General features: G+C 40.2%; 1 protein-coding gene and 4 long non-coding RNA genes across 6 annotated transcripts; 2 read left to right on the top strand and 3 right to left on the bottom strand.

Moving 5' to 3' along the window:
• The first annotated feature begins 48,107 nt into the window (after positions 1 to 48,107).
• On the top strand, positions 48,108 to 86,490 carry LOC137172061 (uncharacterized). The gene is made up of 5 exons (XR_010924872.1): positions 48,108 to 48,525; positions 56,438 to 56,509; positions 56,602 to 56,669; positions 85,203 to 85,235; positions 85,379 to 86,490. It is a non-coding gene; the product is annotated as an uncharacterized lncRNA (long non-coding RNA).
• Positions 68,987 to 77,805, bottom strand: LOC137172064 (uncharacterized). The gene is made up of 3 exons (XR_010924875.1): positions 77,254 to 77,805; positions 75,601 to 75,696; positions 68,987 to 75,061 (listed from the first exon to the last, which is right to left on the bottom strand). It is a non-coding gene; the product is annotated as an uncharacterized lncRNA (long non-coding RNA).
• Positions 86,491 to 86,577: 87 nt separating the features above from the next.
• LOC137172063 (uncharacterized) lies at positions 86,578 to 91,354 on the bottom strand. Of its 2 annotated transcripts, XR_010924874.1 has the most exons (3): positions 87,782 to 91,354; positions 87,304 to 87,685; positions 86,578 to 87,199 (listed from the first exon to the last, which is right to left on the bottom strand). It is a non-coding gene; the product is annotated as an uncharacterized lncRNA (long non-coding RNA). The 2 variants fall into 2 exon arrangements; XR_010924873.1 differs by having other exon boundaries at positions 87,304 to 91,354.
• Positions 91,355 to 114,488: 23,134 nt separating this feature from the next.
• Positions 114,489 to 139,545, bottom strand: LOC137171682 (transcription factor Sox-9-A-like). The gene is made up of 4 exons (XM_067575741.1): positions 138,125 to 139,545; positions 137,636 to 137,886; positions 132,442 to 137,427; positions 114,489 to 120,984 (listed from the first exon to the last, which is right to left on the bottom strand). Exons 1-3 carry the CDS (start codon positions 138,559 to 138,561, stop codon positions 136,592 to 136,594), a joined length of 1,524 nt encoding a protein of 507 aa, XP_067431842.1. The 5' UTR covers positions 138,562 to 139,545; the 3' UTR covers positions 114,489 to 120,984; positions 132,442 to 136,591.
• On the top strand, positions 131,696 to 135,173 carry LOC137171683 (uncharacterized). Its single transcript, XR_010924803.1, has 2 exons — positions 131,696 to 132,400; positions 132,495 to 135,173. It is a non-coding gene; the product is annotated as an uncharacterized lncRNA (long non-coding RNA).
• Positions 139,546 to 144,179: the final 4,634 nt, after the last annotated feature.

Raw genomic sequence — 144,179 nt, 5'->3', positions numbered from 1 at the left:
ACCGTTGGACGGGAAAGAAAGACAAGCGAGTCATCTGAGGAAAATGGCTGCAAGTTATAACATGTTTACTTCAATTTCATATCAAAGCAGCTTTTCTGTATCTCTTTTTTGCATTTTTTCATTAAATGTGGATACAATATTTGGAAAATATTAGCAGAAGTCAAAACATAAGGACTTTCAGACAGAAAAATAGACCTCAAACTTCAAATTCAAATGTTAAATTGGAAAACAAAGGTAGGAAATGGGCATGTGTTTGCTTTTAGTGGTATAAGTATATTGTGGTAAATACTATGCATCGGTCATCAGTTCCAACAGCAAGGTGATGAAGACTGAGTCAAGAAACAGACAAAAGTGTCCTATCCTATCCTAAACAAACTAGGTAAAAAAGTAAAGTCTCTTAAGGATAAACAACAGTATACAGTACTGTACATCTATCTGAAGGTGCTCTGTCTGGAAAAAACCCCCCAACATAATCCATGCAAAGACATGAGGGGTGTAGTATATCCAGGAGTCACTTTGTAAATGTCTTAATTGATGTTAGTGGTGGAGAAATTAAAATTGAACTGTCTTTTACTTAGTCTACTTTGAACAAAAAACATCTGCTACAGTGGCATCTTGATTTCGCAAGAAGTAACATGAGTCGGCGAGGAGGTTCAGGTCATATCCCACCATGGAGGTTCCTTTTCTCTTTCTACTGACCCTGAGACTCATCTCCCTCTGATCTCCGTATGCCTTGGCAAGACCCTCAAAGCTCCCCCTGGCACGGAGCAGCTATCTCCTCTATTCCTGGGATGAAAAGGAAAAACCTCTCACCCAGCGAGCATCCTGGAAAGCTCTGCAAATGCTCCTCCTTTTATTTCTCGTCTTTGAAGTGCTCACTTCCTGTCTACAGCAGGTTGAATAGGCAGAGAACTGATAGAAGACAATGTAAAAATGCTGGTCAATGGGCCCTTTCATCCAGGTCATTAAATTGTCATTAAAATTGTTGCTCAGTCAACTGAAAGGTCCTTTAGCTTTACTGTTGAGATAATTCAAGGGAATTAGACATTTTAACAGAGACCTCTCATGAACTCTATGCTTGTGCAATCACTCGCGTGCAAACAAAAAAAGCTCTTTTGTTGTGAATATTTTTTTAAATGTTGGCTGGCAATGTGAATACATATTTAAAGGCTTTATTCACCTAAATAACAAAAAAAACATGTTTTATCACTTAGTTCACAGTATGGGTCAAGGTCAAAAAACACTGGTTCCTGCATTTCCCATAATACAACTTAAATGTGTCATTAATTAAACCCTCCCTACCTCCTAAATGCCCACTTTTTTCAAAGCTGACACCTCCAGTTTATGATGCAAGCTTTCTGTTAAACAGCACTCCACTGATTTAGTGTTGTACCTCTACAACATAGTGGGACTCACAATGGACAGTTTGAAAAAAGGATCAAAAGCGATCCAGCAGAACCAGAGATATCATCTTTTTTATGACACATATTAAACTTATTTGTTAAAACCCAGCCTACATTACCTACAATGCAGCTTGACTATCGACAGTTTGAAATTGGTGAAGTTCCCCTTAAAAAACTAAACAGCAGCATCTGTTTTTTTGGAAACTGTGTCCCCATTAATCATACTAATCCACAGATTGCACTGCCAGTAGTTATTCATAGGGACTATTTCTTTAGTAGAAAATAGTTCCACAAACTGCTCTCACCACAGATAAAATTCCATTCACCTCCATTGTATTTTGTATTGGCGTGCGTGATTAGAGCTCTTCTGTGGACTGTGTGGGCGTATACAGATTGTGCATCCGTTTGACCCTGCCATGAGTTTTGTTGTATCTTTTAGGGTGAAAAGCTACACCTTATCATTGTTATTGGTTTATATAGTTTGGCAAGTGAGCAGAGGTCTAATCAGTCAGAGTGAAAACACCGTACCCTAAACTTAACCTAGTATTTTAGTCGCTTAACCTTAACCTTGGTATAATTGCCATACAAGTGATCTTTCCCTATACTTTTATCAATATTTTACCCCTTTTTTATGCTTTGTCATAGTACAAGTCAGTCTGAAGTCAAGACTAAATTAAATCACGTCATGTTATGTAAGATAGGGCCTGCTGTTGGTAATCAAGCAATAGAACTAACAGAAATGCAAAATTGATTTCACTTTGCATCATGTATCTGCTTTTTCTCCTTTAAAATATCGTATTGTCTTACATAACACATTTGATATACTGTAACTTACGTTCACGTGACAACTTATTCAACCACATGTGTCTTCAACTTAAAGGTTTCACACCCTAAAACGCTGGATCAACTGTATTCCAGAGGCAGAAACAGGGCAACATACATCGTGTTCAGGAAATGTCATCTGGGAGTGTATGTAGAGGTGAAAGTTTAGTAAAATGAAAATAAGTGTGGGTTTTATTGTGTAATAGACTGACTGCAGCCAAAGCAGTGTAAAAATAGAAGCACGATGTGATCCCCCGGTGTTACACAACTGGTTATGGGTAGGGGACTCTTGACGTGTGTTATTAAGTTCTGTAAGGCTGCCACAGCCAGGCAGTGTGTTTTGCTGCTGTTGAGTTTGACGTCAAGAGGCAGAAAGGGGGGAGTGGGAGGAGGAGGAGGGAAAAAAAAAGATTTTTTGTCCCTCTCTGCAATTCTCATGAGTTTGTATGAGCACCAGTTGATATTGCATGTGTATGTACAGTGTGTGCATGCACGTGCCCCTTTACACATGTATGCATAAACACACATGCACATGTCTGTAAGTGTTCATTTATACTTATGTTGTGTGACTGTGTCTGGTATATTCTCCCCTTAATGTCTCCCATGAGCAATAGTTAAAAGCTTTTACATTTTATAGCCAATATAATGTGTGTCATTCAACTTGATTATTCCATAAGCATGTGTTTAAGCTCCTACAGAGGTGTCACTGTGCACAGTAATATGAAGTTGACATCGGACCGGGTTTAATAGCTTTGCCTTTGCCTCACAGACATACAGAAACATTGTCTAGTGGAATTAGTTTAGAATATGAATACAAAAGCCCGATATCATATCCCAGCTTTGCAGAAAAAATGCTGAAATGAAAAAGTCAGACTACAGTACATTGTGAGTGTGAAAGCAGTTATCAGTCACAAGTGGACACAGACACACATGCTCAGTTTGAGGTATCAGACTCCCAACAGATAGTTGTCAAGGACATTAGCCAAGACTGGACAACTATTCATCTGGCCATGCACAGTGGTATCTAAGCTGATACAACAGGCTGTGTTGTTACATGACAGACATCAGACAGATACTAGCACTGCATGTCTACAATACAGTGTCAAAGTTGTCCGCCATGCAGCAACACTACTACTGTGTTACTGTGTACAATAGTATATGTTAAAGGAAATGCCAATACTGCTAGCATGTCAGCCTATTCAATAGCTTAGCTTAGCTCAGGTTATGAGGTGTGACAGACTATTTCTTGACTGGGCCTGACTGTTTCCCCATTTCTAGTCTTTATGCTAAGCTAAGCTAACTGGCTACTGGCTGTAGCCCTATATTGAATGGATACAAGATACAAGAGTGGCATCCATCTTCTCATCCATCTCAGCAAGAAAGTGAGTGAGTGTATTTCCCAAAATGTTGTATTATTCCTTTAAGGGCCTCAGTGTTCTTCAAATGAGGTGCTTGTCAGATAATCTAACTCATCCAAACACGTTTCCAACATTGAAACTTGGACCAACATTAGCTACTTCAGCTAAATCGTGCTAATTCTGGTATCAGCATTAAGTAACATTAAACTTACTAAAATAGTGTGACAAAAGTCCAACTCAGAGCAAATCCTGGAACCGGGGAGAGGAGCAGCTGAGTGAACTGTCAATCACAGCTGTCAATCAATGACCACACAGCAGACATCAAAGCTACTTTAATTTTTCAAATCTTATTAACAGTGCAGTGATTTCCAAAATGACCACAAGCATGATGAATGTCCGAATTTAGCAATTGATACCATAATGACCTGTTGAAAAGTGGCTGTCGGTGGCATTGCACTTTAAGGTACATCCATACTGGCCTCAGCTTCAAGCCATACTACTTGCCGCTTGGCGTTGTTATCTCCAATGTGATTCATTGCATTGAGACCACAAAGACTCAAAAAAGGCATGGAGCTATGGAGAGACATCAGGGAGGCCATATGGTGGAGCCAATCCTCTCTTCGATTGTGACCGTTCAGAACCTTTTTGGATACCTTTTGCCTTCAGATGGGGTTGGACATTTTATGAACTAGTTCTTTTCAACGTACTTAACATTTATATCTATGCACAGACACCTGGTTGCTTTTGCTGCCTTGGAAGCATTAGTCTATAAATCAGGAAGAGTCACTGAGGGTACTTGAGGGGTGGCAGTCGGAAGCCAGTCTTGCATCTCGATCCATGCCAGTTGAGCCTGTTTCATACGGATGTTGTCATGGCAGCAAGCAGACATAACAGTGAGGAATCCTTCAACCCCAACCCTCCGAAACACATTGTCGACCCTCTGTGTCTTTTACGCACTTGACAGTCCTTTTCGGACTCAGCCTCACTGGACCTGACTATCCACCCAAGTCTATAAACTCATACTTGTAGAGTCCCTCAGTTTATCATGTCCATGTTTATATAGGCTGTGTGAAGACTGCATGAGCTGCAGAACCAGCGAGTTCTTAGCCTATGAAGTCATTGGGACATTGAGATTACAGGCCCTCATAGGCTCACCAATGGTATCGTAACGATATCACACACACTTTGAGCTGAGGATTTGACTGGCTCACTCTTTTATGTTTTTGTGTGTTTGATAAAGCCAAAGAGAAAAGAATAAAAGGGAGGATAACAAAAGAACAAAGAGGAGGCAGCATGAAAAAAATCAATGCCTTTACCATACTATTATACTAGCATAACTAATCAAAGGCATCTCCATCAGTGTGTGTGTATACGCTATGGTTATTTTTACTTCAGCTCCAAGACCTGGAACTGAGACAGAGGTTTTAATTTGCTCACATTGCCTGCCCTTCACCTCCTCTCTGCTCTCCTCTAGCTCAGCCCAAAGCCATTATGGTTAGATGGAAATGTGCTTATTACACAACCCACCCCAACCCCCGACACCCCCACCCTGCAACTAGACATATTTGTCCATCGTAAAATGCTGCATTAATAACCCATCACACGTAGCTTTCCCAATGCTGTATATTTATCTTAGCCTTTGCCTAGCGTGCAAGCAAAACAAACACGCCACTGCGGTTGATCGGGCGGCGCGAGAGAATGGAGAATGCGGCCTCGAGTATGTTCGATATGCTATGAGCAGTTTGTTTTGAGTTGCAAGCTGGGAGCGGTGAAGTGAAGCACTGGAATAAAGGTTCGCCAGAGTGACTTGACGGATTCCTTACTGGCAGGGTTAGCAAGTTTTTGGGGTCAAACGAAATTGGATTTGTTCCCCAGACGTTAGTTATGAAGTGAGGGTTTACTCATTTTCAGATTTTTGAAGGTACTGATTAGGTTCAGTGTATCTGCAGCACTCATGCAGGATAGAGGGGAAAAGCTAGAATGGGGAACTGTGCGATGATAATGCGAGTGTTAGCAATACTAAGGCTCTGTGTGCGTTATGGGACTGGGCTAGGAGCTTCAAAAATAGAGGCTTGATTGCATGAAATTGTGTCCAAGTATTTAAATTATTTTCGAAATGGTTCCCAACATCTCATGGACACTGAATTTAAGGCATTTTTTAATACTTTTGTGGTGTTTATTGGCGAAATTCAAAGACTCAAACAGCATGTTTTAGGGTACAAGTTATGACATTTCCCTTATTTTGTCATGTTGTCAAAATCATTGATTATAAAACTGCTTCTAAATCAAACCATGTCATGTTTTCTCAGGAAGTTGATATTCTCAAGATGGAAATAACTGTGGCCTGTTGGTCAATGTTTTCAAGGCCATGGATTGGCAACAACATTTTAAAATGCATGACGCAATACACGTTTTGTTTTAAAACACAACTTGAAATCGTGCTCCTTTTCAGAAACACAATGTTTCATAATCATACAGTCAAAGGCTGAAAATGACAATGTTAACTTTTTGGTGGTTTGACACACTTTCCTCGGTATGTTACTAAAGGACCAGTACCAAAATCCAATTACGAGCTAGCTGAAATGCTGGTCAGCATCCAATTTGTTCAATAAAGCTGTATTTTGATATTAAATCATTTGACTACCTACATTAATATAGGGCTTCACTAAATATACAAATGTAGGCACAAATTTTCAAAGTTGTGACTTTGGAATGTTGATGATGGGAAGAGCAGAAACCAGTGAGTATTACCACTGAACTTTGAAAAAACAGAAACTGCTTCAAATTGTCTGCTATACATTGAAAAAAGCTGTAAAAAGTTGTAAAGCTGATATAGTGCTAAGTGGATAGTGGTGATATTTTTTCCAACTCCTCCAGGCTTGCTGGAGAGATCAACACACACCATAACTCATGTTCACAAAGTACACATTAAAAGTGGCAGGCTCAAAATTTTTAACATTACCTGCAGCTACTTCACTTTATATACACTGTATAGATGATTACTTGCTGAAGTTGTACTATTGGCCCTTACTTGTTGAGTTTTATTGTAGTGATGCTGGTAGTCAGAACCACTACCTGTTGCTGTTTATAACACACTGCAATATAGTTGTAAGCATATTTTTCAAGTTCATAGTTTTTCAAATCCATCTTAAAACAATAGTCAAGTCCACAAATGGACATTGAAAGATGTTTTACTCGCTGTAATTATTCCTCCTGTTCATACTGACCATTAGAAGATCCCCTCCAAATGTGCTTAAGATTTGAGTGATGGGGGGCAAAGTCCGCAATCCTCATTAAGAAAAAAATAATTTGAAAGTCTATCTGAAGATAATATGAGCTGTCTGAATGAGCAAAGAAAGTGTGTATCTTCCACTTCTGCAGTCTGTTTAGTGCAAAATTCCCCCTTTGTGTCTCGACGGACAGTGTTTTCCTGTTCAGCTGCAGTGGAAGGACAGTATCACAAAGACCTTGGCGCTAAAAAGGCTGTAAATTTGAAAGCTATTGACTGGATTTGACTCATTTGGATGGCTGAAATCTCATATTTGCTTCAAATAAACTTTGAATACTTTTTTGCTCAGAAGACGGTTTGTGGATTTTGTTCCCAATCACTTAAATTGAAAGCACATCATGAAGAGATCACTTAATGGCAAGTATGAACAGGAGGAATGATTACAGCAAGAAAAACATGACTATTGTTTTAAGACAGATTTAAAAATTGTGAATCTATCCTTTAAGAGTTTATTAATGTACAGTATTTATCAACAAATATAAAATCTCCTCTGAAGACATATTGTATATTATTACAAATATACCAGACTGTTATTGATTAGGATGATGCTTCTCTCGCTTATACCCAAAGTGCGCATTGGTTCAAACTTACCATTGATTTTCCACTCTGTCACTATGGGAATTGTGTCATTTCGTATGATCTATCCCCAGTTGGAGTTTCCCTGCTGTTCCGGGATTCAAACCAGCAACCTCCTGATGACAAACCTCTGTCTCTCTACATCCTCCAATATACTCTTGCCTCATATTTTCATTTGGTGGGTGATAGTCCACCAACGCTGTGGTACGAGGAGGTTGGAATACTAACGTATCATTACTGTTCCATTGGGAGAGACTTGAAAAGATGAATGATCGTCTCAGTCAATATAGGGAGTTATGGCTGCCGGGGTTGTCGTGGTAACAAGCTACATTTGAGCGTAGGTGGGTAAACAGTGCGGTTAGTGTTTTGGATATGAGCAACAAGGATCCCACGGGTGTGTGTGTATGTGTGTGCATGTATGTGTGTCTATAGTGAATTTGTATGTGTCGAATGCATGCACACATGAATGACTGAGTGTATTTGTGTTTTTGTGCATTTTGAATGAAACCCGTTTAACTTTATTTCGTTTTTATCAGCCAGGATAACTCTTGTAATGTCAGTGTATCTGTATGTATGCAATGTGTATTGTGACTGTGGTGTGTGTGTGTGTGTTTGTGTGTGTGTGTGTGTGTGTGTGCCCCCTGGTTTTCCTCTCCCCTCAGACCCTCCGGTTCTTGTCAGATAATGGTTTTCCCACAACTCCCAAACGTCTCTGGAATCTCATCTTACTTGTCCTGATCTAACTTACTGTGTACACTTTGTCTCCCTCAAATGGTACATGTAGTAAAAAACTGTCAAAATACAAGAAGTTGCACTTGTATTATAAACTTGATCGTGGATCATGGAATGTACCATACTGTACATTTTGCACATACAAATGACTCATAATCAGTCCTTTCTTTGGGAAATCATTAAAAGACAGTCTTTTGTTGTGGCATTGTCCTCCTGACCAAACTTGCACCAGAAGAACGTGAACGTGTGAACATGACTACAGTCTTTGAGGTTGATAAAGTAAAAAAGCAAACAATTGAACTAAACTGCAAAAGTTAATGATTCACAAAAGGAAATATTGATTACTCAGTTACTGTTTAGTTAGCTGATTATTGATGATTCATAATGTCATTTTTATACAGACACAATGTACTCTTGAGCTTAAAAAACGGATTGCACATTTATGCATTTATCCTTCAATTGCAAGCCCATAAGGCCTATAATAAGGACTTAATTGACCTAATATAAATGCACAGTAATTTGGCTTAGTGACCTAACTGCAATACAATGTGGTCAACTCATGGGGTGACATTAAGAAATAAATGCATATTTATACACACATGCAACAACAGGACCTCACACACAGAGGCTAAAGACTATACAACACAATAGACTAAACACATTTAAAAACTCAACTTAAGAAATAATTTATTTGTGGTAAAATGTACTTAAAGCATCAAAAATAAGTAGATTTATCTATTGAAGAATGGCAACATTCAGACTGTTGAATTATTGATGTTCACGTGTAAGCAGTGTTTTACTGGTGTACCACAGCTGCAGGCTACTGGTGTAAAGCCAGCATGTGACACGCTTCTTAACCTTTTTCTGTTTAAATTAAACATAAATGAAATTATATGAAACATTCTATCATTGATGGCCATTATCAAAGTCAAACTCTATGTAGAGAGATAGAGCTGGCAGCAGCAGCAGCAACACTGTCTGTGTGGGCACCGCAGGCGTGCAAGCTGCAGCAGTTCAGCGAAGCAGACGTGCTTAACATGCTTAACAATCCAGTACAATGCTGCACTTAAGCCCAAACAACAGCAATAATTAAATGCACTTTGTTCATTTTCACTTGAAAATGAAAGTGGAATGAATCTTTAGAGACTTGAGTACTGTGAAGTGGTAATAATAATACACTAGTACATTAAGATAAATCTTTAAAGAATCACTGGGTGTTGAAAGTTAAAGGAACATTTTAGCCCGTTAACTAAAAACTTACTTACTGCTGACTTACTTGCCATTGCATTGTGGTAAGTTTCGTGCAGTGACTGTTGTTAAAATGCTTGTCTGTGTGACTCTGACATATGAGATTTTATTTTGCTGTCAAAGTCACATGATCCTTTTCACAATAACCATGTTTGCTTATTGTTGGCTTCTGCTTTTTATTTTCCCAAGAGCTTATGAATGCAATGCATTTTAGCAGCCAACTTGTCCGTGCGCCAGCAGAGTTCTAGCTTGCCACTGCGTTTCCACTCATATAAATGACAAAAAGCTAAAGGATACTAATATTTATTTTTTGGATTACTCATTCAGCAAGTTTAAATCTCTTCACATTGATTTTTATTTATACTTGTGAAATAAATTGAAACCACTGGCCAAACCGCATAGACTAAGTGAAATCTGTGATGTGATTTATGACTATTTTACATACTGCACAAATAGAAATAAACAAATGGAAATATGTCGTTTAGCAGTAAAACTGACAAGTGAAGCAACTAATTACAGATGAGAGTGTAGAGTTCACTTCTCTGCTTGTGTGTTGACACAGTATTGCTGGGCTACAGGATTTTTCATCATTTTCATCCAGAAAAAAATACAATAAAATTTTAAAACTGCTGCTTTACACTGCACTCTGCTCCCTGTCAATGACACTCATTTAGCCTGTCTTTATCAGCCTGGATACTTCTTATTTTGTAAATGACAAAATGATTAAAAGACAAAGCAGTGAGTGTCCTAAAAATATCCCAAAAGTTCTTCCTCATCTTCAAAGTTATTAGTAGTAGAAAAAGTTATTTGTCCATCTTCAAAAGGCAACAATGAGGTTCACTCTCTTGCTATTACTGTCAACTTTTCTTCAATTGTCTCTTTTTCTCTTTTTAGGCAAACCTTCCAGTTGTGTCTGCCAGTAACAATGATCTTATAGTTGGAGGAGAGAGGACTTGATCTACTGTGAAATACAATAATTGAAGAAGTGCTTCAGCGATTTAGTATTGCAATTCAATAAAGACTGAAAATAAAATTAAAGAAAGTTTATACAGGAGAGGCCTCCTACACTTCCCATAATGCAACTCAGCAGTGGCTCTTTGTTCGCATCTTCCTCCTTGTAAAATACCTTAAAGCAGACTTTCCATTTCAAATCTGAAGACTCCTGACGACGTCATTAGGGTTATTTTCTCAGACAAAGCTCCTGCAGAGCCCAAGACATTATACAAATGTACCACAGGCTGAGTGTGTCATATAAAATTAATGATCTAGCCTAAAAAAAATAGCTTATTAGTCCTTTAAAAATCAGCAGTAATTGGATGTACAATGCAAAATAAGTTGGGAAAGCTGTAAGTGCGCTTTAAAACCCACCTGCAGGACTGCTAAACCCTCCTGAACCGGGGACTTTCTTTTTCCTTGGGGAATGAAAAATGTTCTTAAAAAGTGCCAAAACCCAAAGCTGAAGTTAAAGCCAAATCCATTTGTCATTAATTTGTTGTCCATTAATAGGCTAAATATTAATAGGCAAGAACAACCATCAAAAAGTGGTGAATGGACTGAAAAAAAGCTACATCGTTTTAGCTTGCTGATTTGATGATACAGTAATGCATTATGAATATGTCTGATTAGTGTTCTGTTTAAAAAAAAAAGTCACTATTGTTGCTCTCTACACCTTCCCAGCAACAGGTCTGTCTGCAATTATACTGCATGACACGTCTGAGAGAAAACAGAGATGTAGACAAAAGGAGGAGGAGGTGAGCGGAGCAAGGGATTGAAACAAGAAAAGAAAGTTAATAGATGTTAATATACTTAGAGTACAGTAAATACAACGAAAATAAAGAAGAGAGAAAGGGGAGGAAAAGACATGTCACAAAGAATATAAATGGGAAATGAAGAGGTGATTGATGAAAAGTGTGTCTGGCTTCCAGTGTCTCTCTTTCTATCTCTCAGTGTCTTTCTCTTTTTTTTTTTCCCTCTCCGCTCCTTCGTTCTGTTCGGTGCCATCATAAACAGTGCTAATGCTAACAGAGTAGCCCTGGAGCTTGCCTGCAGGGTCTGTCTCCATAGTAACAGGGCCAAACACATAATCCTGACCAAAACCGCTAATACATAGCAGAGGAGGCTTTTCAGCTGCCGGGCTGTCGTACACACACACACACACAAACACACACACACACTTTCTCTCTCTCAAGCCAGCAAACAGACAATAGCGAGACAGAGAAAGTGGGCAAGTGACAGAATCTAATGCTGGCATGCTGCGGGTGTGTGTGTATGTGTGTGTGTGACAGCGAGAGAGAGCGAGAAAGAGAGGGAGAGGGGAAAACATCTGCATTTTAACACATGTACATGCACAAACACACACACAGTACGTTCCAAAACTTGTGCGAAGGAAAGCGTATTTTCTTTCTTGTGTACAGTGTGTCCACATGTGCATCTGTTTGCGTTAGTCTCTGTTTATGTGTGTGTGTGTGTGTTTGTGTTTAGGTCCATGTGGTTCCATTTAACCCTTTCCTTTGAGTATGACACCATTTAACCTGTGGGCCGCTGCAGTGAGACTCCAGTTAACACCACATTTCCTGTTCACTCAGCTGCATCTGGATGCAAATGGAAACACACACACACACACACACACACACGCACACACACACACACACACACACACACACACACACAGGCATTCATCAGTGTTATTACCCTTGACTCAGCTGCATCTGGAGATGCAAATGCAAACACGATCAGCATGCTGCTAACACACCCACATGTGCGTCCATGAGTGTGTGCACGTGCTTGAACACACTCATCAGTATCTATCATTAGTTTGCACCTAGACTTTGTTATATTCTATTACTTGTGTGTATCAATCATTGAGCAGATGATGAATGACTATGCTTTACTTTGAACATTTTTACTGTAAATGAGACCACAACATGTTAAAGCTGCACTTGGCTAACTTTAATGGAAAAATAAACTCACTGTATGGGTTGGAAATGCAGCAAGGAGAGTGTCCCAGCTCTACTAATTTTAGTAAGAGGATGTTGATTTGGCTTAAACATCGCATTGCAAGTCACCGCAGAAACCCTATCTCTCCACTGATATGATTGGACAGTAATATAAAACTAGGAGCACTTTTTAAGTTCTTCTTTTTGTTAAAGTAGTATGGGTTTTTGTCCAAAAACAGGAGTTACACAATCCAGTCCAGCTCTTACTCACATTCAAAACAACAGAAAATGACATTCTCTGTTGCTAAAAATGCATCTTCTGTCCATGTGTGTGTTTGTTTTCTTCATCACCTCACACCACTGACAGTTAGGAGGAGGCCTGGTGTTTGTGCTGTCAGCGGGAGGCCTATCCGTCATCAGTGTTTCAATGAGAGCTTGTCATGTTTTCACCCAAGCCTTTCCTCCTTCCATTGCCTCTCCTCGCTCTCCTCCTCCTGTTCCATTCTATCACTCCTGTACCCCTCCTTGACAGGTGCCAGAAAGAAATCTGTCACTGTATGCATTGTTGCATCACTGCAGTCTTGGGACTGAAGTGGCAGCTGGCATTTAACCAAGATTTATGAGTAACATAACTTTGTAATGAGCTCAGAGGAAACAACAGGTTGCTGAAGCAAATTTGAAAACTTTCTGGGAAACAATAGGGAAAGTGTGAAGAAGCCTTTAAAGTGAGGTTCCTCATTTCTAGTAGAGGACTTTTATTGGTTGTACTGCAGCATCTTCCAGGTGTGAATCTGTGAAAGGGAGCTTAAGATGTCTCTGGATAAATAAAGGTTTAGATTTCTGTTGTCTGACTGCTGACTGATTCTGATGTTTCTGGTACTCAGTTTCAGGCGTCAAATTTAACAATCCATCTTTTTTTCTGCACTCATGAGCTCATCAAAGTTCAGGCAATCATATTGTTTCACAGCCCAGTGAAAGTCATCAGCCCTGTCCACCACCTCCCCTTGTGTTCCGACCGCTGCTCTCCAACATAAAGAGTTTGTTTAGTGGCAGTTTCAGCATTAGTTGCAACTACTCATTGATCACAGTTTAAACAGGCTACGAGATGGAGACGGACAGCTCGTAAAGTTATGCTTTTTGGTCTGTTTGGCTCAGCTGTAATTACCGCAGGGATGGCCTAATGCTTGACTGGGAATACTAATTGGGGACAAGCAGATGTAGAGAGACTGGGGAAAAGAGAAGAAAGGGAGAGGAAAGGATGGATGGATAGAGGGATATATGGGGCAGATCATAAGGAAAAGTAGGATGGATGGAAAATTGATGGCGTAAGAGAATGAGAAGTTAACAAGGTTAGCCACGCTAGCTGTTCTGTTAGGAACAGCGGTGCTTTGAGCTAAATGACAATACTGACATGCCTTTGTTTAGCAGGTATAATTCTTTCCATGTTCGCCATCTTAGTTTAGAGTGTTAGTATGTTAACGTTACTAAATTAGCAGTAAACACAAAGTACAGCTGATGCTTTAGGCTGATGGGATAGTCATTAGTCATAAACTCAAAGTATTGAAGAAATTACAATTTTGACCTGATGGTTGCACTAGATGAAAAGTCACCAATGTTATTACAATTCATCCCCGAGGAGACATGAATGGCTGAAGCAAATCTAAGGGTATTGAAACATTTAAACCAAAACCGCAAATGTCAACCTTGTGGTGGCACAAGAGGAAAAGTTAGGGGATCACCAAAGTCATTCAGATAAATCATCTGCCAACCAATTTCAGTACCAAATATGGTGCAAGTCCATCTACTACATGTTGAGATATTTCACTTTATCAGTGAAAACCTGGACCTGCTGGTTGTGCTACATGAAAAATTTGAGACCAGCACAGTTCTCAGGTTTCAAACTCTGGACACCATGGATATCTATACCTAATTTCATAGCCAAGCATCCAATAGTTTTTGAACCATTTCACTAAAAAGACAAAAATGTCAACCTCAATGGTGGTGCTAAAGGAAAAGACGGGATAATCATTAGGGTGATTCCTCTGGGGAATATGAATGTCTATACTAAAGACAGTGCCATCCCCTGAGCCATGCTGCTAGCGTTGTTAAACACTGACAGCAAAGAGTAAATGAACTGAAATGAAACATCAATGGATTGCAATGAAAAATCATTATCATTTATTGCATCAGATAATACATTTACCCTTCCTTAATTACTCTCTTTCCCTAATATCATCACCATATGGTTGACATCCTTCAGTTGGCTTAACTACCACAGTCTGCTATAGTGCTGGCCTGGTTCGTTAGTAAAACGTCTGGTTATTTTATCACTGTGTGATATGAAGAGCATTCCAAGGGCATGCTGTAATACGCTGACGGTTTAGAGAGCAGCAGGGTTGAAAGCGTGGGACCTCATCATCATGCTAAATGTAGGCGGCACTGATATATACTAAGTCAGTGGAAAGGCAGATAGATGCAGATCTGCTTTAGCTGGCACAAACTGACTCATCCACTTGAGTTGAAAATGTTCCAGCTTTAAGAGGAAAAAAGTAAAAAGACAGTAAATGTTATGTTGATGGATATAATGAAAAAAATATGTCTGCGCTTTGGTTTAACATCAAATGTTTGTTGCTCTTAGTTTGCTTGTTTCTGTTGCACCCATTACATTCTTAGTTGCTCTGGGAGAAAGTAATAGCTAGATCCCTTGTAATGTAAATATAAAAGCCTCAACTGTAAATCAGTCAGATTAATGTTCTCACATCATCTCATAGATCACTATTTCTGTCCTGTATATGTTTAAGGTTGAAAGATCCCAATGCTGTAGGCCAAAACATTTGCATATTTGGCCAGGTCAATGGGGCCCATAGCGATGAGGATGATCTGAAATCCCCATGCACGATGATTTGTTGAAGTTAATCTTAGCTCTAAGTGAGACATCGAGGCAGTAAAACTCATGGCTTGAAAAAAAAAAAATTAATGGATTTGCTGGGAAATAACTGCCACCCCCTTTGCATTTCCAACTGGTTTTATGTCCGTTAACGTCAAGTAAGAAAAAAAAGAAAAATTCCAAACGGAAACTGTATTTAAAGAATCAAATCTTTCAACACCCTAAATAACTCACACCAGCTACACTTGAAGTGCAATTTTTGTTGACGTCAGCCATAATTCTGCTATTGCTGCGATGAAGTATTTTGGCGGATCACTTCTTTAAGAAAACAACTGGGAGTTAGCGAGAAGTTCTCAGAGGAAAAAGAATGAGAGCTTTTCTGATGGTCATCCAAGAAAAGTCTCTTCAATCAAGCTGTAAAGAAAATGCCCCCTAATGCCTATCTCTCTTTCTGTTTCTCCCTTTTACTTTCTTCTCCATTGATTTGACATTTTTCTCTTCTCAGCCTCTCTATTTTCAATGTCTGTTCATCTTTTTTTGTCTTTTTGTCAGTCTTGCATATTGTCTTTCCATCTGAAATTGCAGTGATTTGTAAAATATGCGTGTCTGTGTTTACAGTGTATGTAGATGCTTATGTAGCCTTTAGCACTCATCTGTATGCTTTAATAACAAACTGACAACCCATGAGACTATCAGCAAAGGTCAGAGTTGAAGCCACAAACTCCTCTCTGCAACCTCGAGAAGCGAGGCCACAGCTTCCTGCGAAGTGTGCAGGGAAAATTTTAATTCCTAAAATTCCTACAGCGGAATATAGGATGTTTGGGTTTGCAATATCATGTTGAGTGATCTTGACATGTGCTTCCTATAGAGGAGAAAAAAATCAAACACAATATAAATCCAAAGACAAACAACAGGTCTTGCTGTTTGCGTTCGACTGCAGTCACAGGAGAGGAGATTACAGCAACCAGGAGACAGGAATGGGACCTTACACCGAAACCACACCAAAGAGCGGCAAAATGCGGCTCGCCGCAAAAATGCCATTTTTCTGTGGCCAGGGGGCCTGTCCTTTCATTTCTGTCATTCTGTGTGCTTTAATAATATACTACCAATGTGGACCAAAAAACATTGTTGACATCTCTGATAGGCTATGTTCTCTGAAGTGAGATGGGATGCCAATTAGATGTCATCCTGCTAAAACTATAATTTTTTGCAGGGAAGGGATACTTATAAATAGTTTAGATCCTTGATAAGAGATTATTTGTGCCATGGATAGAAATATCGCTCTAGCTGTTGCCCTGATGTACTTGAGGAGGAAACAGCAGAATCTGTGGGTGCATCCCATCATCTGTGGGTGCATCCCATCTTCCAGCTTCCATCGCTTCCATCTTCCAGCTTCCATCCAGCTTCCATCGCTCAGCTTGATGATCTGTTGGCAAGGGTGGGACCACACATCAGCAAGCAGGGCACCAACTACAGGCGAACCATTTCATTGGCTGAACGGCTCATAATAAGTCTTCGGTGAGTGATGTGTTGTCGTACAGTATGGGGTGTGAAGAAACAGCCACAATCAATTTATCTTCCACTGCTTTTTTTTTTCGGGTGGGAAGAAATTATTTGAAACGTCAGAGGGCTATGTGTATTGATTGGCTGCTGCAGGTTTTCCATAGAGATTGCATGGCAGCTCGTTGCAAGATGCACTTCGCTGCTCTTTGATGTGGTTTCAGTGTTAGACTTGCACCAAGGACAAACCTGAATGAATGTGCATGCATGCATTGACATTTAGCCATTTGTTTGCTTCTTTGCTTAGGTCATAATGTAAAATTTAATCTATGGAAAGCACTTACTGTAAATGAAGTGAAATTTTCATAAATTTCCTCACAAGCATAGCATACAAGACTATTATTATAAATATGAGTTTTATTACTTTTATATCAGTGTGGTTTTGAGTGTTTGATGATATAAATGCAGTGTCAAGAGGCTTTTCTGTCATGCCAAGAAACTCACAGTAGTCAGAAACAGAAAATAACATGATATTCTGGCATGAGAAATGTTCAAATTTAAAGATATTGAATAGTGGCAAAAAATACTCTTCATTGGCAACATTAATTCAGTAATAAGGTTGTCAGTCTCATACCCTTTGAAACTTTACAGATGCAGGATAAATGTGTAAAGGACTACAATGACTGCTGCTGGACATGATGTTGCATTTACGGCTATCCGTACAGTGGGCGTAGACCATAATTAGTAATGTATTAACTTGTATGTGAATGAGTGTCTGGATTGTTTTGGGACCGCTTTTGGGTTTCAAGTGAAATTTCAATGACAGAATAATGACTGAGGGGGAAACCAGCGTGACTCATATTCACCGCTCTATCACCCTCATCTCTCTGCATCACACAGTAATTATTCTCTTTACTTCTGAAAGATTTCATGGGCCAGTATAGTGTGCCCTGCACACACCACCAATGTAGTTTTTGGTGGGCTTATTAAGTGAATACAAAGCTGCTACATTTTGTAATGATTATAGTTCCATTAAAATGTGTTGACACTGAAATAAGCAGTTACTGTGAAGGTTCCTGAAATCAGCATCATTATTAAGACTTTTAAGACTAAGATTTTCTATCTGGCAACATAATGAAAAATGATAGATGGGTCTTTGTTGTTGTGAAAGCTAGTGTCCGCTCCTTTATGTTGATGCTAATTAATGACAGTGCTAATAGACAAGATCATAGCTTGGAGCTTGGAGCTTGCAATATATATTTCTATTTTTATTCTACCTTATTATTATTTTATTAACATTATCCACTGACAGTGTACCATTTTCTCATCTCCTCACAATTTCTCTGTTCATAGACCTTTTCAACAGCAGATTTATCATCATCATTTATTCATACAGCAGGAAAAGCACTGGTGTGACTAATAACCCTAACAATGGCTCTGTTGCGTTAGCCTGTGCACTAGCATGCACACTGGACCTAGCTCCTGACCAACTAATTCAGCCTGTATTAATGTTATTAGCTGTATTGGGGAAGTTACTACAAAAATGTAAGCGATTAACTTACTAATTACTTTTTACTCATTGAAAAAGTAATAGTCTGCATCTGCGTGTAGTACAAAACAAGTCATTGTGGTTTAACAAGCAGCCGGCCTACACTTTGCAGATATTTACTGAACAGCTACCAGCTAACATTAGCTTAGCCGGTGTTGTACTCTGCAGAGTTCATGTAACTCAAAAAAACTCTCAATGTTAGTTTACCACTGGCCAGCTACTGGCCACTAGTACGCTTACATTGATTCCTTACTAGAAGTAAGGCTAGCCGCTAGCCCCTGTGTCAAGCTAATCCTGTGAAGTCTCTTTTCTGAATGCAGAGATGAAATTTATATCAATCCTCCATCCTGGTAAGACGGCAAACAAGCTGACCCCTTGCATGTTGAAGTAAGAGCAATATTATTAGTAAATGGAATGTAATTACTGAATTTAAAACCCTTATCCTTTATACCATTAGTTACAGAATTATTGCCCAACACCAGTAATAGCCACATCTGTATTTGACACGTCAAAACGTCTGCTGTGAAAAAGGTGTATTTTTAACTTTCCCTCATCAGTGTCTGCCTACAATGTCATGCCTGCGGTGCCACAGTTAATCTTAGTTAACCGTAAACCAGTTAATGTCTGGGAAGTCCCTTCCAGCTCTGAATCACTGAACAGGTCATTGACTCTCTGTGAGCATACAATTGGGCAACCTGTGGTAGCTAACTGGCAAATTTACTTTTGAGATATGGGGTGGTCACAAATGGAGGAAATGTCTCACTTGGATGACTAGCAGTGAGATGAAAGGCCCAGATAAGAACTCACAGCTCATATGTGGAGTAGCTATGACACATAAACAAAAGTACCAGTATTTATTTTCAGCTAACACCTGGCTAATTAGTGGAAAATGTCTGGCCTACTGTAGTTTAGTATTTGAGTTATTATTTGAGTCACCCCACTTATGCCTTTTATTACTTTTTATTGCCTAATGGTTAACTGTCTTAAAAATTGCAGAATAATATATCAAAGTCGCTAATATGTCAAAGCCTTTTAGTTTATATTGTATAAAGCACCTTTAAGCTTTGAGTTGATGACATTAAAGCAATGCAGCCTTAATGTTTTTGCAGGTATTAGCTTTAAACTAATACATTTATTCATGCTTTAAAACTCATTAACAAAGTATTCATTTCTTAAGATCATAACATAAAAACATGAATATGACTAGCAACAGTTTTTCTATTTTTAGTCTTGAACAGACATGATATACAACTATGGTGATGCTAACTTCCAGGTGTACCTCTGTATTCTTTCAGTTTTTTTACTCTGCAGAATTTTTCCTCATCTTGCCTGTCTGTTTGTGTGATACAGCTCATGCTCTCACGGTTCTCCCTGCACATTTTTCCTTGTGTTTTTTTTCTGATGAACCAATTCCCTCAGTGTAGTGTATGGAAACTTAAGGCAGCTCATAGTGCCGTTCATGGTCAACTGAAGCCGGTGTATATTACATCATTATTTCCGTTTGTATTGTCTCATTGTTAGAACGGTAGGATATTAAGTGGGAATGCTTACACCTACACACACACACAGACACACATTATACCTACACACACACACACAGTGCAGGGAGTGGCAGGGCTACTGTATGTGGTACCACTGAATCATGTCTCCTGCTCTGATGATCTGCGGCTGCAGTCTCGGTGCTGATTGCTTTATGTGCTGGATGGATGCTGTACAGTCTGTGGCCGCCTGTTGCTGGCTGACGCTTTGTATGTGTCTGCGTTGTCCTCTCCTGCTATGTACATGAGGACAAAATGTCCTCATAATGCTTGGGATAAATACATTAGATTTATATAGCAATATTTCTCTGGAGGCAAAAATTAACTCACTGCTTAAATCAATCCTTAGTGGGCCGAGCCACAAGAGCCACAGTGTTTTGCTGTGGGGGTTAACAGGCAATCTGGGTAAGGTAATGGGGAGGGAAGAACTTGAGATCCATGCAGGGACATATACAGATATTTTTGGGGCCAGTAGCTTAGTTATAAAATGCCACCAGTTTCACTAATACTCGTAATAATTATAGGACAGTCTCATCCAGAGGGGTACTTCAGCCAAGGAGGGCAAATGGCCAGTGGCTTGAAACACTATAGCCGCTATACAAAGAAGGGATTGCCCATTGGTCCGACCACCCATTATTCTAAAACCCCAATAGTCTGAAAAATGCCCCATTGGACCGAAACCCCATTAGTCCAACAACCCATTATCCTGAAAACAAACGTCCATTGTCCCAAAATACACACTGTGGAGTTGTTGGAGTTCAGTGACTGCCGGCCTTACTACTCTCCAGACTCCATTAACATATCGCTCAATTTAACAGATCTGGGTTCCCCGTTACACAGATGATACTCCTAAATCATAACGTATGATGGTGTATGACTCCTAAAGAAACAATTTTCATGTTGGCTGATTTTTGACTTTTAACAGCTCTTCTGTGAACTAAGTTAAATAAACTACAGTAAGATATGTAATGTTACTGTTTGACAATCTAAAACACAGTTTTTCTAACGTGATTTCATTAAATCAGAGTTCTGCTTTGTGAAACATGACGCCAAATTTATCAGAAGAATTGAGTGAATTGTGAAAGTCTGTTTGGTAAGTTAAATGACATTTTAAATGACTGACGACGAGGCAAGTAAAGTCTTAAATTGTTTCCTGCTGTCAAAGGAAAACCTGTTAACATATTTTTAAGTTTAACGAGCCGAGCTTACAGGTAAACATCTATTCCTTCTAAAAGATCATTTATGATTTCTTACGACTCATAACAGACACTAATTCATTCATTCATTTGGTATTCATTTTAGTTCCACTGAGTGAAACATGACGCTGAATTTAGCAGAATACCTGTTTTGTCAGGTAATAAACATTATAAGTGTCTGATAACCAACAATGACGCACTTAAAGTGTTCCAATTAGGCCACCTCTGTTGTCTTTTGCCCTTAATTTCTTAGAGTATTTTGACATGCTTGTTAAGAAATAATGTTTTATGGTGTTACGCTGTGGTTAGAGTCTGGTTAGCTTTAGGCACTGAACCACTTGTTTAGAAAAAGATGATGGTTTGGGTTAAAATAATCACTTGCACATCAGAATATACAAAGATATTAAGGGCAAAAAACTCCAGGGAGAGCGTGTAATTTTGGAGCAACGGGTTTTCGTAATATGGGCGTTTGTTTTCGGAATAACAGGCTGTCGGACTGATGTGCTTTTGATCTAATAGGACATTTTTAGGACTTCTGGGGTTTCGGAATAATGGGCTGTCGCACCAATGGCATGGCACCATACAATGCAAGCTAGCTAAGCAGCAACAATCAAGCATAGCATTGGCTTTACTATTGGCCAAAACAGGTTGCTGTATTGTAATTTAGGCCAAGAAAATCATTAACTATTTGAGAATTCAGTCTGTCTGGTTTGGTTCAAATTGTGAAAACATTGCAACTCTGCTTTTTTCCTCAGCTCTACAGAGTATTGTAGTATCTTTAAGCTGGCTATTGTGGCTGTTTTTATTCACTCTCACCACTCTCATAGTGTTGTTTTTGGTCTAAAAACAGACTGTACAGTACCTGCTCATGCACCATACTGCAGACAAAGTTAGCAACTTGCTGGTGAATACAGTGGAGCAAAAATAATAATAAATTGCCTTTTTGTGTCACATATACATTTGAATATAACTAAATATTGTTTCTAGAGCAGCAACAGTAATGTTTACAACAGCAAAGTCACTATACAAACTCAATAATATCTCACTGGAAACAAATCTAAAATGTCAATAAAATAAATTATATTCCTGACATCAAAATACTGAGTGAAGTTTAGAGAGAAAAAAGTACACAGACATCAGTCAGTATCAGTCATTCCTCCTCTAATCTGTCCTCCTTTGGCTGCTGGCTTGGGAGGGGGGTTGCTGTTTCAGCCAGTAGCTAAATTTACAAGAATCTGCCATGTTTTAAGATCAGTGGCAAGCTAAGCTAAACTGTCAGGCTTACATACAGACAGCTTTCTTTTTTAGCTCGTTCATAACAATTCGCAATGGACAAATCAGTTGAAAATATCACTTTTCTACATGTGTATGCTTATTGCACTCTCAGTAATGAGCATAATTGTTGTCGTCGACTCAAGTAAAATGTCACCTTTCATGTCACCTGGTTCACTGTCTCCACTGCAGCCTCTCTGCTGGCCACTGTGTGTGTGTGTGTGTGTGTGTGTGTGTGTGTGCATGTGTGTGTGTGTGTGTGGAGGAGCTGAACCCCGCCCTCGGTTAAACTCCAACACAGAGCACAGGACAGAAGCAGCGCGACCGTAAATGACACCAACCCGGTGGAGACTCTCAGCACAGTTTTTTTCTGTTCATTCAGCTAAGACGCTGTGAAAAAACGTCTTTTTTATGACATTTATTTATTTTTTTGGTACAAACATTTACCTGCCAGTGTGGCGGATAGCCTTCCGAGATTTACTCGCCAAACGGAAAATCTACCCGCATTTGGCGCTTGGCGGGTGTTAATTTCGAACTCTATGCGAGCGTATGTGTGTGCGCACAGTTGTCTGTTTGTGACTTGTTCCCTCATAACTGCCAAGCTAAGAGACCTTGCTACACACTGGAGAGCCATAAGAACACGATGGCATGTTATTGCTTACCAGAACCATGCAGGATATAAAATGGAAGTAGAAAGAAAGCTGAAAAAAAAAAAAAAAGATCCAGAAAGTCACTCTGAACAAATGAATAAATCAAGTTCACGGCGTGGAACACTTCACACAAAAACGCAAGCCAAAACCCCAAGTATACGGCAAGGAAAAACACGACTTGTTTTTCTTTAATAGTGAACTTAACTGTGTTAATGATGAATTAAAATGTACAAGTGACCTCAGTATGCATGCGTGTAGGTGCTCTTCATTTGTGTTAATTGTGTGCTTTGCTTTTGCAAGTGCTACAAGTCTGACTTTGTGTTATTTTACAGGTTCGCACGGTATGTACGTATATGAGGATCACGTGTGTTTGTGTGTTTTTAATGTGTGTGTTTATGTGTAGGCACAAGTTATGCCAGGCCGAGTCACCTGTCACTTCTGTGTATTCACTATATGTGGGAATGTGCCAGTGGAAAAAGCCCTCACTATTTTAATGCTGCTTATTTCCCAGCACCTCACACTGGTCTTTTCCTCTCTCTACTTTGGCATAAGAGTGAGGAAAACCCTCGGTGAGTGTGTGTGTGTGTGTGTGTGAATGTGTGTGTGTGTGTGTACGCCCTCGCACCTCAAGTCGTCACCTCTGATGCGGCAGCGGGAAGCCTTCTTTGCCAGGAGAACCCCAGACTGGCAGGCATACCGAACGCCTACGCACACACACACACACACATAAGCACACACATGCCTTTACACACGCTTTTACACACACGTGAGCCGTACATTAGCACATTCACCAGTGTGCAGACTTACACAAGCACACATGTATTTAAATATATATACCACACATGCACACATCTCTCCTTCCGCACACTCATGTTCAACCTTTTCCATTATTTTATTGTTTTTCTATAACAGCGGCAGTGAAGCCAGCGATAGTTGATTAAAGCATCCAATATAAACAGTAGGACTTAAATGTGACACCCAACTTTAGTCCTGGGAGTTTTGTAGCAATCAGAGGACCAGGTGGTGAATCACACACTTGTCGACAACATCCAAAAAAAAAAAAAAAAAAAAAAATCAAGATTACTGTTTCCAACAGTAGTTGTTGCCTTTACCACTCAACTTGTTAAATATTCCCAATTCCACACATTGGAACTTGTTCATCAGTGTTTCCCACTGTGGAAAACATCGGAAAATGCTGAGATGCCAGACACAAATCACGCACCCAAAATTTCAGCAATGAAAACTTGCATGCCTGTTTTATTTTTCCCCTAACATTTATTTATCCGGGGAAAGTTGACTGAGGATGCAGGATTTTTTTTGGCAATGTCCTGATTCACCGATTCAAAAACACAGATTTACTGCTTCTGGTCACAAACCTGCTTCTTTAATATTGTCATCACTGCATGGATGGTAACATAATATGTATAATGGCATGATTTGGTCAAATGTGTAGCTGAATTCTCCCCTATGTGTAAAAGTAATGCCATCAAACAACTTGATATGTCTAACTCAGACTGTTAGTTTGTGCTAAAATTTAAAATGCAGTTTTGCATTGAATGAGGACTGTGGATTTTGTCATCTTATCACTTGTTGGAATTGCATTAGAAGAGGATCTTTATTGGTGAGTATTGACAGTAGAAATGATTATAAAATGTTGGAATGAGTGCTGCAATGCTTTTTCTCTTTGAGTTTGACACATGTTGTTATCCTACTCCCTACAAGTACAGCACTGACAACTGAATTACATTTGGGCAGAAATTGTGATTTTACAGGTGTTGTGGCTTTTTTTATTTTTTATTTTTTACAATACTTCAAATTCCTATTGGCCACTTAGGATGCAATTAGTTTTGACATGTGTTTCCACTAAATAAAATCCAACTTTCTTGTGAAAAGCCGATGTACTCACAAGTCCAGGAGGCAGGGAAAATGTTGAATGAGGGTTTATTTGAAAATATAGATCACAACATGGTCACAACTGGTGATTCTTCTTAGTTACATCTCAGGCCGGTACATTATCGACTTGATGTTCTATTCCTACACAACATAAGACTGACACACATTGCACATGTTGTTACACATTATCACCTGGTCAAAAGCTTGTTGCCATCCAAAGTTTTGCAGACTTCTCTGTAATTAGCCGCACATTGTAGCAGTACAGCTCAAGAACACCAGGTTTGAAAAGCAAAAATACTAATTTATTTACAACTTAATTTTAACTTAAAGTATTTCATGATTCAAAAATGCAACCAATAAGAAAACTAGAGGAAATCATTTTAAAAACTGGGGACCTTTAACTGAAATCAAACTAAACAAACAACAACCTAGAACTGCACTCACAAATTACACAAAGGGAAGGTTTATATGGACAAAGGCAAGCCTAAACACACAAGGGGGGCAGGAATGAAAATTAACTATACTACAAATTAACCTTAATACAAACAAAGATTCAAATCAAGAAAATATTTGCAGCAATCTAACTCAAAACAACAAAACCTAAAGATAACCCAAAACAATTAAATTTGACTATATCCTAAAAGCAGACTCCCCTATGGCACACCCAGTTGGCCTCTTCCACTTCCTGTGTTTGATAGTAAGAAGCCATCTTAACTGGTACCACACCTTTTGGCCAGGGGAGGACTCAACGGGGACATAGTCAAATTTAATGCTCTTCTCTCTTATATTTCCAGTTTCAGCTCCAGGTTTTGGAGATTTTCACCCCACGGGAATGTTGCTCCATACTATCCAGAATTTATTTCCAGTGTTTGGTGTTGCATTGTCTCTCTTTTTATCTGAGTAATCCCTTCTATCATTTACGAATCTCATTCATTTCCTTTAATATTTGCCTCTACTACCACCTTTCTATCTGTGTTTCAACTCTCTTTACCACACATTACTCTGTTTCCCAGCATTGGTAACATGGTATGCTCATGTTTTGCCTGTGTATCAATCAAATCCCAAAATAAGGCCTAAGGAACATATATGAAGGGGGAAAGATTGGTGGTCAGAGGGTGTGACTTGGATGAGAATCAGCCGTGACTGTGTTTTTCCAGTTGTGTACATGTGGATGGTTTACATCGAGAAGTGCGTGTGTGTGGATGCCAGCCCCGCAATAAGGTATCGCTGGCAGGGGAAGTTGGGATTAAGTTTCTCCAATGAAATGTCAGCTGAATATTGTTACCGCCAGGGGATCAGAGAGCAGTCGGGCACCAGTGAACCGTTTCCGGATGGAAATCACTTCTGCTGGATTTCTCCCCAGCAGCCCGGCCGCTCTCTTTCCACGACACTCCTATAGATTCCTTGCAGCTTGATGGGGGTTTCCCCGAGTGTGTGAGTGTGTGTGTTGTGTGTGTTGTGTGTGTGTGAGAGAGAGAGAGAGAGAGAGCCTGGCTGGACAGATGCTGACAAAACATCATAACAGTGATAATGCAACAGAAGATCCCATTTTGCATTTGTGTGCTTTTGCGTGTCTGTTAGCAGGTGGTGACAGAGACTTGGGTTGTTGTGATGAGCTGCACTGTTATGAAAGCACACATGCAGAGGAGAAGCGGCTGGGTAGTGGTAAGAGTGATTTGCTATGCAAATTCCTGCATCATGAACAAAGTGTTGCAGTGTGTGTGAGAGAGAGAGAGAGAGAGAGAGAGAAAGCTAACCAGGTGGTGCCCAGTCTAGTGTCTCATTCAGGGTGGTCCTCTGAGAAGGGCTGAAATTAATCCTCATTACATTAATCAGACTCACATACACACACACACACACACACACACATATATACATGCACAATGAGCCAACTTAATTACAAAACATGTGTGTTGCAGTACACTTCACATTCCCCGGTCTTATTGGAAACCTATCAAACACAGTGTATATGCTGCACATTGCAAAAAAGACTGACATGTTTTAATTATCTTGACACCTTACATTATTTGATACATACTGTATATATATAAAATCTGTATGACACAAAGCAGTACCAAAATAAAAGTAGAGTCAGTGAAATCGTCACTCTTTTATCCAGTAATATAATTATCATCAGCTTGCTTAAGTTCCGTAGTCTGAAAACCCTATAAAAATATAGACACTATACAGCCGTGGTATATTCACACAGGTGTTTTCACTTGTTGCCTGATTAGACCTCCTCTCCAGACCGTGTGGGCCGACACGTTCTCGTTCCCAACTCCTCAAATACGGCAGCTTGGTCAGTGGCCCTACGGTTCAAACTATGACGCTCTAGGTAACCCTCTAGCGTCAGTTTTGCACATGCAGGGTTGGTCAGTAGATATCAGTGGTGTAGTGTTCCAGTCGAAAAAACTGTAAGTCTGGACTGATGGTCTAAATGCCGTTGATTCTGTTTCCTTGCAGTTCATAGACCAACATAAGAGAAGCCCGCCTTTGTGGAATTTTGCAGCCACAGCAGGGATTACTTGTCAATTACGTTGGCCAATCAAGCCCTTCCAATTGCAAGACGAAAGATATTCTTTCAAGTAACACAAACCATTGCATGCAATGGTCATCTATGCCTACATGCAGAATCACAAATTTTATTCCATTGAAAAACTGTAACCTTGTGTTTTTTGTAAATAAAGTTTTTTGCTCTAAATCAGTAGCGCTTCGAATGTTTTGACATCATTGTATGCCACAACCCACGTCATTCCCATGTCGTCAGATACCGCCACTTTGTCACGTCCATCAGCATATGATACAGTCAATTCCCATGTTAAAGCTTTCTTTTAATGATACCCTCAATATTTCTCAACACAGAAACACAAAAGTGTCCTTGATAACTCAACAATATGATAAGTTAATGTTATGGCCATCCGTTTGAATTATTTCTCCTCCGATTCCGAGAATCAAGTTTTTTTTGTCAGTTTGGGATAGCAGAAGGCTACATTACCCATGATCCTCAGCCACTCTTCTATCCAGACGAAGACAGTCTGTTACAAAACTTGTACTTAGTATTATATCTACTATTTAATTTTAATTACTAAATTTATTTCAAGCTGATTAAGATTGTGTGTGTTCATGGAGTCCCCCCCTTCACACACAACAGAGTTTGGATTGGTGATTACAGCCGACCTGCAGCAGTTTGAAATGGAATGAAGCCCACCCACAGCAGACAACCCAAAACAGTAGTCGAACGCGCCAAGTCCACCCACAGCACACTCCCCTTCCCTAACCCTAACCCTAACCTGCATTGGCACTAAATTGCATCAAATTTTGTGCCATGTCCATATAAACAGGATGATGACAGGGTTATGAAACTAGACGTTTCACATCCCTCATTTAATCTCTGCACTGATCACTTTCATATATTTAATCAAACAAGACTTTAGATTGTGCATCACATGCAACCTCCACTGTAACAAAATTGAAATATTATGCATGTCACATTTAGTTGTTGCTCTTGTCACCTTCATATGTTTCATACGCTTCATTTCTTTGTCCATAGCACAGTCCATGTTTCCTTTGTACAGTAAATATTGCATTTCAAATTTTGTATTCAATTTCAAAACTATTACTTTTCTATTCTGTAAATAGATTTTAAAATTTCTTAGTTTACTTACTTTATTTCATTAGCTAATTCCACAACACATTCTTTGTATGTTTGCATTGGCTACGTACATGGCACAAAAAAGTCTCCAGGATTGTATAAATAGTGGCCTATGCATTCTATCAAAAGCCTGCTGGGTATGCTTATATGCCAGACATCTTTGCAGCAAGGTTTCTTCCCTTAACGATAATTAAATGAATAAAAATTAAAGTGATCATGCCTTATATGCTGATATTGTTGTTCCATATTTGATAGCATTTTGTTGACAAGTGGCCACGGTATAGGTAAAGCAGGATGATAACATTCATAATAATAAATAAAAGTAAAGTTCATGCACAAATCATTCAGTCATACTGCTTGTTTTTGTTTATTTGCACACAGTAATTGGTTACACACAGAGACAAGTTAAATCAAATCATGACAGTGGATCCTCGTGATGCAAGGTTACAAACATACAAAGAGTTCATTTTTTTGAGTCTCTCAAACTTATTAGACAACAGTGTTTTCTAATAAATTCCTGGATTTATTGTAATTGTTTGAAAAAAACAAAAGTAATGAGCAAAGAAGTATTAAAAGCATATTAATCTAATTTGACCTTTAAATCAAAGCAATAATTGCTCTTTTTTACTCTATTACTGCTTTCCACAGTAATAATTACATTATCATAACTTGAAATCTTGGTACTAGCGGGTGCATTTTAAACCTTGGAATAAAGTTTAGTACTGTTAAGTTTGTGTGTATCTGTTCAACCCTAATTATTAGCACTTTCAAAAACTTTAGTCATATTTTCCATTGCTAATTAGGACATTTTGTATGCTGCTAATCAGCAGCATTAAAAATGAGACAAAATTATGTTTGCTTACAGTTTTTATTAGTACCACCAATACAAAACAGCCGTTTATTATAAATCAAAGTATGACACCAGTTTGTACAAAATATCAACATACAGCCACAATTCATAGAGACATAAACACAGCATTGTGTTGGTGTGCGGCGGTAGTGATTTAATCCACGCCAAGAGGCACAATTGTTCACTGTGGACAAATCACTCAACCATTCAAATCCAAAAGTTTATAGACCAATATAAAGTTGTCCTCAGTGTATTCATCCTGGACTGAACTGGAGAGGGAGGGGGGGCATCTGTTTTGCCCACAGTGACCCATTCCACCATCGGCATGTTTTACACAACCACAGCACGCTGGTTAAGCTAGTAACAAGAAAGCTGTCTGTATGTAGCCTAACTGTTTGTCTGAGTTTGCCACGCATCTTAAAATTTGGCAAATCCTTGTAAACTTAGCTGCTGGCTGAGACACACCAGCCCCTCCTCTCTACCAGCAGCAGGGAAGGACATCAGCGGCGGAGGGAGGAGGACGGAGGACAGGAGGAAAGTCTGCCTGTGCAGACAGCAGCTGTACACACGCCCTTTGAATCAGGTTGTGGTGACAGATGGGTTGAAACTGTATGTCGTGTGTAGATTGTGTTTCATATACGATCTGGCAACTTGGATAACATCAGACAAACATACAGAACTTATGGAGCTGTGTATATGACGATTATTCATAATTAAAGGTTGAGGGACATGCAGAGGAGTTTCCCAGGAGAAACAACATAACGAGAGTACAGCAGGAGAGGGGGGTGCAAATAAATGAGAAACCAAGGAAAAACGAGAGCGTTGGCAGGTCTGACACAAACACTTGGGTTACTTTTACAATGTTTGCATTCTGCTGTGTGACAGCCAAGATCATCCCGCCTCTAAACCATCCATGCTGTTCATCTTATTGGAAAAATCATCAGCATATTTTTTTTTTTTTCCCTTCCATTTTTAACCGAACTGCCTCCATTTTACCCCCAGTTGTAGATCTGCAGTTGATGTGAAATCCAACCTCCCAACAGAAGTATGATACATAATCAGTGGCAGAGCCCTGAAGTACCTCACAAGTTATTTTATGACGGTGGGAGACCACAGGATTATAGCGAGCAGCTCCAAGCCTTAAGCCTTTGTAGGTATACAACAAATGTAGTTTACTTTAATTTGATTGAGTTTAGGTCAGGTCTAGTTTAGTTTTATAGACCCCAGAGGGTCTCATAAAGATCCCTCAATCTGAAAAGACAAAAAAGCACATCAAAACTCAATAAATACAGCAGTAACAAATGAGGGAAATCAAATCAACTATGGTTAAGACTTTATCCTTGCGTACTGGAGCCATAGAAGTCTCAAGGAATTTAATGTCAACCTAAATAAGCATGAAATTGCACACGCCCAATATATAATGACATGGTAAAAATTTATATTAAAAGACATTGTGGAGACTTTTTGAACTGATGTCAGAAAGATTTATATCCAGATTTCACAAAACAAGAATACCCAGAGTGTACTGATGTCTAAGCGTCAAATTAAGGAGAGATTTACAGAGCGATACGTCATGTGAGTGTCTGGATTCTGAGCGACGAATCCTATATCTTCTGTTAATGAGGCATATAGGAAGAATGTACAGTAACATGTGAGTATTCAGAAATAGTAGTTATTCATACATGAGCTTATAGTTTTGTTCTGTCATTTTTTACTTGTCATCAGGGCTCAGCAAGAGTGTGTTTGTGTGTGTTTTGCACTGTCTATCTCACCCTCTGTCATTGTGACTGACGGGCTAGCTTGTGGAATTCTTGTTATTCTGTCCAAAAGGACTGTAACATTGCTTTATTTGTTGTACCTGCAACACATATAGCAATGCATTTACCAGTGTCGATGCACTAATTGTGTTTGTGTGTGTGGACCTTTTTGTGTGCATGTGCTTAAATCTGTGTGTGTGTGTGTGTGTGTGTGTGTGTACATATTTCCAGCGGCTCTCCCTCCAGGAATGCAGCATGGCTCTTCAGAAGGGGATATTAGTGCTGACCGCAGGGCCTCTTTCCCCTCTCTGCTTCCATCTGGTGTCGCATTAAATATTAAACTTCTTAATTTGATTCAATTCCCGACGACAAACACCCTTGATTAGATCCAGATGCCGGCAAACAGTGGGCCCACCCCAGGCCTGGTCTCTCCCTGGGGTTTGGATACTCTGGAGCTCGGCACAGGAGCTGGAACTGAGACTCGGATTAAGGCTGGAACTGGGAGTGGAGATACAGATGGAGCTCCAGTTTGGAGTTAGGGGTGGAACCGGACCTTACTTAGGGACTGGAGATGGAAATTGAGATGGCAATTAGATTAAACCTTGTACTTAAACTGAAACTAAGACTGAAACTGGGATGTCAACCTCTCTCAGAGAAGAGCAAGGTCTTGGGAAGAAATCTGTTTGCTGTTAATGGGAATGGGTCAGTGTCAAATTATCAAGTTCAGTCTGGCGACCATTTCAGCCACTGGTCTGACAATCTGCAGCTCTGGTTTTCTCTCATATAAATTAGCGTCTTTGTGGTAACTCTATAGAAAAGTAGATTGGTGGTGACTTTTAGTCCTCTCAGCCAAAAAATCCACTCTTCTCGACGACGAAGACACTTGAACATAATTGTCAAACTTGTTGCATTTGCATACATTGTAAAGAATATTCATGTATGGGTGGGGCTTTTCCCAACAAGTCCCAAAATAAAACAACAAAATACATCTCCTGTAGCTGCCCTCCAGAATGACACATAAAAGTGTTCTCTGACCTGATGCCCCTTTTGGCAAAATGACATTGTTTGTCGATGCCTTCCTAAACAGTTAATAAAAAGACACTTCTATGGTTAAAATTTGGTTACATTTAATCACAAAATTTACTTTAGGTTTAGGGAAACAGCATGGTTTGGGTTAAAATAACTTCTTGGTTAAGTTTAGGGAATGATCACAATGACAAAAGAAATCAATGTTGACTGTCATTAACGGGTAGCGATCAGCTGTCTCTATGACAATGTCACTATTTTCTCCTTTGCTGCTCATAGGAGCTAGAGTCAAAATTCCTACTGCCACTAGAGGGCGTTGTCACTTGAATGTAAACATTTGTAGTTTTTGGACATTCATTGAAATGACTAATTCTATCGCTTTTTTTTTTTTTTGACGAACAGTTTCCACCCGCAGTCCAAGGACATGTATTGTGGGTTAGATAAATTAAAAACTCATGAAAGTGAACAGGGGTAAATGTCAGTGTGAACGGTTGTATCAGCCTTGTAATCAACTGGCAACCAATCCAGGAGGTATCTTCCAAGGAAAATACTAGAGATACTATAAATACTAGAGTATTGCAGTAAATCTGCACTGTTGTATGATTGAATGTACTCTATGATTGATTGTATAAATCTGCACTTGAGTGTTGTAGACCAGGGTCTGGATGGTCAAACACAGAGCGAGTTGTCTGTTCATTATACCCTGTCATATACACAGAGCCAAAATACTTTGAAATTAGGAGCCAGGACTGCAGCTGGGCTGGGATTGGAGTTTGAGTAGGGCTCCTCAGCCTAACTAAAACTGGGGATATTCAGGATTTGGAATGTGTGTTGATTGGCCCTAGCTTGAGATCTTGACACAAGTGTTGGCCTATATCAAGCCACATTTCCTCTTAATTTTCATTTATTCTGACTCTCATTGTTTGATAACTTTTCGGTTTTCTTATTCTGTCCTTCATACTCCTTCGTCTTCCGTTCCAATCTTAGAATGGTGTGTTAAGATAAACGTAAGGCCAAGTGTAAGCTGAGGTCTGGGGATTGAGGTTTGGATAGCAGTCTGCTCTCCATTTGCAAGGGTGTACAAGTTCTTCAAATGTGTGGGCACTTGTACAGCGCAAAATAGCCATCAAGACCACAGACTTCATATCTTTTCTTAAAACAACAAAAACAAGCAATTTTTCTTTTAACAAGTGAAAGAAAACTGCAAGTAGAGTGAGATTATTATACTTTTTGCCAATGAAAGTCAGATTGTTTCAGGAACTTCCTTGAATCACGGCCATTATCTTGATTCTGGTGGATGCCATAATCTTTCTTGCTTTGACGTGTTTTGCTTAAAAATTCTTGAAATAAGTAAAAGAGCTTTGGAAACATGTGGTATTATATCATTTCATTGGCAATAACTTGTCCATTATTATATCAAAAACAGTTTTTAGACGAAATGACTTGTTAATACTAGATGTCATATTAAATTAGATATATAACACTGCATTAGAGCATTTGTCTCTCCCATGTACTTCTCCGACTGTCACTGTTACTACTGTGACACCCTACTCATTCTGTTCTCCAGTTGTTTCCCCCTGTTGTTTTGAATTATTGTATCTCTAAATTAGCGTATCACCTAATATAATGTATATAATTGAGCTAAGAGAGGACCAGAGCAGTCCAGAGGACCTGGGGCTAAATGTGACTTCCCTTCCATGCGTGAGGACCTGACAGCAGGCTTTGGTCCAAGGGGCTGTGTCCCCACCCGCCATCCCATCTGCCGCCTTGATCCAGATGTCTCGGCAAGGATGAATCATAACTACAGCTTCAGCTTGTTACCATTCGATTCTGTGTTTGTGCTTTTAACAGCATTATTTCCTTTCACAGTTTAAACAGTAAAGAAGTAGAATGAGAAATAAGACTAAGAGTTAGATGGAGAAAAAGAAAGCGCAAACTTTGGGAGACAGACTGAGGAGGTAATCTGTAAGATGGTACTTTGAGCCATGCTAGCAGCGTGGCTCTATAGATGGCATTGCCAGTCTTTCAGTCCACTGTGTTGGTTCAGACTGAAATATCTTGATAACCATGGGATGGACTGACATAAAATTTTGCACAGACATTCATGGTCCTCTGAGGATTTAATCTAAATGACTTTGGTGATCCCCTGATCTTTTTACTATCCCCAAAATGTGATTGGCATTTGTGGTTCTGAATGAAAGCGCTAAACAGCAAACCCTAAATAGCAAACGTTAACATGCTAACACACTCAGTTCAGATGGTCAACATGGTAAACACACAGAAACTGCTAAACCTCAGCATGTTAATATTGTAATTGTGGCTACATTAGCAGGCTACTCTTAGTATTTAGCTCAAAGCAATGCTGGCTAACTACAGGCCTGCAATCGTGTCTGTAGACTCTTCGTCTTTTTGATTTGTGTCTCCGTCTTTGTTGCTAATTGTTCATTGCGAAGGTGTTTCTGCACCACACCTCCCAGAAATTGCTGTTATATCAAATCCAATACTTGGATGTCTTTGTCCTTGGTTTTTTAGCTAATCAAGTGTGACTTTCTATGGGTGCCACTCAAAAGTGGGTGCAGAACTCAGACTAATGCATTATGACAGTTTTGAAGCGAAGACAAAAAAAATGGGAGTGGAGACAGAATGGGTGAGAGAGAAAGGAGAAAAATGAAAGGAGGGAAAGTGAGTGAGAAATAGAGTATTATTATTATTCGAGTTATTCAGCATTTCCTCTCCCTCTGGTTCATATTGGATGTTTGCCGTGACCAGATTTTGGCCTGCTGCGGCCTCTTTCAGTCCTCAGTGATCAGAGAGAAACAGGGTGTGAGAGAATTTTGCAGGATCTCAAATTAGCCTCTCTGTGGATCTTATGTAATACAATCTAACATTATCTAGGAATTCACAGCTTCTAGTGTGTACCTTTGCACAGTCCCGCTGTACTGATTGCATGAATAGCTCTTCTACCATTACAGTTAAATCTGAAACACCAAATGTGTATTATTGAATAAGTCCCCATTCATGCATTTACTTAGCATCTCTCTTTCATAACTACTGCAGGAGGTTCTTCTCTCAATGTTATACAGCTGAGCAGATTAGTATATTGTTACATAAAACTTTGCTGTATCTTAACCAGCCAGACTATTCCTCATAACTTCTGGCAGATGAAAAAAATGGCAAAACTCTAACTTTTTCCAAACAATTCCACTTGGACAGGGAGCCGGGGTGCCGCATGGGGTAAAATAAGGCTTTTAGATTTGATGAGATTAGATTAGATGAAACTTTAATGATCTCCTTTGAGAAATATAGTTATTGCAGCAGCAAGAAGTAATAGGATACATGAAAGAAAAAAAAGGATATAAATACGAACAGAGTAAATGGGGGGTTATGTAAACACATGCAACCGACTATAATTTACAATGACTACATCTGTGCAATTTAATTTACGGCAAATCTTCAACACCAAATGTGTAGTATTGAATTATGAGCCATATGTGCTCTAAACATGCTAGCGAGTTCAACAATTCTCTCCGAGGGAAGGAAAGTACAGACTCTACTGTATGCATTTCTGCATTTCCTTATCTAATTTATGTAGAAACGACAGTGAAAACATGTCACCGGTTGTGTTTGTATACAGTATGAACACACACAAGCAAGCTTATGTATGAGTATGTCTCTCCGTATGTTTGTGCACTAGCTGAATTGTGTGTGCACGTGTGTGTGTGTGTGGTTGGCAGGGCTGATAAACAGGCAGTGGGTTGAGAGGTGGAAGGAGTCCACTGCCTCAGATTATTGACACAATCCTGGCAGAACGTGGCGTCGGGCGCTCCAAGAAATCTGGCTGGCGGGGCTCAGAGCTGCAATCTGATCCCTTCCATCCAGCACCGAAAACACACAGAAACAGGCTGCAAGGAACACAGATCTATCTATTCTTACACCTCTACTTGTGCCCTTTTCTTCCTTCTGTGTAACAGTCGGTTTTAGGGGATTTTATTTTTTTTTGTCCAATTTGCCTTCCTGTCAGTCCAGCTGTCTCTTGCTCTCTGGCACTCACTCTCTCACTCTCCTCTCAGGACGACATGTTAAGAGATGTTAAGGCCATGTGCAAGCCTTAAGTTCTGAGGTTTGGGGGCTTGAGGTTTGGACCACATTCTCAGCGCTTTGTTTGCTGACTTATTTGTATATGTTTATGTCTTTGCACTTAGAACATGGACTCTGTACTATATGTAAAGCTTTATGTGGGAGCAGGTCTCTTCGGTTACGGTCACAGTTCAGGCAGAGGTGAAGAGTTGTGTGCTAGAATTGATTGATGCTGGAAGACCATGGTTTAGATGGGAACATTTTATTGAAACACTGTATTGCTGCTATCTTGGCCAGGGCTCCCTTGAAAAAGCGATCTTGTAATCTCAGTGGGACTCTCTTGGTTAAATGAAGGTTTAATAATAAAAAAAATATTTTCTTCAAAAACCTGTCGCTTTCACCCCCGCATCAAGCTTAATTTGTTGAATGTGTTGCTCTCAGATGGAAGTCCATTCCTTTCAGATGACAGATCGATTGCAAAGCAGAATGCATTCATGCGTTGGATTTATTCTACTTCTGATTATGTTTCCATAAACTAAACTGTCCGTTTTACCCCCTTCTCTGTAATGTTGTCATTATGAAAATATTTCATCAATGAGTCAAAGGTTCCATCAATATTGATATTCAAACAGTAATCCATAGCCATAACTGATTAGTCTCAGCACATATAAGGAACAAACACATACAATGACTTTTGGCCACAAATTTTAGTGTTAGCTCCCTCCAATCTTTGGCAAAATAAAATGGCATTAAGTAATGTACGTAAAACCATAAACAACCTCTCTTGGCAAACAACGGTAAATGCAACTGCAATCATCTTATCCAAACTGCAACCTCCACGGCTGAGTGGTAAGGCCAATTTGTTAGTGTTTAGTTTGTTTAAACGCTGCAAAAATTCAGATCCAACTAAATTCCATTTATTATAATTCCATTGTAATCTTAATAATATAATTTTACTTCTTAATTTGCCTTGGTGGCAATTATGAGAATGAGTGTTTCCTTGGGGAGGTATTAGAACTTAAACAAAGAAATGTGTCCACTCAATAAACAAGGAATATCAGCCTATCCCAGTGGCAGTCGCAAATCTACCAAGGCAACCGCCTCTTTGCACGAAGTTGGACTTCCTTGCTCCACTTACTGGTAGGATGGTGGCTAAATAAATCCAAGCTTTGGAACGTCACTTCAGAAACCTATGGGCAACATCACAGAGGTAGTTTATGTTTTTGTACAGTCTATGGTACTGTATATACGTATCTGTGTGTGTAATGCCCCAGTGAAAGGCTGGTTGCCAAATTAAAGGAAAAACCAACATAAGGTATTTTCTTAGGGTGTGTCCCTCCAGAAAAGCTTGAATGCTCCTTGGCACAGATTGTCCAAGTCTGTGAACTTCCAAAAGATATTCCCTCATTTGGTGTTTTGATAATGGCGGTGGAGAGCGCTGTCTGACAGGTTGTTCATACCTCCTCTGTAGGTGTTCAATTTGGTTATAAAGGCCAAAGCATATATTTCACCTCATTTTAATGCTCATCAAACCATTCCTCATGTTTTATATGGATAAATCAGCTGGTGTAATGTTTCTCCTCTAATTTTTACAGCTTTTTCTATTTATTTTGTCACACTGTTTCATACTGTTTTACCTAATCCCTCACGCCATGAATATATCATGCAGGTGATTCTCTGTTGAACAGCTTAAAAGGCAGTAAATCTTGATTTCTCTGGATGAGATTGGCGCAAAACCACATAAATTCAGCAAATCTGTGGTGAAAGTTGGCCTTTAAGCTACAGCTCGTTCATCTCTTGCTGACATTAGATCATACGTGATTGCTTGAACTATGTTGGACATGTCAAGATACAGGCAGTGTTTTATAGTAGAGATTAATTTTATACAGTCTACAGTTTTTAATGTGTGAACTTAAAATTGACCAGAACTTAGAACAGAGTTAGCAGCTCCAGTGGAGATGAGCATTGTGTGCTGTGCTCAGAAACAACTTGAAACTAGTTGCTGTGAGCTGGAAGAGCCCTTCTGATTGCCTTTTCAGACTCTCCCAGGTGATCAGATTTTAACCATCTGTTTGATTCCAGGTCTACTTTTCCAGCCTCTAGCATACCACAAACAAATGTTTTGAAGAAACCATCATAAATTGACTGTATGGACAAAAGGGACAATGGTCTGAGCCTTCAACTGTTCTTTGCTGCTGTATGTATGAGCTATGTTTCAGTGTAGGGCCTGAGTAAGGGTTAAGAACATAAGCACTGCCATGTGTTTTGCTAGGCAGAGTGGGTCTGTTTTGCCAGGCCAATCATCTACTGTTGGCTGTTTAAACTATGGAGCTGGGACTTTCTACTGCCAGCCTCTGTTGCCAGTGGACCAGTGGACTTGGCTGAGTATGACTCTCTCCCTCCATGGCACTTAGTGCAGCGGTATTCAGCCAATAGACTATGATCTTTTGCAGAAATGGGCTGGAAACAGGACTGCCGAGGGCTGCAGGCCGGGTTATAATCTTCAGCAGTATACCCAATACTCTTGGCTTAGCCTGAGCCGCTCTCAAATACCCTCTAATTCTACTAATGCAAGGCCTTGGCTCTGTGATCTGTACAGACAAACATTCTGCCAGTTTGTTACTTTTTATCATCATTAAGTTTTTATTCATTCCTTATCAGTGGTACTAAAGCAGTTGGGATCCTGATAAGCTACTGTATATTCTATACACCTGGAAACTATGATTCAACGTATACCTTAGCATTCATTTTTGTCTTGCACAAGTCAGCGAACAACAGTTAAGCCCTAACACTGCCAAGGCTGGGCGTTCCATTCCTGTGGGGACAATCACCACTACAACTATATGCACTCGCAGTGTTATAAGGCTCAGAAACTATCCTCAAAATTATTTTTTATGGCACATTTTAAGCCCGACAGGATTGGTACAATATGTATTAGCTGCAATGTGTTGTATTTTCACAACCATTCCATTGCTATGTTCTGGAAGTCTCTAAATAGGTCTTAACAAGGTATAAACTATACCTGGCAACTCTCTTATGTATCTGTCATATGTATTTATGTTATATCTGTGATCATAAGACAGCTGTGACCATTAATACATGGGTGTACTTTAAATGTGGAATTTGAAATGGCTAAGGTATCATGTAATGTAACCATCGGCAAAACATCAAACCGAATCAAAACGATTGCAAATGTAGAGTTGACAATATTACAACACAATTTTGATTGTGCATGTGTGCCAGTTGGCAAACTAATCAAACATTCATTTGATTGTATGACAGTGATCACAGTGGACAACAAAGAAATAGAACAAAGTGCTTTTTAAACACACTAGGAAGTGGTGTGGTTTTGGAGCAGCAGCTTACTGGCTCCTTGTTTCCTGGTTTACAGTATAAGCTAAGTGTATAATGAGAGCCCTGTAAACCTTTGGTGCTGCGGTCAGAGAAAGCTGCATTGCAGTTAACATAATTAGGACAAATGCAACTGTAGTACCACATGTAGGATGTTTTCACACCGCTGGACCAAGCTGAGGCGACCTCTGTTGAGTCAAGTTAACTAAAGCAGATGCTCAATCTCTGAATGTGATATTAATGCCATTCAAGGCATTAATTTTGTGTGTAAAAAAGATGTGAACCCTTCAGTTGGGCAAGAAAAAAGGGGATTTGTTAACACAGTTGGGATTTAGCATATACTGTATAGCTAATCTGAATGTTTGTTTGGGACAGGATACATTTTTATGACAGTTGAACACATTATCCTGTATATTTATAACTAAATATTAGTTCAGAAACACATACTCCAGCAAATAAATAAAAGACTAATTTAAAAAAAAAATCACATTTCTTGCAATTTTAAAAGGAATTGTCATTCATTTGTTGGTGTGTAGGTTTCATTCAGCTTCAATTTTGTACATATATCCTCAGAATGAAAAAAACGGCTTGGTGAGTTCCACCAAATAAGTTCAGAGTTAATGCCCGGTCACATCAGAGGGTGACACAGCAAATTTTTCTTGTGAAAAAGGCAGTGCTGTAAGCTTGGTGATGTAGGGACTACTCGCACGGCTAGAGTTGATGAACTACTGTTGGCGAGCTAATAGCTAACACGCTAGCAAGCCAGGAACATGCCAGCGCTAGTCAGTTACAATAACTCTCTGAGCCTCTTGAGAAATTGAAGGAGGATAAAAAGCTCTTCAAGCAGGTTAGTAAGCTTGTTAGCTCAGTCACAAACAGTTCACACAGTTCATTAAAATAATGTATTTGCACCATCTGCTTCTGTCTCATAACTGTCAGCAAACCATTCCTCTTTTGTGAAGTAGTTTATACTGCTAACAGCTGGAAGTAAAATAGAGTGGATGGTACAACATAGCTATGTCAGTGGTCAAATTTGTATGCTAAGGTTAACCAGAATTTTTACTGTTTTAAATGTTGCTGTCATTTGGCCTTTAAGAATTATTTGTGGTCCCAAAACTGAAATACAGGTGCGCTAAAAATGCAGCATCATTTCAAAGGACGTCCATCCTCTACATTGCTGGAATTGCACAGGAAGAGACATACAAAAGGAGCTTTCCAAACACCGCCGATAATTAGATAACCTGCCTTACCCAGAGCCAAAGGATTTGATTGTATATTTGACCACAGATTGTCTCACATAACTGAGTTTACGAAGAAAGAGGCACAGAGGGAAAATTGTGTTTTGAGGGTGGAGTTGCAGGCCAAAGCAAGATTAAAGGTCTTTTGTGGAGGTGGTGACAAGCTTTTGGTCTCAAAGATGTAGCCAGATGGCTAGTTTAGAGCAAATGTCTGAGATTAGATTGGTCGAGCCAAATGACTGTTAAGTGATAGCAGAAGAAGTCTTATGTCAGAATGATGTCGAGGGAGGATTTGTGTGTTTGTATGTGGGATAATAAACATTGCTGTATGTATGTATATGTTTGTCTGTGTGTGTTACTTTGGATTTTTCCTGGCAGCTACTGTATAGGCCGCAAATCTCCCAAGTAAGTGACTGATCAAGCCGATTAACTACAACAGTGATTGACAATACACAAACCCCATCACATTCCCGCTGTCACTGTCTCTCTCTCCCACAAACTCACACACACACACACATACACACACACACACACACACTGCAGCTTGGCATGTCATCTTCTGGCTGAGTTTAGGATCGCCGGGGGTTGAGTCCCACTAGGAATGTTATCTAACTTGCATGGCAGCAGATGGTCTATGTAACTCTGTTTCACCCTTGAGAGGAAAAAAATGAACATCTTTAGGAGGAGTGAGATCCAAACATGCAGCATGTTGCAATGTTTGTTGTGGTTGGGGCTTGGCTCAGAGGAAGGGAGTGTTAGAGGTGCTGGAAGCCTTTTAACTAAGTGTAGATGCGAACCCAACATACACACACACTCACACACACAGACATTAATATTCTCCCTCTCCTGAGGCTGCTGGTGGTTTGGCTGAGGAGAGGAGGTGGTGGTTGGGGTCTTTCCTCAGACACTGCTGGGGGTGATAGAGACGCCTGCCCACTTAACCACCAGCCACGTGAGCCATTAGCCCAAAAAAATGCATTTATGTGTCCAGCTGGACCTTGTGTTTATGTGTGTTTTTTTTCTATTAGTGTGTGCATACACTCATTTGCTTTTGTATTTGTGAGTTTTTATTTTATTCAAAGTGCTATTTATTACATCTGTGCTGTAACTGCTGTTATAATTACGGTAAACAAATGAAATAAGGTTTAATAAGACTGGTCTATCTCATTCCAGTAGTATTTTTGTAAAACAACTAACCACTGACTTTTCCCACTCCAAAGCCCCATTAAATTTTTTTCTTTTAAGTAATACCCTCAATCTTACTCAACACAGAAACACAGGAGGCGCCTGGATAATGTAACAGTGCTATAGGATAGGTTCACAATTTTTCAAGTGTGTCTTAAAACAACAGTCAGGTGTCCATATTCAAATGTCAGTGTAAGTGATGGGGGCCAAAATCCAGTGTTTACACAGTCATTTGTGTAAAAAATGCATTTAAAAGTTTATCTGAAGCTTATATGAGGCTTCAGCAGTCTGAGTTAGTCATATGTACTTGAAATATTGTGAACCCGTCCTGTAGATTGTTTCAACTTCATGTTTTTTTATGATAGTTTAGCATAGTGAATGGCTCTAAATACTTTAATACTCGTGAGCCTTGGTCACAGTTGCTATGGAGAATAAGCCAGTCAGAGGTGCCAATCAGAGCTGTCACAAATTCAGAACACTTCATTGGAGCAGTTGTGAACAAAGCACAGCGCCAGAATTGCCAAATGTAACCAAAATGATTCCAGAATCTGAAAGTGAATTTGTTTAAGCTGCAGACTGTATTATCAGTTTCCCCCTTAACCCTACGCTTAACAGAAATTCATGCACCGCGACAGAATGTACCTTCATATTCTTATCAGAGAAACAGATATTTTCTAGCAGAGTTGTCAGTCTTTTTTTAACTGATTATTCAACCTGGTGGGTTTCATGCCAGTGAAGTGATAAAATTGCTCTAACCGTGAGTCACCGAACATCATGGAGACAATGAATAGGACTTTAACTTCGGGAACCACAGGCACCTGAAATAACTCTCTCACTTTGCAACTCTATTGCCAGGAATCCTGAAACCTTTAGTTGTGTTTGCACTGCTATGACAGAGCCCTCTTTCTTTTTTCTGTTATAAAGCAAAGTTCTTTCATGCCATAAAGTATTGACGCAGTTTCTCTAACTAAATCTGACTTGATGAGATATGTGAAATTGACTGCATAATAGATGCTACAAATCTTAGTACCCTTAAAATGATGGAGTACCCAAAGGATCTAATCTTAGCGCAGTAAACCGTTAATGTGAAAACCCATATACAGCAGGTCTGACACAGCAGTGGAATTTTCTTGCTGTTTATCAGAAAGTTCAAAGATGAATTGCGTAAATGGAAACTGGTAGCAGTCTGCGAGGACATGAATTTATGTCTATAACCTTTGACAGGAAACATGTTTTCTTTGGTTGTTAGAGTACAGGAAGAAGTTGGTTACTGGATAGATGCAGAGTAGGAAAGATTTTGTCGGTCACCACTTAGAGTCACATCTTTAGACATCTATAGAAATTTAGACTGTCTAATCCAACGTCATCTTCATAAACTGCAGTTTCAAAGGGTTGCTTTTATGAAATATTTTTGATTGCCCACTCTCCTCTCTGGTGTGGTTCCTTGTGTTTTTAATAATCACTTCTCTCGATTCTTTCCCAAATTTCATATTTCTCCGGTATACAATATTTAGTTCTTCTTATGTGAAAGCTTTTTGCTGAGGTTTTTTTCTGAAGTCTGGTTTACATTATAAACCATCATGTCATTTTGATCACTATATTACATCCAGCTGAACGCCAGCAGAATCATTGCAGTCCTCATACAGTAAATAGATGTAGACATTGAAATAAACTCTCAGTCTGACCCTGTTTTACCTCATGCTGTTTGTTCTCCTTGCTTCTCCCTTCCTAAACTGCTGCAGGGTCCTCCACATCCCAACCTCTGCTTTCCTCTCTTTGCACGTTTCTTTCTCTGCTCTTTGTTTAGCAAGCATCTGATGTATATTTTGGGGTTTTGTTTAAAATATTGGAACCTGAAAATAGTATGATAGTAGCAGTGGTGTCTATCTATTAGGGGTGGGAATCTTTGGGAATCTCACGATTCGATTCCAATTCTTTGGAGTCAATCATTCTCGACTGAATGAACAGAAAAAGGGGGCACAATTTTCAGTCTCTTGCTCCACTATACTGTGTGCCATACTTTAACTTTTTATTTTAAAAAGTTAACTGCGATTAATGAATGAATTGATTTGAAAGCATCTTACAGTCTCCTGCCTGTATGATAACAACACAATGAGGAGGAGTTGGAGTGCTCCGCTGTGTTATTAATGTCATGTCTCCAGCAGTGGAGAGCAGCTGCTCTGTTGCACCACTAGCTCCAGGGAAAGCCATCGCTGTCCAAGACGCTGAGTGACCGCAGAGTTTTTGGGGTGAAAAACTGAGCACAGACTTATTTTCTTCACCTCAGAGTTGGTTTAAATTGTTTAATGCTGCAGTGTGTGTTGGTCAGCTGGTCTCGTTTGTTACTGCTGGAGTTTGCTGCTCCGCTCTGCTAACATTAGTCTCTGAGTGACAGCATGAAAGTATTCACAGTATACTTCATGTTCATCTCGCAAAGGTAGTTATTTAGCCATTAAATAAAAACATGCTTGCAACCACTGCCTATTTTGAAGATGAAACGCAAGATAACTCTAGCGTGTATGCACTGTGGACTGTCTGGGTGCTGCACTGCCCTCTTAGTTGAGTTCCAACATCACGTTATTAACTAACTTTTAGAAAATTGATTTTTGACATTTGTGAAAAGATGAAGAATTGTCCACATCCGCATTGCGATGCATCTAAGAATCTATTTTTTTCCCCCACCCCTACTATCTGTACCTCTTCGATGGCCTATCAAATACAAAAATGCAGATGATAGATTGCAGTTGCAGATTGATTTTTAGTATGTATTTTCTATGCTATATGTTTTTAGGTTTTAGTCTATGATATATGCTTTTAGTGTGTTCTTAGATAACATTGTACTCACCAAAATAATTGCTGAAACAATTCCAACTGAAGGTCAACTGAGCAAACTCCCTTCGTTGATTAAGATGTGTTGCCATACATGTGATACAGATAAAAGCTCCAAAAAAAAAAGCTAGCAAGTAAACTTTGAATCAAGATTGTTTTGTCCAACTACTATTTCCTAGGCCAAAAATGAACTTTGATGCTCGTTTTGAGTATTTTGAAACTTGCTTTGTTTACATCCATGTCTGCTCTTGCTGTTTTCCTCCCTGCCTTTGCTGGCAAATTACTACTACAAATTTCTTTCTTGGCGCTCTACCTCAACCATCTGTCAATCTGTTGAATGGCATGAAATAGAAAATGTATTGAGTCGCTGCATGCTTATGCACATACATATGTGCGTCTTCCTGTGTATGTACAAGATAAAAACAGAATGGGGACCTGTTCATAAAAACATGCTCCATAGCATTACTAGTGATAAAAGCTCCACTTTTAAGTATCAATTCGTTTTTTAGTGTAGTTTTTGTTGTTTCTCATTATTCTATCCAGAATGATTTGGGCAAAACACTGGAAAGAGGTGGGCAGATCAGGTGTTATTATCTAAACAACAATCTGATATTATCATCATGACTGTATCAGAAAAAAAAATCTGATTAAGTAGTTGAAAAGAGCAAGTTGTAAGAATCTGATTGCAATTCATATTCACTATTGCTCAGAAGGTTAGGAACTCCAACATTGCTGCTGTATATCACCTGAGACCCCTCAATGAAAAACCTTTTATACCAGTTTTGACAACTCTTTTCTATGCTGTATGTTTAAGTCAGTGTTAGATGCTCAGATTGCATAAAATGTGCTAAGCTCTTAACAGTGCAGGGCATACAGAACAGATACTCTTCCCTCCGAGTAATGAGAACCAGAAGCTGGTGCTCTGAAGAGAGATTTCCACTGTACACTGCATCGCACTGCTGTTTTGAGATGTGACCTACAGTATCCAAACTCAACAGTAACAAATGACTCATCTGTTCTTATTGTATTTGTTGAGTAATACGATAAATCTCATGTTTCTCTTGGCAAATATCTTTGTCGCCATATCCTCATGCGTCACATTCTGTATGAAACGCTCAGAAGGTAATGTCTTAAGTAACTGTGGAATCAGTGCATGTTTCATGCCAAATGGTCCCACAAAGGTCAAAAAAGCCAAGTTAGATGGCCTGTTTTCCTTGACTGGGAGACTGGAAATATTAAGTTGTAATCTCTGTGCTGTCAAGCTACATCTATCGGTCTGTTAAATAGATGTAGAAGAGTTTTCTTTCACAATATCGACACTCATTAACTGCATAAAAGAAAGAACTGTTTCCAGCACTAATGGAAGGTAAATGGAGGATAGCAGAATGAAGGAGGACTTGCACAACATCTGCCACCGTATAGCCCTGTGCTGCTCTGGCGGTGCCTGTGCAGCAGAATTTGTTGGTCTATAGTTCGATAAAGATCTCAGTTCCACTCCGGTCTAGGTTTACTGCTTCTTACAGGACAGCTTATAGAGATTTCATTCTTGGATTCTGCTTCCTAACTCTGACATTTACAGACATGGGGTTTTGGATCATCCACACTCACACAGGGGCATGGAAACATAACCCCCGCTGTTCAACTCCTCCACCCCTCTATCCTCCCTCTCCCTCCTATTATAACCAGACCCAGCTCCTATAAAGCTCTCTGGCTGGGCTGCGGTCCTGGCAGGCAGCTTGTATATCTGCCGGGCTCCGCTCTGCTCTGTTTGCTCTGGTCTCGGTGCTGGTTCTGGAAGAGAATCTGGGGCCCAAGGTGACCCACATCTGCCCCCCCCCCCCGTGCTCATATAGTGGCAGCAATTGTAGAGGTGCCCCTTCATGAATTTCTCGCTTCTGTGCTACAGACTATCTTTTACCCAGCTATCATTTTAGATAGATTGTGCTGTGGCACAAGGTAAAATCAAAGTTTAATTAACCCACCAGCACCTTTGATCTACCTAAATTTAAATAAATTGAGTCTTTTTGATACAATTGGCCATTAAGTTTTCAAGGATTTATTACACTGTTGGGGTGCCACACAGTTTTTAAGATAAGGAGACATAATATATTGAAAATGACATCAATTACCAAAAAGTAGGAACACACCAATTCGACTTTTTCCCCCAGTACTGATTCTGATATCAATGGTGGTTGATACAGCATAGCAATCCAATACTGGTGCTTTTTTTCCCCTTATTTAAAATCGGCAAAGCTCCCTGTGTGGACTTATTACAGTAAGATCATTCTTCCAAGTTTAAACCAACATCCTTTCTAGGCTTCTGCAAATTTAATCATATTGGTCCTAGAAAGTTTATGAAATTGTGTCATTACAATACTTAATATAATGCTTCAACATCTCTTCATCAACCAAAACCAACCTTTTAAGCTAATGTTACATGGTGTTTTTTAAACTTTGCTCTAAAGGCTTGTCGTGAATAAGATGTGACGCCAGTTCTCGTTTTCTGAGCTGTTCTCCTTTATGCAGTTTTGTTAAACATATAATAAAGAGCATTTCATCCACGTTATGTTTCAAATTATCTACATCTAAATTTTTGGTAACGTTAGCTATATCCGCAAAAGACATAGTCAGCACTTGTATTGTAAAGCGCATGCCATAAGTGAAGGTTTAGTATCTGTAGTTGGTTTATGCATCACAATTAGCTCACCACCATTAGCTTCATCCAATTCGGTTCACTGATGTCTGGCTGATACCTGATCTGCTTAATAAGATCAGTATTGGCGCTGATAACAATCCAGTGGTTTGGATTGATGATCCCTATCAAGAGGATGAAAGTCTTATATGTCAAAACATAAAGTATGTTACTTGATCATATTAATGTATTTTTCATAGTACTAGCAGTCTGGGAAAATGGTGGTGCTATAGTCCCATTGGCAGAATAGTGAGTGGTAAAAACCAATTGGACATTACTTTAGCATCCAGTTTTGGATAGCTGGCCTGTTCTGCAGCGCCATCGTTTTAGCACAAAGACATCATTAAAGCACAAGAAGCATGAACGCCAAAGAGCGCAAATCAAGCCACACTCCCCAACAATTTATTGTTGTTGTCCATGCTAAGTTTGATTTTTTTGTCCACTCTGCACCTCAATTACCTCAAATGATCCATGTAAGCGGCCATGATTGTCCGGAGACTGGTAGTGATGAAAGAAAGCAGGGATGAGCATCCCCACTGGCCAGTCAGATGCAATTTGAGCCGAAGCTTACATTCCCCTTTTTCAGACCACAGCATGAATTGAAATGAAAAGTACAGCAATTATCTTTTTTTTTTTCTTTATTTCAAATTCCAGAGGAATGACGTTGACAGAGCAGGCCTTGGTGCATCCTGCTTGTGCAGAGAGAATTAGCTGATAAAGACAGTAAAAGATCAAAATACACAAATTTCAAAGTAGCACATAGCAGGATGAGAGAACAACAAAGGTGAGCTGTATGGAAAGAAAGGAGAAATCAAGAGTGATCCAGTGGTTTGAAATAGTGCGGTGGTAACAGGTCACTGTGGCCTTCCTCATCCCTCTTTTCACTCTCCCTCTTTCATCTTTCATTCCTCAGGTCAGCACCACCTCAGCCTAACTGCCAAGGGAAAAACAAGTTGGGCCACTGCTGATGACGTCATACCATTGACTGCAAGGTGGTGATGGAGTGATGGCCTGTGTATGTACGTATGTGTGTATATATATGAGTGATTTTGTAGTTGTAGCGAAAGCTCAAAGAGCTACTGTGACCCCACTTTTGCTTCATTACTCCCAATTTACCACTAAACATCCACACAAGTGTGTGTGAAGTTACTTATGGGGTGATAGTAAGATGTCAATGAGCTTTCACCCACACTAAACTGACTTGAAAACACTCAATGGAACATTCAAAACCACTAATGGCTTCTAATGGTGAATGACATCAGAGCTGTCATGTTTCTTGTTATTTTTCACTTTTTCTCTTTCATTGCAGCCTCTCTCTCTCTCTCTCTCTCCGTCACTCCATGTTTTACTTTTCGCTGAAGAGTATGGTCTTGTATGTGGACGCTTGTGAAGTCCTCGGCCTCTCCTGGCCTGTGCGCTGATAGATTTAGTAGGATGGAGAGGGTGTGACGGAGCGACTTTGTTCAGTACCTGCCTTCTGTCTGCCTTCTACCACCCTCTCTGGATGGAAAAAGAGTGGAAAGTAACTGTGTCAGAAGCTGAAAGAGGACATAGGAGAGGGAAAGTATGACAATTCACACCACAGGCGTTCATGCTGTAATCACTACTCATATCTCTTTTTTTAATTTCATTTGCAACTGGAGTGATAGCCAATCTGAACATGAACTGACAGCAATGTTGAAAAGACATATACGTGCAGTAATAATGACAAAACATGCACATATGCTTTTGTTTGAAGCACATTTCAGTCATAATATATCATTGAGGTCTTGAGTGCAATTAGGCGTCTCCCCAAGTGTCAGTCGAGTCAGTGATTTGGCTTTCTATTCATTGTTGTGTCTTGTTGTCCTCAATGCAGCAACTGCCAGAACTATGACATTTGTCTCAGATGAATGACGCAAGATTTACTTGTTGTCATGGAAATGTTGACGTATGTGGAGTGTTGGAGTACAAATGGCATGTCAGCTCAGAGTCTCTGGATCTGACTTTGCACAATTTTAATATTTAGAGACAGGAAAAAAAATACAATATGTGATATATAAATATATAAAAATATTGGTTACATACAAGTGTATGGTGGCCTTTTTAGGGCATCTCAGAATCACCTCATAAAGCTTAACTCTATTATGAGAGTTGGCTGTCATTAGTGTCAGTGATTTCCAACCAGGGATACTTGTCTTAATTGAGAACTTCTGCAGTTAGCAGGGGGTACATGGAAAGACTGTTGAGTAGCTCAACTATTTAAAAAAAATAGGATTTGATAATATCCATACATGCAAAGGAAACACACAAATGAAATTACTAATTGGCGTGAACGACCGTAGTCTGATTGCACAAGACATCTCTGTTTCAACTAAGCTGAGTCAGTTCAGCTGTAACACCTTTACACTAAAAGCATCAGACAATTTTGGTACTCTTCCAAAACCAACAATCCAACAAACACTTCACACAGAAATTGACCAGTTGTATTCAAGATTTGATCTCCTCTTGAAATCTCTTTTTCCAGTGTTCATAACTATTTTTGTCACTTTTGGATACAACCGAAGGCAACATCATGAATATCTGTCTGAGAGTCTGCGCTATTATCCTCAATTGTACTGTTCATCGCATCTCATCTTTCTCTCTGACAGCAGGCTGTTTGCCCCGCCTTCCAGTGTGGCTATTCAGAACTAATTTGTTTCAAGCCTATCCTGAACTTTTAGGAATAATAATAACAGGGATGATGCTGATGCAGAAAGTTTGAGGTGCAGCGCAGCTCTTGCACAAAGGTTACTAATGCATGCGGTTTTGAGAGTTTTCTGCAAAGTTGTGTACAAGAATAAAGAACAAACAGATTGCTGGTTAGTTTAACCAATTCCATTTGTCATCTTGGTTAGCTAGCCACAAAGCTAGATCGCATCTTCGACCAATCAAGTCGAGTTGAAATTACCAGTTGTTTAATACCACACACAGTATACAGGCATACACAACCTACATCAGAGTCTCCACAGAAAGAAACAGAATGAGAGGAAGGCTGAAAGAGAGAGGATGACTCAGGCTCTCCTCCCTACTCATCCATCCATCTATCCCTCCATCTGGTTTGCATTTGTGTGGATGTCTCTCATCCTGCAGCTCCTGCAACCCCAGTTCCTCCATTACCCCTCCCCACAAGCTGCTGGTGCCAGCTGAAGACTGAGACAGCAGAGGTTCCCTGGACATGATATAGAAACATCTTGGTCTCCACTGGCTCAAGAGCTGAGCCTCAATAAGAGACACTGGACTGGATCGGTTGTTGGCGTAAATCTGGAAGGAACGGGACACGTTGTTCTTTGTGGGAGCATTGGTCTGATTACTGAAGTGATAAAGTGGGCTAAATTAGACAGGCCTGGCTTTGGGATGAAATACACAAGGCTTTGGTTTCTATGCAGCTTTGGTTGGGATAGTAACTGACAGTTCATGGCTGGAGATGGGATTAGAGCAGAGGAAAATGTACCACCCTCTAACTTGGGCTCAGATCCTCTAGTCCGGGGGAGAAATCTGGCTCGATGACTGATGCATCACATTGTCTTTGGATGTCAGCGAGCTTGGCACGAGGCACATGGTGACGGTTCTGACGGAGCACGCTCTGGGGAATGACGCAGTAGCTCATCGATCATCCTCGCTTCCAAATGGCGTTGATAGGCCTCTGTGTGGAGGACAGGAGCCCAGACTAAGCTGAGACGCATTCAAGCCACCTCGCTAAAGACCAGAGAAAAGCGTCACTGAGTGTGGTAAAGTGTGTCCAAAATGACAGATGGCTACAGTCTGAGAAATCTGTGGTCTTGTGTTTTGTAGTGTTATAGTCTGGGGTTGTATTGCCTTTGTAGCCTAACGCTTTGTATCCTAACACCTGATTGATGCATTTGCTGTGAAATATTGAACCTCTTTTTCTAAGAGTAATAATTCAGTCAAACCAGAACACACGGATGTCGTATATTTACCGGTGGAATCAGCACTACATACTCTTTCCAGCTAACAGCCATCCCCCTGATGTCCATCTCAAATGGAAATGAGAAAAACAATCTGGCAGAATCCATGAAAGGTTTTCCATTGAACACTGTCTGATTAATGTTTGGCAATACTAAGGTATAGAACATCCTATGAACATTGTTCTCATATCCTTAGAACGTTGACCTTTTCTGGGTGTAAAAAAACCTTCACAACATACAAAAAAAAGTCTGTAAAAGTCTTATTTTATAGAAAGTGTGTATTGTACTGCTCACAAGCCCAACTTACTGTGAAATTAACATCATGGCATGCTTAAGACATGTAGTAACAATGCCAAAAGTCTGTAAATAATGGGATTGTCAGAGTTCCCTACTGGTGGAGTTCATGCTAAAATTTCTACATTTATATAAGAAAACATCCACTACTCTGTATGATTTGGTGGTGCACAGACATGCTCCAACAACAGTTGTCCCTCTCACTGAGCCCAGCGCAGCAAAACATGATTACCCTTTTGAAGCAGGCTGGAGTTAAAGTACAAACTTTACCAGAAGTTATGTAACATGTCTGCATTTTTTATTCCCATGCAGTGTCATTTACTGTAATATGCTGGCAACATTTTGGCATTTTTTCCCCACAGAAACTCTTCATCCAAAACCCTTTTGAACCTTATTTATCCTTAGCTAGTATCACCTCACAAACATGAACCATAACAAGGTTTTGCTTCTGTTATATCATTATAATTGGCCACTTATTTTGTCTCTGCTGCAGCGAGTTAAAAATGTTTGCAGTTTGGTTTGGTAGCAGGGAGGTGTCTGGTTGTGAGGAGGTGCCATATGAGAGAGCGTCATGCCCTTTAGAGCAGATTGAAATCAAGTGTTTGGAGTCCTTTATTCCATCCCTGGAGCATTTACTCCATTAGTGTGTTGCATTTGGCCAGGTGAGAATGATGCCATTTGAACTGGGGTCCATACAAAATAAGTGTTGACTGAAAAATGCGGGTTTCACTCTACTGGCAAGCAAACTGCAGTGAGGTTCATTACAATTGTAATCTGAACCAACAAAAGAAAACAAACCCCAAATCACTGAATTTTATGGGTATGAGGAGACGGATGTTGACTTCTGATAGCCAGCAGTTACTCAAGCTTGGAAAGCTGATCATAACAAAATGAGCTGAGGGAAAACCGCAGTCTGGACGGATGCTCATATTCGACTATTTTTTCATATTTTCTTAACTAGATGGAATTCTAATAAACAAGCTGCCAGTGACTCATGTGAGTTTGAAGCAAACTGAAGGTGTCATTGTACCTTTTAATAAGAGCAGAGAGGGAGGTAGCAGTCCTGTGCTATTGCATAGAATGCTTCAAGATATCTCAACAGACAAGTTTTATTCCTTCTGACAACGGGTCAGGAGACTTCCTATGTGGTGCACCACAGTGTAGGATTTCATTCAAAGCCCCCTTTTATTGCAGGGGAAGAGCTATTGTGTTGGTGATGTCGGCTTGGCGTGGCGTGGAGTCAGAGTGTGTGAATGCATGTGTGTTTGGGCTGGGTGGGTCTGGCGAGTTTGCTGTGTGGACATGTATCTGTGGGGAGGGGAGCTAAGCTTGGTTTGATGACATCTTTATTGTGAGTGTGACTAGTGACCCCCCCCCCCCCCCCCCCCCTCCACCCCAACACACACATAAACACACACAGACAGGGATTTTGCTCACATGCCACCCATGTGGGAGAAAAAGCATGAAAACGTCCTCTGTCTCCCACCCAAGCTGAGAATTGAGTTGTCCAAATTTTTTTTTTAAAAGTACGATATTGTTCGACATAGACGTGTTGGCGAATCAGGTTTCTCCCTCCTGACATCATATCCCCTCGTTGTTACTCTTTCTGGGAGTCTGGGTTACCTTGACAACATGTGCATAAGCAGGATTGAGTAATGGTTTGCTAGACCCCCTGAAGTTTGACAAGCCTTTGTGTTTTTTGCTAATAAACATCTTGATTAGCATGCAGAGGTGAAGGGACATGGGGAAGTGATCTGGCATGAGGTAACATATCAGTGAACGGCTTTAACTTCACATCTTTCACTTTTGAAGTTTTAATCAGCCGGGTATGACAGCACTCCTGAGTATAAGCATGCACAGAGAGCCGTCACAGCACGAACACAGACACCCTTCCCTTCCCGGCCCTCTGCTCAGATGAGCCAAAGTTTGCTCTTCCCATGGTGCTTTGTGCTCGGGTGATATCCCAGCCGCGCCGCTTTCCTCTGAACTCCCACAACTTCATCAAAGAGGAATGAGCGGAGCAAGGAGGGGCAGGAAAAACCAAAAAAGAAAAAAAAGAGGGAGAGAAAGAGCTCTGTTTTCCTAATCACATCCCCACGGGGTTTCAACAGTGGAGGTGAGGGCGAAGTAAACAATTTTGTTTATCGTGTTATTGTTGTGTTGTTCTTTCATTTCGTGGCCTCTTTTGTTTCAAGCTTTTCTATTTTTTTGCTGAGGAATAGAGGGGTGATTAATGCAGATCCCCTCCCTATTACTCGCTCTTCTCTTCTGTTTTGGGAAGATTCCCCCTGGTAATTAATTCACAGCAGAATTAATTAGAGTGAGAGGAGAAGAGAGGGGGGGGCAGCATCTCGAGAGGGAGGCATGCAAAGATATTTAGAGAGAAAAGGGGGGGACAATAAAGAAAAATGAAGACAAGGACGATGAGAGAGGAAGAAAAATAGGGAGAAAAGAATAAAATGGGTTTTTAAAAAGAATATTTTGCACTGCTTCTTCTTCTTGCTCTAGGCTGCCTCACAGACCCCCCCCCCCCCTCCTCCTCATAGCTGTGTCCAATAAGGCTGACAGAAATTAAGAGTCCAAATTAGGTTTGCCCTGAGCCTGGTGGCACTCTGCTGAGCCTTACTGCAGAGCGAGATGGGGGCGATGAGGACGAAGATAACAGATTTAGAGATTTTGATAGATGGATTGAGTGGCTGACTAATGGAAAATGATGTATGGACATATGGATGATGTCTGAAAGATGAGAGGATGAGAGAATGGAGGGAGCGAGAAAGTAAGGAGAAAGGGCGAATGATGAGGGGGGTTGAGGGAGGTGCTATGCCTATATCTTTGCCTATGTTTTGCTTAAATTTGATTGGTCTCCTCGGTCGTTGCGTCATGCGGATTGGTCTCCAAGAGCAAAGTGAAAAGGGGTCTAACATCCAAGTGTTGTACAGCTACCAACATAAAGACAGAAGTATTCTTCAAGAATTATTCCTCTCTAAACTCAATCAAGCACTTTTCCATTTTGATTCCGTGTCGAATGCCAGTTTTTTTGACTGTGAATGACTTGATTGAGACCATAACGAATCTCTGGAGCTGGAGACGCACGCCTCTTAGCTAATTAGCTAACTGTATTAAGGAATTGTAATGTGCTTATTCATTCTCAGGTATAGTCTCCATCCCATTTTCATCACTTGGCTGGCGCCTCTTTTCCTGCTTCCCTCCCTCCCTTCCTCCCTCTTCCCCCTTAGCCACAATCTCACCTCTGTTTCCTACTCTCCTCCTCCATGGCCCTTTACTCCCAGTCAAAGTTCCTTTTTTCCACTTACCTATGCTCTCTGTTTCAACCTTGTGTGAGTTTATTATTCAAGCTCTCCTGCAGAAACAGCAAAGGTAGATGCTGAACTCCTGCGGCACTTTCATTCCATCCTCAGGAGGAATGTGGATCCAGCTTCTTTTCATAGTTTAGCTTACTTCAGCTGTTATAATTAATCTTATTAAGATTCCATTGCATCAAACCAAGCGCTCCCAATTCCTCCCTAAGCTGTATCAACAAATAATAAATGTGTGGTACCCCACATGACAAAAGTGTGCACAGGAAGAAGAGGGCAGGACACGGAGTAAAGAAAAAGCATCTTAAGAACAAAAAAATGTGTCAAAATTGCAAAAAAAAAACCCCAAAAAACAGTGATGTGAGGAAGAACAAAAACGCTGTCCTTGTAGGGTAATAAAGTTGTCTGCTGTGCGGAACTTGATTCAGAAACGAAGATGACAGTCGAAAACACAGATGTTACTTCTACTAACCCTAACCCTAACCCTAATCCTAACCCTAACCCTAACCCTAACACCTAAACGTCACAAAAACAAACAAACAAGCAAAAAATCAATATGATGAAAATATGGGAAAATCCCTTTCGCCTTAAAAAGACAGTAGAGGCTCTGGTCAACACTCAAGATGCTACTCGATGCCTTCACAACCTGTCCAACCTACTTTGATGTTTTACATTAATGTTAAGTTTCTAGCAGCAGTTGAGGCAGAAATGCAGCAGATCGATGGTCAAGCCAAATTCTGGAATCATATGAGCTTAACAATCTATTTTTATAGGTAATTCATCAGGTGGAAAAATGGTTAATGTAACAATTGATCAAACACTGTGTAAGCAGTCTCGCCTCATACTGTAGTTGGGCAAGGCCCCAGTTTTGGGGAATTGGCTGCATCTGACTACAAGGGAGCAGTGTATTATGTACAATTTTTACCAGATTTTTAGGAAACCATTTGTTCAAAGGTATTTTGAAGAGTAGACAACTAACTGAAAAAAGCAGCATGTCCTTTATCAGTAATTATCATATTAATTGCACTAAATATGTTTTCATTAAAAATATGTTGCCCCTAAGAATCAGAGAAAAACATGATCTCTATTCTTAGTGGAAATAAAGATTCACATTTTGGGCACTGCTGCTGGGAAACTTACAGTACCTGTTCCTGTTGATAGCGTCCAGATGTGCCCAATCTCTCACTATAAGCCGCACAACTGGCCTGGTCTTTGTCAGTAGTTTGCAAGTACTGATTCCAGATTCATGTTCCCATTCAGGACATGATAGAAGGGAGAGACACATTCTGGTCAGCAGTTGTAAATCACCTCTAATCCTGATTGCATGGTATGTTCTTCTTTACATATTTTGGTTCTCTTCTCTTGCTTTTCAGGGAGAGTAGCTGTAATTTTGGAATACAACCAACAAAGAACCAAGGAAAGGAGTTATGAAGCACAAGCCTATGGTATGTTGAAGCTTAACTTATTAAAAGTGGATACAAGTTCGACATCCAGCCAACCCCTATCCCATCACATCTCCCCATTTCTCTCTCTACAGCCTGAAACCCTGAGAAACGCCAGCTTAATGGAACTACAACATGTTCTCTGCTCACCATCCACTGTCTGGTAACGTCTGATGGAGCGATCTGCCTCGTTAGTTTATATTAGATTCAAGACAGGTTTGCTAGAGCAATTACACCGTGACCGATGGTGGGAATATGGCCTTGTTTCTGCACACTGATGTTTCCTTATTCTTTAGGGAGGAAACATTTGGAAAGCATTTAGAAGATATTGTCTTTTTTTATTTCTGTTCACCTCATGTGTTTGATCCTCTGCATTAGGCTTGAACTATCTTTAGTTTGTCTGCCATCCCCCCCATGTTTCCCACCTCTTCACTTTACCTTGTGTTCGCGGCGTAGCCATGTAAACACGCCGCTAATCAGATTCTATGTGTTAGTGTGGCATGTGTTTGTGCACCCAGATAACGTAGGTGTAAAGTGATAAGACTAAGTGAATGATTCCCTCTAGTAAACAGAGCAAAGCAGGAGACAGAGCAGAGGGCAGGCCAACTGCCATGGGAATCTGGATAATCCATTCTGCTCACTTTATTAACATCATTATGGAGGAAACAGAGAGAGAGAGAGAGAGAGAGGGAGTGATGGAAGGCAGGGGGAAGAGCAAGACAGATGGAGGAATTGTGGGCTGAGAGTGAGAGAGAGTTGATTGCAGAAACTGCGTTACAGTGGTGAGAACAAATGAGGGATCAGAGGTCAGAGGAAGAGAAAGGCCTGTAGGATAATAATAGTTTCATTAGACATAAAGATCAGTAAATATGCTGTAAAATAAGACCCACCAACCCTGTGCAAGCTCTATTCTGGCAGACATAAGAACATGCAAGCTCAAATCAAGGACCTTCTAGCTGTGAAAGTGCGACAATGCTAACCACACAACCACCAAGCCTAGTGTGCCAATGTGGTTAGTGTCACATAAAGGCTTATTGTACTCAAATAATGCTTGTTTGACACTTTTAAAGAGTCACTCCACCAATTTCACAAATCGAGTTCAGTTTCCTTATCACGAGAAATCATACTCAGCCTATCTTCTGTGACTCTGAAAGGATATTTTCAAAGTTTAATGTCATCAGGGTTTTCAGCTAAACACACCACTGAATTGCATTGTGAAAACTGTAGGATACAGTTTTTGTGGAGTTTAACCTATACTAGAGACTAATTTCTGATTAGATTTAGACTATTCACTCTTTTTAAATTGTCTGAGTCCCCCAATTTTACATAACTGCAATAGTAAATCATTAGAGTACACTTTTAAAGCATATATCCAACCATTATCAACCTATACCATATTTTGGCTGGACTGAAGGGGGGGCCAGCCCTATAGTGAGTGAGTTTCACCATTGGTCGGCTGGCTGTGTTGAAGTTTCCTCATTGACCGTTGCTCTTTCAAATCAGCATGAGATGATGGATGCAGAGGACAGCAGTGATGCAGAGTGACCATGTTTCTGCTCCGAGCTCTGACGCTCTCAGCTCTGGTGTTAAATACAGAGAAGTCGGCTAAACACCTGTTTGATCAGATGCGTACCAGCATCTCTGCATCTCCTGGTGTGATCGACTCTCCGACAGCGCTGTCAGCAGCCGGCCGGAGAGATGCTCTGCAGTGCACTTGGATTTTATGACTGAAGTAATACCAGGACGCAAACTTTGTATTTCTCTCACATTTTCACATCACGATGAATGACAGCATTAAAACACAAGTCTTGCAGGTGAAACGTGAATCATGAAGCTGTTATAGCAGGTTAGTGTGGGGCGGCTGCTCTGCAGGTGATCTGTAACTGCGGTAATTTCATTTATAATTTCCACCGCAGCCTCCTTAACCAGGAAAGAGACATAAAAACGCACATAGAGGCAGGAGGGAGTTAAAGCACAATTAAAACACCCCAAGTAACAATCACTGACAAAACACTCAATACAGTGAAAAACGAGAGACATCCGCTGACTGAAATAGATGAAAGAGCAGGGGGACTTAATAATAATTAGAAGAGTTATAATTAGAATAAATCAGTTCCCTTTCAAATCAAATATCCAAAGATATGAGTGGAAAGTATTGTTCTTGCAACTGCATTTATGACCTTTTTTGACTCAAAGCTTAACCATGTCATGTGATATGCAACTTCAGTACACTTTACTAGCAAATATATCTAGGACAACTACAGAAAATTGCAGATGAACATTTAATAACCAGGAATTTACATTATAGACACTACCACTGACTATCCCTGTAACAAACTGGCCACAATTTCATAGAAGGACCATAAATGATCCAACCATATATTAGGTTTTGACCTAATCTTGCTATATTTAATGTCTTATTGTTCAGTAGAGTAGTAAATTTTATATTTGTGCTGCAATAATTATGTCGCTGTATCTTCCAAAACAAGTTTTGCAAGATGGCGGTACTTCAGCCCCGTATCCTAGGATTTGTGTTTACAATTTAGGTCCACTGCCAATTTTCAATGCCAACACAGAAAGTTGTCTACCCATTATGTAGCAAAGTGGACTGTAAGGACATGGAGGTCGGGGTGGTGGATGGCCAGTTGAATGTTGATGCAAAATGCGTTTCTGTGAACCATAGCCACAATCTTTTCCTATCATTAATCCTATCATCCTATCATAGTGTTTTAGTTGCCTGACCCAAAGCCAAACAAAAAAACAGTATCTAAACGGTGGGATTTTATAAGAAGCCACTTAATGACGAAAAATGGTTTGTCTAGAGTTGGGAAGGCCTGTGAGAGTGTCAGTTGGTCACTTCCCACACTGGTTATGAAAGATTACACATTACAAGCAACAAAGAAAAACTAACCTCCATCAGCTTCAACCATCGGGGGGGTCACGGTTTCTCTGCTCGATAGTCATTAGCTGAAGACTGCGGTTGAACTGGCGGTTCCCAAGTGTGAATGTAACTGCCTGAATGTGAAGCCGAGCGTTTCTGAAAACGACCCTGCATGCTGAGTCTTCCTTGGGAAAATAACAATGTTAGGAAAGCAAAAACGGAGATACGAGACGAGGTTGGACACAGAAGAAAAAGAACTAATGTTTCTTTTATTTTCTGTGAGTAAATCAATGGCAAGAAGTTCATCTGTTTGGAGCCTAAAGTGGCTTTAAAGCCAGGACGATGCAGATTATTGTTTTGGAATACAGTTTTTCATGATGTTATCAATTCTGTCCTCTAACTACTTGAGGGCTTTCTCTTTGTCACTGGCACGCTGGCAGATTTAATGTCTTTGGTCTCTCTGCTCACATCCAAAAGAAAGCTCATTTTACAATGTTTGTCTTGAGCTGATTTAATTAATCTGCTTATCCTCTGTTTATTGTCAATTATGTCAAACTTATTGCCATTTCTGGAAAATGCAGCTCAGAAAAAGTGAGCAGACCCAGCGTGTTGAGAGGAGTAAAGAGGACAGCCAGGGAAATTTCCAAATAAAAGCGGGCCATGCACAAGTATTAGAATTAGGAGTGTCACACAAACAACTTTCTCATTGTGGAAAAAGTAATGAGCTCAATTCTGATTCCGCTCACATCAAGAGCCGCTTTTTTGGTCGCACGGGTTTGGAGGTTAGCGTCCGTTGTGATGGCTTTTATGAGTGTGGCGGCATGGCACACTGGAGACAGAGCACACACACACACACACACAGACATTATTCTCTAATGTATGTGTCACTGCGTCTCTCTTTTTTTGCAAGCAGACACATACACAAACAATTTTACACTCCTACTAAAAAACACACTAAAATCCAAAGACACACCTACACACACCCTAACACACACCTCCAGCCAGACTGTTGGATAAGCCTCATTTAGCCTGGTGTGTAACTGTCTCTGTGTAACGAATGGCTTGTGTCCTACAGTCACGAGTCCAGCCAGACCAACAGCATTACAAGTCCCTACACTGACCAGACACACACTCACAATATGCCTAAACACACACTGCTCAACACTACCCAGATATCCTGCTTCCAGCTCCATCTATCACCTCCACGTCCATGCTATGCTTCATATCAGGGGCCACTTCAGTCCTTCCAGTCCCAGGACCGCATGCTGTTTCGGGCGGTCGCCGGTGCCACACCTCCCCTCCCTTTGGGTGGAACTCCCCTGTTTAAGATGCACCATCACGTCCTCAGCTACCGCCACCACTTTCTCATTCTGTCCACAGCTACCGGCAGCGGGAAATTATGACAAATGGCCTGGTTTTCATGGCTGTTTTTTCTTCCTATTTCTCAGTTTGTTCTTCATGTTGAGAAAAAGAAAATAAAAAAAAAAATAAAAAAAAGCCTGAAAAGATTAAAACTTTCCATTTTTGTTGATGACTCAACACAGCGCAGTGTTTTGTGGTTTGACCTTTTATGAGGTGTGCGTGTGTGTATGAGTATAAATGTGTATAGTATGGGTGTGTCTTACTGATGTGCATGTGTGTAAACGTTAAATGGGAGTATGCATGTACGCGTACGGCCTTGGCACACAGATGGGTGCGTGCAAAGGATGAACAGAAGGAGGATGAGAGACTCTGAAGAAACCCAGCGGGGCTATGAATGTTTTTGTCTCCAGGTTACTGCAACTGGAGCTGATGTTCAGGCTGTTCTCTGCTGCATGTAAGGCAAAATGCGACGGCCAAATGGCAGTGGGAGGAAACTATTTGATTTCAGCATCCACAAATCGTGGGTACCTGGCGTCCAGGGTGTACCATGACTGCCGCCCAGTGCATGCTGGGATAAACTGATATAGAAAATGTTTGGATGACATCATGGGCAGATTAACCTTTTTTGGAGGTCTTTGAGCAAAAAAATTGCTGTTGGGAGCATTACTGACCACCAGAATAGCCTGCCATTTGTGCTTTATGTGTGTAATGTACAGTGTACACAGTAGATCATACATGACAGCTTATTATATGCCTGGAGATGCAGAAACCAACCAGTACTTGTATGCTGGTGTAATCCTACCTGGCACCAGGTGGCTATTAGGTTAATCATGCAAACACAATCTAACTATAAAGGAAGGACTCTCTGTCTGTTTGTCTGTCCTTTGCATATCTCAAGAACTGTTTATCTGATTGACTTCACACTTGGCAGGTGTATTGCTTGGGACCCAAGGAAGTACAGTGTCCAATTTGGTGCAATATGGACACACGACATGTTTAATATTAATAAACTTTGAATAAACAAGCAAATAGCGAATCCCTCAGCTCCGAGTCTGAGCATGGAATATGCTCTCTAGAAGTAACGGAAGAACAGGGTGTTGAAGTGGTGACCATCTTTCGCTGCTGGAGTGGAGCATTTCTCAGAATCTGGAAATGAATTTGGATTAGTTTGAGTGGATATTCTTACTCAGGATAAAATTTGATGATTTGGAAATTGCATAGAGCCTAACTGGAAATGGCTAAATGACGTGTGTAATAGTCAAATAACAAACTACTGAAAATATTGAGTGTGAGGGTTCATTAAACCTCAAGTCACTGCATGAGTGGTTTTCACCAAAAAATTTTTATGTTTCTGATTTTTTTGTACTCCACAATAATAAAACCATAAGCATGAGCACAGCCGGCGATCAGAGCTGTACAGCAAGTCAGAGAACAGCAATTTCACATGGGAAAAAAGAGAAAAGTACACAGTGAAAACTCAGCTTTTAATCAAAAATAGACAGACTCTTAGGCTACTTCCCACAGGCAATTCAAAACCAGTATGTCTCATGTAAGTGCAAATCTTTTGAGCAAATATACCCACTCAAATGATCCAAACTGAAGCCACAGAAAATAAACGATTAAGAGCCCAATATGATTGATCCACTTTATTTTAGGATGCACATTTTTTCAAAAGCTCTCTGTTATATATTTTATTTTTAAAGGCAGTCCTCATTATACTTGAAGTGAACCTTTGGCTTTTGGGGGGCATGGGAGTCCTGGACACCAGGTAAGATGACCATGTTGCATTTTGTTGGTTGGTTCAGCTTTTCTCTGAAGGTAAAGGATTTTTAATTCTCCTATACAGAGATTGCATTCACCTCCCTATTGTGGCCCCACTTTGTAATTTAGGCTGTTAAGAAATTTAATACCGTGCAAAAAGTACAGAGTTAAATCAACATGGAACAGTTCATGTTTCCATTACCAAACTATCAACATTTTATTTATCACTTCTTCCAGTTTTGCTCCTATAATCTAGCCCTAAACTCAGACAATGACTCAGACTATGACATGTAAGGTCATAGTTAACAGGTCATCACAGCCAGCTCACAGATTGAACTGAACTTCTTATCATCTGTGTGAAAACAGCCGTCCGTATTGATCACTACCTACCGGACTGGTAAATATTGACCCATTGTGACTTCCCACCAGATCCTCAGATTAGAAGCAACTCACAGTGCCAGTTCAGTGGGAAAGCATGTGTATTTGCAAAAGCAGATCGCAAACAGGCGCAGTCACAGTGACTACAGCAAGTATATGTAAACAGCAGAAAGACCTTGAGTTATAAGGTTTCACACCTCTGCACATTTTGGTATAAACTCCTCCTTAATGATGTATGCTGCTGGGCTGCAAAGGCAAAATATCCACAGTTACTTTAAATGAAAGTATGCTACTTTTTTGACTTAATATTTTTTGGTTTTGGTTTTCAGTTCAGCTTTTACTGTTTTACTGTCCATTTTCTGTTGGTGGTAGTCTTTGTTTGGCCATAATGGCTGTTGCTACCCAGTTATGTTACTTACTTACTTTACTTACTCTGGTGAGGTAGAGACTTTACAGTCGATAAAACATTCTAAATTCTTTAATCTAAGTACTAATTACTCTGTAATATCTTACTATAATATTTCTGAATATGTTTTGACTTTATCAAACATCATCTTTTTCCTTTTACCATATTATATATTAATATGCAACAAACTGACACCAGTACTGGATGCAAAAATCAGACAGAACAGACAGTGAAGTTCAGTATAAAACATTCTTTACTTTGCCAATAATCAGACTTTAATTCAACAATTTGAAAGTAATTAGATAGAGTAAACAAATCATGTGGCAGAGGAAAGTATTAAGTTTGCAAGTGGTGATCAAAAGGAGGGAAAGGCAAGAATGAAGACATGCAAGCCCTCGTCAGTGCTGGCAGGGAACAACACTAAGTTACCACTTTATTAGGTCCACAAACTAATGCAGTCTAATACAACAGCCCTGCAACAAATCCCATCTTCATGAAGGTTTGCGCTACAGAAGCATCTAAACTGTCCATAAATTTCAGTTAGCACCACTCTAAAACAAAAGCTGAACATTTTAACCTTCATGAAGGTAGGCTTTATGACAGGATTGTTGTGTTAGACTGAATTTGTTTTCAGTTAGTTGTATCTATATACTGAGACCTATGGAGTGCTGGGGAACAGGTGATGGGGGAGAGGCAGGAACCTGATGGGGAATCTCAATGGCAACTGTGAAGGGATAAGATGTTAGTACTGCAAGGTAGCAGGCTAAACAGGAGAAATCAAGGCTAAGATGGAGAGACAAAGACCTGATCAAACCAAGACTGTAAGCTACTTTCTTTAGCTCAACAGTGAGAGTAGGGACTGTTATAACCTACTTTATTTTTCCAACTGTCACAGGTGGTACTGTGGTAGTAAAACTTCACAGTCAGCAGAATATTCATAACACAGCTACATCAGGAACACCACACCCAACGTTATGGTAAAGTTTGGCGCCCATTGTACATTTTGTCACGGTCTGAGTGGAACCATTGGGCAGGGGTGTTATTGGCTAAATGTGCCAGTTTACCATCTAAAACTTGAATCCTTAAACAGCAGCTGCAAAAGGTTTTATGAATTGAGAATAAGAGGAAACTCAACATGTACTGAAAACTGGCTTATAAGAGTTGGCTCATGAAGGTAGGAAAATGTAAAGGAGTAGTTAAAATTGCAGGAATTCCTTTTGTCAGGACAATGCTGATAAAAGGTGGTGCTGAAAACATTATGTGTCCACTAAGTGATGGCCCACCATGTTGTGGAAAGCTAGAAGTTCATGTTTATCCCCCAGAGGCCTTGTGGGTATAATTCAAAATTTGTGATGGGAGGTGCCATCACTCTTGGCCCCTTTCTCCAACATCCAAGCCAGCTTTCTAGGCACTCAGCCCAAACTGCAGAGGGAAGACAGGAGTAGTTACATCAGGTTTTGTGTGTTAGTGAATGTCTCAGTGACTCAGTCCAATCTTTTAAAAAGCCTCTAATTAAAAAGTTTAATAGACGATTAAACCACATCATCCAGTCTGTGTGTTTCTCGTTTCAGATTCATTCCTGCATAGCAATCAGACCAGTAGGTCCCAGGCCTGCGGTTTTACACACACACACACCCACACACACACACACACACACATATACACACACAGTACATACTGTAAAAGCTGAAAATGATCTTTTTCCCTTTCTATTTCTCTTGTTTATTTTTTTCTTCCTTTATTCGTACTCTGTCTTTCCTTCACGTCTTCTCTGTCTCTAATCCCCAACTTCTCAACCCCCACCACTGGGCCTGATGACGTCTCTAGTAGGCAGCACATGTGCAGGATTATCAGATGCTTGTAAGGGAGGAGATAGTGTTTCTCTCTCTATAATTTTCCAGTTTTTTACCGTCTTGCATTGTACAATGATCTGTCTCTGCCCAGGGTCAGACGCAGGTGTCGGGTTACTCGGTTCTGAGGGCCTGCAGCCGGAAAGAATCATGGGTTAAAATCAATAATCCCTGTCCTGTTCTGTGCACTTGCACCATTGGTTTTCTTAGATTTTCATGACTGATAAAATCACTGATAATACATTGCTGTAATAATGTGTGATGATAGGATAAGTAAAGAATGTTAGAAGTTTTAAAATTTGCTTTTCAAGAAAGCTAAAGTCCACAACCTTGCTGTTAGTATATAGCTGAAGTCAAGCAAAACTGCGGCATTAGTCCAAATTGCTTGGCATCAGTTAAAACATCTATACCAGTTTTCACTTGTTTCTTATTTTCTCCCAAATTGGAATGCCCAGTTCCCTATGCACTAAGGTCATTGTCAGTGCTTCCTCCACTCTTGACCTGGGGAGGGAAACACAACAAATGAAGGCCCCAAGGCCACAACAAAGACATGATCCCTCACTGGCCTCCCAATTGTAAATATGGCCAATTATGTTATCAGTACACAAGACTGGAGGTACTGGAAATCAAACCCCAGGTCCAGATGCATAAAAACTATGAACAAACATATCAATACTTCTGTCAATTTAGACCTGTAAGTGGAAAGAACAGTAAGAAAAAAGTGCCCATTGTTTTACATCAGCACAGTTAAATCATTAAAGATGAAATACTCTAGACATATTTAGTTTTAATTAACCTCGGCTTCCTCGTCGGCACACTTGTGCATTTGTAACTGAGCAATATGAAAAAAAAAGAAACAATAGAGGAACATAATTGCACTGTAACCATTTCTACGATGGTTTAGATGTGATAGGTCTTGGCTGGTTGCTAACGGCTGACAAAGAAGACAGATTGGTCTCCTCTGTGTGTGGATTTTGCATCAACTCACAGTAGGAACACACATACACTTGCACCTTGTGCCAGGCCCGCACACATATACACATACCTCATCCAGAGCAGTAACCCTGCTTGTAATGAGGAAAAAACAGATTTCTCTGTAATTAACTTCAAAGTAAAGGTGCTTACACCGGCCAATTGAACCAAACTAAAAGAAAGCGGAGATGCCCCCTCACTCACACAGCCCTGAAATTAAACAGACTACAGTGAGACAAGAATATTTGTATTCTTAATTCTCTCTCCGTGCCTACCCATTTTTTAATTTCATTTATCTCTGTGTTGATTTTTAGTTCTCCTATAGCTTTGTTTCCAAACCTCAGTGTTTTAGTTTGAACTCCAGCTAACCACAGACATTTGGCCAGTGGATTTTTTTGTTGAAAAATCAAATATACAGTAAGGAACCTGGAATCAGAGTTAGAGAAAATGAACTCCCTCTGTGCTACAGTCATGCCGTCATGAGAATGGCGATACAGTGGGATTATACATGTTGTGAAGCCAACCTAGATATGCAAATGTTAAATAAGCATGCATTGTTCTGCCTCTGGACTTCCCAATATCTGTCCAGACACAGAAAGTCACGATTAAGACTTTACTTGGCAATTTTTTCAGTATGTTGTCACTGATTTTAACCTATGAAAAGTGTATGTAAAAGTTGTAACTAACTATTAAAAAGTAAGAGTTGTTTTACTCTTACTGCTCTGTGGGTTTATATACAGGAATATGGCTACTGAAAAGGATTATTGCACCAGTATCTGTTTGTAAAATGTGGTGTCTATGTTCCTTTGTGCTCCACAGGGGCCAAAGCGTATTGTTTACAGAGAAAATTAAATTGGGTAGGTCACCAAAAGGCATAAATGGAAAAAGACATAAACAAGCATGCAACCTTCTAGAGGAGTATCATGTTTCAGATGGTGCGACAACAGGAACTAGAGGCTGATTTCTGCAGCCAAAAAAAAAAAAAGAAAAGAAAAGAAGAAAAACAAAGATGTGTGAGGTAAACATCTCAAGGGATGAACAGGGTTCAGTGGGTAATGTTTAGGATCACAGGTCATCTGGACATTTCAGTGTGTGTGTGTGTGTGTGTGTTACTGTCATGTATCTGTTGGCCTGTGCACAGACATGCATGCAAGTGTGTGTCCAAGAGGAACATTAATGTAAGACTTGACCCTAGAAGGTTGACGTCTCACCTTGAGGTCATCCAGAGGTCAACCAGCTGTAGGCAAGAGTGATGGGAGCTGTCTGGCAGGGTTGAAATGTCGGGCTTGTGTTTAGACTTGGTGAAATACAGCTGCATGTTTTGTTCAATTCCCATGAGGAAATGTAATGATAAACATTTCTCTCTTTAAAGAAATGATACTGGGAGTTATAGAGTGTTCTGCTAACTCATTGGTTGTGAAACAGTTGAATCTGCTCCAGAAGTGACATTTTTGTGAAAGCAGGAAAAGCACAGATGTAATTAGTAACATAACGATGGCTTCATTCCACAGAAGCGTCACAGTAAACCATGCCACTGAGCAAACATTACTAATAGCACAGCCCTAACACCTGCATGGAATGCAGCCGCCACTAATGTTATCAATTACACCTGTGCTTTTCCTGCTTTGAAAAGTCAGTGTCTGGTGTATAAAAGGTCACCTGCCACTACTGCATTCTGTGCATACCAGTGCAACCCTTAACAAGGCTAATCATTTTCTGTCTCCCCTTATGATAAACATACCGTAAATGACATTGTTAGTTAATGTTTGCAGTACAGGAAATACCACTGTATCCAAGTTCCCCGCAAACAGGTTTCTGCTGCAGGGCTAATGGTTGACTGCTGGAGTGACTCACGTCTGTATCACAACAGAGCTGTCATGGGTAACAAATACTGGGGTGGTTTTTAATGTTTGTCCTGTTGGGTTATTTTTGTCATTCTTTATTTTGCAGTGAGAGAATATTGTTAAATGAGCACACGTCAGCATGACTTAAGAACATTGTTTTCCTCGACTGTGGATTCAATTATGAAATATTAACAACACACAGCATTTTTTCCTTATTCATTATGAACCTCATAAGCATTGATTTGGTGGTTTGCAGTTCAAAAGATGTCTAGGTTTCTAGGTTGATGTCTAAGTGTGTCTAAATTTGAGTATAAAAGTGTGAATTGTTGTTTCAACAGCTTTTAAATGACAGTGTTTCAGTGCAGGTCCTGACTACACGTAGTTCGCAAATGTTGAAACTACAGGCTGCTCTGCTCCAAATGTTATAAAGATGTAGACACTTCTATAAACAAATCCACACACAACAAGAATACAGTCTTAAAGGGGACGTAACATGCTTTTTGTGATTTTCTGTTATTTTTTATACTTTTATGATGTCAGATGTCTATGTTAAACCTGATGAACGTATGTAAAAATGCCACCGTCAATTCAAAAGCCCAGGCTGCAGCCCACTCTATTACCTCTACTTCCCCATCGAACTGACTTCATATTGTTTTATTGTTCAAATTGCCATCTGCTCCATAGTTTTTGTTGCTAAGGTTGTTTCTAAGGTTGTTCCATGGGTTGTTCGCATTGTCAACTCACATATTTTGAATGGGATTTGGGCTCAAACATGTACAGATGTATTTAAGTACTTATATCTCGAGTAAAGAACGAGAAAAAGCAGCAAAATCTGACTGCTACTGTTTGTTTACGTAGCCATGGAGCCAGTGGAAGTCTGCTGAGGGGCCTTAAAGAGACAGGAGCTAAAACAGCCTGTTTCAGACAGAGGCTGAACGGAGGGGCTGCATAAAGCCAGTATAAGATACCGTATATACGTAGATTTTGACCTGTAAATCATGCAAAGATATTCCAGTAGAGCCCCAGAATATAAATACAGACCTGGAAATGTGCATGATATGTCTTGTTTAAATCCCAAAGATTTGATTAGGCTGATTTATCCTAATGCTTTGTGCATGTGTTTTTCCCAGTAACAATAACAATAAAATTTATGGCCTGAATCCCTCAGAATAAAAGTGTAATCTCCACATATGTAAAGTGAAAAAACAATAATAATTTGGCACAAACCTTGCAGAGTTCAAAGTCAAAATACTTGTGTCAGCTCATCAATTGTGTGGACATCATTGTACAGTGTTTGACTGGCTTTAAGGATTCATGGTCTTTACTTTACTGAGATATTTGTTTGTTTTCTTCCCAGTATCACAGCTCCACCTATTCATAGCAGCCACTGTTTGTTATGCCACTGAGTGTTGGTGAGGAGCATGCGATCACTTTGAAAAAAAAAAAATGATGTCAGTACTTTCTAACGGATTTTACAATGTTGCTGTGAACTCTCGAACCATTTCTGAATTATACCACATCCGCATTCAGCGGAAAGGTTTTAAAATTTAAAAGGACTCCTCACACCCGGCCAACCCACTATTCAATCATCTCCCTTCGGATTAAAGACTCTGCAGTATTAAGACCAGAACATCTCACTTCCACAACAGCACTTACTGAAGCAATCCACATCCTAAATGCTTCACTGGTTATATAAACTTGTATAAAGTCCTTGAGCCCATGCACTTTAATTTGTCACTTTAAGGGCATAGGGTTACATTAATTGAAATATTGTAATATAATTGTAAGAGCATGTTGTTGTGGTCTCTTCCTGTATGTATTGTGTTGTTATATGTTTACTTTTTTTTTTTTTTTTTTTTTACAAATTCATACCAATTCCAAATCACCTATAAAATTGAAAAATTACAATAAATGATTGAATCTTGATGTAACCTGATCCGTAGATTATCTTCACTCCCAGCCATTCTTGGATTTCCTTGTCATCCCCTCCATGTTCTAAACTGATGCATCTAACTTCCGGGTCACATGAGGATAGGTGGCTTAGGAATTGTGAAATGAGAGACATGACATTCCCCTCATATTTCATTCATTTCCCCTCTTTGCTTGTTAAACCTGTCTCCCGTCTGTCCTACGCTTGCCACATGTACATAATGAGCTATCTAAATGTATTAGGTGTCCTAATCTGTTGTCACGGAGCTTGTCTGTGCCATCAGACTGTGTCAGTGCTAGCAAATGTCACACAGTTATGCAAGACAAGGAAACAGGACCGCTGTTAACATATCTTCTTATCAGGTCGTCACGGTTTTTAGTCCTAAACAGTAGTCATATCTCAGTTGTCCTGTTAAATATTTGGCCTGTATTAGCATGACACACCTGCTCCTGGACTAAACGGTTTCTCTGGTCGGTCAGTGTAATATCATAGTGTTATAGTTACTTTTTAGAAATACAAACAATACAATATAAATTCACTGACACAACAGTATTAAACCTTTATGAAAAAGGGCATTTGACTATGAGGTATCTAAACCAGCAATACAACTTTGAGTAAAACGGACAGTATTTTATTCATTGGAAGGTGAGGAAATTGAATTCAATATAGACAGCTGGCTTAAAGCTTATTTGGATTCAGTATCTATGGAGCAAGCAGCATCAGTTCTTCAAGATCTGGGCAGTTGCCATATCCCTATTCTGAACCCAGGTCATCATCAAGACACAAGGGGCTTGATGGTTTCCTTCCCAATCCTCAAGATATGAAAATGTTTTTGTTTTAATGTAAACATGATTTCAAATGGTTTTAAGATAAGTATTCTGCACTCTCTGCCCTGATCCTGGTCCTGATGGAGGGAAGCTGGGCACCAGACCTGTTGTTGTTAGCCGGTCTGATTCTTAGTGCCTGATTCACAGAACCAGGAGCCTGTACTAAGAAGCACTCTGTGCACTCTGATTTCATCACTGCAGCTCAGAATAACATGAGACAACCGTGTGATGATAACTGGAAATAAAAACAAAAGCCTGTCTTTTATTAGAAAAATAATCCACACACTGTTAATTGGCTCCCATTATTATAAATGCAACATTTGAGTCAGATAGACCTCATCAGTCGTTAACTACTGTACTTTTCCACTCTTTGCTTCAGAAGCAGAAACAGTCTGGCATTACTTTTAGTTTTTTCTATGTGACATATTCAGAATGGTTTCTTCATCATCCAACTAAATAGCAAAAAATACTCACTCACATGTAATAATTCCTACATGGATTTTAAGCCTTAGCCTACTTTTAATATGATTAAAATGATTAATGTGATACATCCTGTCCTGTCAGTGTGTCTGTATATTGTTTTTGTTGTAATAGAAATCTGGAAAAAAAGTATCTGGAAAAAAAGCATTACAACAGTCCATCTAATCTGGGACTGTTTCACACCTGAACACTGCATTTCATTTGTGGTCACTAAAGTTCAGTGTGTCTGATGTTTTGTTCTTGTAAACTCAATGAGTGTTTGAAGATGGGAAAAAAATCATTTTTGTGGTACGAGTCATTTTGTTTTAAATTTGTAAACTTAGTTATTTTTAACTGAAAAGGTCATGGAAGTCTTCAGGTCTTCATAACTTGTCTAAATTTTGACGGTTTGGCATTGCTTCACACAGTCTTGAGACACTGCTGCCAGGAAACTATGGTTTATTACAACTTGGGTTTTGTTCATGGCTCCAACCATTGGTTCTATCAGGTCTGATAACACACCAAAACCCACCAAAGTAAGTGCTGACATCTTGAAGTGCAGCAACATGCAGGAATAGGTTTAACAGGGTTACAATCATTAGCAGTCAGACAACCCTTAGTTGTAATAAACCGTAGCTTTCCTAACCTTCATGGCCATGTTTGTCACATTTAAAGTCAACTTGCTGAGTTTTCATGTAGACACTCGAAAGTTATGTTTACATTCAAAGAGCATTTCCTTCCTCATAAAACATTTGCACGCAATCAATTATTTTAATTTAGTTTAATATTTTAAACCCAGCATCGTTCACAGTAATGTTTACTTGCTAATAGTCTTCACTGCCTTTGCTGGCAGCACAGCCACAAACTGCCAATCACAGGAAAAGAGTGAAACTGAGCTCAAGTGTGTCCCTGTGCGCATGCATGATACAAACAGGGACCCACTTGTAAAAACACTGCTCATTAGCGCTACTAGTGGTCAAACATTTCACAGGAGGGTACCTTTAACTGTCAATATATACGTCATTGTTCCTTTCTGACAGTGTTTTCTGGGTGATGCTTTCATTTCAATCCTACTGTCCTGTTGTTTAATACCAAATTTATTTTTAATGTCAATAAATACTAAAGTCACTCTGACTAAAGATGAGTAAAAATGGGCCTCTTCAAGTAGTTTTTGCAAATTAAGAGTAAAACAAGCGAGCACCAACTCTTTGTTTCCCATAAGAGCATCTGGGTTAATCACTATTCATTTCAATTCTTTATCCTGTGGGTGTGATTTTAACAAGCTTTTGGCTAAAATTAGCTGTTGTCTGTAACATTCAGTTTAATTTTGAGCCAGATTATTCAGAAAATCTTTACCTGGACTACTGTATGTGTGTGTGTGTGTGTGTGTGTGTGTGTGTGTGTGTGTGTGTGTGTGGTCCATTAACCTTCTTTCCTTGGCTATGTTACCCCATAACATCACACAACTAATCCCACTGTTACCTCTCATTCTCATGCCAGCACGACAACACTCATTCACCTCCTTACGTCAAACTGCTTATCAACTAATAAACTCTCAGACTATGATATCATCATTGAGCATCCACACAGGAAGCAGTTACTTAGGAGGACTCAGTGGAACAGAAACTATAAAAAGCCTGCATGGTAACAAAGCTGGTAAATAATCACAGACAAGTTATTTCATGATGTACAGTCGATGACTTCATTTAACCCGGTCAGTCAACCCTCACGCTGTTTTTGTAGTTCCTGGTGATGAGGATGTGCTACAGGAGGCTACAGGGGACAAATGAGTCACCGTGCTTTTATGGACAGATGTAGGCAAAAGATAACTGTGTCAGCAGTGGATATGGATTGTTGTCCAGATGATATCACAATAATAAAAAAGTAAACATGCACATCATTCGATATGCTCGTTTCTAGGGTGCTACACATTCCCATTAAGTGGTTTGCTTTTGAATCCTGATACTGGCAGTTATTGACGCTTTATGAAGTCTGTGCTTCAAATGAGCAATAACAAAAATGGAAAAGAAAATTAAAGGAGGAAATGATTGAGTTAGATAAAACAAGCATTAATTATATAATGTTATAGTAAAATCAAGTGAAGATAACATTAAAGAAAACTCAAAAGTTATTCAAAGGTACAATGCATGGGAATATTCAAAACTGGCCACAATCAAATTCTCCAGTATGAAAAGATGGTTGACCATCTACTTTTTAAAAATATATAGACATGCACACACACACCTGTACACACAGTATATACACATAGACATATACAAATGGAGTTGAACCAGACCGTAATATGTAAATAGGTAGGCAAACAACATTGAAGAGATGAAGAAGTATCATCATTGTATTAATGACTAGAGTGTTACATAGCATAATGTCACTGTCACTAGTTGAAGTGTCACCTGATGGAAGCATGTAATGATTCACATTTTATGTTGCCATAGTTTTGTATATTTGCTTAAAATTTGCATAACATTTTAATGTAAGTATGACCTGTGTGTGTGTGTGTGTGTGTGTGTTTCCATACATAACAGATCCACCTGTCTGCCGTTGACCACACACACCAATAAATGTCCCCTCACAGAGTGCATCTCGTGTGTATACATCTGTAATGCCTGACAGCACCCTTACCATGGAAACGGCTCCACCCAAAACTTCCACAGTATGAACTCAGAGCCATTTTCTTGTAATTCACGCTGTTGCTTATCTTCTGTAAAGGTGAAGTGAACAAAGTGTATGTTTAGCTAACATTAGCTATAGTTTGTTTAGCTACCTTTAACCTAGCTATTTTTGAGAATAGCAAAATGTCCTAGTGCACTTAAATCAACTAACTCTTACTCTACAATATTAAAAAGCTTATCCCACAGATGTTATGGGGAACTTTACTCCTCTCTCTCTGGCAATGTTTGATCTACTAACTATCTGTTATACAAATGACTTTGAACCTTAGTCTTTTATTTATTAGTCATCCATCTAACAAGTAATGAGAAACGTTGAGATGACGATGACGGGAACTTGGCAACATCATTTGCTCTTCACGTGTCACATTCCTAAAGCAACATATACCTGTAATCGTTCTGAACGCTTTCTCACATACACTTTTGTTCTTTTGTGTGTGCCACCATTTCCTAGTTGTAACTGAGCTGTGTGGAGTGTGCTGGGTGCGGTGCCAAGGCTGCGTTTTCCCATGCATCGTAAACTGCCCTCAGTGCATGACAGTGGCTGTAGGGTGCCCTGTAAAGAGACCGGGGGGGGGTGTGAGTTGTGTGCCAAAGCATTATGCTATGTGGCATACATTACTATATGTCAGACTATTAAACATATATTGCCCTGTATGCTGTATGTGCAAAAAGTTATTTGGAACAAGATTCCTTTAGACTAGCTGTGTGTTTTGTGTGGCAGTGTTGCTCCAGGCTTGTACTTGGCGTTCTAGAGCTCATTGTGCTGCAGTTAGCGTTGAACTGGTGGTGTTTTTAGATGAAAGCAACTAATCTCAGAGAGAGAGAGAGAGAGAGAGAGAGAGAGAGAGAGAGAGAGAGAGAGAGAGAGAGAGAAAGAGAGAGAGAGAGAGAGAGGCAATCAGACACAAACACACCCCCAGAGAGGAAGATTCACAAAATACCAGGCTACTACCAATGAAGAGAGATAACAAGCAAGCGATGCTGTTAAGCGTGCTTATACATTTGAACGAGAATGCGCTGACACACACACACAGGTGGGCCAGTCAGGTCATCTGGGATGCGTTAATGCTCTCCAGGATCAGTCCCTCACTGCTGCTGTTTAACTCTCCTCCATCTGGCCTCAGACCAGCGTTCGGAAGAGACAATCGGCCTCCTCAGAGAGACAGACAGAGGCACAGGAAGGGATCACTGAGACCTGAACCGTGAAAGGGGAACATCTGATCAAATATTCAGAGTTTAGATGTTTAGATAATAGCTCATGTAAGGATTTAATCAGAGAAAGAGGAACATATACACAATATATTCAGGCAGCCACCCTCCACTGGTGTAAGTTGAGATAAAGATGGCAAACGCTGTGAAATCGTACATGCTCGCAGCCGTGTTTATGTTGGCGCAATGCTACATTTACATAAACTGAGGAAAAATATGTAATGATAAACTTAGCTTATGCAAAGCAGGTAATATAGCAGCTTGTTTGCAATCAATGGACATACAGAACACCATCATTCAGTGGAAAAACACATTAATATATGCAACTTAGTGGATGCTTCAATGCAAAATACTTCATAGTAGATGATTGTCAGCCATGGGAGACTGAATAGTTTGTAATTTATGCTCATGCTTGCTCTAGCACATTTTTCAAATATGCTTAAAGTGCCCTGGTAGAGTTGGCGCCCGCATGCTGTGAATTGCAAAGGTGCAAATATCCATCTATCTATCCAAATCTTTCCTCACCTGGCCATCCATCCATCTCTTCTTGGCAGTCTTGACACACCTGAGACAGCATGGTGCCCGTCTGTCTGTCTCTCCCTCCCCACTCCACTATTTCTTCTTTTAGTAGGCAGAAAAAAAAAAAGAGAAAAACAACTTCCTGCTCTGAATTAAGACTCGTTCTAGACTCCTGAATTGATGACTACATTTTCAGAAATCCAAACATTTCTGGTGTAGGGCTCAGGCTGTTTTCCCAGTTGTCCTGAGCCACAGGCAGAAAAATGACAAACTTGATGGAGCTACGTGGGTTGTTCAGCAAGAGTATTCCTAGGAATCCCACATTAATATTGGATGTATCCGAACCTCACAATTACCTCAAATGCCAGAGTTAAGTGCCAGTGTAGGGAGTATTGTGGGCTATATGTAGCGAAGGGGAAATCAGGGTGTGGAGTTTACATCCTGTTACAGACCTGCAATTACTGTTTGCCTTTTATTAACTGTAACTACTTTCCTCTAACCTTAAACACACCATAGTTGCAATGTGCAGATATATATATATATATATATATATATATATATTATAGAGAGTATTTTGAAATTTGTTGGAATCACCCAATGTAGACATTCTCATCCGGTGATAAAGTTGGGTTGTTGTGAGTCAACTTGCAGAAACTCTTAAAATTTCTTTGATCAACATGTTATATGAGCTGCTACTATCAAGTTTATTCCTTCTCTGTTAACCAAAAATGACATAGACACATATAACATATCTAACATGAGCACAATGTCCAGTTGAAGTCAACATAAAAAAGCAATTCAGTCTGATTATCAGGCTTTTTTTTTGCAAATAAGCTTTTTATCCCTCTAGCTTGTGTAAAAGTCGCCTGTCATATATTTCACTGAACCATTAATAATGACTTCCTGACCATCATATTGTAGAGCAGCAGGAAGACTGCACCCCCATATGCTCTTACATGTCCCAGAATGTCTTACAGCTGTTAGTTGTTTTTTTTCTTCTTTGTTTCAGCTCAGGATTTTGTCAGACATTAAAAACCTAATGCTTACCCTTTTTTCTTTTTTAGATCATTGAAACATTCTCTGCTATCATCCTTCATTGTAGTTGCATGAAATATCAGGACATGACATCGTATTATCTAGCCAGTTATTCACAGGAATAAGAAAAACAGATACGGAAATGAAAAGTACATCAGCAGTACATGGTTCATGTTGGAAACACTACAGCGTACGTACAGCTGCGCATCTGGATGTTTCTACTTGCTTGTGTAATAAAATAAAAGATTACTTTTCTATTACATTGAATTCTTATTTCCAGACTTTAAGCACTAGCTACTGTATCCCATAGCTGATTTATTGGCTGGTGTGATTTTCCATTCTCAATCACAGAGAGAGAACTTTCATGGTGTGTAATCATCCAAATCTCCTCTGTACAAATCTGTCCCCAGGCTCATTCTAAGCCAGGCTTACTTTTTTTTTTTTTTTCTTTTTGGCTGGATACTGTCTGTACAGATACAGTAACACTCACATCTGTAGACACATGCAGGCATACAGGACAACACACATAATAGTCCTCATCAAAAACTGAAGGGAAAATCAATGTTTGATTTAACCCAGACACCATGCAACTTAAATGTATTTCCAGCAATCTAAAACACTCACCGTAGTAAATGTCAGGTCTTTGTATTAGTCCACCTGAATCAAAGAAAAGGAGTCTAGAGCTGCTGTTTCACTCCACCGTTAAACAATCATCCATCCATCCTTGAAGTGGCACAGAGACCTCGTTTCCACACCCACAGTAGCAGAAAAGAGTCCAGCGACAAGACATGTTGGATCACCACCAAAACATATAAACAGCTAAATGTTCAGTCCGTTTGTTTTTCTTGGAAACTGTCAAAAAGCATTCCAAAAAATGAAGGACATAACAGAGTAAAGTAACATTAGATGAGGCAGATGATGGAAATTAGTACAAAATAATTGCACTCATTACCACAAAATTGTTACAGTATAGATTTAACATCCTCTTAATCACTGCCTGTTGTGTTTCCTGTTTTATTTTGTAGTACTCACATGTCTTGTCGTTCCACTTCCTGCCCTCGAGTGTCTTCCGCTCCCTTGATCATCCACACCTGCTTCCAATTACTCACCTGCCCCTGGTTTTGCTATCATCCAACCCCATATAGTATATATATACTCCTGTTTTCCCTGTTCTGCTGCCAGATCGTCTTTGTTCATCCTTGTGTGTTCATCGCTTTCCAGCAGTTTTTCCCTTAGTTTAAGTCTCCATGGTTTTTGACATTTCTTTTTTTTTCTCTATTTTTTGGATTTTTGCCTACTCCCTGCCTGGATTTGCTGGTTTGATTTGGACTGATGTACATGTGTATGACTGCCTGGCTTTCCAATAAAGACTTTGCCTACTTTTTGAATCTTACCTTGTGTTCTGAATCTTTCTCTGTGTCTGATCTGCCCAGAATCGTTACAATAGACTGTGAAGCACATTAATTTTTCTTTTACCTGAAAGTCGAGATGATAAATTCATTTTCATGGAAACCTTTTTAGCATTTTGTTCCCATGCAGCACACCATTCAACAGGCCTATTTTTTAACAGCAACTTTCAACTGTCGTCGTAGGAAAATCACAGGTGTTATTAATAACGCTAACGATGGCTCTGCTGTATTCATGTGTCCCTGTAAGCCATGACAGTTTGACAGTGAGCCAACATGTGCAACACCAGGACCCTGAAACTGTCATTATTCATATTTTTCATACTGTGACATGTCAAAAAGGTCTCTGTGTGAAAGGCCTATCTGTCAGTGTCTACATTATGCAAGTGTGTGAGTTTTCCTGAGAGTGAGTTTCACCTGCACTGAACTGATCTGCTGTATCATGTTGGCTTGGCACTTGTAGGCTTAGTGATTGATTCATATTCCACAGCCTTTCCAGTGTTTCTCAATTTCCTCTGATGGCCCCTCTATCTGTGGACTTTGATTTAGAGCGACTGGTTAGCTTGTCATGGGTTTTGATATGAAAATTCATAGTGAGGAGATATCAATCCTAATGTTTTGGGTGAATCCTTGTCACGTGAAAGGTCACGTTAAGTTCAGTTATGATTTATGAACAGGAAGCATCTGTGACACTTTGTTATTTGAGTAAAGTATATGTTTCCTGCTGAGGAACATTTACTCAGACTTTGTCAGTTATCCAAGGCGATGCCTTGAAGGAAATGAGAACGACAAAGGAACAGCCCATATTGTTGTCACCATTTGGCATACATTTTGGCATTGTAAAATATGATTAACAAACGCGTTAAATCATAAACCCAGTATTTTAAAACCAGTGCAGTCCAAACTGAATGTGAAATTACCAATGTCAAGACATGTTGTATGATTTGGAGTGTAAGCACATGCAAAATAAAATTGTTGGCATCAGTCTGTTAATTTGACTTCAAAATGTATACATTGAACACTGATATTCTGCATACTCTATACAAGTACATGAAAAATGCACAAATAAATGTGACAGTTTCTATTGCGTGCTTTAGCTTTCATCGGTGGATCTGTATAGTCTTGAAGCTAGTTTTGCTCGTATTTTAACCCTCCATGTTGACCATTGTTGCTCTTTGCCCAGCCAGAGGTTTCCAATCATTTCTGTATGCTACAGAATTTAACTTGCAGAGACTTGAAACTTGCTTGATCCACAGGTGAACATGCATGCTTAGCTTTGTATATGAATTTGTTTAATTACTGCAATAAAAAAAAGTATTGCCAAGTGCTATGCTTTGGTGTGATTTGTAGTTAATGAGCAAAATCATGCTAAACTTCACTATATAGATACATGTGCATGTAGGGTACATATTGAAGTGTTGGGGGCATTGATAATGCAAACAAGCCACAATCAGTTCTACTGTGAAACAACTCACACATATTTTGTTGAAAATTGATTGTTGTATTGGAAAAGATGAGAAAATTGAGTCGGGTTGGCATTATGCTTTGTAAAGCTAACTTCATTAACTGTTTTGTGTGTGATGGACGACTGGTTTCTTTTCGTCAGTAGTTAACAAGCGTGGTGGAGAAATGATAGAGGGGAGAGAGTGAGCTATGCGTGTCTAATGACCAAAGAGCTTATAGCCAACCAGCTGGCACAAACCTGTATGCTGTAATATCTGCAGCCAGTATCCCACTGGCACTACTGACCAACTGTCGTCATTCTCTTTATGAAGTATGGAAGCCGTTGCGTCGCAGCAGACAAACAGACTGACCTTTTGAGCTGTCAGTCACATTAACAAGCCAGTAAAATCCCACCCTCGCCGTTGCAGGGGCGGGACCCTGGGTGGGGGGTTGTTGCCCTGTTAAAGTTAATGAGAGCTCATATCTTTTACTGGCAAATTTTCACCTGCATGGCATGGGGCTTGAACACCAGAGTGCGTCTCCTTTCCAAACGCTGCTGCTACTGCATTTCATTAATAAACGGCTGACGCAAGTGTGTTGTGTATGGTGTATGAAGGTGTGAACAGTCGGTTGTTTTTATAATTCCTCAGTCCCCACGGTGTCACTACTCCTGTGCAATGATGCAAGCCAGTTCTTTTATATCTGAGGTGGGAAAAACACATTTTACCCAGTGTTGAGATGAATAAAAGCCTAAATGCTTAACACATGTCAGATAATGATCGGTAATACTGAGTTATTTGTGTACATAGCTTATCTTATGGAGAAAATGGACCTTGCTTTCATGTTAAAGTGTTGAGCATGTGCCTCAGACGACTTTTAATATGTAAGGACTCTGTATGTTTTGTAGTTTTCATGTGCTACTGCCAATATGGCCTCTAATTTATCTTTCGATTTGCTAAACTAATGCTGTTTGAGAGCACTCATTGCCCTCTGTTCACTATTACCTGTGCACTAATCCTCTCCTCTGTGGCTATCCGTGGAAAAGTATTTAAAGAGTCATCAAAGATTGATTTTCCATCCAACATCAGATTTTGTGTTTCGCAGCAGCTTAGCTGAGGTTTATGAGTCTTTTATGTAGTCATGTGCACCAGATTTGATAACATATCATTTTGTTGTTGAATGTGGGACAAGATAAATAGCTGTCATTTTTACAGGATACATGGGGAAATCTGTGGTTTGAATTTCCTTGGCCGACTATAGCAGTCGCCATGACAACCAGGAAATGTTTTCATTAAAGACAACACTGTGGTTTTTCATCTTTTTTCTTTCTTTGCTGTTACAGTGTGTGTAAACGCATGTGCACCCTTGTGTGGGCTTGTGTTTGGGTGTGATGTGTGCACATGCTATCCATTCCCAGGTATTTGTACGTGGGGCGCCACACTGACCAAACAAACCTGTCGAGGGAGACGTGTGACGGAACGTCCATATGTAAACCTGATCCTCTGTTTGCAGGAGAAGCCAAACAGGCTGTGTTAACCATCCACTCTGATGTTATCTGAGAGAATCTGATCTCAGTCTGTGGTGGATGGGGGAATGTGGTTCAGCTTGACAGAGGTATCCCAGCCACACACAGCGAGTCTGACATACAGGAGGGACACTGGCAGCTACAGTTTATTATTTTCTTTATTCAGTCATATATGTGAAATGAAGGGTAGCGTAAAGGATTGAGGACGGCAATATGGAAACGAGATTCACTGGTTGAGATCTGGTGGAAATTAGGTGGAAACTACATTTGGATTGACGAAAGATTACAAGCTCGCCAAGATCACACAAAACTGGTTTCTGAGCTGTTTTTTCCCCCATTCAGTTCAATGATATACTAAATGTAACTTAACATAGAAACCAAATATAACAATCATACAGGTGTATGTAATGGCCACCTGTTTAAATAATTTCAATTTAGTTGTTTAGAGAAATCAGTTTTGTTTGTCATGGCGGATGGGTTAATATTACTACACTCCCCATGACTCATCCACTGTTGCTATGGAGAAGAACCCAGTCAGAGGTGCAGATCAAAGGTGTAGTAAAATCTAAATGTTAAAGTTGTAAAAATTGATTAAACCCGCAGATTGTAAAAAGTTTTCTCAGCGCTGTAATCCTTAGATTTCACCCACTATTAGTACTGCATGTCACAGACTTTTTAAGCCACATTGTAAACTTTTTTTTTTGTTTTTTTTAGAGAACTGGATCAACAAATGTTATGCAGATTGCCATGAAATTTGGTACTTATAGTATTGTATTATAGTATTGATAAATCATCAATAGATGGATTAGCACACAATTTTGACATTCAAGGTTCCCAGATGATGTTTGAGTGAAATGCCTCAACAACTATTAGATGGATTAGCATGGAACTTGGTACACACACCCACGTCCTCCACATGATAAACTGTAATAACTTTGGTAATTTCCTGACTTGGCATCTTGCATCATTAAATTTGTCCGGTTGAGAAAAAGTAATGACTCTTCATCCACCTCAACTGTTCTTTGTGTCTGCTAATTAGCAAATGATAGTCTAAACTAGGATAGTGAACAACATTATACTTACTAAAGGTCAGCATGTTAGCATTATCACTGGGAGCATGTGAGTGTGATGATGTTAGCATTTAACTCAAAGCACCACTGCGCCTACATACTATTTCACAGGGCCACTAGAATGAATGTAGACTCTTTGCTCTTGTAGTAAAATTCCTCAAAACTGTGTTTTACTATACAGAAATCTTTCTTTGAAATTCAGAAAAAAGGACTGACTGATGTTTGTTCTACTTTCTTGAGTTCAGAGTCTAGTCCAAGACAGCCTATCTTGTATAATCCTCACAGTATTCTAATTATTTCATATCAATAAATATGACAGAGGTAGAACCAAATAGGGAGCCATTCAAAGGCCTGGCCATTTTTTGGATGTCACACTTCCACAATTAGTTGGTTTTGGTGGTGCGTGAAACAAACAAACATCAACAACAACTACATAGAAAAACAGAGGAGGTTTCCAAGAACTCCAACTAAACCACACCAGGCTGAGAGGAGCAGGGCAGCACACTCCAGACTCAGGTAGCAATGGTTTACAGAAGGAGCAGAATGCCTGTTTGTTTAAGGCTGTCGGTTATGGAGCGTGACCAAACAGACTCTTAACCACATTCCTTCTTTCTTTCGCTCTCTCTCTCTCTTCCCTGCTCACACTCTCGGTCGGCCTGTGTCTCTCTGAAAAGCGGGTACATCCACACTGCAGTCCTTCATGTTTGTTTCCAAACTGCTCACATCATATCATACCTGATGACTTTGTATGACTAGTCCTTTCTGTTGTGAGTAAATTATATCTCGGACAATGACTGAGTGGCGTTGAAATGACAAAAAACAAACAAAAGATCATATCTGCTTTTCCAGTCCGTTTCAAAAGCACAACCGTAAATTACAGCAAAATCTGTCAGTACAATACCTGAAGCATAAAAACCCACAAATACTGCACTGCCTCTAATGTGTGCTAACCGTCAACACCAGCCAAGTCTTTACAGTATGTTATGTCTCCTTTTGCTTAAAATTAGTGCTTTTAAAACTGCCGTGGCACATCAAGTATGACAACCAATTTTGTTATGGTTACAAATTCCAGTTGCCTTGGAACCTTATACCAACAGATAATAACAACAAATAATAATTGATGAAAATGTCTTCAAGCAGTTTTTGCTGCAATCAAGATAGAAACACTTGGATTGTGAATATAGTTCCATGAATGCCATTACAATCATCGAATTTAACATTAGTTTCACATATATACTTTTACTGTAATTCTAATAACTTTTCCCACAATATCCTGTAAAAAAAAGTATATCATAGGCTTTATTTTTCATAATATTACCATCAATTTGTCATCTTTCAACTGCAAAATTTATGCCGTCCACTCTTTGAAGAATCAGGTTTAGCTGTACTTACTTTATTTACGGTTAAAATCTGTTATTTTGCATAGGGTGAAATGTTGTGTTACGACAATTCTGCTCATGGTTTTGCTTACTGTTTTGTCAAAAACCACCCTGGTTGAGTCTATACTGTCCAGTCCTGTTTGTACAAATTAAACAAAAATTCCTAATACATTTTAGTGTCATCAAGATGAAGTAAACTTTACTCTGAAGAATAAAAAGACATTTGAATTCATGGAAGCACCAAAGAAGACATGCAGTAGGTAAGTACTGGTGAGTCCATGTGATTTTTGTTTACAAGTCCAGGTTCACTTGTATTAAAGTGGCGTGAACCTAAAAATACCCGGAAATATAAAACAAGCGGTGGACCAACCAACAGACCAGCATTGCCGCTAGCGTGGCTAAAAAAGGGGATTGGGGTGATTTTATCATCTCATGTCCCTGACCATGTGCCTCCACAGGTTGGTACATGACTTAATCCAGTGGTATAAGCCACTGTAACCTAGTGTTTCACCACTGTTTTGTGAAGCAGCACTGCTGTTGCTACAGCTGATCCCTTGTTACTGAACCCACGTAATACCATGTAATATTATGTCTTTGTACGCTCGCTGCAGCTCAGCGGTCGCATTTGATTCACTTGTTTTCCACACTGCACCGTGCCAGCGCTATGGTTAGCAGCAGAGCGCTCTCGAGGGGCATGACTCTCTTTGGTTTTGGACCTGAGCAGACTTACTTCCATTTAATGAGGCCCGTCTTTAAAAATGAGAGACAGAGAAAGAGAGTGAGAGAAACATATCCTTCGCTCTGTTCTGTCTGAACAGCTGCATCTGTGGTTTTATCCTCTGATGGTGCTGTGGTTTTGGGAGTTGTGCCCTTTAGACAATCTACCTCTGCTCTGATGTTTGGAGAGAGAGAGAGAGAGAGAGAATGAGATACACATCGTTGGCACAAAGCAACATGGACTCTTGCAGAATGATTGATAGCACATAATTAAAACACAAAATGGCACTTGGTTAAGTAACTTACTGTGAGACCGTAGTTGACCAAATGGCAAACACTTATTCAAACCAAATCATTAATAATTAAGAAATATGGCATTATGAACTTTATGCAATGATTCTATCCCCAAAATGGACATAGAACATTTTGAATTATAACAGCTCAAGTGCTAAATGGCAACAGGCTTCGCCACAGTAACCAAAACACCATGCAACATTTAGTCTCCACTACTGCCTGTGCCAGAACGTCTCAGCGCAGGACTGATACCCAAGACCAGACACATGCAGGAGAGCAGCATGGAGAAATCATCATGAGAGAAAAAGAGGAGGACTTGGAGGAGATGAGAGAAGTAATAAAACTGAAACGTGGTGTCGCAGCCAGGGCTTGTGGTTAGGCTGAGGTATAGGCATTGAAAACAAATTTAGTGAGCACATTTCGTGAGTGTGAGGCTTGACGTAGCATTGCTGTGTTGGATATCTGTCTAAAAACAACCAACTTATCAACTCAACTACTGCAAAGAAAAAAACTACAACTCCTAGTGCTATTACTTTATGTCACTGTGTGGTTCATAGTTAGTAATGATACCTTATGGCAGTATGTTTTTTTTGTGGTGGTACAATACTGTACGGCTCTTTATGAATTTTAAATAGCACTTTGTAGTTCTCTGTGGTACAGTTTATGGGTTACTTGTGGTATTTTGTGGTATTCTTTGTTGCTCTGTGGTGACTTTCTCTTCCTTTATTTTTCTTCACAGGGCTGCTTTTCCATTGGTCAGGTGCATTGAAAGGTTTGTATCCACTTGGCTTTGGTAGTGTGTGTGTGTGTGTGTGTGTGTGTGAGTGAGTGTGTGTGTGTGTGTGTGCATATCTACTGTATAACCTAGTCAGATGCCAGTTTTTCTAAACTGACACTTATCTCTTCATAATAAAGGCCAATCATCTAACCTCCCACTTGCAGCTGGTGGACAAACGGAGGAAGAAGAAGACAAAAGCGTAACAAGAGGAAAACAACAGATAAAAGATAGAAAGAAGCTCAAACAGAATGAAGGAGTGCGGGAAGGGAGAGACGTACATATGGAGTCAAGGACAGACAGACAAACAGATAGAGGGAGGAGAGGAAGTACGTCTCACTGTTAGTCCAGAGCAGGGACTTGTGTAGCCTTGGCATGCGATGTTATCAGGGGCAGGAGTCAACCTTTTTTTTACCTTTCAGTCTTTCTTTACCACTCTTTTGTCCATGCTATGTTGCTACTGTGTTAAGGCCCAGTCACACCAGCATTTAAAATGATGAGAATTCACTGTGGAATTGATTTATTTCTATGGAATTGCCACAATAAGTGGATATGCACACAGGGTTGAAGTTAGTCTGTGCAAATCTTTCACATCAAGTTCAACTTTGGTGAACTTTGACATGGGAGGTCGCACTTTTCACCAATAACAAACCGTCTAAGAGCTAGGTTCCATCAAAATCCAACTTTTAACCAAGTTTCCAGGAAATCAGCAAACGATAAATCTAATTAACGCATCTCCATCCACTATTTGTTAAGTCTGTTTCCATTGAACTTTGTCGCATTTCACTTTTATCAATATGCTGTTTGTCTGTGTTTTCACTCACATTTTTTTTATGCACAAATTAAAAATGCTAAGAAAAACAAGTGCGGAATCAGAGGAAGCTTATAGCTTATTAGCTTTGTTGTATCATGCACTTTTATTTAACTCTGTTCTACCAGAGTATAAGTGCTCCACAAGAGAAGCATGTGGTGTAGGCAGTTAAGTGACACAAGTCTAGAAAATACGTTTCTTAAATATATTGTGTGAATCTATCATCACATTAGTCACACAGCTAGCTAAAATTGTTGGCAAGCTAACTAGCTTGGAGAGTTATGGTAATTAAATAGGACTTGCATGTTCCCTGCTGGCTAAGTTGTTTGCTACAGTAGTTCGTCAACTACTACACACACATTTCTAGCATCATTTATTTAGCAAGGATGCACAGATGAACTTTGCTGTATGTGCCTTAGCCTTTCCCTGCAAATCATTTTGTCCTGAAATACAGTAAACACCTGTTAAAAGATACTCTCAGTATCTTAATCGAGGTACTCCTGAGCTTCAAATTCAAGAATGGTTCCCTTTTAGGTTGTGCAGTATGTTCATTTATTGTGTACCATTTGAAATAGGATTTCTCTCTGTATTAATACAGGTTCAATGTAGAATATCATCATTGAAAGAACTTTTTGTGTTTTAGCAAAATCATGTTCAGCAACGTCTTTTCCTTCTGGTAATATCAAAACATGGAAAATAGTAATTTCTCACCATTGATCATATATGTCATTCTACATTTTTGAATGATCACTCCTACGTCATTGACACCGGAAACTTCATGTAATTCACGGGGAGGTTGGCAGGATGACGAGTGAGCAGCGAGTCCCGTGGGACGCTGGGTTAACCACTAACAACCAGAGGCTTTCCAATGCCAACCATGCAGCGCTTAAAACAGCCACTTCACCAGCACAATGATGGACATATGGTGCCAGACGGGAGTGCCTCACTAGCTGGGCAGCCACCAATATTCATTGTTCACACATATGAAAGGCAAAAGGGAACGGACAGCTCCAAGAAAATCTATTATGGAGTGGTATTAAAGAAAACACACTTGGAAAATACTCAAGGACAAGCGAAAAACATTCCCTTTTTCCATCCTTTTTCTGTCTCCGTCAGCCTCCTTTTCCTTTATCTCTCTATCCAAAAACAGCTGGGAACACAGTGGAGTGAAAGAAAAAGAGAGAGAAAGTGAAGCCATGTCTCAGTAAGAGCACCGCTCAAGTTCATAATCAGCCAAATCAAGTTTATACTTACTGACGGGCTGTTCCACTGAAAGCTGTGCTCCCTGCCAGGGGTGTGTGGGTGAGTTCGAGCCAGCGCGACAATAAAAACCATTGTTGCGTTTGTTTAGACAGCTCGTCCAAATCCGACCCTCCCCTTTGGAGCAAATGCCCAGGTTTGTCGTCCCAATAATGGCACCTAATTTGTACGGAAGTCGAGAGAAATCAGAGTAAAGCAAAATCTGAAAAACGGCCACCTTATTTCCCCTTGCTTGCCTCCTGTTGTCATATATTAAAGGTTTTTATCCTTGGACCCTGAGACTGGTGGTGATTTAAGTGTTGCTGAAACAGAGTGACACTGAAGAGCTGTTGTTTGCCAGGGAAGTGTCTGAGCTGTTTTAACGGGTTTGCTGTCCCTATGTTGTACACATCGAGGGGAAAGGGAAGGCAATTAGAAGAGGTGAGAACGAACCAGAGTAGAATATATTATCTGATCGCAGATTAAAACATACCTGGATGAACTCATACTCCTCTTGCACCCACATCCTTTCCTCTCTTTGTCTAATCAGCCCACTGGATCCCATTTTCCCTCTCTCTCTGTCATCCATCCACATGCCCATGCCAGCTGTAAGGAACTGACAGGGCAGCAAGTGGAGTGGGATTTTCCCAGAAACATTAGCCTCTCTGAGGACAAGGTGAGATTGGCGGGCAGGATGACTATCTGTCTAGCTGTCCGTCTGGGTCAGTCTCGCCGTCAGTCCTGCGCCACTTGGCTTCAAACCTCCACTGCAAACTCGTATTCATCATCAAGATATATGAGATGGCTCTTCATAGCAGGCTGAAAGAAGAAGATGAATAGGATGAGGATAAAAATGACTCTGACACAAAAAAAGAAACTTTCCGTTTGTCTTCCAGCCCATTTCTCTCACATATTCCCTTTTTCCCATCCTATAAACAATGGCACTGAGTCACTGCAAGTCGTGACCCTTCTCTGCCAGGCCAAGTGTTTAAGTCCCTGGGATCAACAAGGTGAGCAAAAAAGCCTGCTTAGACTATTACATATTTCAGTCAAATCACAAGTCACAGAATTTTCCTTCAATTATCCACGTCTACATGACAGTTCTGAAGTAATATTTGTGTTAAAGTAACTGGTTTTGATGTGTTTCCCTGAGAGGTGCAGTGCACAAATAGAACAGCCGACAAAAACAATTTGATAAATGACTAAAACATGAGAATTGTTCAAAATTGCTAGATCCAAACAGAGCATATGAAGCGTCAGTCCCGAAATGTCTGATATCCAATTTAGGTTTGTGGTCATGAGGAGCACAAGGCAACAAAGGTGTTGATGGGGATGTTAAAGTGTTCAGTCATTCAAAAAACAGGGTAATTTGGCATTTGTAATAAAAGGGGAAGATGCCTTTGCCCTCCTGTCTTTCTCTACTGCACACACCTGCTCTCAGGGTTTAGGTTGACAGTTTCTTTGCAGCAACCTTTTCTTAACGTGTATGTATTCATTAAACATAAGAATTCTGGATAAAATCCTCCAAATGATGAGATAATCCAAATTTGTGAGTTCCTTACTAAAACAGAAGGTGTTGCGGATACAAAGAATATACGGTTTCACCCATGTTTCTCTGTGGTTTTTTTTAATATATATATTTTCTCTATTTCTAGATATGAGCAGCAGAGAAGCTCCATGCTTATCTCTGTTCGCTCACTTTTTAGCTTCCTTTTCTTCTATTTCACAAGCCTCTTCTACTTCACATGTGTTTTGCGCACCACCGCTTTTTTTTTTTTTTTGCTTTAATCCCTGCTACAAACAGGTTTGATTAGTTGTTTGGTTAACCTTCGTTTTGACATACATTGGGCTGCAGCCTTTTCCACCGATCCAACACCTTGGACCGGCTTTACTCATACTGTGTAGGCATGTTTGGTTATCATCTCGTTTCACAAATAACAGTGTGGCCTTGAGCAGACACATGACAAATTGAGGATCATCTGGGATCTGAACTTGGGACAAACCCCAAAACAGAATAAACTTACAGGGCTGTAACAAGAGTGTAAGTTCTTATATTCAGGTGCAGGATTGTTTTTTAGATTTGTAAAGTGTTTTTTTTTTAGTTGACAATAACAGAATAGAGAAATGAGTGATTTAAAATATACAAATCTGGGTTAACAGCAAAGGTAATGTCTGCAATTTCTTTACTCACATGCTGGTTATAACAGACAGTATAGGAGAATATTCACTGACCTCATTGAAGCACAATTGTTCCACAGTTTTCTCACATCCCAACAAAACAAACAGCACTTGTGAGTCACTTTAGCCTGTCATGACCCATCCTCACTGATCCCACTGTTAAAATCCCTGAGCTCAGCAACCTGATAGACCAGACTACGTCAACAAATATTCTCCTGTTTCCATCAAATCTGGGATGAGTTTTCCTTCATCTTTCTGGCGTAAAGCAACATGATCAACGTCAGCGGAATCTACATCAGTTCTCCAAACTTTTAAAGTAGGATGATGAGTTAAACTTTTCAAGGCCTTTCTGAGGCTCTGAAGTTATATCACAAATATTCCAGGAGGCTTCCAACTGTTGTCTAATGTGGGTTACTGTGACACAGGGAATTTGCTTGACTTTAGAGCAACCCATCACCAGACAAACACATTGATATTGGACAATTTGTTCAATGGCAACATTGAAAATCAACGTTAATCTTGTGGTAATCATCCAATATGGGTGCAATTCTTGGGCATACTGTGTTGTTTAGTCTCCATCCAGCTGGCATACGTTTACACAGCTGTTACAGCCCAGTCACTACTCACTACTCTGGGCAACTGAGTCAGTTTTGCCAGATGAGATTGACAAAAAGTCAAAGCCCAGAACCCACCCAATTGTCATAAAAGTAGCAACAAACGAAACGATAAGTTTTCACTCATGCTGATGTTACAAGTGTTTTATCACAGAATTACAGAATGACAATTGGAATAGGAAAAAAGTTTTAATCTCTAAATAATATAATAAACTGAAATAAAGAGTTGGTTGTGTAAAGAGTGCATTGACACAATACAATACATTAAATACAATTTAAAAAATCAATTAAAGTTTGCTTTGACTTTATTGAACATCTTTGACTGATGCGAGGCATCAATGTTAGTTTTCAGACACGTCTGTATTATTAAAGGACCAGTGTGCAGGATTTAGTGACATCTAGCATTGAGGTTGCAGATTGCAACCAACTGAATACCGCTCTCCTCACCCACCCCTTCCAAGACATGCAGGAGAACCTACGGTGGCCATAAAACTGTGAAAAGGCCCTCTCTAGAGCCAGTGTTTGGTTTGGCTGTTCTGGACTACTGCAGAAACATGTGGCAGTGCAACATGGCGGACTCCGTGGAAGAGGACCCGCTCTCTATGTAGATATAAAGGTAAGTCTAAGGTAACAAAAACAGAAAGATTCTTATTTTCATGGGATTATACACCATTTAAAACATACTTATGAATATTATATTCCATTTCTGCCAAGTCCGTTCCACTAGATGCCACTAATTTCTGCACACTGGACCTTTAAGTACCAAGTCAGCTATATTGGCACTTTCAATAAAATCTGATTTTCCCACTTGTAATTACAACTTGGATATTGACGTGAACCCTATTTACAAGTTGGAAACTTGTTATTAACTCTGAAAGGACGCGATCACAGAATCAGCCAACTGAACAGTATCAATCTCAATCTACTTGGAAGAAAGGTATATTCCTTCATATTGGAATGTACAGTAGCTGAACTTTTTGTCTGTGGAGACCACCCAAATTGTACAAGAAGTAGCTTAAATTATTGCAACCTGCCCTTGGGAAATTTTACTTGCCTAAATAAATAGAAAGTATTGTAAGTAATGTTGAAAACCGGGTGGGTGGAAAAACACTCAATCTGGCAACACAGGTCACTGAAACATCTCACTGTGTAGTTTACATCACTGTTCTGTATATAAGTAGGCAATTTCACATTACACACAAAAAAGACAACTTTTTTTCAAGGAAATAAATACATTTTGAATATCTAAAGAGGCAAGGTAACAGCCTTGGTGAACGTGTGAATTTATTACACTGTAGGACAGTTTTTGACCAAATGATGTATGTGAAATTTCTTCATTTTCCCTGATGGCTTTCTTGACAAACAGGCTCATTGAATTGTCTTCAATGACCCGGGAGCCGCAGTGGAAAATGTACGATAGGTCTTGGCCTCATTTTGTTCTGGTGCCGCTTGGTCCGATGCGGGAGCACACACAATGACAGCCCAGAGAGGTCTCATTTTAAACTGCAGCAGTGACCTCAAAGTTATGGCTATGGGATGTGGGTATGGGCTAATACCCATCATACTAACTATACCCCTGATGGAAAAGTGGCATAGAGAGAGGGAGACGGGGTGACTGTGACATTTGATTTGTTCTGCCATGCTGATACCCCCGCAATCTCATGGTTTACTAAATTACAGCCTTGTGCTCTCTCTCTCTGCTTCATTATCCGTCGCCCACAAACACACACGCATATTTCATTTTTCATTCACACACAATGAGTGATGTAAGAGTTTAGTGACAGAGGAAGAAAGGGTACTGTGGATTTGGGAAAATGTGTAGCTAATACATTCTTTTCAACACCTAAAAAGAACAAAATACTTACGAGTGACTTTTAGGACTTGCCATATTTATTTTGAGCTTGGATGTCTGTTGAAACAACTCAATCAGTATAAAAACTTGAAGGCTGCTGTATATTCTAATGCATTTTTGGTCATGTCTGTGTGTAACCAAGCTCTGGTAATAACATAGCTCACCAGCCAAGCTGCCCAGTGACAGCACAAATGCCATTGAGACCAGCCACCAAGCAGGCTCCTGCAAACACTCACAACCATGAACACACACAAACACACACCAGCACTCGGGGACGTAACACGCTCCTGTAGCAAAGGTACATTCTGCTCCTGTGGCGACTTCACAAATAGACTTGTTTTCTTCAAAATATGACATGTGGAAAATATGACATTAAGCCAAGCTACACTCACCACCCTCGGTCCTTTTAACCACACACACACCCACCTACCCACTCATGAAATGAGAGGTTTATGGCAGAAGATAAAGGCAATTTAGCAGGGGCGAGGCTGAGGCGTACACTCTTTAAAGGACGATTTCTTTTGGTGTGTTTACAGACGAAGCCAATAAACACCTTACAGTTCCTCGCCACAAAAGGATTTAGTGGAGAACACTGCACATTTTAAAGCATCCTGTCTGTACTGTGATGAGTCATGACACATTTATAAAGAAGAACCTTTGAAGAACCTTTGAGGCACCTTGTGCAAGGCACCTTTGAGGATTTTTTAAAGCGCTTTCCCTCCTCAGAGTGGACAGGACACTGCGTTCTGTTCCAGGACTATTAGAAGAACAGAGAGTTTCCATCAGCAGTCACACGTCAAGATGCTTTTTATGAGGGCACTGGCTGTGGATTGGTCATCGCTGTTATTTCAAGGATATTGGGTGCCGTTGTGAGGCATTGGAAAGCATGATTAGTGTGTGTGTGCATGTGTGTATGGCCTCTTTGGCCAACACAGCATCTTTCCAACAGAAGCCTTTCCTATTATCATGTTTTTTTAAACTAGTAATCTGCTTTTATTTCTTGCATGGCAACACCTCCTTTAGGTAGGGATTTTGTGCTACAATGTAAAAGATGGTGAAATTTAAATTTAGTGCATAAATTGTAGGTGCTATAATGAACTGGGTTTAGATTAAATTACTGTTTTATGTGGTGTTCTTCTATTATCTAGTGAATAAAAGGAGCGGCAAAGACGCTGGGTCTCATGCAAGAACTACTGAACAGATTTGTTTTTAAGTGGCACATACAAGTGATTTAACAGAACTTGTTTGTCTGAATTTCACACAAGGAAATGACACTTGTTTGACATAAAAATTCTAATTTCGTAATCTGAATGATTTGGGAGTATAAATATATTAAACCAAATCAACTGAAGCTCAGTTGTTTGACATAAACATTATAATTTTGTAATCTGAATGATTTGGGAGTATAAACATATTGCCCAAATCAACTGAAGCTCAATTTACTGGGAAGTTGAAAGGTCTTTGTTTTAAAAATTTTCTTGGAAAAACTACTTTTGCAACACAATTACTACAGTTTAGCAGTTGCTGGAAAATTCTCACATTCCAACATCTGCCTTGGGATCTTCATACAAGACACTGTCCAAGTGAGATGAACATCCTCTATTAAACTACCAGACAGTGTAACATCACCTATAATGGAATGTGTTCTCTCACCCATCTCTGTGCCTGTCACGTCCTCTCAGTGTCATGAAACACTGTTTGTTGGCATCCAAATTCATGTCACACCGTTTCTTCTTTATTTCTGTCACAGTACAGCGCTGCTCTGATGATGTGATGTTGATGAAATGATGCTGTAGTAATATTTCCTTTTTCTTTTTTGTGTCCCCTAAAAGCACTACTGACATTGCTAAATATGTTATATTTACATCTTCTGATGTCTAACAGCAGGGTTTTTGCACATTTGTAGTAAGAGATAAGGATAAGGATAAGAAATTCACTCACCATATATACTGTATATTGAAACACTGTCTATTAGAATGATAAAAAAAGAAAGAAGACTGACTTTGGAGAATAAAAGCCATTGGTCTCATTGTGCATCGCTGGATACTGAGTCATACTGTCACATTAAAAATGAAACTACTTTTAAAAATCTCTAAAAAGGAAAAAGGGTGTGCTACTGTAGAGCTGGCAGAGCCTATGCTGAGCTGCCGAGACGAGACACCTACTTACTGTGAAAGGAGAACAAGTTAGACTAGAAATGAGCTAACTAATAGAGGTACAGTGATTGTAAAGATGGGAATGGCAGGATGAAGATAAGGCAGTTAGGAAAAACAGAAACCATCTGTCTCATTATGACATACTTCACTTTCTTTTTATCGTAAAGGCTTAGCTAGTGCCCAAAATGTGTGACAACATGCTAGTTTATAGCTACATAACGTGAAGGCCTGTGCACATGGTCGTACATTCACACGCTCATATATCAGCCCAATTACTCTCTGTGGAAATGGTGCACAGTTCTGGATCAGACCTGACTCAAGATGCCAATTCCTCTCAAGTGAATCCCTGTTAAACTGGGCCGAGCCTAAACCTGATCCAAAACCAGCGGGGTCAAGGAGGTAAAATGAGATCAACTTGTAAGAGCAAGGACTGGGTTAACATGCTGTTTCAGCTCTAAATGGTATCAAACTCATGTCTATTAATGCACAGATATGACGTATGAACATATGTTGCTGTTTAAGTATGTTGCGTTTTACAGCAGGCTTGCTGAGCTTGCTGCACTTATGCTCCATCCTCAAGAGCACTGTTGGTCAAAAATAATTTTGTTCCCTTGTCAGGGGTCAAAAGGGTAGATACATGAGCAGAGCATATGAAGCCAGCCTCCTACAATAACAACCACTGTATTAAACATGACTAGATGGACACACACTTTCACACAGCTTATTTGACCTTGGAACACACTTGTCGACATTTAGTTTGCACTCTTGCTCCTTCCTTTGAATTCCTTGCGCAAACAGCAAGGCATAGACCAACGCAACCCAGCTTGACAGGAGCCGGTAGAATGGTTGTAGAGGAGGAGAAGGACAAGAAAACAAATAAATAAAAGGAGAGAGGCCATGACTCTTGACAAAATGTCCACCAGATGTTGCGGGTCTTCTTCCAACTTCACGTCTGATGGCTTCATCTGTTAGCACGCTTCCAATGGGGGGAAAGGGTTAGGAGTGCTTTCACATTATGTTTTACCAAAATTAGTTTGGCATGTTTAGGCAGGTAATGCCATTTGAATTTAAGGAGGCATTAAAGAAGAGATAAATGCTCATCACATTCAACTGATTTTTTAAGGAATGGAATAGTTTATTTTGATTTCCCTTGTTGCCAAAATATCTAATCTAATTGCAGGACGACAGATGACAAAACTCTTTCCAATAAATGAGCTACTTGTGAGTTCATGTGATTTCTGTTTACAAGTCCAGGTTCACTTGTATTAAAGCGGTGTGAACCTAAACAAACCCAATAATTTAAAACAAGACTAAAGAGTCTACAGTCATGCTGGCAGCTCTGTGAGGTTGTAATTAGGCACAGCTTTGCTTAAGCTAAAGGCTAGTGTTAGCATAGCAACAGGCTCACAAATACCAATGCTAACATGCTGATGTTTAGCATGTGTAATGTTTATCTTGCTCACCTTTGTAGTTAAGTGTGTGAGCGTTAATTAATATTAAAAACAAATTACAGCTACAGGCTTCATCAAAAGTATTGGACCAAAAAATTTTCCGAGATCATGGAGAAGTGAAGGGATTACCTAAGTTATAGCAATTCATCCTGAGGGGAACATGAATATGTACCAAATTACATGGCTATCCATCCAATAGGTGTTGAGACATTTCACCCCAAACTACAAATGTGAACTGCATGGTGGCACAGAAGTCTGGGGATCACCAGAGTCATTAGGATGAATCCTCTGGGGACAATGAATGTCTACAAATTTTAATGGATATCTATTAAATAGTTATTGAGATATTTTCATCTGGGACAAATTGGTATAGGGACATTGCCGTCCCCAGAGCCACGCTGCCAACATACTGTAGCTAAAAATAAACGTATTCTATTCTTCAGATCAAACACAACAAATTGTAGGTGTAATCTCACCCTTAGTAGACATTTGTGCATATCCACATGAATACATATTATTAAATTCATACCATTAGATACAGTGTTAACTTAATGCAGACAGCATGTGTATGACTATAATTTAGTAATAAAGCTTCAGTGTAGGTCCATAAAGGGATTCTCTCTGCTCCATGGTAAGCTGGCTTAGTACCCAATCACACACTCCAAGGTGGACTATAGGCCCAGAGGGTGGGTGAGAATGTTTGTGTGTGTGTTTGTGTGTCAGGGAACACAAGCTAACAGGAGGATCAAGACCTCAATCATGTGAGCTGGCTTTCAGAGCTCAGTTCATGGTATTACACACCTTGGGGAAATATGAAGGATTTCATTTAAAGGTAACACTAGTTACAAGTAACCAAGAGAGGAAGTTATACGAGTGTTACAGAAACTCAATAACATGCTTTCAATTTAAAGGCCATCCATTTGAAGCACAGCATGCAGCTCATTGTGCTCAGGGCGTGGCTCTAGCAAAGTGGGGAAACCATAAAAAATTATAAAATGCTCCATGAGAATTCATAAGGTGACAAAGCTCATGGGGTGACCTTACGTGACGGGAGGGTTTAAGGAGAGCTATCCGGTTTGAATTGGACTTTGATCCTGTCATCTTATCCAGCCCTTCCTCTCTCTTCACTTCTACCTCATAGGCACCTCATCATCTAGCCGCTTGTTATAGCAAAGCTTCAATAGGCTTTTGGTAGCTGGACATGTGTAAGACGCTGCAGCTGAGGTGGTTCAGGTCAGAAAACACACTTCTTACTCTCTTGACTTCCCATCCTGTGCACCTTTAGATCGGAGAGAAGATGATTTTTCAAGAAGAGCGTTCTGCAAAGCATATCAACATTTCTTTTCTTGACCTTCCAGAGGACACCATATCCTCTGCTTTTCTCTGCTGTTTTTCCACCTTTCACCCTCTGGTATTTTCCTATATTTCCATCTCCATAATCTTCTCATCCACAACCTTTCCCCTCTCCCATGAGATCTCATCTTCTCTACTGTATCAGCCATTCATTATATTCTGTGCTCCTTGGTTAATGCTGCCTTCACTGAATCTGCTTAACGATCATAAGATGCATCTCTTTGCTAAGCATCTCAGATGTACTCGCTGCAGAAGTCTCCTTTTTTTTTTGTTTTAGCTTATTCTTATTGAACTACTTATGCAGCTCTCCATCCTCCCGAGACTGGAAAATCAAGTTGTTCTCTCTTAGTTATCATTGGAAGTGACAAGGAATATTTTGGGAGTATTGATGTAGGACACATGAAGGATGAACTCCCAAACATTTATCACTGCACTGTCCGTAAAAAGGCTTAGTGTTGCTCAACGTAGAGACAACATAGTTTCGAAACAGGGGCAATTAGAAGTGATAAAGCATTTGGCAGACCAAGAGGTTTCCCGTAATTAAAATTAGGTATTGGCACTCGCTGGGGTTAGTATCAAGACTCATGTGAACGCTGTTATTGGCAACACATTGTTCACCACAGATTGGAGCTCAGAAACTCGATCATCCGTTGGATGGTGAAACAACATTTAAGCAGAGAGAAAGGTAGTCAGTGAAGCGGATAATATCCATCTCTTGGACACACACTGAGTCTCTAGTGGACATGAGTGTATGTATATACATTCACACCAGTACATACAATTATATTCTCTTTTATTCATTCTTGTGGAATTAAGATCATGCCCACCCATTTTTTCTCTTATTTTATTAGTAAGACAATCTTAATTGTCTGAGGTTACCTTGACATCTCTTGCTCTGCTTGCTTATGCCTTAGGGGATAACCACAGAGTCTTGTTTTCCTTCTCAGTTTGACCCTCAACTCTCTGCCAGTTTCTTGCATAAAGCTCTTTCAAATATCTAAGGGTTTATTTGGGGATCATAAAAGGTATGAGGGGATTGATTACGCGTGGCGGTGATTATCAGGCATGTACCAAATGTTCCAGGAGTGAGGCGGTTTTCATTCCAACCAAGTGTCTGATTTCTCAGATTAGTGCACTTTTTTTTTTTTTTTTTTTTTTAACTGTGATCAGTTGTTCTCTTTGGTTACAACTAAAGCTGCATGCATTTGTTATGTTGAATTATAATGCTTGAGATTTTCATTACATCAAATTTAATTTTTAAAATTATTTATCGTCACATTTTTTCAGAAATAGCAATTCAATGTATTTGCTTCCTGTAGTCACTTCAGGTGATTGGATGAACCATCTGTCTATCACGTCTTAGCTTGAAAGACAGCTGGATTCGCAAGATAACAAGATCGCGCAAGGATCCTCTTTGGATGCTGATTGGTTCAAACCACTGGTGGTTTAGACACAAGCACATAACTTGAAGCCTGACGAGTTGGATTTTCACTTGATCTTGCTATGTTGTGATCTCGCGAATCCAGCTGCCTCGCAAGGTAACAAGGTTTTCACATTTATGCACATACAACACAAAGTGCGGAAGAGCGAGGACAGTGCATGCACACATTTTACATAATGCAAAAAACAATATTTTGGTCATGAGTTCAGCATCGCTGTCATTGATGGTAATGCTAACTATCTTCTTTAGTCTTATACACTGAAACTTGTTCACGCGATCAAACATTTTGGCCCCTTGGCATTACCACCAGATATCACCAAATCAACGAGGAATAACTTCTATCTTCTTTTTGTAGTTTTTCTGATCATTCAGTAATAGCATTTTACTCAAGTTTAGTTGTTGACATCTGTGCATTGCTAAAAAGACGCTTAGCCTCAGTTTAGCCAAACTTATTTAGAAGAGAAGACAAAGGCGAGCGGTAATACTGTTACCCAAACTGTGAGTTGTAAATATCCATCACAGTTTACCAAGGACGTATTACGAGAAGTGGATTCCATGCTCCAAGATGGTGTCCCATTCATTCCAATGAAAGTTGCCCACAGGGCATATATGCCAAAGTTTTTTGGCCCTTACACCATCTGTGTTAGAGACTCCCTCTAGCCTCTTGTTGTTTCCCCATATACCTATGGGTTAAATTCTGATAATACAGCAAGTCATTTTGGGGTGTTTGTGACACAAAAATGTATTTGACGTTTTACAGTCGTCTCTGAAAGTCGTAATGAAAGTGTATACAAAAAAGGCTTCTTGAGCTAATGTGCATCATGTGATCCTGCAATACCAATTGTGACCACTAGGCCAAAATCACCTCAAGGCCAATTGCTGCTCCTGGGGTCTTGACTGTACTCACTTTAAGTTTTCAGGCTTATTTACAACCTATCTTATCATCTTACCATTAGTGTTTCTTGCCCTGTTGGATTGTATTATAGTGATGTTGCCATGTTCCAAGATCTCAGAAATTCATTTGGTACTGTATGTACAATGTTATCATAAACAGTGGGAATAATGTCCGAAACTACAAAACTTAGACCCAAGCTGTAATGAAGAGAAACGATCCTTTAAAGCTCAAATCCTGTCTCTATGTGTGTCTCAGCTGATCAGCCAGCGCCAGCCCTCTGTACCCTGGACAAGTGTTGCTAACGAAAGAGACGCCAGGGGAGGAAAAAGTTATTACAGGTTTTAAGACTCAGTGTTCAGTATCACCAGGCAGTTCACCCAAAGCAATTAGCTTCTTCTCTCTGCTAACAGGGTGTTTCTGGCCTGGCCTACAGCAGTTTGGCTCTCAGCACACTGGGTGAAAAGACACACAGGAGAGTGAGGGTGGGGTGGATACACGTGGGTGGGGGGTGTTAAATACAGTTGTGTAGCCACAAAGTATGTGTGTGTGCGTGTGTTGTAATTGCAAAAAGCAGCCCAGAACTAGGGGAGAGATAGAGCCAAAGAGGATTGTGGGGGATTTGTATTCATTTCCACTCATTTTTCACTTGAGAGAGGATTTAGGGGAAAGGTTGAAAGAGTTTTGCGGGGTGCAGGGTCAGTTTAAAGTCTCTTTTTTTTGGCTTTGTGGTTTGCACGGTTCCACGATGGTGCAACCGGGGCTCGAATAGCCCATGAATGTGGTTTGAAAATCATGTTTGCTCCACTGTGATAAATGGAAAGAAACGATAACCAAACTAATATTAACTTGAAACCCAGACCAGAGAGGGTTATTTTATACCTCCCAACACAACAGACACTATAATTAAGAGCACTGTGTGTCTTCATGGTCAGATATTGTTACCCAAATCCTAATCCCACAGCATTTGAGGTGCCATGGTGCCATGTTTCTTAAGGGTGATAAGACATGTATAAACGTATTTTACAAATTTATTTGGGTTTCAAGTTTTAAAATCTGGGAATGCCTTTTCCCTTAGAAGCCTCTGTTACTCTAACTTACTGAAAATGTTAGAAAGAAAAAGAGGAAAAAGGAGAGATGGCAAACAGAGAGATGGGGGAGAATGTGGAGGAAGAGGAAGAAGCCGCGTAGCTGTTAGGGTTCATGGTTGGGGTCAGCAGGTTGAACAGTAATCAGGTTTTAATGTGAACACATCACCGCAGCTGACTGAGTGGAGCTTTACATGCACACAGACATACATACAGTAAAGACACACAATTGGTACACAATTGCTCGAGTGCTTACCATAATCAGCATCCCACCACAATCACCAATCACTATCAATGGCCTTGCAATCACTGCAGCAGCGCTCCAGCCAGTCAAATGATGGATGAGCGGTGATGTCATCAGGATGTTATCATCTGGTTGGCTAATGACGGGAAGTTTGCAGAGCGGAGGTCACGGCCTTCAAGAGTTAGTCTGTGCCTTGAAACTCCATCGACTCACTTGACTTCCATTTGTATTTGTGAAATTGGACACTTGTGTAAGTTTAACATGCAAGTTGTAGTCAAACATTTAGTCACACACACAAAATAATCTCATTGGTTGAGGTGATCCTAAGTGGGTGGAGCCAAATAATGAGTTTGTAGTCGGATAACAGTTTTTCTCTTATGTGCTTTTCTTATTTTATCATTGTATTCTATATTCATATTAATGTTGCACTGACAAATACAAAGACCCCAACTGGCCTGTCATACTGTGGCTGGTGGCAATCATAACATCACACACACACACACACACACACACACACACACCTCCCAGTAACTTTCTAGGTAACGTTATTTCTGCAGCATGTGCACTCATTTGTTTGTTTGTTTTTTCATTGGGCCGTGATCTGCTCCTCATTGCGGTAACAGGTTTGGCTGCAATAATAATTATGAAAACAGCACTATGAAAAGTCATGTTTAAGTCAATTCACAATTACAACTTTCCACATTCAGCCAGTCCGTTTCCCATCGCAAAGGAGTTAACGGAACCGTTCTCACTTGAGGAATCAGCCAGCTGGAGTGAGGATGGGGAACGAAAGGGATAAAATCGATGTCATTTTGCTGTCGATTTGCAGTCTCTTGAGATGACGTTACACGTTTGTCAATCATGATCATCCCCGCTTCATATCTGGGTGAGGGCAAGGGGAATGAATCCAGCACTATGATAGCTCGAACTCTTCTTCTTCTTTTGCTTTTCGGCAGGCTAGACACTGCCACCTCTTGCTGTTCGGCTTGAGTACTGCATGTGCACAATTGAACCCACAGTCGTCACCGGCTTTTTGCATAGTTTTGGGCGACAAATCGTACCAGTGTACTTTGATATCAAAATGCGTACCTGCTACACAAAATGCTTGGCACGTCTGCAAACACACATTCTCTCTGGATACATGAATGCAGACTGCAAGGTGTGTGTGACCTCAGAATAATTCATATTAAAAACAGAATGAAAATCATTGTCGTTATGAGAAACATTTTCACTTTTATGAATCTGGATGTGATGTATATTATTAGCAACAATAATGTAGAAAACCTCAGTATGATGTGATGTGTATATGAAGCCATGTCCACAAACAGCAGAAGAAAAGTCTGTTCACTTTCTGTGAGTGAAGCAAGAGATCAACATCATCAGTGACATCAATCAAACTGAACACAAGAGGTTCTTGTTTGATGTAATGAAATGTAATGAAATGATGACATCATGTTCATCTAGAATGTTGAACGTCGAAGATCTCAGAAACGAGATTCTTACGCAACATAGACTACCCAGGAGAACTGAGTAGCATTTGTTGTGTCTTCAGAAGACATCATCTGTTAGACTCACAAATCAATCTTACATCTATCTCAAGTGTTGAATCATTGTCAATATCATCAAGAAGAGAGAGCAGAGCCAGCAGCGTAAGATGTCCAAACCACGAGACTCTTAACACATTTGATTCACTGCTACACATGTACACAAGACTACACGTTTTGAACGGCTTCATATTTTGTCTGAAGCTTATACAAATACAGTGTTATCAGTTTGTTTGTAATGAGATCAATGATGCTACATTTCACACAAATTTATAAATTAATTGGGTCATAATTTAAATTTTTTGTCACATTCAGTCTGATGAACACATGAATATCTGTGAATGTCTGGTTGGTTAAATACCTCAGATTCATATGAATGCATAAACAATAAATAAAGGATTTATTGAATGGTACAAATATAAAATGTAACTATGTATTCTTTGTTATGAAAATGTCTTCATGTATGTCTTTTGTTCGTGTTGCGCAGGACTATAACAGGGGGATGGAGGACATGAGAAGACTGATGGAGGCTGAGATGAAAGAAATGGAGGAAAAGTTGAGGACAGCTGCCAAGATTATGGTCCTAAAGGAGAGAGAGTCCTGGAAAAGTGACCGGCAGCAGCTTCTAGATGAGAAGATCACACTGCAGAGGCAGCTGTCAATCACTGAGACAGCCAACAGGACGTTGGAGAGCGACCTCAACAGGGCAGAGGAGACAATTGGTAGATTAGAGGAAGAGATCAGCTCTCTTAATCACCAATTCTCTGCTCTGAAGGAGATGCATGATAATTCCAGGACCATCTTGCGGAGAGGGCTCAAGAAAGAACAACAGAAGGCAGAAGAAGAGATGAAAAAGAGCGAACTGATCATCTCTCTTCAACAGAGCCTCCACGCTCAGAAAGATGGCACAGAGAGGATGGCAGCCTCGGCAGATGAATCCAGCTAGCAGGAAAGAGTCAGCAAGCTGGAGGCACTCCGGATTGAAAAGGACAGAGAGCTCAGCAGGGTCACAGAAAGAAGAAGAGCTCATACTAATGCTCATATTAACACCTTGGCCCTGCTGAACGAGCAGCTCTTACACAGAGCAAACTTAGATGTGACGTGCTTGAGGAAAAGCTGTCTGAAAGAGAAGAGAGCTTCAAGAAGGAGCTCTCAGAAAAGGGGGACATCTGCAGGAAGAACCTGGCAGAGCTAGACGAGAGCTACCAGAGGAAACTCTGTGAGAAAGAGAGTTTTAAGAAGGAGCTCTCTGAAGCAGCAGAAATGTCCAGAAAGGAGCTCTGTGCCCTCAGTGGGAGTTGGGAGAGAAGGGCACAGCAGTGGGAGAAGAAGAAGCGAGAGCTGGAAGAGTCGCTGCTGTCGAAAGAGAAGACGTGGTTCCAAGAGGAGGCAGAGAAGAAAGAACACACAGGAGAACCTCCAGCTTCAGGTACGCTGCCTCAACTCATCTTTTTCATTCTAACAACTTATTTCAGATGACTTGAGAGCTTTGGAAGTGAAATCACAACATGCTGTCTTTCTTTTTTACAGGAGCTCCTGATGAAAAAGAACAAGAAGAGTTTCCTGAGCTAGAGCAAGAAATGACAGTAGCAGTGACAGCCCCCTCTTCCCTCAACCCCCTCCCCTTCCTCACCCACTCCACCCCTCTACTCTTCCACCTCCACTTCTACCCTCACCTCTACCTTTACCTTACCCCTTCCTCTGCCTTCTACCCTTACTCCTACCTTTACCCTAACTCCTTCCTCTGACCCCCAACCCTATCTCTACCCTAACCCTTTCCTCTATCTCCTACCCTTACTCTTACCCTTACATCAATGTGTAAGCAGCCTTTACTTGTGAGGCTTGTCCAAGTGAAGCTAGTTTCAACTACTTTGTTTGTTCTTTATTCAACTCATTTCTACTATATTAGTTCACTTGAAGCTCTGAACCTGAGATCAGGCCCCCTCCAAAGGGTCACAACATAAATAAATCACAAGAGGAAAGAAAACAAAACCAAGTTCCTGCTGCACAGTTCTCTATATTTTAAACCTCTCTGTAATGCTAGAGGGGAAACATGTCTTTGGTGGAAATGTTGACAACTTGTAGACATCTGAAATGTGACAAGGAGACACAACTGCAACGATTTTTACAAGAGGTCACGCCACAACGCTTCAGAGCCACTGATTTAATCATTAGCGATGCATTGTGGTTTATAAAGTTATCATATGTAACCATGTTTGAAGTCCCTACACAAGTGATTTCTGCTGTCTGGATATTTCAGTATATGACCAAAGTGATTTTAAGTTATATCTGATATCTGATAGACACGTCCTATGTAAGGAAATTGTATAGATATGACCAGTAATCATATTTTAAGACCAATCAGATTTGTTTAGACAGGATTTTCTGGTCTTGTCTGATAACAAAGAAAAACACCAACATGTGCTCTGTTTTAAAGATATCCAAAGAATATTCAGCTTAAAATGACCATATAGGAAACCACTTGACTGCAAATAAGCCACTTTTATTGTATTCAATAAAGGTACAAACAGAAATTGTGCAAAGGTTAACAAACAAGATTAAACATGAAGCCGTGTCCATGAACTGCAGGACAAAAGCCTGTTCACTTTCTGTGAGTAAAACTGAAGATCAATACTGTCTGTGTGGTTTCGCTGAGCTCAAATCATTTATTTTATTCTGTCAAACATCTGTGATCATTCACACTGATTAAGAGATCATCAGCCACCTTGGCAAGAGGAGAGAGCAGAGCCAGCAGGGTAAGTTGATCAAACAAGGACACACAACTACACTACTACATAAGACTATGCATGTTTTAGTGGCTTCATATTGTGTCTAAAGCTTAGACAAATACACTTTTTTATCAGCACAGATACAGTTTGTAATGAGATGAATGATGAGATTACATTTCATACAAATTTACAATGTCCTCTTAATGAAACTCATCTCTCACAGTCAGTCAGATGAAAACATAGATATCTGTGAATGTCTTCCTGGATAAATACTTCAGATTAATATGAATGAATAAACAATAAATAAAGGATTTATCAAATGGTTCTAGTATAGAACGTATTCCCTCTCACTATTATTCCTGTAAGGAAAAATAGAGCCATCAGTGATATAAAAACATCTTCATGTATTTCTGTGTTTGTGTTGCACAGGACTATAACAGAGGCATAGAGGACATGAGGAGGCACATGAAGGCTGAGATGCAGGAAATGGAAGAAGAGTTGAGGACTGCTGCGAAGATCATGGTCCTGAAGGAGAGGGAGTCTTGGAGAAGTGAGAGAGGGCAGCTTCTGGATGAAAGGAGGACCATCCAGAGGTAGCTCTCTGTCACTGAAGAACAAAACTGGAAGTTAAAAAGTGACCTCCAGAAGGAAAAAAAAAAGATCAGGCACAGAGAAGAAGAGATCTGGTCTCTTCACCGCCAGCTCTCTGCTCAGGAGTAAAAATATGACTCCGTCATGGCTCTCTGGTGGAGGAAGCTACACGAAGTGCTTGAGAAGGCAGCAAGGGCGATCAAAAAGAGAGATGATCAGATCATCTCTCTTCAACGGCACCACCACACTCAGAGAGAGGAAACAGAGAGGAAGAGAGCCTCTGTTGAGTTCAGCAGGTTGAAGAGCGTGAAAGAGCTGGCAAAAAAAAAGTCAGCCAGCTTGAAGACCTCCTCAGGGTCAAAGACGAAGAGATCAGCAGGGCTAATGAAAAAAGACGAGCACACACCATTGCTCACATTGACACCTTGGCACTGCTGAATGAGACAGAGTCAGCTGTAAAACAGAGTCAACTGACCTGTGAGACTCCAGAGGAGAAACTCCGAAAGCAGCTGGCTGACAGGCAGGCAGAGAAGAGAGCCTCCAGAAGGAGCTCTCTGACATAGAAAGTAAGTCCAGAAAGGAGCTCTCTACGCTGTGTGAGAGTTGAGAGAGGAAGTCACAGCAGTGGGAGAAAGAGAAGAGACAGCTGGAGGAGACGCTGAGGACCAAAGATAACATCTGGATCCAGGAGGAGGCGCAGAGGAAAGAGGAGATCCAGCGCCTCACAGAGGAAAACCTCCAGCTTCAGGTTTGCTGCCTCAAGCTCATCTTTTTAATTCTAACAACTGATTTCAGATCACTTCAGAGCTTTGAAACTGAACTCAAAATGTGCTGTCTTTCTCTTTTCAGGAGCTCCTGATGAAAAAGTAGAAGAAGAAGAGCTTCTAGAGCTTGAGTCGCAAGAAATAACAGCGACAGCTCCCTCTTTCCCCAAACCCCTCTCCCAACCCCCCCAGCCCTGTACCCTTCCTACCCTTACCCTCACCCTTACCTTACCCCCACCTCCCTACATTTCTTTTTCCTTCCATGTATTTGTTATGAACAGGTCATTAAAATTCAGTGACTGTGACAGTTATAGAGTTCAGTTTTTTAATTCCTCAGTGTTTTAAACTGTGACTTTTCTCCCTCACATGCTGTCACACATCAAGCAAACTAAGCAGCTGCTTGGAACCTCCAAATGAATTAGGGCCCCAAAAGTCCCCTGTAACTGATAAATGATGATATGTGACATAATTAGATTGTTATTGATGCATCAATGTGTAAGCAGCATTTTACTGTTGATGAGGGGCCAGGTGGAGCCAGTCAGTCTACTTTATATATTACTTTGGTCATGGCTCTGAAGCTGGAGTCCAAAGGACCACAAGATAAACCAATCACAAGAGAGAAAAGAAGACAAAACCAAGCTCTGATACACAAATCTTTTTGTGAAATATTGAATCACGTGAACAGCTATTGAAATGAAATCATGTGAGAAGTGTAGAGGGGAAACGTCTCTTTGGTGGAAATGCTAACAACTCATTGACATCTGAAATGTGACAAGGAGCCACAACTAGACATTGATTTTACACAAAAGGTCACACATCAAAAAGGTTCAGAGCCAATGATTGCATGTAGAAATGTATAACATCAGGATAAGCCCCTTGAGATGTATCATCTCATTTTCAAGGGGGTCCCAAACAAACACTCACAAAACAAACGGAAAAATATGTTAAATCTTAACTTAAAAAGTAATTAATAATAGCTGATAGTGTATGTAATGTTAATTTGGTATATCCATGTAATTCTCTTCAGGCAGTATTTGTGTTTTAATTTGTACTGTAGAACTTGAATTACATCACTTGTGTGAGACCACTGCTGTGCAATAACTGTGTTTACAGTCTCATTTACCGTGAGAGCAGAAGGTTCGCAGAGGAGATGTCTTTGTTAAATCCATGTTACATGTCAGCTACACAACAACAAAACTATTTTTAAGTGTGAAAATTAGTAGGAAAAAGTCTGAAGATGGGTAGAGTTTTGTGTTTCGTAGTTACAAAACCCATCTACGGAAATCAAAGAAAAGCCTGGAATCACCTGAACTGCACACAGAATACAGCTGTGGGATGTACAGTCTAGACCTGCTCTATGTGAAAAGTGCCCTGAGATCATTTTGAGAATGAATTGAATTGAATAACAGAAGAGTAAAATGGTACAAGAATGGACATAGATCAATGAAAAAAAGGTTGAGCTTGTCTCCAGCTATAAATACCTTGAAGCTTTTATTGATGGCAAACTGCTAAGCTAACACAGATGCTGTCTCCAGTATGCCAAAGCTCAACATCTATTTTATAGCATAAACAGAATGCTTTTAATGTGAGTAGAAAGGTATTAACTCTAATTTATAGATCTTCTGATTTTTTTATTTTTAATGTTTTCACTGACCCGTTGGTGACCCATTAAACTGTGATCTAAAACCAGTAGGGTGGAGGAACTTAGGTTTTTTGAAGTCATGATAAATACATCTGCAAGAGACTACTAGTAAGATAAATGGAGTTTTTTTTTAACTGTATCCAGCAAACATATTCCAGTAGAACCCCAGAATAAAAATATAGACCTGGTAATGTGAATGGTACATCCTCTCTGTAGAGTTTCTCATTCATTTCAACTGAAAAACTGATGATTCAAGTGGGAGTCGACTTTCAGGAGCATTCCTAGTATGCATAAATATGGATCAGCATGTGAAGGGTACTATGCGCAAACTGTGTGCACACTTGCGTAAGTAAATGTCAAATGCTAAAACATTGTATGCAGAAAAACAACTAGTAAATATTCAGAAAGATATTGTATTCCTAGACCACAGATCACCAGACAAACACAAAGCAATGACCAAAGTCCAGAAAGGTAACTGTAATACCAAATGACACACACACACACACACACATACACACACAGAGAGTCATTAATCAACGTCAGACCTCCCTCTTCTCCTCCCTTCATCTGTCCATCCCTCTGTCCTCATCCATCTTTCCCTGCCACTCTTCTGTCCGTTACTTTCACACTCTGTCCTTCAGTCTCTGTATTATTTATCCACCTGTCAATCAATCTGTTTGTGCACTCTTGAGTGAAGGGCACGGTGCACATCTGACAGTGTACGCAGATACGTCATTTTCATCGTTTTAGTAGCAGAGTGGTATCATGAGCACATAAATAATAATAATGCCATAGCAGATTTGAGTCTGATCCTTCTTTTACAGACGCCCCCCCTGTCGAACATCTAACTTGATCTTTACCCAGCAGCTGCGTCGCTATCACTCCATCTCCAGGAAGAGTAGCGTGGCAGGTCATCGTGCATGAAAGAGTGACAGCTGCAATGGCTGCCGACATGTAGCGCCACATAATAAGAGGCGGTCATAGTGAGAAGGAGACAGTAGGAAGGCAGTTTTGATTAATGGCTCCTCTTTGATCTGACATGTTATAAAGCCACTTGTTGTTGCTGTTGTAATATTTTTATTCAGGAGGAAATCAGTCAGTAAGACAACACGTCATTCTGTCTGACAGGCTCCCCGGCTGAGGTCACTTCAACCTGCACGCTGCACTGACCATCTGTCTCCCCTGCCTGGATGATTAACAGAGTGGAGGTCAGACTTATGTTTGGTTACTATGCAGGTTTTATGTAAAAAAGTGGCCCTACAATAGACTCCTTCACCACTTATAGGCCATTCAAACCAACACTGAGACGTGGGTCACACCTGCCTTGGTGGTCTATGTGAATGACTGTGTTTACATGGACTTAGGTATCCTGGTTATGAGGCTTATCCCAGTTTTGATCATATTCGGGGGTATTACGTTTACAAGGAAAACAGAGACACAGGCGCCTGTGATGTTTACAACACAAACCGGCTCTGTAACTTTAATGAATTTGACTGTGGCTGTTGAACATGAGATCACTTTGGCTTATAGCAGGTTTAGCACTATTAAATGCCAACATCGTGTTGTGGATTTGGTTTATTCACCTTATTGCCAGCAAGTGGAGAAGAGAGCAACAGGAAATATTAAACATGTCCTCCACTTTGACCAGTGTCAGGCTGTCACTGCCACCATGTAAGACAAGGGAGCAGTGGATGTTTTGTAAAATATGAAAGTTGTTGGATCAGAGCCACTTCTTTTGTTTTGATGTTTGCCCGTGTAGGAATGTTTCTTTAGTATTTTCCACTGTGACCCGACTTGCTCCGCTGTACATGTTGGGAAACTGGAGCCTGTAGCCTGTATACTTAAGACTTGAATAAGTCAGCATTTCGATATTTTCTACATCTAAACTGCCAAGTATATTTAATTCTTTCATCACCGAAAGACAAAACTCAGTTTCTTCATCGCTCCAGAAGTGAGATGCTCTCGTTGTCGCCGTTGTTTGTGTCTCTGTTAAGTCACTTGGCTGAAGTAGTCAGGTAGTCAGCATTCAGCTTTCAGAAACTGGGATAAGATGTATACATGCAACAGTATCCAGGTTTCTTTCGGAATACTCCAGCTAGCATAATCGGGTTTCTCAAAATCGGGATAAGACGTTGACGTGCCCAAAAACACGAAAACGGGATACTTCAAAAACGTGATCATAACTGGGATACTCAAGTGCATGTAAACACACTGAACGTGTGTCAACTCATTCACAACCCTCCTCCTTGAGAAGGCTTGAATGTTGTGAATATGAAAACAGAAACAGAGAAATAAAGGTTGAGAGAATGAAGGAGAAAGAAATAGAAATTCTGTATTCTGTGTAATTCTATGGATTATTAGTGACGTGTATGTAACTACACTCCAGACTGGAGTGTCTGCAAACAGTCAGCTTGACATGTCTGTCTCTTGCATAAAGTGGGAACAATTAAGTTCTTTTAGAGTAAATTCATGCTGTCAAGTATGGTAATTGGTAGGAAATCTTTTCCACTAACAGACAGTGATTAATCGAAAGAACAAAATATGAAACTATCAACTAAACAGCCACATGTGATAGTTAGACTCACCAACTGATGCATCTGTTAAGCATTCCCTCCACACATTTGACCACATATAAAAAGTCTCTGCTTTGAATAATAATTTGTACTGATTTTTCCCAAAAAAGTTCAATTACCTCGTTAGAAATTCTTAAAACTTCACCTACTTCTTCTCCCTCACTTCAAAATCTATGAATATGCATATATTTTTTATTTTAAAAGGTTAACTGTTGGACAGAAGACGTCTCCTTGTTCACTGAAGTCAATTCTCAGTGTATGTGCAGTGGAGGCTTCAGGTTTCCACCTCACAAGTTGTACACTAAACCAAAAATAGTTGTGATGTCGCAAATCACACTCATAGGTACGCACCTTAAACTCAGATTTAAGGTGAGAACAGAGAAACCATTTATATCAGATGAATGTGAAAACAGCCTTCTGGTGTCAAACTCTGCACATTTACGAAGTCTGAGACCACTTTCCCATTTACTTGAATGGGAAAGTGGTCTCAGACTTTTGGACCTCAGTGTATATACATGTAGGCTACTAGAAAACGTTTGGTGATGTGCTGCTGATAGGACAGCTGTTTCTGAGCACAGCGCCGGCCATAACAGAGGTTAGAGTCTGGACTTGAACGCTTCTCAGCACTCCCCAGGATCTGCAGGGAATCTTGATTTCAATGTGTTAAGTAATGACGTGTACATAAACATGTGTCTGTATCTCCGGATAGTTAAATAGTTTCACTGATTGTTTGTGGAGGACTGAGCAGTTCATCTTACTATTATCTGCATCTGATTTGCGAAATTTCTGGAAAAATAAGGAAAAATAGTCAACTTTGACCTTAAACTTTTTTCTTTGAAAAATTTTGATGTAAGCTGTCAGGGACATGTCCTCCTCTTTGACAGCTCTCTGCTGTCTGGCTTTGGCTCTGGACCTGCCAGTGTCTGACACACACACACACACACACACACACACACACCTTTGCATGTGGTTCTCTCTCTTCTGTCCTCCCCTCCTCCTCCTTCCCCTCAGTCTGTCTTGAAATTAAATCAAGAAGTTGCCCAGCAGTGACGGCCCGACCCACCAATGTGCCACCCCTCCCCGCACAATGCCAGCTGTCAATCATGATGACTAATGAGAAGTTGATTGCATCATTGGCCCTCTAATGGTCAACTTGGGACCTGGAGCTGGGGGTGATAGGGGGGGTTGAGAGGCAGAAACAGTGACAGAGAGAGACAGACAAACAGGAATAGTGAGTGAGAGATAGAGAGATAGAGAGAAAGCGAGAGACAGACAAAGACATGGGGGAGATAGTATTTATGTTTGGGAATAAAGGGGAGTATAATGAGCAGGATAATGAGCCCGGGACATCCCAGCGCAACATGCAGACTAGAGATGAGAGATCTGGTTTCCACTCAAAACCGCTGGGGGTTTCCTGACTGAGGAAGGGAGAGAAAGGGGGGAGGGAAGGGGGGACTGAGGAGGGTCTGTGCATCCCAGAATTCCTTTACCCTCCTCCTCCTCCTCCTCCTCACATCTCTGCTCCCTTCCTCCATTCCCTCTCTGTATGTCCTGAGTGCTCTCTGGCTGGCTGTTGTTTTGACAGCTGACCTGTTTTTCAGTGAATGCTAGCAGCTACTAGCAGCTATCATCAGTCTTCTTCAAAATTTGCCCAGATCCATAAAAAACAATTAGAGTTTTATCAGGATGAGGACCGTAAGGTAAAAAGTATAGTCATATTAGGTTGCATGATTGGGTCTTCATAGAGTTCTGTTACAGGACTTGTTAAGCATATAGTCACAAATTAAACTTCAGTAACTTTAGTACATTCGTGTTTGTGCTTTCAGTACATTAAAAGAATCAATTTGGTAAATTAGACCAACAAAGAACTAAAAAGTGAAGGCTTGCATGTTGGGATTATTTTTTGCATGTGACAAGACAACAACACAGCCATCCTGTTGTTCTTTGTAATTAACTGTTGGCCATGGTACAATGCTTTCGTGTGAATGGAAACATACTGAGGTGAAAACAGGGAAACGACACTCAAAATAGGTCTTAGCTGGAACCAAAGCCGGGGGGTTAAAATATCTGCTATCATCACTCCCCAATTTCTCTCTCTGTTGGTGCAAGTGTGCGCTGCGGGGTTGGGGAGTGATGAGGTCAGAGCCTGGAATAAATATTGGGCCTCATGCAAGAACTTCTTGTATGAACAGGTTCATTTTTAAGAGGCACATATGAGTGATTTAGGAGAACTTGTCACATTCACCAATTTTATCGTGCTTAGAATTTTGTCTTAGGTATGAATGAAATTCAGGAGTGGTTCTGGACTGTTGTACGAGTCACAAACAGATAGTCTGCCCTAAAGATTTATAATGCCATGAGTCTTGGAACTATATGTGAAGGATGGGGTGTGTTTGCTTGTTTTTATTCAGAAATGCTATTTTATGCTTTTAATGCTTTTTTATGAAAAAGAAAACGAAAATTGTAAATTGAAAATGTATATTTTATTGTCTTTATCTATTCCATACAGCACAAATATCCATATATGAATGGACAGAGGAGATTGTCCAGGATATATGAACCATGTTAATGAGATTGTGTGTGGGATTTTTATATTTAGAGGGCATGAATTCTGACGCAAATGATGTCCCTCGGGTGCAAAGCGTTAATATGTGTAAATCTGGAGTTTAAATACGTTACAGAAATCAACTAATAAAAAATAAATGACTGAAATAAACTTCAATTTTATGATTTTTACGATAGCCTTCCAGCAAGTCCAGACGAACATCCTCTGTTGCAATGATAGTGTAACAACACCCACTGTATAAAATTTCCCCCGTCCATCTCTGTGACTCATATGTCATATGTGCGCTGTAATAAAAAAAAAAGAGGGAAGAAATAGTGCAGTGGAGGTCCCTGATGTGCTGCAGAAGACAACATGAACAGCAGGATGCTATTAATGACAATGAGATAAGATTGCTCCTGTGTGAGCAATGAGTCTCAGCTCTGCCTCCTCCACCCAACTCCCACACAGGAGTTGGTACTCCTCAGGGGCGACATCATCTCCTCGGTCTTACTGTCATTATCCCTCAATCTCTCAGCCTCGCTCTCTTTTTCTCTGGCTCCCTGTCAGGTCCATGGCCGCTGCCTGATAATGTTTTTCTAATAACCTCTCGGTTTCGCCTGCTAATAGTAACGAGGGACAGACAGAACATGGAAAAAATGGAGGGAGGAAAATCTGCTGGCCAAATGTTCATCTGTCTTGTCTTGGAGCTGTTGCTGCTGTTAAAGGGGAAAATTACAAACACGATCACGATATACAACAGTAACGAGTTTCATTTGACGTGAAATAGAGAGAAAGAGTTAACTTTAAGGTTGTTGTTGAATTTTTCTTATGTAAGACTGAGCTCCAGCCAAGTGATCTGTTTGGTTAAACAGGCCTTCCCACTGCGTTTTATTTGACTTTATTAAACGTTATTCATCCAGCAGAGATTCACTCAGCATGTGTGCTCTTCTGCCTTTCTTCACACTCACACTATATCATACATTTACACCTGGGAGCAGCCCAGAGCCATCTCAGGCTTCTGCTGTTAGTCACTGAGATCGCACTGGGCTGCTCCGCTCGAACAGCTGGAATGTCGTGCACAAAATTTACATTCAAAGCGCTCGTTCCGAAAGGTGTTTTTCCGTTTAGATTCCATATTGGTGTGTGTATGCTTTTGATCACAGAGCTGAGGCCTCTTTGCAACACAGTGCAACTAGCCTAGAGTGCATTCTGAGTTGAGGATGACTCACAAATGATGGTCACACCTCAAAAAGTTTGCAAAAGCCCTAAAGATGTTCTGTTGTTGGCGTTCACTGTATGTTAATGCTGAGAGTCAGTATATCTTACAGTCTGCTTTCTCCAGCGAGCTGATTTATTAAAGATTCCCTCCAGACATGTAATAAGACATAAAAACACTCTGCTCGGAACAATGATATCTGTCTGATATGGTTACGGATATATGGATATATGGATATCGTCTGAATATGCAAATATGTTTGATATCACATGTTTAGCAGCTGGAAACAAGATGTCTCCTACTTCACTGAAGTCTGTTCTCAGTGTATGTGCACTGGAGGCTTCAAGTTTCCACATCACACTTGTGTAAGTTGTATACTAGACCAGCTAGTTTGCTAGTTGAGATGTCACAACTTGTGCTCACAGGCCCGCCCCATAAAACCTGATTTTCGATGAATGTGACAACAGCCTTCCAGTGTCAAACGCTGCGTATACATCATTCTGCTGTAGGAACGAGAAGAAAAACATATTTTTGAGTGGAGGAGGACTTTAAACATCAGGTAAACTAGAAACCTGGTCACTGTAATCAAGGTAGAGGATGAGAGAATGTTGATTTCCCTACTAGATTTCTCCTTAACTGTGTTGTTGGCCATGTATACGAGTGACCAGGTTTCTAATTGGCTTTTTTACAAGTACTCATGTGCTTAACAAGAACTTTAGACAACATGTGGCTCTCCCCACCCCACTGTGCAGGAAGCACCTGTATTTCAGTACTACAACAGTAGTAATGCTTTAAAAAAAATACACATGGGTTTACATTAACCAGGCCACGGTAGTGCATATAAACATGTTGCCCAGTTACCTGCATAATCTAATTTCTCCGACCTGATTTCTTAATTGCATGCAAATGCATTGAGTAGTGGAGGAAGGGAGCAGCCACTACTACTAGCTACTAACAGCAGCAGCTATAGACAAAATGAGTTATATAATCAGAGAGGGAGGAAGCGTAATTCATATTCCTGAATCAGAGGAGGGAACATCATAATTTGGAAGGTAAAAAATCTTATTACGGCCGACAAGGGATTTGTTAGATCCGGGCACAAAATGCAGTATGTTTTCCGGCTATATGCGGTACAATTTGAAGTCACAAACATATTATGATTTAATGTGTGAAGCATCAAAATGTTGGTTGTTAACTGAGCCAGTAGCCACAGGGCAAATTATGCAAAGAGGCCAACTGTTGGCAGAGGTTTTGGCATAATGAATTGCGCTTGTAAAACCGTATTAGCTACAGAAAATGTCTTTATTTCCATAGACAACATTAAAAATACATAAGTATTGTTTTCTTAATTCTGCCTTTCTGAGCACACATGCTGTCTTTTTCTGTTTTCATTCCATTTGTGCCCACAATCACAGTAAAGAACAGCCTCTTTAAAGGCTTAGATAATAGACTTTAATACTTCATAGTCTGTCTTTGGGAATTTCCAGCTGGCAGCAAAAATACAATACATAATCACTCCTAACAACATACAGAAAGATGTAAGACTAACTGAAATCAACAGTGGAAAGAATATAAGATGACTGAGTAGATTGTTTAGTACAGAATGTCTCTCTGCAGTCACATGCTGTTGGATAAGGAATACTGGAAAAAATGAATTTCCTGGAGGAAGTTTAACATGAATGCCATAAAAAGATGGATGATGAAGTCGGAAAGTGAGGTGATATTTATCTGTCCAGGATAACCTTTAACCCTTTCAACATGTGAAGGATGGTATGTTTATTGTCAACGGCTATTGAAATGCCAGTATTGTGTGTGGCCCTACAGGATAGGTGGGTTTAGAAAATGGATGGATGCTTTGAATTCTCAGTCCACTCTCTAGTGTGGCAGTATTGAGTCTATGTTTATTGTTGGCATCAGTTAATCTAAAGATAATCCACCAACAGATATGTTTGGCTCCAGTCACTAAGTCAAAATCTGAGGACAAACACCTGATCATTTGATAGTAAACTGAATATCTTTGCTTTGTGGACTCCGTGATGGGACAAAACAAGACATTTGAGGACATATCTTGGGTTTTAGGAAACAGTGACTGACATTTTTCACCATTTTCTGACATTTCATAGACCAAACAGCTAATGGATTAATTGAGAAAATAATCGTTAGTTGCAGCCCTAGTCAGCACTCATAAGTATTAAATCAGGTGACTCGAGCAATTATCAGGATCTGCAATATGAAATCTTGTTTACTAACTCAAGAATAGTTGATTGAGGGAAAGAGATGTCATTCATGTGGATGCCAGCTAGGGGTGTAACGTTACGTGTATTTGTCCCAAACCGTCACGGTATGGACATTACAGTTTAGTGCATGCAGTCATATGAAGAATATGCTCCATGACGCAAACAATTACTGTCAAAATAGTTTAATAATCCACTTAGTCCAATGTGCGGAACAATAACTCCAAAGCACAAGTTCCACCTGGAACATTTTGGCAATGCACCACTAGCATGCTCATGGGTATGTTAGCCGGCTTAGCCAACGTAGCCTGGCTTACCCTACCATCAGAATGACAAACGAGAGACCCATAACACTATTATTAAAATATGATCCGTTATCTCCGTAATGAAATGATACCGCGTTCCCCCGTCCCCCTCCCCTCTCTGTGACGGTCAGCTTTTCATTCCGTCTATGAGTGAAGCTGTTCAGAACAACAACAAACACATTTGATGTCTGATGTGGTCAGACAGCACGTCATAAGAACCAGTTCTGAGGGAGAAAAATGTAGTTAAAGTATTGCAGTAAAAGTAGTGGTTTGGTCTCTCTGACTGATATATTATTATATATGACATCATTAGATTATTAATACTAAAGCGTCAGTGTGTAAGCAGCATGTTACTGCTGGAGGTGGAGCTAGTTTGAACTACGTTATATAAACTTAGACCATAAATCAGCGTAAAATAGCTGTCAGCAGGTGTCCTGACTCAAGAAACGGAAAAGTTGTTTTCCTTTTCCACTGCAGCACAACTGTGTCCCCCTGCTGTACTGAAATCGTACTGAACTGTGACCCCAAAACCAAGGTACATACCGAACCGTTAACTTGGTGCACTGTTACACCCCTAGTACCAGCACATATAATGTAGGTATTCCCGCAGAAATAAGAAAGCAAACTGCTTAAAAAGACAGGGCAAAAATATAGAAATTAATATTAAACTTTCAAAATCAGGGAGGGAATGAGAGTAATAACAGTGGGAGGATAAAGCACCAAAAGGACGGCATTTACACTCAATCCAAAATAGAGTTGATATCATAAGAAGTAGGGGAACAAATGGGAAAAGGGCACTAATAATAAGTATACTGAGAATTGGATACGGTAATATTAAAGAAATGGTTTGACATTATTTGAGAAAAACACTTTCCTTTCTTGCTGAGAGTAACTCCTGAAGGAAGTTACTGTTCTCAGCCAAGAAATTGTTCCCCTTGTAAAACCTCAAAGTGTCTTTTTTTACTCTTCAGTTTTTGTAAGGATTAAACAAACATTATAAAAGTTTAAAGAGTGAGCTTTAGAGGTGCTGGTGGGTAAATTTTATAAAACCTCTTTCAAACATAGTTCCCAGTAAATTACTGGGATGACTTTTCAGGCAGTGCTAATGATTTTTACTATTCACACATGCAGCTACATTCAGGAACATTTCCGTCTTGCACCTTTTCACACATACCATGGCAATGCCGGAATAGATGGGGCAAAGGACAGTCCAGCGGATGGCGGTAATGCAGCGCTGATGAATGCCAACAGCTCTGCGCGGACTGAGAGGAGCTCCCTTATTTCTGAATCTGTCCAGTTTCCAGCCGTTCTTGAAAAAAGGAGCCTGTTTGTTAACGTAAGAACTTGTATTACGTGTTAGTTATCAAATCACCTGGGAAAGACGGACGTAACCCTTTACGTGCTTGTCCCTGCAATGTTACTGCTTTCATTCACAACACAGCTGTACTGGCATTCTGTATGTAATAAACTAAATAAATGCTAATATTTTCTTTTGATATTTTTAAATGCACAGTATTAATAGTTTCTATTTGTATATCTAATGTAATTTGTACTCATTAGATTTTGAATAAATTTAAAATGAGCTAGGTTATGTTTGACAGTCCTTGAATTTTTTTGAAATCTCACCACCTCTTATAGTTAAAAATGTGTGGTGAAACATGCAATATGAAAAAACGGGTGGCTGAGACTGTCTCAGATCCTTTCACTGTGAAGGAACAGTTAACGTTAGTCCTGAGCAGGACCTGACCGGCAATTGGGAGCACCGGGACTTTTCCCGGTGGCCTGGCCTGCTAAATGGCCCACCTAGTGCAGCTAAATAAGTTAGCAGCAAGATAGACGGTGGAAAAAAGAGGAAAGGTGGAGCAGAGAGGGAAAGAGAGAAAAAAAAGACAGGCACTTGCAGGATATGCTGCTAAATGCCACCAGGTCAGTCAGTAAATAAACATGCTAGCTAGCTAACGTTTGCTACCTAGCTAACGTAGCTAACGTTACTGATGCGTCATCATCGTCCCCTGTCAACGTTAAAGCTGCCAAGAAACCCGACAATCGATAATAAAAATGGTAATTCCCTTTCTAATATCCTCAAAAACATTGATGGCATAATTGGCAGGTCTAGTCTAGTTAATGTGGTCAATATTATTTGAAAATTCATTTGTTTTGGTGAAAATTTTTGTCAGTGAGTTCATAATTTGAGCTCGTAATTTAAAATTATTGAGACAACACGTCTTCTGTCACACTATTCAGGCTACTGTAATTTGTTGAAACTTAAATATCTCTGTTATTTAATGTTTGTGTTGGTTAACAGGCAATTTTAACCTTTGATAGGTAACTGTTAGTGTACATCAGTAATCTGAATAGGGTATTGTGCTCTTGATCTGTTCTTTAAATACGTGGAGAGAGTTGTTAACTATATTATATTGGTACATTAAAAGATATGGTGTGCTGTGCTATTGCTTTGTTCTTTTTGAAGGTGGAGAGAGTAGCATTGGTTCAAGAAGCCACTACCTCAGAGCAACCTGCAGGTACAAGACATTTTCTATTTTGTTAGTATATTAGGTGTTTATGTAGTTATTTATTATTTAATAAATATTGGTTAAAAGTTAATCCTTGTGTTGTCTCCCCCCTTAATGATATGCACCTTTGGTTTTCTTTGAGGTTCATAATAGTACATCGTACTAAGCAGTTGCTGGCTCATTAGTTTGTTATTCACATGCACTAAAAGTCACCAGAATGCAGGAAACTCCCCGCTTAAAAAGTGGCCTGACTGGGGCTGTATTTCGCACTATATTTCCTGGCCTGAATGATTTTCCCACTCACTGAATGGCTCAGACCCAGCCCTCTTTCTCTCTCTCCCTCTCATGTCTTGAAGTTTTGAAATAGGAATTACCAAATATTTTATTTCATAATTAGGTGTTGCGAAAATATGCGTGCTGTACATAATAGGGCAGGACTTAATACAGCTTTCAGTATGCAAACGGTATCTTTATCCAGCTAAATTCTCAGCTCGCTGGCTTATCAGTTCAGTAGTTAGCGAGCTGAACTGAACATTCAGCCGTGTTTCAGTTGAGTGAGTGCGACTACACAGTCAGAGCTCCGGTCAAGCACTAAACGATTCCGTGAACAAATCTTTTGAATGAAAGAATTGCTTTGCTCATCATTAATGCGGGAAGCATATAGTAGACAAACAGGAAATGATTACAGAATTATAGCTATTAAGACTATTAGAGACTAGGGTAAAAAGTATATTAGAGTGGAGGCAGTAGGGAGGGCACAATATGGCTGTTTGGTTTTCTAAAAGCAAGTCATTAACTGACTGCAGAGGAGCTGGAGATCAACAGGATTTAGGTCCAGAAGGGGGCAGTACTGCAGCAATATGGATGCCAGCTGCTGTAAAACCAGAAAAAGAAGAAGAAGCACCACACTTGATTTAGGGAAGTCAGGAAGTGCAGGCCGAACACAGGAAGGCCTAGTTTCAAGTTATCACCAATAATCTCATGTTCAGTAATTCCTTTCATCGATCAATCTTTGAATTTCAGTGGAAATACTAAGTCAACCAATCAGGTAAGATTAACTTTACATCATTTGACACAGAAATATATTACGAGCAGGTTTTGTTTTGCAAGTCGTGTTTGCAATGGCCGGCTTTAACGTCTTTTAGCGAGAGCAACAGGTACAGTGCATCTTTTGGGAAGATTGCAACATACATCAGTAGTTTGAGAGCGTAATACCATGATTAACAGCCACTCTAAGCCCTTTTCTGCTTCTGCTGCAAACATAACTCCCTCAGGCTGGCCTGCTATTACTATTATTTTCACAGCAGTGCCTCATGTTACCAAGCTTTGTAATATTATGAGATGATGCAATATTATGAAAGACCACAGCAGAATGGTCTTTCAATCAGGTATGTCTGAAGCATCTGCTAGCATAAACACTTCTCAGTGTGTGTGTGTGTGTGTGTGCGTGCGTGTGTGTGTGTGTGTGTGTGTGTGTTGGTTCCACCTCTCCCACTCTATGACTTGAATTTCACAGCTTCAGGACCTCATCCCTCAGCGTAAAACAAAAAAACAGAGACTGCTACTTCGGCAAGTCTTCCACCTCTCGCTTTTATTATTCTCATTCTCTGTACACTTTCTTCCTCTTTCAAGCCTCTATCCACATTCCTCCTCCTCCTCCTCTCCTTCTACTTTCTCTAGTTGTTGTGTCTGCCTTGCTGCATTCCCTGGCCGCTCTCGCCGACGCGAGCTCCTTGTTTCCTCGGAGCCAGAATCTCCCCAGTGCGATGTCCTATTAGCGAAAATGAGACACGGGAGTCAGGCTACAGGAATGCTCCTTTTCCCCAGACAGCCTATCAATTACCATGATGGAAAGTTCTGATGATACGTTTTACTGCATCTGTTGAATCTCTGGACTAACTTTAGAAATCACACACACTATTTGCTCTGGTCCTCTGTCCAAATAAAAATATGATCAGTGTTTTGCATTGTTGATAAAATGATGTCTAGTATGGGGAGGAAAATAAATCAAAAAAACATAACAGGGAAAGGTTAACTCAGGTTGTCTCTATCAGCTATTTAGACTGTTCCTTGCATTACATTTGGGTCTGTATTTCCTTATATTATGGAGGTTCAAGGGGCACTTCTCAGATTTTACACATCATGTTCAGTTGAAGCATCATGGGTAGCCTGTGAAAGCATCCAATGTGGCTCTGGAGGTAAAATGAGAAATGTGGAGGTTATATAAAGAATTATTTTTCCTCCCTTTGAATTAAATTTAAATTCTTTGTTTGTAAATTTTGTCTATAAAGAATTTTGTCTATCTGGTCAATTCAATTCTATATAGACTCATCTTGTTATACTGTATCTCTTTCTCTCAATACCATCAAATAATTTCACAATTATTATTTAACAGTTTAGCAATTATTTGTGTATATTTTGTGTCAAGCAGGCTGTTTTTGTCATTCTTTCAGGCACTGATAATGTATTTGATTCTGGTTATGTATGGAGTCCTACCATTAATTGTGCAAATAATGACATCACCCCGATGTAACTAATTTGGTGTCTATATGTTGGCCATATGCCTGATAAATGATGCCTTTTTCAGTCAAATCTAGTGTCCAGATACTTAACCTTTTCCTTTAAAACTTCACATGAACTTATTAGAAGGTATATTTCTTGTTTTTTTGTTTCTGTTAACCATTTTTTCACTCCTTGAAACAAACACACCCATAGCAGAGCCACAAAATGAACATATAGTAACATCTACACAGTCAACCTTTAAACTGATAACAACTAAAGATGATCCAATGATTTATGAAAAGGTATCATCCTTTTGAACATAAATGACAATTAACTGATTGCTTTTTGCACAGTTTCTGTATTTCTCTAAAGCCAACCGACTGAGGCAGACTATCTACAAAATCACTTTTCACTAATAGTCAGTCCTGATGTCGACTCAGCAACAAGTTTCATTTCGTATTATCTACATCCAGGAATACTTTCAGCAGATGACCTGGCCAAGTTCCCAGTATTACAAGTCTCTCTAACATGTGTTTAGTCACTCAGAAAACGTTGTGTAAGCGCTGCAGGGTGATCCACTGCTGTAAATCATGACTTTTTGATTAGTGATAAGCCCCTTTTTGAAGGTCTGGGGTGTGATAAAGCTGTGAGGTCTAACTGGTGTGTGTGTGTGTGTGTGTGTGCGTGTGTTACTGAAAGCCACTGAGTGCTGCCAGATACTGCTGATGACATCATAGAGGTTATCTTCTCGGCCAACAGACATGCACATGTCCTGGATTCGTGATAACATTTATATTGTGAATATGACAAACACATTCTCATTTACTCCCTCCTCCTGTTAGCTCTGCTGAATTCCCATCTCTGGTTCTTTAAAGCTGCTCTAATCAATAATATTATATTAACAGTGAATCAAATGAGCACATTATATGAGTTGGTTCACTCATAGTGACAAACCCACAGAAAATTATTGCCCGACTCTACAGTTCCTCTAAGCTCTACAGAGCATTTTAGCATCTTTCAGCTCATTGTTTTGATTTTGTGGTCTGCCACTTTACTGATTGAATCTCATCAGCTCTCATCAGCTCCATTTCCAGCAAATGAACGCTAATTATCACTTTGTGTCTGCTTGACATTTATAAGCCACTACTTGCTAACATGTTCACAACATCGACTTTATAAGAAAAAGAAAATGTCAGTATTGTGTTTACAGCTATATGGCCAGGTTTAAAAGACTAGTTTAACAATTTGAGAAATATTTCTTTCATTCCTGAGTGGGATGAGAGGATCTATTTCAATTTCATGGGTGTTAAGCACAGAGCTTAAGCCAGAATGTGGTTAGCCTAAGCAGGGGGAAACAACTTGCCGGGCCAAGTTCAAAAACACGTCTACCAACACCTCTGGGCTGGCAAATTAACACTCTTTATCTTGTTTGTTGAACCTATACATAAATAAAAATATGAAAATGACAATCAAGGTTTTGGGTTTACAAAGTGAAGCTGTTTCTTTGCATAAAACCACAGGGCACATGCTGTGTGCAGCTTCTTGAAGTCTTGCCGTCACAGTAAGGTTGCCAGGTTTGGTACTATCATGACTAAAAACAAAAGCTGTGCATTACAGTCTGTGTCTGGCAGCCCACACTGTCGCCAGAGATGCTGCACAGAGGTACTGTGTGAATGGATGAAGTGTTGTACATCAATAAATCAGTTCAAAATGTAACTATGCCTTTAACTCCAGCCTGTCAATTTTGCATTTTTCTGTTCATGTACGGTTTAAACAAACGAGATGCATTCTGTGAATTTGACAGCTTCAGAGATGTTGGTGGGCATAGTTTTTTTTTACTGTGAACAGAGCCAGGCTAGCCCCCCGCCCCCAGTATTTATGCTAAGCTAGGCTAACACATCCTGATTCAGCTGTGTGTGTGTAATATACAGACATGACATTGATATCAGTCTTATCTCATTCTCGGAAAGAACGCTAATAAGCATATTTCTAAAAAAACGTTTTTTTGAAGTTCTATGCCAGAACACCTGTGTACACTAGACTGAAGCCAAAATGCTGCATTTTGTTTTCCCCCACGTAAATGTTTATTGGTATGGAACACATGGTACTCTCTCCCCTCTCCCTCTTGTCTTTTTATTTTCTCTCTCTCCCACCCACCCCCGTCCACGTCCCCCGCCTCATGAGCCGCAGTGCACAAGGTGGTTTACAGAACAGCAGAAACAGTGCGATCTCCCTCCCTCCCTGCCTCCTCTACATCTGGCCACGTTGTGTTGAACCTCCCAGCTCGGCCGACAGATAAGCCTCAGTGATGGATACTGGGTGTCACCATCCAAACCTCTGCCTATCTATTACAGCGCAGCAGCCGTTTTATGTGGTGGCTCTGTATATGTGTGCGAGCTGGTTTTGTGTGTGTGTGTGTGTGTTTCTTGGCAGGGAGGATGGTTCACACATTGGGTCGGTGGGTGTGTGAGGTGAGTGGGTGTTTGGAAGAGCTGTAACCCGAAAGGGAAATTATTAGTGGGAGTAGAAAACTGAACAGCAGAGATAGTAGAAGATATAAAGTTGAGAGAGACAGATGGAAGGAGGTAGAGATAAAAAAAAGACAGCATGAGACTTAAAAGTCAAATGTCTGTTTAGACTGAAACAACTGTTTTGAGAGGAAATTATTATCTGTAATATTGTCGTATAAAAATGTTATTTTTTATCTTGTGTTGAACAAAGAAATAAAATAACCAACTGTGAATCAAACTTAATCAATAGCAGAATATCCTTATCTAAACTAGACTCTAGATAAGTGGTATTAAAGTGACACCATGTAAATTTTGAAAGAAGACATAACACATTCTTCCTCTTAGAAATAATTATTCCCAAGCAATAAAACACACCCTTGCTCTATCCAATACACTCTGGAATTTTGCCGTTACAGCTTGATTTCGTCTGGTATGACCAGTTGCTTATTTTAGCTGATGTTAGCAGATTTAAAGTAGATATACAAATAGCAGACATTACTGAGTCAGTTCACTGACTGTTATTTTTCCTTGCTTGTGCTACTGTTTCCATGTTTTAACATTCTCCACATTATTTCGTTAATTGTCAATTGTGGCCAGAGTGGCTGCCGTTCAGCAAAGGCTGACTTTATTAATGCATGTTCTGTATTATGCTTTTAGCTGAGTGAAATGCTTTGCAATCAAAAATTTTTCTACTTATCTGAGAGAGGTGTCTGAGCATGCATGTGTGTGTGCAAGTTAGTGCTTGTGTGTGTGTGTGTGTGTGTGTTTGCATGTAAATCAGTATCTACTTCTCTCTGCCCATAAGCTTCAGTCCTGGGGGAGTTTGCTCTGCAGTACACTTTACTCCATCACTGACATGTTCTACTGCTGTGAAATAACTCATAGGGTTTTATCAGCAGCGGCCATTTGTCAAGGCCCCTAGAAGCTCATAAACCTCTGCATAATAGTAAGCCCCTCCTCCTCAGTCCACCAGCCACTAGAAAGTTTCAAGACCCCTGAGGGAACACTCATCAAGCCCGCTGACCAGTCAGGATGCAGAGGTAACAGGCCTGTGGTCAAGGGAAGGTTGCCAATTTGGAATCCAGGATAGGTTTTGAAAATCTAAATGGGCAAAGTGAATGAAAAAGTACCTACATCTTAAGTGTTGTCAAGCATCCTGTGAGCAAGGCATTTAATCACGTGCTCTTGTAAAGCTGCTTAAGATAACAATATGAGACAATATCTGAGTGATGTGAAGCAGGAAGAGCTGGTTGCCTGTAATGTTGGTGATCTAATGAACTTTTTAGGAAGATTTTGGAAGATGATGGATAAACATAAAGGTAGACTTATTACATTCTGTATGAAAGAGACTGAAATGGAAAAATCTGGAAAAGTTGAATGACATAGTGTAAGGCGCCTTGCATGTGGAAAACAACGTCAGGCGAGAATAAAATGGACAGGTCTTATATTCTATGCAAGAGAGCAAATGTAATATACAGTACAGTATATCCAGTATACCATACATTTGACCCATTATCTATATTAGTACATAAATCTACATCATCTTGATGGTGGCTGGTGCTCCGGTGTGGCTCTGTTCGGGTTAACCAGAATTTGTATCGGTACCAGTAAAAAAATGAGGTTGACTCGAAACCCATTCTGGCTGCCAGTCTTGTCAGGGATAAACATGTTTGTACTGTAGTAAACCCTGCCTGCCTTCATTCATCTGATTCCACTTGTAGCTTCTCTTGGTTCACAGATGCCTGTTTCCACAGGAGACTGAGGACTCAGTGCTTCAGCCTCAAATTGTGTAAAAGTGTCATAAAACACTTCCAGACTGGCTTTTCAACGTTGATGTACAGTTTCCGCTGTGATCAGAAGTGACTTTATGGAAAGAGGTTGTAAAGATGGGTCAGTCACCAAACCAATAATACACACACACACACACACACACACACACACACACACACACACACACACACACACACAACTCACACAGGGGCCAGGGGCGGGTTCAGTTCAGCATTCACCCACATATACACAGATAAACAATGCCATTTAGGGACAAAGGGGTAAATATCCTAAAGAGATGGAGGTGTATGTATGTATTGGGAATGTGTGTGTGTTCATACCTACCCATGTACTGGCAGCTGTTTTGACTACAGTATAGTTCAGACTCAGATTCATGCAGTAAAAGCAGCCCCGCAGCAACGTGAAGCCAACTCTTACAGTACATAGTTTTGCCCCTCAGCTAAATTAGCAAAAAACAAATGCAGCTCTCCATTGTTTTTTATATAATGAGTTCATTTTCATACCGGGGCTCACGTCGTGTTTTTCATTTTCCCATGTTGCTGGATGGCAGCAGAAATGCAATTAAAGTCATTGTTTCATTAGGGCATGCTGCCTGTGAGCGGGCATTAAAAACACCACAACACAGCTACAGTACCTTGTCGAGTACACACAGCTTTTTGCGGCTTTTTTTTTTGTTTGTTTCTTCCCCCTTTCTCTCTCTCTCTCTCTCTCTCTCTCTCACACACACACACGCACAAACATAATTAGAACTTAAATCCCAAGCAATTAGAACCCAATCAAATTTTCCTTCGTGCTTGTCAACAGTCTTTCCCACGTACATTTTTTCACTCATTTATCTGTTTATGCTTGCATGGTCTAACTGTCCTCTATTTTCCAGAGTTGTTAGTCGGCATATTCTCTCCCTCTTTGTCCTTCTCCATCTGTCTGTTTTTCTCTCTGTCTCTATCACAGCCTCTTGGTCTCTTAACCTTTCTTTTTGTCGCTGTGCAGTATTTTGCATTTGAAAAGACCACCCATTGGTTCAGGAGGGGGCAGATTCTCAGAGTGGAATTGGTTTAGAATATTAATTGTTTTTTTTTTTTTTCCTTCGTCGTTTTGTTCCTGGGAAAACTGCCTGCATTAACACTGCCTGCCACTTTCATTCTAAGTCCCTGCTCTGCATAAACAAACTGCAGTTTGTGCTAGCAATGCTGGGGAGATACTGGGATTTGAGTGGGCAAGTGTTTATTTTGTTGGCTTTCAAATAGGGAGAAAAATTACTGACATCACTGCTCAGTCCTCAATCTAATCTCTCATTGAGCATTTCTCTAATTTGTCTTTTTGAAAAAGTGGAATGTGATCCCTGGATTTACTATCCATAAGATACTAAATGAGTACCTATAACAGCACTCCCCATTAGAATTTGAGGTGTTTGTGAACAAAAATAAGCAACAGTTAGCTTGTTAGCATTAACTTGTTAGCTAGACTTTTACTCATTACAAATTCCACTGTAATTTTTTTAAGACCACATTTGTTAGTTAAGATAGAAATTTAAAAACAGTGTTAAAACGCAAAGGAAAAAAAAGCAGTGTGATTTAGAGTGAGGTAGAAATGGAACCAGGAAGTTCTGGTTCTGCTCTCTATGGGATTTGCCTTTTTTTTTTTTTTTATTCAACCTTAACAAATCCTGTTTTAGTTCATCTGAACCTGAGTTAACTGATATGTGGATATCCTAATAGCAAAGCATTGCATATTCACAAATGCAGCTGATACATTAGCATCCATTTAGAGTCGTATTTCTTGCCATCTGGCAAAGGTAATCCCAACAGTCACTCTCCTTTTAGCTCTGTTTTCTCTTTCTAAAAACTCCCAAGTAAAACATCTGGTTCTTTCGCAGCTATAGTCAATGTTCACTACCACTTTTGTTGCTGGGCAGATAACACACAGAAAGTTTAATACTTCTTTCAGTGTTTCAGTTTTCAGCTTTCAGTGAAAACAGCTCCCTTCTACTCTACACCAGCACGATGAGAACAGTGAAACCGAACCAAAACAGTACTTTTTTGGGCCGTAAAACCAAAACAATGTGCTAAAAGACGCAAAACAGTTGTGTAGAGCTGAAGGGAATTGCAGAGTTGGGTGATAACTCTATCTGTGTTTGCCACTACAAACAACACTTGTCACATACAGTCATTCGATCCATTGAGGAAAATATTTAGTTTAGCAGCTTTAACGTTTGGCCTCCTTCAATGGCCAAGTTCAGTCATTGTAGCAGGCTTTTTGAAAGCTACTGGCAAAGTATTAAAACTTTTTTTCTTGATGGCAAAAAACTTTTTGTTGCTCCACTGATACTTTCATTGACTGGTACATTTTTAAATAATGGTGAATGAACTCAAGGTATTGATTAAAACTTTGCTTTCCAAAATCAATAGTGTTTTAGGAGTTAACCCATTTGAAGTAGAAACACGTTCCTTGTTATTTTCAGAGCTATATTCTTAGCTGCCTTGCTTTCACTCCACCCTACACCACACCATCTTATTGCATCTCTAGTGACCTCAGAGACTGATGAGATAAACATTTCTTCCCTGACCCTCCCTGCCCTGCTCATACCAAACCCAAGAGTTTCACCAGCGTCTGTCATGCTCCATCTTTTAAACCTCACACTACTCCAACAATGGTGTGGTCCGTAATTGTCAGCCGTATCAAGCCTATAACTACTACCCGTGTGGAGGGGTATCGGATGGTAATCAGTACGGCAGCCTACGGTTAGTGCTGTCACTCAGGAGCCTCTGACGTCACAGCGGCATGCCTGTATGATTAGTTCTGGTTCAAATCCAGCTGACCTGCATTGTCACCCGTGATCAGTGTCTATAATGGGACAAACATTGTTCATTAAGAGTTTGCAGTGTTGTAAATTAGAACTATGCATTGTGACGCAGGGGAAGGCAGTTAGAGGCTGGGGCTGCCATGCTGTCTGGAGCCTTAAAATGAGGAATTTATGAACATGATTATAGTCTTATATGATTATAGTCTTACAGTCTTATATATAGATTATGAGTAACAGAAATAATGACCTCTTTTATCAGCGTAGATGATTGTGAATGCATCTAGCCATGCCATTTCTTTTTATATAGCATTGAGTCATTAAAAGGGTCAGTTCACCCTAAAAAGCTTTACAAAGTAAAACCATATTTTCTCGCTTACCTATTGTATCTGGCTGTGCAGATGCTTCTGGTTACGCTTTGATAATCTGCACAGTGTGATCAGCTTTCATTGGAACTACTTTCTACCGCAAATTCCATTTACCTAAATTGTATTGGGAAGGAGGCAGAAATCTCACAGAATCTAAAAACCTGGATGAGTAAAATCAAAACTTTCTGCATTGCTAGCCACCAATAGATTTACTGTTGTTGTTTGTTTTGTTTTTTTATTTGAGTGAATTGATCCTTTAAGATAGATGCTAAAGACACCCTTCTAATCAATGTACAGCCAAGCAGAACCTGCTTTAAGGGTAAAGTTTGATTATTTTGGGGAATACACTTAATTGCTTTCTCAACAAGAGTTAGATGAGAAGATCTATACCACTTTCTCATCTGTACGCTAAATATGAAGCTGGAGCCAGCAGCTACTTAGCTTAGCTTAGCATAAATACAGGGGGAAGAAGCTAGCTTGGGATTTGTCCAAACGTAACAAAATCCGCCTACCAGCACCTCTAAAGTTTTCTGATTGACACGTTATATCTTGTTTGTTTCATCTGTACAAAAAGTGTAAAAATGACAAGATGCAGCTTTAGGTGGGGTTATGTGCCAGGAACAGTGACTTCCTGATGTTTCTGCTTGTTGCCCCACAACCTCATGGTGATGACAAGATTCACAAGTTATAAGTAATTCCCAGCTAAGAAACAGTCCAACCCATAACCCTCCATAAAACCACAAATCGTTGTTTTTTCACTTAAGTTTTTGTCAATTTGTTAATTAGTGAGCTGGTAGGTGGATATTGTTACCTTCAGACAGAGCCAGGCTAGCTGTTTCCCTGTTTCCAGTCTTTGTGCTAAGCTAGGCTAACAGGCTGCTTACTGTAGCTTCATATTTCGCACACAAGAGTGGTATCAATCTTTTCATCTAACTCACAAAATTTTAAAACTATTCCTTCTACTAAAATGTCAACTTTTTGAAGAATTTTTGTTTGCTCCTTTTGCTTACCAAAGGAACAGCTGTGACTTTATCATTAAATATATAGAAGATGCACAAATTGGGCTTTTCAGTAGCTACAGTACTACTCACTACTTTAATTTGATTGGTAAGACACGGCGCTCACGATCGCAGTTTATTTGGCGGAGACGGTTCTCATGCCTCTGGTGTGACGTGACTTGTCTGCTTGGCTGTCTGCTGTGGAAAACATCCATATGAAACATGTCATCTGTCCTGTGCTTGTTACTACCATTTCCCCTGTCATGCGAGCCCTGCAGAGACTGATGGCTTTTTCAGATGGGACGATGTGCTACTTGCTCTTGACCACAGTCCGCCCACTCTCCACCTTTAATATCCTTCCATGTGTCTCTGTCTCTTGTTTACCCTGTTATCCCACCTCTCCTTCTCTTCCTCCCATCTTTTTCTTTATCATTTGCTCAATATCTGAGGGCTTTGCACTACGGTTAAGGCTGCACATTTTTGAGATTTTCTTGTATGAGTGGAGGTGAAAACCATTCACTCCCTAATAATTGAGGCACCCAAATGAAATTTCTTATGTCTAATGTGGACATTTCTCCACTTGAAAAAAAGGAAAACAACAAAAAAGAAACTCTCTGTTCATATAGCAATTTTTAATTTGAACACCCGCATCCTGGTCATAAGCTTATATACATCTGATTATAATGCGTCTTTGTATTTTCTTTGCAAATCCTGGTTTACTGTTAAACTGGCAGCTGAAATACCTTTGCATGGCGTCATATGATGTCTAAACATTCAGTTTCCTTTCATTTTCCCTTTTAAATAGCTTTAATGTTGTAAAAATCACCTTATTCCACACTGTCTGACAGTTTCACACACAGTATATTCTTTATCAGCTTGTTCCAGCTCTTTATTGAAGCTATTTGATGTTTACGCTGAGTTAAATGTAAAAACCCCAGACTAAATGTTTTTTGACGGTTGCATCGTTTCATCATATGGAAATATTTTAGATGTCTTAACCATCATTTCCTACACATTTCTCAAAAATCAAGCTTCATGTGTTTGGTATCTTTGGAAATAAGTTCTGTGAGCAAAACACTGTTTGCCTGTACAGCATGAGTATGTAAAGACTGTCACGCTGGTGAGGAAGCGGGACTGAAGATGATACAATACAACCTCCACATGCCACTTGCATTTGTCTTTTTTCAAAATTGCTTACATTTAATATAAATATCAGATTGGACTCAACAATATTAAATGTTTGTAGGTTTTGTCTTCTTAAAGCATCACAGACCAGCTGACATGAGCGTGCGGTTGACTTTCAACATATATGTGAGCACTGAAGTGCAGTGACCTTTTGTTGCCATTTGGAGCCACAAAACATGCAAAATGTTGATTACAACTTCAATCAACCAGCTAAATGATTAAAAGATATGGCTGGTGTGTGTATCCAAAGCCTGATTTATATCTTATTCCTCTGTTCTGTGGACCTTCATTGGTGGTTGTTGTTTTGGACAGCAACAGAGCGCTACACAGAGGAAGAAGATATATTAGGCTTTGGATACACACACGATACTTGTAAGATCAGTTAATTGTTGGTTTGGTTCTGCACATGAGATTTGTTGACAATAAGAAAAATATAGAAAATTGCCAGCCTTATCTTTTAACTGAACAAATACTGAGGACAATACACATCACAGTGTGATTTTACAATGTTTGGACACCTTACTTCAAAGTGCACACCAGGAATCTAGGTTGTTAGCTGCATTGTTGTAATGCTTTACCTGCAGCAGCTAAACCAAACTACACACGTTTCACATGCAAAAAGTCTGCAGTTCCACTTTACTTCAAAACAAGCTTGATTATAAGGGTGTGAAAAAACACTGTAGACTTATAGAGCTCACTTTTTTGCAGACACAGGGACAGTAGGACCTAGCAGACTAGTCAGTGGACTTTTTCCACACTTAACAGCTCTTTCTGTTACATTTAAAGGTCACCAACTCCAAGGAATTATGTCATGTGACCTCTGTAACCTTTCTGTCTGTCTGCGACTGGCGTTGGCACATATAGTAGTTCACAGGGACAAGATCGATCCTTTTTCCGTGTTCTTTCTGTCAGTGTGCTGTATCTTGTTTCTGTTGCAGCAGTGACTTTTTGGTTTGTGTGTCAAGAACCTTTAGTCAGATCCAACTGTATTGATATTTTTGCATCTAAGACCTAAAAATGTAAAATCATACTGGTATGTTCCAACAGGAATAGAGCTCTAAAATGACTACTTACCCAAACTCTTTCATTATTCGATGGCTGTGATAACTGAAAACCTTTTCTTCCAGATAATTCCTCATTGGGACAAAGCTGTAAGTCAGCAGTTCATCAGCAGTCATGCAGTACGAAGTGAGTCTTGGCTACATCTCCGTCTCAACTGTTGGGCTCCTCAGCCCTGTAAATGAGCTGCCTCCAATGAGTATGAAAATATTGTGTCGCCTAACACATAATCCACAGCATAGGAAAATGGTGTTTGGTCCCCCGGCAGCGTGACATCACTGTGTTTCCCTGCCTTGACCTTTGTCACATGCCAGCTCTAAAGACTAGAGAGGAGGGGTCTGCTGTTCAAGCAGCTTGTACCCACTCATATATTCAATATCTGATACCTCAGAAAACTAGTAAGATACAACTGGGGAAAAAAAAAAAGAAGTAAAGGGACTTCAATGGCTGCTGCTGCTGTTTTTGTGTTTTATTTGCCGTAATTAGTTGTGATAGTTCTCGTTCTGTTTGAAGGGACACCAAGAACAAATCCACTGTTCCGTAACGGGTAAATCGTACAATGTTCCGAAATTTCCCCACATTCAGCATTTGTTAAGCAGCACCGTTGTCACTATCATGTAAAGTCCAGGGTTTGTTGTGCAGAAGCTCAAACATGAAAATAATAAAGAAAAAGTTACACATGTACGCTTTCCACCCAAGAATATTATACCTACTGTGTTGTCCAGCAATAAAATCAAATCTATTTATGAAGCCAAAATCACTAATTTACATCTGTACAACAGACATCATCCATTCTTCGAACCTGGCGCACCTATTGTCGCTATCCAAAGAAAAGCACAGATCTCCAAAATGTCAACTATTCATGAGCTACAGAACAAAAAACAGCCGGGTTTGGTGACTCATGCAGATCCAATGGGTTTTTGAACGGTGTGTTCAGCATCAGAGAAAAGAGGATTTTTCTTCATACTCCAGTTTATCAGAAATATTCAAAATCACTCAGTTTGGAGATTGGTGGTTTTCTTTGGAGAGCAACGCTATGGAAACTATCAAACAGTGCATTTTAAAGGTATGATGTAACAGCATGACATGATGACATCTTTATCTATCTGAATTTAAGCATTTGTAGCCTATAAGCAAGATTGAAATAATGTTTTATTCGAGGAGAGAAGACACACATCTCAATGAGAAGACACATACTGTACAAGACTCAATAAAGTTTCAAATTGCCACCATTATGTAGGTATTTACTTCAAAGATAAGTCTGGAGATATTTATTATATTTATACATTTTTCTGACGGTCAACAAATCCAATGAAAATACTAAAATCAATAATGAATTGATCCAACTAACTTGTCTGTGTATCCATACCCTGATATCGCTGATTCCTCTTTGTCCAAAAACCATTAAAAACACATCAGGGAGCCACACTGTTGCACCGGTGGCGGCGATGGACGCCATGGACACAGACACTGTAGTTTATCTGGAGTCACGCACATACTTTCCTGCTGAGAATTTAGTCCCCAACAAATCCATGATTTCCTCCTCTTTGAGTAATGTTACTTGAAAACTACAGAGCCCAGCTGTTAAAAATAAAACTGTGTATTTGTGACCAGTTTCGATAGCAGCCAATGAGCCCGGGGCTGAGAGCCACTGACAGGGTAGGTAAGTCGGAAAGTATGAGAGACAGACTTAAAGCATTGTTGGTTTTTGTCTTTTTGATGGGATTTTGGATGTGTTAAGTTCTAAGAAGCCACCATGTCCTTTCTTTGATTTTGATTGGACAAAGTGTCTGAGAGGAGGAGGTGGCTCTGTCACAATCTGAAAAAACAATCTTCAGTAAAAGCTCTACAAAGCTGATAATTATTGATTGGCTATTGCACTGTGTTGCATTAGATTGTGCTTATGTAATATTGTAATGGCATCCACCCACACTGTGTACTTTGTATCTCAAATGTCAGCCTTCAGAAACTAATACAGACTTGACCATTGTGCCTTCTGAGTTATGAGTTTTTACCAGAGTATCTGTAGCTAAAACAGAGAACTTATGAGGTTTTCTGAGGACATCCGTCATATGAAAGTGCATGATTTTACAGTCCTTCTATGAATCTCTGCCCCCCTACTGGGATTTATTTTAAGCAGGACCTGTGCACCCCACTTTTCTTGCTCTCCCAAGAATCAGTCATTGAAATAAATTCGGAGTATTTTCAGTAGTTTTAACGCACTCACTACATCAAGTGCCCCCCCCTCTGCAGGTCCCCCAGAGCCTCACAACCCCCTGCTGGTACCAGCTGACGGGAGAGAGGGAGGAAGAAAATAAAAGCAGGGGGAAAAAAAACAAGTCTTCTGGGAAAACAAACACTAGTCCTGTTTCTTGGCACTCGTCTCTTAACCCTTTCACTCACTCCGGCATGTGAAAAAATAATCTGTTAGAAGGTGGTCCGGTGTGATGTGTTATTGATTGCGTAACTGAGCGTATCCGAAGTTTCGATATGAATGACAAACTTTTCCTTCTTTTTTTTTTTTTTTTTAATAGCGTTTTCTTTTTTATTGCAAATACATATACAAAAGATTCTTTAAAGACAGTACAAATACATGGCAAGATCGCAGTAGAAGGGGGGAAAAAAAAAAAGACTATTGGAAACATCAGTTCTTTGATATTGAGAGAGAAGGAAATGGAGCTTGCAGAGCAGAAAGGATGGACGGTCCCTCTGGCGATCGCACGAAAAAAAAAAACAAACAGGAAAAACTGTAAAAACCTTGTAACTGAGATAACATATTCCAGTTCTTTCAGCCTTAGTTTAAAGTCAAACTTAAAAGGAAATTCACAAATAACAAATAATCCGTACACATTTCATTAGATAGTCCCCCCTGACCCTCAGAAAAAGGCAAATACATACTTAAAATAGACATTTTAGATAAGATAAATTAAAAAAAAAAAAAAAAAGATTACAGCATGTACCGTTTTGTCTAAGTACCCCCTGGGTTGAAAATTAAAAACAAAAATTAAAAAAAAAAACAACAACAGGGAATTTATATGCCGTCTACACTGTAAAGAGGACAATTCATTAGTTATAAGAATAGTATGCAAAATAATTACTTTGAAATAAAATTAAAGCTAATAAATAAAGTTTTAAAACTGGATTTGACCGAGGGGACGGTGGAGGGAGTGTGTTGGGAACGCCAGGACAGTGGGAGACTGCAGGGGGACACCCGAGGGGGTCAAAGGTGACTTCCTGTAGCTGTCAAACACACGCTGTTGGACGGTAAGTGTAATCTCAGCTGTGGCTGTTGCACGCACACAAACACACACACACACACAAACATGCACACACACACGCACGCACAGACACACATACAAAAAAGTTAAGAGAAAATGTAAAATCCAAGGCACGGATGGTGGAAAGGGCTGCAGTCTCCCTCCCTCCCTCAACACAGCATTGTGAAACCAAGTCTCTCTTTCTCTGTATTGCCTAATAACTTTTCCAATGATCATGACACATAATTTGGAAAAAAAAAAAACAAAAAAAAAAAAACTAATCAACAGCATAACAGCTTAAATACAAACCATACTTGCTGAATGGCACAGAAAAGAGTAAAAGAACAAACAAACAGAAATCCTTGCATGAAATAGAACAGAGAGAGAGAACCAGATACGGAACTACCAATGAGTGGTTAGTTGCTTAACTGGTTAAAATATAAAGCTTTTAATTTTATATCTACAGGTACAAATAATTACCCAAACCCCCCCCCCCCCACCCCACCCACCCCCATGGGTTACAAACTGCCAGCGTATGAAGAAAATAAACAACAACAAAGAAACATACACAGTACCTACTGAAATATCAACAATCATAAGTCCTCACAGAGGATTTTCTTAAGTCTTTTCATCTCTCTAAAAATATATATATAGTTTCTATCATGATACAATAGCAAGGCACGACGTGAGCCAATCACAAGTCCAGCTCTCCTCTTCTTGGAATTCAAGTGTCTGATTCAGGGAGCAGCTCTGGAGGAAGAAGTCTCCTTGAAGTAAAGTGTTTTTGGAGTGTGTGTATGTGTGTATGTGTGTGTGTGTGTGTATGCATGTGGCTGTACATGTCATTGTGTTTTGTTGTCTCTAAGTCTGCGGGGTGGGGGGAGAGGTGGGGTGGAGGGGAGGGCGGCTCAGGGTCTGGTGAGCTGGGTGTAAACTGGCGCCTGCTCCCAGTGCTGTGGGCTGCTCTGGGGGATGGAGGGCACCCCTGTGTTGTCGGCGATGGGCGTGTACATGGGCCTCTGGCTGGGGCTGCTCATGTAGCTGAAAGTCGAGTACAGCCCTGAGCCCTGCCCCGCCCCCGCGTGGCTGTAGTAGGAGGCGGCTGCTGCTGTGCCCCCCTGGTGGTCGGAGTATTCGTACTGCTGCGCTCTGGAGATGGCTGGGTAGGAGGAGGGGCTGTAGTGCTGCAGGTTGAACGGGCTGTAGGCGACGTGCTGAGGGGAGCCCTGCTGCTCGCTGAAGTGGCTCGGGCTCAGCTGCTCCGTCTTGATCTGGGTCCTGTGCTGGGCCTGACCCGCCTCTGAGCTGCTGCTGCTCCCCAGGGTGGTCAGAGTGTGCTGCTGCTGCTGCTGTTGCTGCTGCTGCTGCTGTTGTCCCTGCTGGCTCTGGCTTTTAGCCATCCAGGCTGCAGCGCCTCCTGCCTGCGGGCTGACCGGTGCGCCGCTGCTGATGCTGTAGCTGCCGGTGTAGGTGACAGCTGTGGTGTTGCCAGGGCCGCCTGCAGAGCCCGGGTGACCGTTAGGCGGGAGGTACTGGTCGAACTCATTGACATCGAAGGTCTCGATGTGGGAGATGACATCGCTGCTCAGCTCGCCGATGTCCACATCGCGGAAGTCGATGTTGAGCTGGCGCCCGCCGGGGCCGTCGGCGAGAGAGCGGAGACCTCCTTCACGCTTAAGGTCCATCTTGCCTGAGCTGACATCAGTCTTTGGGGTGGTGGGAGGGGTGGGGGGCCCTTGGGAGCCTGGAAGATGAAAACAGGATGAGTCAGATTAGATTACGTGCTTTTTTTTCCTGTTTTGTACTTTTAAAACAAACCAGCAGAACATTTAAAAAGTTTTTGAATGAACTACATAGATAAAAAGGAGTCAAAACAGGCATTAAAACAAACAGCGAGTGAAATGTGGAACCAACAGAGGAGACTGAAATAAACATATTTTCTATCTGCTCACCTGAGTGCTCACCCGGAGAGTGCACCTCTCCCATGCTGGAGGCAGGAGAGTCCGCCTGCTGGAGAGCTTTGAAGATGGCATTAGGGGATATGTGCGTCTGCTCGCTGCCGTCCTCCACCTCGCTCTGTCCGTTCTTCACAGACTTTCTCCGCCGGGGTTGGTATTTGTAGTCCGGGTGATCCTTCTTGTGCTGCACCCGGAGCCGCTCAGCCTCCTCCACAAACGGCCGCTTCTCGCCTTCATTGAGAAGTCTGTGCGTAAAAAGGACGATAAATGTACTTTAAAAACTTTTCTACTTTAAAATATACTATTCCAAAACAAAAAAAAGCGAAATAAAATGTTTAAATAATTAAAATCATACAATGTTAACGTTTACAGGGGTAGAATAAGTGCACATTTGGGACACATAGGAGGTCTAATGAATATTTCATACACATCGCATCGTAAATCCGTGCGTAAAACCTGAAAAAGAAGAGTAATCACACTTACCTCCAGAGTTTCCCCAGAGTTTTGCTGAGCTCCGCGTTATGCAGGTGCGGGTACTGATCCGCCAGCTTCCTCCGCGCAGCCTGAGCCCACACCATAAAGGCATTCATCGGTCTCTTTACGTGAGGCTTGTTCTTGGTAGATCCGTTAACGCGCACCGGCATAGGCACGAGGGTCCAGTCGTAGCCCTTAAGCACCTGGGACACAGCGTCGCGGATGCAAGCGGGAAACTTATCCTCCTCGTCCTTCTTGAAGTCGCCCAGGGTTCCGTCCGCTCTGAGCAGCCCGTTCTCAGACGGCCGGGTGTTCTCGGTGTCGGAACCCGAACCGGACGGGCACGGAGAGCCCGCGGAGTCCTCGGACATGCTCGGGCTCGGGGCATCAGAGAGACACTTGTCTTGTTCCTCCGACATCTTCAGGTAAGGGTCGAGGAGATTCATACGAAAAACTGTTTGGTACCAAATTACGCGTGAAACGGTGGAGTTATCTCTGCTTTCTCGCGAGAGGAAAATGCCTCTAAAAGCGACTTTACCTTGCCAGAATGAGTTTGATCAAAGTCTTTCAACTTAGAGAAGTGCGCAGAAAAAACCGCAGCTGATCCTCTTTTGCTCCGGCGCCGTGCGTAAAACTTGAGTTTGGAGAGTGTCTCTGCAGCATGGGCACATATAGGAGAATGAGTAATCTGCAAACGGGTCCGTACTTGAAAGAGCAAAAAAAAAAAAACAACACACACACACACACCAGCTGGTCAGAATTTGCTTTCAACTCTGTGGGATGAAAACGGTAAAGTGCTCCTTTCTAGTCTCCAAGTACAATCCCCAGAACGCGTGAGTGCTTTGAACTGCAAACGTTTTGCATGCTGGCTTTATAAGAGCGTTACCATGCCGCACAGGAAAGCCCGGATCTGATTGGCCGAGAGCATGTGACGCCAAAGTACAGGAATTTGATCCCGTTTTTTTTTTTTTTCTTCTGCTTACCAGCACAGCACACACACCAACACACACACGCACACATACACATATATATATACATATACAGACACTTTTTCTCTCTGGATATTTTTCCTATAGATTTTTTTTCACAATAAAATCATACATGGAATATTTATATAAATGTGATAAGTGATAAAAAGTGATTGTTTTTGCTGTGAAGGAAAAACACTGAAAGAGAAATAAATTCATAAAAAAGGATGCTGCAAGTAAAAGATCAAATCACATGAAAGATTATCAATAAAACAAAGTAATTTATGACATGAATGCATCATAAACAGCTACAGACGCTTCATATTCCCACTTTTAAAACATTTTCATGTGTTTCCAAACGTCTTTCACCGCACTAGTCCCATACTTACAGTTATATCATCTCGTCAATAGGGGGAGACAGCAGTCTAGGAACCCGCTAAACTCCTTCCCCCCCCCCCTCCCTGACAGCAGCAGCAGCAGCAGGAGGAGGAGGAGGAGGAGGAGGAGGAGGAGGAGGAGGAGGAGGGAGAAGGCGCTCCAGCAGGCTGCTGCAGGGCAACATGTTGCTGTCAAAGCTCAGCTTCTGATTTGTATCGCTCTTCTCATTTCCAACAACAGGGCAATAATCCAGTGAATGGCGGATTCTGTTCATTTTGCTGACTGCTCAACTTCCACGCTGGCCTCATTTTGTTACCAAATGTTCCTCATAAAAATGAGAACATTTCAAGAGTTCTGTTACAGTTTTATAACTTTATATCCATTCTGGAAATATACAGATATTTGAAATTGAATTCCCCATATGTCTGTGATATTAGCTCATCTCGCCTGTTAACACGCAGTTTTTCAACCAGGGTGTTCTGACTTTTCATGTTTCTACTTTTTGCACACATCGTTTTTGGAAAGGAACACCTCACATTTTTTGGTTGATTTTTTTTATTTATTTTTTTGTCTGTCACTGCTAGAGGAAGTAGATTATTTACTTAAGCAAAAGTAGCAATACAGGAATGTAAAAACACTCCACTGCAAGCAAAATCTCAACTATAATGTACTTTAAAAAAGTCAAAGTACTTTTATTCAGCAGAATAACCCTTCCAGAGTTCTATTATTGTATATGACAGTACTGGATTATTATTATTATTATCACTGATGCATAAATGTGTTAGGAGCATTTTAAAGTTGTAGCTGGTTAAGTCAAGGTCGAGCCAATTTGACCTTTTTTAAATGTGTTTTAATCTGTAACAATACATCATATTTCATGTTTTGAATGGAAAATCTTAATTTGCAAAGTAACTAGTGGGCCTAACTTATAAATATACATCATAAACATTGTCAAAACAACAATATTTCCCTCTGAAATGTAGTGGAGCAGAAGTAGAAAGTTGCAGAAAACAGAAAAACTCCAGCAAAACTACCTCAAAACTGCACAAACACACGAGCGAACGTGCATCCCTCCACTGACAGCTGTATTAATGTGCATCATCTACAAGTCATTTTGACTTTTTAAACACACTCTCTTTGTCCTTTCCCCTCAGCCAAACACAGCACCGCTCTCCAATCAGCGTAATACCGAGTGCTCTGCCGTGGTCGCTGATGGTAACCTGCCTGCGCACGCCCCCCTTTTGATTGTTTATTATGCTTTGTGGAGATGTGGAAATGTAAATCTCAGTTCAGGCTAATGTGGACAACATGTGCTACCTGAAGTCGCTTTTAATAGCTCACAGATGTCAGGTAGAGCTAATTTCAGTGCGGCTGCTTGTTCCGTAGCTGCACATACAGACACCGGCTGCCTTTTATTTTTAACACACTTTTTTCTTCTCTGCTCCTATGCGTCTGTGTAAGAGAGAGAATACAAGTGTCTTTTGGATGCGGTAATGTGTGCCATGTTGCTTGTTTGCATTCACTGCGACTGCTCAAACTCTGAATCACTCAGTAATTCTTTCTCTCCCTGACCAATTAGGCCTGTGGTTCCAAAACACTAAAGCCTAACATCGCCGACTCCTTCGTTCCCCCCGTGGGTTTATTTACACGAGACATGCTTATTTAAGATACTCACTTTGAACACAAATAGAAGGGAGCAGTTTGGCTCTGCGTTAATAGCTCGTGGGACGACGCTGCGGTCGCGTGTTGCGTTGCGTGCTGTTACACAGGCCCGCCAGAACACGACCGTGTTTGCTTGTAGAGCAACAGAGGCGTGAACGCATTGAGTCACAGAGCTGCGGCGAAGGGGTGGAAAACGTGGTGTTGCTATTGACAGAGTAAATACGGCTAATGGAGGTTTTGCAAAAGAAGAAAAGCGAGAGGAAGAAGGAGGGAGAGGATGGTGAGGAGGAGGAGGAGGAGGAGGGGACAAGGAGGAGAGTCAGAAGTGTGAACCCGAAGGAGGGAAAGAGAGACAGAAAGGCAAGAGAAGGTTGGCAATAATAAGAAAAACAAGATAATTAGTAAGAAAGATAACTACGTATATGTAGAAAACAAAAGACTGGGTGAAGCCTTTCTTGTACAGCGGCAGTAAGCTGTGACCTGGCAGATCTACATACCTCAAACACACACATACACACACATATAGAGCACATAACACATAGAGCACATATAGTATGACCTCCACACCCACGTGACATCTTGTCAAAAAAGTAAAAACTGCAAAAAAAAAAAAAAACCCAAATCTAACACCAACATATGGTTGAACACGTGAATACACTCCCCCTCCTCCTCCGCATGTCACACAGGCAAGTTAGACTCCTAAAAAAAGATTCTGTTAGACGACAACTTCAGTTTTGTCAACTCTCCAAAGTGAAAATTGACTTTCAGATCTCTAACTTTCACAGACGCATGCGTTTGTCTCCCTTGAATCGACTGCTTTTTACCAATTTCAATCGAACAAGCTTCAGCTCTTAACAGCACAGTTTTCAGGAGATCTGTTCGTGGTTTCAAAGCTGTTGCAGCATGAAAGTGTCGTCCATTCTGTGGTCTTTTAGGCAGCGGTGGATGACCGAAGGCAGGCAGGCAGGCAGGCAGGCAGGCAGGCGGGGCGATGTCTTGGGAAACTTCTCATCTTGACTTGGAGCTACAGCGTAAAAATCTGAACAAACAGTGGGAGTCAACTGCTAAACTCTGTCTGCTTTTCTTTGGGGAGTCCCATCAGGCCCGCTTGACATTTTTCTACACCTCACACCCATGAATGTGAGAAACGTGTGTCCAGATTTCTTTTTTTAAATGCACGATTTTAATCGCTACATTATCAATCTAAACCAGTGAGTATTGTGAGGTCAGTGGGTTGCATCTGTCAAAGAAGCACTACCTTCTGTTGTTTCCCATCACAGAGGATACTGTAGGCCTTTCTCACTGCAGACATTTTGACTTGTCACAGCAGGAAATGCACAGGTGTTGCAAATATCACTAATGATGGTTCTGTTCTATTTTCATGTGCCAGTAAGATGTTCCAGTGGCAGTTCCCTGGCACTGCCACACTTGGACAGAATATGTCCTTTATTAATGTTATTAGTTATACCTGAGTTTGACAAGCCAATATATCTCCTAGAAGAAAAGTTTATTTTCTGCTTTGGCTCCATGTCTATAGTTTTATTGTAGATACTAAATGTGTTGACAGGGATTTTTTTTGTCTATCAACCTTTATCAAACCTTAAAGAAATACTCAAAAATCTTTCTATTTGAGTATCAAATGCTCAGCATCCGCAGGTTTAGACAGTGGCTCTGAAAGGTTTGCACCTTGTTCTTTTGTGGAGGATGGAAGCTGTAGTCAGCTCGGATTCATAGTAGTTACAGATGCCTCCAACAGTGAACCAGAGGCACAGCAAAAAGGCAATAATAAACAAACAAACAAACAAAAAGAAAATGTTCATACAAATTTCTAAAACCACTCCTACAGTAGTATATTCCACTTCTTCACCCTTGATCTGTGTTTTCCAAAACTCTAAGCTAATTCTGTGTTACACTATCAACTCCTCATAGCTCCAAAACTCTGCCAGAAGTAGCATCTTTAGCAATTTATTTGTAAATGAGGACGGTTTGGAACATACTGAACTCACAGATTAAAAGATTTTTGACGTTTTTATTGTCATCTTTTACTTTTTTTTGCTGTGACCTGTTTGCTAGATCATCATCAGCATCCAAATGTTGTAACTGCAGTGAATCCAAGCTACCGTTGTCCATAAAGGAACAAGCTAAAATATTTTCACAGCCACTTTTCAAACCTACAGGTGCTGAGTATTTGACAGTCAAAAGATAGACTCTTGATGGAGTTTTCCATGTTGGATGCAATATTTTGGAACTTGGAAATTCTTTTTCATGTCACTAGCAATTCACCTAACTTTGTAGAACTGGACTAGCCTTTTAAAGGATGCCAATCTTCTTGGTGCTGCTTGTGTTTGTTCATGGTATTTATAGCACCATCGTTAATGCTGTCATGAGTTATTGATGTTGAAATGCCACATATTGCCCTTATGTAATCTGCTGTAGCAGTAGAAAGCAGGAGGAACGGGGAGGATCAAAAGTATCCAAACACTGAAGAAATGGAGAGAATTTGAGGGAAACATCTCATCTCTTGGTGCCTGCAGCCTTCAGGTAGGTGTGAGGTGCCATTCTGAGAAAGGCTTGAGTGATTAATAGCCGCCTCGAGCTTGTGTGTGGCTGTTCCACTGTGATCTGAGCGTCTGAGCACCGGGTGTCTGTTGACCGAACGTCATTCTGCTCCTCGTGCTGTTTAAACAACACTTAGTAAAGACCCAGGCAACTCCTGAGGAGGATCGCTCTATCTACCATCCATCACTGACCAAATCCCTGCTGCTTAATGTGTATTTCTATCTTACTCTGAGATTCAGCTTCCCTCCATTTCTTTTTTTTTTTGCTTTCAAATGACATGAGCTAAGCAAAAACCTGAGCTGAAAATCATCCTAGATACCCCCAAAAGTTAGCGAGTCGACTCTCTTCCCCCCCAAAAACCTGTAGGAAACAGACCTGATCACATTTATGGTCACATTTCCCAGCAGCCAGAGATGTTGCTGATTAAAATATGTACATTAGCTGATCATAGCGCGCTGCATGAGAGGTTGGAAAAGCGAGAGGAAACCCAATCCACT

The sequence above is a fragment of the Thunnus thynnus genome, chromosome 20, assembly GCF_963924715.1.
Source record: "Thunnus thynnus chromosome 20, fThuThy2.1, whole genome shotgun sequence".
NCBI classification, from domain to species: Eukaryota; Metazoa; Chordata; class Actinopteri; order Scombriformes; family Scombridae; genus Thunnus; species Thunnus thynnus.
Note: the sequence above shows the minus strand (reverse complement) of the source record. Positions and strands in the feature narration are given on the sequence as shown.

What these genes read in the sequence shown, in the direction of transcription:
- LOC137171682 (XM_067575741.1), bottom strand. Translation starts at nt 138,561, where the DNA reads ATGAATCTCCTCGACCCTTACCTGAAGATGTCGGAGGAACAAGACAAG. An exon ending in ACTCTGGGGAAACTCTGGAG is followed by an intron (nt 137,887 to 138,124) that starts GTAAGTGTGATT and finishes TTTTACGCACAG; the next exon opens with ACTTCTCAATGAAGGCGAGA. An exon ending in CTCTCCGGGTGAGCACTCAG is followed by an intron (nt 137,428 to 137,635) that starts GTGAGCAGATAG and finishes TTCATCTTCCAG; the next exon opens with GCTCCCAAGGGCCCCCCACC.